Here is a 144,179-nt window from a genome sequence, read left to right on the forward strand (position 1 = left end):
ACCGAAACGGGTCAAATTCGCCCATCCCTAGTTATTTATAGAAATTGCACATAAAGATCTCTGATCTAATAAATATATTCATTCCCTATAATAAACAAGGTCCTTTATGAGCAGGTGGGAGTGAAGGAGTATTTCACGTGTCGGACAGCTTTGCACGAGTCCATTCTTCAGCTCTATATTTTGTTGTTCCACATTTATAATAATCTGAGGTTTACAGTTCGGTCCATAAATATTTGGACAGAAACAACTTTTTTTCTCATTTTGGTTCTGTACATGACCACAATGAAGTTTAATTGAAACAACTCAGATGCAGTTGAACTGCAGACTTTCAGCTTTAATTCAGTGGGTTGAACAAAAAGATTATATAAAAATGTGAGGAACTAAAGGCTTTTTTCTTAACACAATCACTAGTGATGGGCAAATTTATTTGCCAGACATAAATTCACAGTGAATTTCCGCGTTTTGCCGTCGGCGAATAAATTTGTGAAAATTTGCCAGACAATTTAGACGCCAGCGACAATTAAATGCACGCCCATTGACTTTAATGCAATTGGACAAAATAGGCGAACGTCAAATTGTCGTCTGCATCGGAATTGTTGCCGACGTTGATTTTGACGCCCACGAATTGACGTTGGTGTCAAAATTCACGTTTTGAATTTTTCTGCGAAGCGAAATGGGACAAATTTGTTCATCACTAACAATCACTTTATTTCAGAGGCTCAAAAGTAATTGGACAATTGAGTCAAAGACTATTTCATGGGCAGGTGGGGGGCAATTCCTTGGTTATGTCATTAACAATGAAACAGATAAAAGCCCTGGAGTTTATTTGAGGGGGGGGGGTGCTTGTATGTGGAAGATTTTGCTGTGAAAATCCCAGAATATTTAGTGGGTTATTTACTAAAACTGGACTATTTCTCACTTTATTAAAAAAAAAATTGGCCTAATTCCCAAACCCCTTAATTTACAGAACCAAAATTAGAAAAAAGTTGTCTCTGTCCAAAGATTTATGGGCCTGACTGTATGTGACTGTACAGTGTGTAAGTAAAGTCTTAATTCATACAGTTTATTACTATTGAAACCCATATATGGGGACTAAGGGAGTTATTTACTAAACTCTGAATGCAAAAATCCCAAATTTTTTGAAATGTATTATACCCCGAGGATGGAAAAGTCTGAATCTGAAAATCCGGCATCTCAGACCTGTCGAGGTTGTATATAAGTCAATGGGAGAAGTCCCAATGATTTTTTGATGTGCGCTGGGTTTTTGCCAATAAGCCGAAGTTTTCGGGTGAAAAATCCGTAAAAAATCATGAAAATTGGGTTTTTCACAATTTTTTCCCCGCAAACAAAATTTTCAGGAAAGTGTATTAATAAATAAGCCCAAAAATGTTGTGTGGATTTGGTCTGAGTTTTTTTCAGAAAATATTGAGATAAATTGAGACTCTGATAAATAATCCCCTAAGTACATCAGGCATGTGGGCTGCTTCGTTTTTTTTTTTTTTGCCAGGGCTTTAAACTCACAGTCCGGCCCTGCTGGTAGTTCCCTACTACAAGGACCTGAGAATCCCCAGAGGAAGTTACTCGCTGTTGGTGCTGCTCAAGACCTGATTTATTACATACAACACAAAGTTGTCTCCATAGACTGAGGCAGTGCCACTGACACATGAGCTTATACAGAGGGTTCTAGTAACTAGTGAGTGAGTAGAGAGAGGTTACTAACAGGTGGGTGCATTATGTAGTAGGAAACACTAGGGGGCAGCAGAGCTCAGTGGAATATTAGGGGATTAATGGCTTTGCATTTAGAGCCGGATCAGTCCATTTCTGTTATGCAGAACAAACGCTGGGAGGGTCAGTGAGAGAAGCACTGGATTATATTCATTTGTACTAATGACGTCTGATCCATTGAGTCCAGATCCAGCGGAACTACAGGCTGCATTCAGGAGTCGCTATTCCCATCAGTCTGAATCCTATTCATTTGTACGTTTGGATCTGAACAGCTAAAAAAAAAAAAAAAGCCCTGCCATCACTTATGGCAACATGGCAGCTCCTGAGCAAGAGGAATCCATTGCTGCTCGGATCCATCATATTATCAACCACAACTACAGTGGTGTGAAAAACTATTTGCCCCCTTCCTGATTTCTTATTCTTTTGCATGTTTGTCACACAAAATGTTTCTGATCATCAAACACATTTAACTATTAGTCAAAGATAACACAAGTAAACACAAAATGCAGTTTTTAAATGAGGGTTTTTATTATTTAGGGAGAAAAGAAATCCAAACCTGTGTGAAAAAGTAATTGCCCCCTGAACCTAATAACTGGTTGGGCCACCCTTAGCAGCAATAACTGCAATCAAGCGTTTGCGATAACTTGCAACGAGTCTTTTACAGCGCTCTGGAGGAATTTTGGCCCACTCATCTTTGCAGAATTGTTGTAATTCAGCTTTCTCTAGTCGGCCCTCCTGTCAGTGCAGACGTATGGGTTATGTCCAGGTTCACCTCTGGAGGCAGGACAGAAGAATTGGTCTCTTGGCCCCTCCCTCAGGATATATAGGCTGGCTCCACCTCTGTTCCTCAGTTCTTTTGTCCTGCCTTGGAGGTGAAGGATAGAAATCTCACTACTACTTTTTTATTTTTATTTCTTTTACAGATGGTGGCATGTAGTGCTGTCTCCCAACATTTGTCTATTCCCTCCTTGCTTGCATATTGCAGCAAGTGGAATATTGACCACACATCCTAAGGATATATCCAAAATCCCGTGCATTTCCTATTTTTACATCCATCACTAAAACTATTGATACAGAATGGTCACAACCTGACCGCCGTTTTACCTTATCAAAACGTTTTTATGACACCTACCCTGTTCCTGAGGAACAGCGCAAAGTATGGGATAAGCCTCCTAGGGTAGATTCGGCCATTTCTAGACTCTCCAGACAAACTACACTACCAACTGAAGAGTCCGCATTTAAAGACCCCATGGATAGAAAATTAGAGTCTTCGCTCAAACGAGCATACTCTCAAACGGCAGCAATCCTCAGACCAGCCACAGCGGCAGCAGGCCTTGCTCGCACAGCTAGACATTGGGCACAGGAAATTGCCCAGAACCCTCCTACTTCAGCCCAGGAGTTAACAGGGGACATGAGTAGACTGAACACGGCCCTTTCCTTTTTAGCCGATGCTGCGTTAGAAATTATTCGGCTAGCAGCACGATCTTCCGCAAATTCGGTGATGGCCAGACGAGCTCTCTGGCTTCGTCACTGGTCAGGGGATACCGCCTCTAAGAATAAGCTATTGAAACTGTGCTATACTGGTGAGTCCTTGTTCGGCCCTGACCTCAAGCAAATCATTACGGAAGTCACCGGTGGGAAGAGTACTTTCCTTCCACCAGGAAAAAGAGGGCGCATGGATCAACCCAACAGATCGACCAATAGGCGGCCATGGTCCACTCCTACCCGCAATTTTCGTTCCTTTCGCTCGCCTAACTTTCGTAACACCGGCTCAGACCAAGGTGCAAGACGTAATAAGACACAGTGGCAACAACCGGGTAGGCACCGGAAGCCTACCACCACTAAACCCACCTCTACTTGACTGCCCCCACCTCGACCCAGCATCCAAAGTAGGAGGTCGATTGTCAAACTTCCTGTCATGCTGGGAAACTCACGTCCTAGACAATTGGGTTCTGCAAATTATCCAGAATGGCTACAGAATTCATTTTACCAAATTGCCCCCAAGAAAATTTGTTCCATCCGTAGTACCTCCACACAAACGACAGGCCTTACAACAAGCCGTCCTGGACCTACAACAATCTCAAGTTATTGTTCCTGTGCCACACCTTCAAAAATTCAAGGGATTCTATTCCAATCTCTTCCTGGTCTCCAAAAAAGAGGGATCCTTCCGACCAGTACTGAACCTCAAGAGGTTAAATCAATTCATTCACAACCACAAATTCAAAATGGAGTCGATCAGGTCGGCCATAGCCTTCATGGAACCCGACTGTTTCCTGACGTCGATCGACCTCCAGGATGCGTACATCCATGTTCCCATCCACCCCAGTTCTCAACCTTTTCTCCGTTTTGCAGTCAACGACCAACACTTCCAGTTTGTGGCTCTTCCATTCGGACTTTGTACAGCTCCAAGAGTGTTTACCAAGGTGCTTGCACCATTGATCGCTCACTTGAGAACAATGGGGATTCATGTGTTACCATATCTGGACGATCTCCTTCTCAAAGCTACGACTCAGGAGCAATCTGTCAGGGACACAGAGATCACTCTGCAAACTCTTTCACAACACGGTTGGCTGATAAATCACAGAAAAAGCTCCCTCCTTCCTTCCCAGAGCATAATTTTCCTGGGCCTACAATTCGACTCCCAACACCAGACGGTACGACTTCCCGAGGACAAGATCAACAATCTTGTCAACAATACCACCAAACTTCTACAACAAACCACAGTGACGGCCGGCGATTGCCTTCAGCTCTTAGGGTTCATGGTATCCGCTCTCGAAGCAGTTCCGTTTGCAAGATTTCATCTGCGTCCTCTACAACGCAATTTTTTACAATGCTGGAACAAAAATCATCAGGACCTTCAGCAAACCATTCCCATCTCTCCTCTCACCAGGAGCAGCCTTTCTTGGTGGACCAACAGATTGCACCTACAATCGGGCAAGAGTTGGGCTCCCGTCAAGTGGGAAGTGGTGACAACCGATGCCAGCCTGTTCGGCTGGGGAGCTGTTTATCGCGAACACACTCTGCAGGGTCGCTGGGACCACCAAGAGTCCCGACTACAAATCAATGTACTGGAACTTTGAGCAATTGTGTTGGCCCTTCAGGGCTGGTCCAGCCTCCTCCGGGCGCACCCGGTCAGGATTCAGTCAGACAATGCCACGGCAGTAGCCTACATCAACAAGCAGGGGGGAACTCGCAGCAAACAAGCGATGCTGGAGGCTACCAAGATCCTGACCTGGGCCGAACTCCATGTTCCGGCCATCTCAGCGGTGTTTATTCCGGGAGTCCTCAATTGGGAAGCCGACTTCCTCAGCAGACAAACACTGGACCAGGGGGAATGGAGTTTGCATCCCGAGGTATTCTCCCAAATCACCAACAAGTGGGGGGTACCAGACATCGACATTCTGGCATCCCGACACAATTTCAAAGTTCCATGTTATTGCTCCAGAACCAAAGATCCCGGAGCAGCGTTCACAGACGCGTTGGTGATTCCCTGGAACTTTCACAAGGTCTATGCTTTCCCACCGCTTCCGATTCTACCCAGAATCATTGCCAAAATCAAACTGGAAGGGTCGACCACTATCCTCATTGCTCCGGACTGGGCCAACAGACTGTGGTACTCAGATCTGATCAGCATGTCCATTTCCAGACCCTGGAGACTGCCCATGCGGTCCGACCTTCTCCTGCAGGGGCCAGCACGTCATCCCAATCTGCCTCTGTTGCGTTTGACGGCCTGGCACTTGAAACCAAGTTGTGGTCCAAACGGGGGTTTTCCCCGGCGGCTATAGATATTCTGCTGCAAGCACGTAAAAGGAATACAGCCAAAGCTTACTACAAAGTTTGGAAGACGTTCATTGACTGGTGCTCCGACCATCAGCAGTCATGGGAAGGTAGCACGTCACGGATTATTACTGACTTCCTGGCTGCAGGTTTTGCAAAGGGTTTGGCACCTAGCACTCTTAAGGCTCACATCTCTGCCCTCTCTATTCTATTCCAAGTGAAGTGGGCGGATCATCCGGATATTCAGCAGTTTTTCCAAGGGGCATTGAGGGCCCGGCCTCCATTTAGGAACCCCACACCCCCTTGGGATCTGACGTTGGTTTTATCTGTCTTACAAAAGGAGCCGTTTGAACCTCTTCACAGCTGTGACCTCAGATGGTTAACTCTTAAGGTTGCCTTTCTCATTGCGATCACTTCCGCCAAGAGAGTGTCTGAGATAGCGGCATTGTCGCATAAAGAGCCGTGGCTGGTTATTCACAACGACAAGGTTGTACTTCGCACTGTTCCTGGTTTCCTCCCTAAAGTCGTCTCGGCTTTTCATATTAATCAAGACATTGTTCTTCCTTCATTCTGCCCGAATCCGCATAATGCCAAAGAAAGTCAACTTTACAAGTTGGACGTTGTGAGGGCAATTCGGATTTACAAACAGCGAACGGCTAGTTTTCGACGGTCGGATTCTCTTTTGGTTTCCTACTCACCTGCACACAAAGGCCTAGCGGTGTCCAAACGCACTATTGCTAGGTGGCTCGTAGAGACTATCAACCAAGCCTACTTGCTCAGCCACAAACAGAAACCGTTCCGAGTAGTAGCCCACTCTACCAGAGCACAGAGCACCTCGTGGGCTCTCCAGAATTCAGCTACGCCAGAACAAATCTGCAAGGCTGCTACATGGGCTTCGCCCAACACTTTTATCAAGTTTTATCAGTTAAACGTTTTTGCTTCTATGTCGGCCGTGTTTGGCCGTAAAGTTTTGCACACTGGCTTAAATCAGGCTCTACCCACCCAAATTATTGAGGGACAGCTTTGGAACGTCCCATACGTCTGCACTGACAGGAGGGCCGACTAGAGAAAAAGGGATTTATACTTACGATAAATGTTTTTCTAGTAGGCCCGAACTGTCAGTGCAGTAAGTCCCACCCAGGCTGATTTTAGTATGGGTCTGTGGACTCTATTCTCTTGTCTCTCTCTCTCTATACTCCTACTTTTGTCTCTTGACCTTCCTTCTGTCTTGCTGTCTCTTCAACCACCTCACTGAGCTTTATAACAGAACTGAGGAACAGAGGTGGAGCCAGCCTATATATCCTGAGGGAGGGGCCAAGAGACCAATTCTTCTGTCCTGCCTCCAGAGGTGAACCTGGACATAACCCATACGTCTGCACTGACAGTTCGGGCCTACTAGAAAAACATTTATCGTAAGTATAAATCCCTTTTTATTTGAGGGTTTTCTAGCATGAACCGCCTTTTTAAGGTCATGCCACAACATCTCAATAGGATTCAGGTCAGGACTTTGACTAGGCCACTCCAAAGTCTTCATTTTGTTTTTCTTCAGCCATTCAGAGGTGGATTTGCTGGTGTGTTTTGGGTCATTGTCCTGCTGCAGCACCCAAGATCGCTTCAGCTTGAGTTGACGAACAGATGGCCGGACATTCTCCTTCAGGATTTTTTGGTAGACAGTAGAATTCATGGTTCCATCTATCACAGCAAGTCTTCCAGGTCCTGAAGCAGCAAAACAACCCCAGACCATCACACTACCACCACCATATTTTACTGTTGGTATGATGTTCTTTTTCTGAAATGCTGTGTTACTTTTACGCCAGATGTAACGGGACGCGCACCTTCCAAAAAGTTCAGCTTTTGTCTCGTCGGTCCACAAGGTATTTTCCCAAAAGTCTTGGCAATCATTGAGATGTTTTTTAGCAAAATTGAGACGAGCCTTAATGTTCTTTTTGCTTAAAAGTGGTTTGCGCCTTGGAAATGTGCCATGCAGGCCGTTTTTGCCCAGTCTCTTTCTTATGGTGGAGTCGTGAACACTGACCTTAATTGAGGCAAGTGAGGCCTGCAGTTCTTTAGATGTTGTCCTGGGTCTTTTGTGGCCTCTCAGATGAGTTGTCTCTGCGCTCTTGGGTCATTTTGGTCGGCCGGCCACTCCTGGGAAGGTTCACCACTGTTCCATGTTTTTGCCATTTGTGGATAATGGCTCTCACTGTGGTTCGCTGGAGTCCCAAAGCTTTAGAAATGGCTTTATAACCTTTGAAATTGAACTCAGGTGTGATAAACCACAGTTAAGTTATTTTTTAACAAGGGGGGCAATCACTTTTTCACACAGGCCCATGTAGATTTGGAGTTTTTTATCTCCCTTAATAACGTAAACCTTCATTTAAAAACTGCATTTTGTGTTCAATTATGTTATCTTTGACTAATAGTTAACGGTTTTTGATGAGCAGAAACATTTAAGTGTGACAAACATGGAAAAGAATAAGAAATCAGCAAGGGGGCAAATAGTTTTTCACACCACTGTATGTCCCTGGTGTATTGAAATAGACGTTCATTATGCAAAAACAGTTCCCCTTTAAGGTTGGGCGTGACCCCAATAAATCAAGGCAGATAATTTGGCACAAATATGGCTGCTCTTTCCAGCCGAACTCTTTCAGGGCTTGGAGAAGTCTTTCCTGGAAGTGAGATGGAGCTCCAGATAAATTATATGAGGCTTCTCAATTTGGTTTGTGATTGTAGAACACCCCAAAAATAGCATGTTTTGCAGTGTGTTACACCCCCATATACCCCAATTTACCCATCCAAGCAGCAGTCCTGTCCTGCTTTAGTCTGAGATTCTAGCTATCTGTATAACAGAACATTCTGTCCCAGTGGCTGCACAGATCCTATCTGATCCCCATTGTAAGCAGCAGTCCTGTCCTGCTTTATGGCAGCTGAGATTCTAGCTATCTGTATACCAGAACATTCTGTCCCAGTGGCTGCACAGATCCTATCTGATCCCCATTGTAAGCAGCAGTCCTGTCCTGCTTTATGGCAGCTGAGATTCTAGCTATCTGTATAACAGAACATTCTGTCCCAGGGGCTGTAGTGGACGAGTTCTACTAAGCTAGAAGGTTTCCCTCCTAACTATTAGTTTTGTGCCACAAAGTCCCGGTACCGAGAGTGGCATCGGGAAGTGTCTTGGCGTAGGCGTTATGACGCAGAGACTGTTGAATGTTGAATGACGTAAGGGCCCACGCCAAAATTTTCAATCTGCAATATAAAGCAAATCTGTGCAGGGTATCATTGCTCCTGGTATAATTCTTCAACAAGGGAATCCTGGAACAAATTTTATTTCTGCCCAAGATTGTCTGGGAGCCCTGTTAAGGTAACTCCTGGACTAGTACTCAGTTTGAAAAAAAAAAATAACCAAAAAAAACTTTTTCTTATGATGCTTTTTTTCCCGTTCATTATATATACTGTAGATGTCAAGCCCAATGGAGAGCCAAGGGCCAAGAAAGAGATCAAAGAAGAGCAAACACAGTCTGTAGAGACAGCGAGGCTCCCTTACCAGACAATCATCAGAAAGGACATTGTGGGAAACGCTTAGAGAGGGATAAATAAAATCTATTTGAAACTGATCCTTAAACTATTGGTGAAAAGTTTTTCCCTAACATACTGGACCGTTAGCAAGGCAGAGAAATTCAAGATCGGCACGAACGCCAGCACAAGAGGTGAGCTGTAATTACCAGGCCTAGCAGCTGCTTCAAGTGGATGACACCGTTCCCTGTCTGCCGACAAGGGAGCGCACCCTAAGGAATACACGCAAGACTACATGCTTTCATTGCACTACGATCTGGTAAGTGTAAAATATAGCGCAGGGTGAAACCGGCGGTTCCGACGATATAACACCATTTGAAGCCTCTGTATTGCAGGATTACATCGGAGACAATATACACGCATTTGTACTTCAAATTTGTGAGTAGTTCCATGAAAAGTCTGTAAGGATTTTCTTTTGAGCGTACTACTCTATATATTGTCTCTCCACACAGGTCCCTGGAAATATTTTTTCTGCAATTATTAGCGCACTCTACCCCACAATATCCAAAGCTTAGAGAGGGAATCCCAGCTCTCAGCAACTACCATTGGACTAATCAAAGGGATACTGTCATCAGAAAACATGTTTTTTTTTCCAAAACACATCAGTTAATAGTGCTACTGCAGCAGAATTCTGCACTGAAATCCATTTCTCAAAAGAGCAAACAGATTTTTTTATATTAAATTTTGAAATCTGACATTTGGCAAGACATTTTGTCAGTTTCCCAGCTGCCCCCAGTGATGTGACTTGTGCCTGCACTTTAGGAGAGAAATGCTTTCTGGCAGGCTGCTGTTTTTCCTTCTCAATGTAACTAAATGTGTCTCAGTGGGACAAGGGATTTTTCTATTGAGTGTTGTTCTTAGATCTACCAGGCAGCTGTTATCTTGTGTTAGGGAGCTGTTATCTGGTTACCTTCCCATTGTTCTTTTGTTTGGCTGCTGGGGGGGGGGAAGGGAGGGGGTGATATCACTCCAACTTGCAGTACAGCAGTAAAGAGTGATTGAAGTTTATCAGAGCACAAGTCACATGACTTGGGGCAGCTGGGAAACTGACAATATGTCTAACCCCATGTCCGATTTCAAAATTGAATATAAAAAAATCTGTTTTCTCTTTTGAGAAATGGATTCCAGTGCAGAATTCTGCTGGAGCAGCACTATTAACTGATTTTTTTCCCCATGATTAACTGAATTTTTTCCCCATGACAGTGTTAAGGACCTTATTAAAGAATCACTACAGGAGGTTGGACACCAAAGTGGTGTTTACAGGAAAGGGCCTTCCCAGCAGGACCTGAGGGTGACCTGGTAGTCCTGGATGAAGTTGGCTTATAGTCTTTGAAGGAGTAGCTGAATAAAGCTTTTTCAAACAGAGAGGGTGCCTAAATTGGTTATAAGCAGAAAGATCAGAAATTGAGGCTTGAGAGAGTGAAGCCCAGTCTAAAGATCCTGATGGGTGTATTAAAACAAAGGGGTTTTTCTTTGCACCCATTGATGAAGGAACTGATGATGATGGAGTGGAAAAATCCGGTCTTGAACAAAAGGTTTAAACTCCTGTACCCGATAGAACAATCGGTGGATGACTGGGAGACGCCAATGAAAGTGCTGCGGTCGCTTGTTTTTCCAAGCGAACAGTAATCCTGGTGGAGCATGGTTCAAGTCTCAAGGAGGAGATGGACCGCAAAGCTATAACATCCGAGGAGAATTTATTCTGCAGTGGCATCACAATCTACAGTGGCGTCCATGTCAGTTTCCAAGGCTCTTAGAACCTGAATTCTGCAGCTGGAAGAAGATGTAAAAGGGAAAATTCCAAGGGAAAACATTTTGAAATTTCTTCAAAATATCAAATTGGCTTCTGATTTTTTTTGTGTGATGCCTCAATTCAGAATCTTAGGCTGGCGGCAGAGATCATGGGGCTATCCACAACAGCACTTATGGCCATTTGATTAAAACCTTGAGAGGCAGATGTTACTTCCAAGAACAATTTATGTAACATGGAGTTTCAACCTGGGCATCTGTTTGGGAAACAGTTGGATGACCTTTTGGAGAAACTGTCAGACAATAAAGGAAAGAATTTGCCGCAGCAAAAGCCTAAAGACAAATGGAAGATATCCTTTTGTTCATAAAAGGATAATCCTATAAATATGGGCAACGGGGTGGAAATAGAAACCAGAGTGAGGCAGGAAAATTCAGAACCCCTAGGAAGGGCTGAGGTTGGATCTAGGGGTAAAGTTTACCATCCGTTTAAAACCTCAGATGCATGATACCAGATTGGGGGTAGGAGGAAGGTCTTTTTTTTGCAGCAGTGGGCAGAGGTAATTCGAGATCCTTGGGTACTTCAAGTGGTACAAGAAGGGTTAAGGATAACATTTGTAAACATACCCAACCCACATTTCCTTACTACCGCTCAGTCAAAAGATCCGGGAAAGCGGATGGCTTTACAGTGTGCCATTTTGGAATTTGTCCAATACAAGGTTTCGGAGACAGCAGATGAAAAATTCCCGATGATAGGCAGAGTACTGAGGAAAGTAAGGGAAGATCAAGCAAGAGTAATTGCAGTGATTCCATTTTGGCCCAAAAGAGTATGATTTGCCCAGCTCATGCAGATGAGTCATGGGGAATTTTGGGTTCTCCCGCAGGTCAAGGATCTGCCGTCTCAAGGAAAACTCCTGTATATGGAGTTGGAAATGCTTCACTTGACGGCATGGAACGTGACAGGCCCCTATTAGTTCAATATGGCCTTTCCAACAAAGCGGTAGAGACTATGTTACAGTCTCGAAAGTCTTCTACAAATAAAGCCTATGCAAGCAGTCGGTTTGTGATTTTTATAATATTTACAGCAAGGGTTGGATAAGGTGCTGAAACCAGGTACAATCAAAGCTTTCACTGGAATTGTTTTTTCAGCTAATCCTTTGGTGGAGAGGTTCGGGATGGTTCGGGAGTGCTTTCTGGAAGATTCGTCCGTCCTATAGAGAACCCGTGCCTATCTGGGATTTAAACCTGAATAGGCTTTGTATCACTCCATTTGAAACGACGGAAGATGCGGACATCAATCGGTTATCTATGAATTTGCCATTCCTGTTAGCAATCACCTCTGCTAGGAGAGTTGGCCACTAGGAGCGCTCTCTATCAAGGTGCCTTTTCTTCTTTTTCTGGAAAACAGGGTCTTGTTGAGGACTGTTCCATCTATTCAACCAAAAGTTTCCTCAAATTCTTATATTAATCAGGGAATTGCCGTCTTTTTTCTCAAATCCAACAAATGGAGAGGAGGAAAAAAAGTCATCCTCTGGATGTGGCTAGAGCATTAAAGTGTTATTTACATAAATCCAATTCATTCAGAGATTCTGAAAGCTTGCTGATCTCTCTTTCAGGTAGGAATAAGGGCAGTAAAGCACCCGAGATCACAATTGCAAGACGGATTAAAGACAATTTAATAATGTTATGAATTGGAGAACCTATCGCCTCCGGTATTTGTCAGGGCGCGTTCCACCAGAGCAGTGGCCACATCTTGGGCTGAAAGAAACCAAATTTCAGCAGGACAATTCTAGAAGGTGGCTACATGGAGCAGTCTCCATACTTTCTCAAAGCATTATAGGCTTGGGCTTCACAGGAGGCAGATTTTGGCAGAAAAGTTCTTTAATCTGGAATGTCTGGAAGTTCCCTCATAAGGTGCTGATGCGAAGGAAAGACAAAATACGGTAAGTTTACAAATTTCTGTTTTTTTAATGATTTTTCCAAAATTAATGTTTAATGTTTGTTTCTCTGGCATTTCAGTCTGGCAGCTGTGATCAAGGAGCAGAATCTGAACTCAGGGATTCTGCTCAGCAGTGACAAAGATAAGAAATGCATGGCCGGACTGGGCCACCAGGATACCGGGGATAATCCCGGTGGGCCCCGGCTTCCTCCCTCTGTTGTGGTGACAGATAGTAAAAGGAAAAATGGCGAACAACGCTTTGAACCGCATACTTCTCTGATTGAAGTTTTGGGCTGTATGGAAAGATTCAGGCTTGTCCGATCACTCTGCACTTTTAAAAATGTTATTAAAAGAAGTTTGTTGTTTGTTCTGCAAGTTTTGACAGTGAACATTATTCTTAGCGACAAACCGGAGAGCGGAAGCAGGAATATGCGGCGGGGGAGGTGGGGTTAGAAGGTGCTTCAGATAAAGAGCGGCAGCAGAAGAAAGTACGTTAACAGAACCTGCATTAAAGGTTAGTAGAGAAGGGATACTTCAATAGCAAGGAAAACAAAATGTACAAGATTAGAAGTTAAAATTGCAAGTAGGATTTATAAATTTGGGGAGAGAAAAGGGGAGCAGAAATGCAGAAGGGGGAGGCAAGGTAGTGCAGGTACTGGGAGTTTTATTGAATTGAATGTGATCTTAAAATCTGGCAGCATGTGTGTGGCAATTAGTTTGATAGCTGGAGGAAGCCCATGCAGCTGACCCTTTCTATAGTAATGATTGTTAACTCTTTACTAACTTCTGCAGGGCTGCAGCTCTTATGTTTCAGTTCTCCCCACCAGTACTCATCGTTTTTTCCTTAATGAAAAGTGTATATTTAAAAGCTAATGTCTGAAAAAAGGAAAGATAAAATGAAAATAATAAGAAGCCAACTTTATTGCCACATTTAGGCTAGGGTCAGATGATGTCGGATCTCAGTCTCACTGCTCTTCTACTCCGCCTGCACCTGGAAGCATTGTTTCCATTCTGCAGGGTATTTTGGCACTGAAACAGGACATTTTGAATTTCGCACCAAAATCAGCATAACGTTGCCTGCAGGGCAGCAGATTCACTGTGTTACATCGTCTGGCCCTAACCTTAAAGGACAAAGAAAGTGTAAAATAGAATAAGGCTAGAAATGCTGCATTTTGTATACTAAACATAAACATGAACTTACTGCACCACAAGCCTAATCAAACAAATGATTTATGCTTTCAAAGTTGGCCACAGGGGGTCACCATCTTGTAACTTTGTTATACATCTTTGCAAGACCAAGACTGTGCACATGCTCAGTGTGGTCTGGGCTGCTTAGGGATCGTCATAAACAAAGCTGCTCAGCAGTTAGGGACCGTCTGACAATTCCTATCCACAGCAGTAAATGAAGGGAGAATTTCACTGCATACAGTCAGGTTTCTGATAAAAACGGTACACATTTTTTTAAATTAAAGTATATTGGAGATAGGTTTCTTTTTCATTAAAGAAAGTAAAAATGGGATTTTATTTTTTTGACTTTCCTTGTCCTTTAAGTAAAATCCAGAGAGGCTGCTAATTCTGATGGGCTGGCCACCAAGTAGTCAAGGAAGTTGTCAGGAGAAAGAAAGAGGCTGATGTTCTTCTGCTTAGGAAAGATGTGAGAAAGGTTTCTAATTTTATTCCTAAGCAGAAGAACATCAGCCTCTTTCTTTCTCCTGACAATTTCCTTGACTACTTGCTGGTCAGACTGGTGGGAAACTGACCAGCAGGTGGCGCTGTTGTAACAAAATTCATTCATATTAACAGCACATGTATTCCTTAATATCTTGGGAGTAAAAAAAATAAAATAATGAATGAATGTAAGGTACAAAAGTGCTTAGTATAGCACTCATCAGTTTTACATTCACTTATTTTAAATGTTTACTTATCATTTAAAGATGTTTAAACTATTTCTGGAAAGTGAAGTTATTTCTTAAAGGGGAACTATTGTGAAAATGAAAATATAAGCTTCATCATACTAAAATAAATAATTTTGTAAATACAATCAATTGAATATTCTGCATTTTTTCTGAAATAATCAAGTTTATCTTCACTATTCCTCTCTCAGCATCTGTTTCTCTTCATTCTGTCTTCAAACAGCAGTTGGGTGTCAGATATTCACTGACAGTTAGATCCAATATATCTTATAGGGGGCTCCTTTTGCCTAGAAGATGTATTAGAGCTCACTCTATTAAACTCACCAGACATCATGTCTCTCTACATGCAGGATTTGTGCTAAATGCAGTTATTTTAGATTTTGCTTGTACAGGTATGGGATCAGTTATTCGGAAAGTTCCAAATTACGGAAAGGCCTTTTCCCATAGACTCCGTTATAATCAAATAATCCAAATCTTTAAAAAATATTTCCTTTTTCTCTGTAATAATAAAACAGTCGCTTGTACTTGAACCCAACTAAGATATAATTAATCCTTATTGGAGGCAAAACCAGCCTATTGGGTTTATTTAATGTTTATATGATTTTCTAGTACATAAGGTATGAAGATCCAAATTTCAGAAAGATCAGTTATCCAAAAACCCCCAGGTTCCCAGCATTTTGGATAACAGGTCTCATACCTATACTGGAATCAGTTCTAATTCATCTGCTAGGAAAGGAGCCCCCCTATAAGATATATTGGATCTAACTGTCAATGAATATCTGACACCCAACTGCTGCATGAAGAGAGAATGAAGAGAAACAGATGCTGAGAGAGGAAAAGTGAAGATAAACTTGATTATTTCAGAAATGGTACAGAATTTTTAATTGATTGTATTTAGAAAGTTTCTTATTTCAGTTTGATGAATCTTATATTAAAAGGCATGTAAACGCAAAAAAATAAAATCCCATGTTTACTTTCTTTAATGAAAAAGAAACCTATCTCCAATATACTTTAAAAAATGTGTACCGTTTTTATAAGAAACCTGACAGTGAAATTCTCCCATCATTTACTTGCTCTGACTGGGAGGGTAGGAAACTTCTGACGGTCTCTAACTGTTCTGCAGGGAAATCATTATACCTTCAAACAGCAGGGGGAGCCCCCTACATTACTTCCCTGACCTCAAGCAGCTTTTTCTGTTTCCCTGTAGAGCAGTCAGTGCCTGTGTATAGATTTGTATTGGATTTTATTTTTGCCTTTACATCCCCTTTACTGTTTCCAACTCCAGCTGCAGGGACAAAGATCATGGAGCCAGATTTAAACAGATAAACTGGGATTCTATTTGGAGGATTATTTTGCTGCAGCCGCTGGTTCTGCAGAGTTGGAGAAAGTTTGTATTAAACAATACAAAAACTGTAAAATCCACATTAGATTACATGACAACACAGGAGCCAGTGCAGTCTGTATATTCTGATTATTAATCAGTCTTGCTGTATCGGCTTCTGGCAGATATTATTTGACTTGTGCTGTTTTGATAATTTATGACGATCCCTAAGCAGCCCAGACCACACTGAGCATGTGCACAGTCTTGGTCTTGCAAAGATGTATAACAAAGTTACAAGATGGTGACCCCCTGTGGCCAACTTTGAAAGCATAAATCATTTGTTTGATTAGGCTTGTGGTGCAGTAAATTCATGTTTAGGTTTAGTATACAAAATACAGCATTTCTAGCCTTATTTTATTTTAGACTAATTCCCCTTTAAATTTACATTTTTGCAATAATTCCCTTTTAAGGCATAATTGGATTTTGAATATCGAGTACACACCTCTTACCACCTCCCCTAAAGCCTACATTGGATTAAAGGGATTATACTTTGGTGTTGTGATTAAACCTTTAATATCCCTTTAACAGTCTGAGATCAATAGTGCGGGAATGCTGCTCTATATTATAATCCTTTTCCACTCATATTCACTTGCTTACTGGCTTCAAACTTCTACACAGCAGAATTAAATTATATTCTATAGTTACATTAGATTTACATACCTTTCTGTGTGCAGGTGAAGTCTGGGCAGATAGAGGAGGCTGGTGCCAATCTTATTTAATATTCCATTCTAAAGGGATCCATGGAATCAAATTATAGCATTGTAAACCCTGAGGAAATTTCCAAAAAACAAATATGTGATTGCTCCTCCTGGTGGGTCTCTTTGTTACAAATTCTAGATAAGGGATCTCTCCATATTTTGGATGTTCAAACCTTAAGTCTACTAGAAAATCATATAAACATTAAATAAACCCAATAGGCTGGTTTTGCCTCCAATAAGGATTAATTATATCTTAGTTGGGACCAAGTACAAGCGACGGTTTTATTATTACACAGAAAAAGGAAATCATTTGTAATTACAGGTATTGGACCTGTTATCCAGATAACTCCAAATTAGGGAAAGGCCGTCTCCCATACACTCAAATTTTATCCAAATAATTACAATTTATTTCCTTTTTCTGTGTAATAATAAAACAGTCGCTTGTACTTGATCCCAACTAAGATATAGTTAATCCTTATTGGAAGCAAAACCAGCCTATTGGGTTTATTTAATGTTTACATGGTTTTCTAGTAGACTTAAAGTATGAAGATCCAAATTACAAAAAGATCCATTATCCGAAAAGCCCCAGGTCCAGAGTATTCTGGATAATAGGTCCCATACCTGTACAAAATAAAAAATGTATCTAATATAGTTAGTTTGGCAAAAATGTAATGTATAAAGGCTGGAGTGAGTGTATGTTTAACATAATAGCCAGAACACTACTTCCTGCTTTTCAGCTCTCTAACTCTTGAGTTAGTCAGTGACTATAAGGGGGGCCACATGGTACATTTCTGTTCAGTGAGTTTGTAATTGATCCTCAGCATTCAGCTCAGATTCAAAAGCAACAGTTATGTCCCATTTGCCCCCCCCAGGTCTCTCAGTGGAAAGCAAGAGAACTGAAAAGCAGGAAGTAGTGTTCTGGCTATTATGTTACACATCCACTCACTCCAGCCTTTATACATTACATTTTTGGCTAAATAACTATATTAGATTTTTTGCACATATCTATTTAACCCGTTTTTATTTTAACACTGAAATCTGTAAAAAGCCGTTCTGGACATGATTTGGCCACCCATACACTAGTCTAGGCCAATGATTGGATCACAGGGAGACCCATCAGAAAACAAGCCAATAACAGCAAGACTACAGAGACCCATCGGGATACGACTGCATTAACATGGCAGCATGGCCTGATGGCATTTTCTTTTCCGCAAAATAGATTTTTGGCCACATATTGCTCGGCAGGCTAAAGTGTCCCGTATTCAGGCCAATATGCTCCTACATGGTTTAGGCCGGGGCCAGAAGAGTTGAGAGTCTGCTCCTTCCCTGCTGCCCATCTGCTCCCACAAACATTACCTCCACTTACAGGTACAGGCCGACACAGAGGCTTTTGGCATCGAATAATGCGATTTTACATTTTGCTCCATAATCTGCTACATCTGCGTGCACCCAACCGGGGTAATGTTTCCACAGCAGAGATCCAACTCATCCCGACCTAGCCTTTAGCCGGACCAGGTCTGTAGCTTTCATGTTTGGCCATTTTAAAGGAAAACTATACCCCCAAAATTAATACTTAAGCAACAGATAGTTTATATCAAATTAAGTGGCATATTAAAGAATCTTATCAAACTGGAATATATATTTAAGTAAATATTGTAATTTTACATCTTTTGCCTTGAGCTGCCATTTCATGATGGTCTGTGTGCTGCCTCAGAGATCACCTGACCATAAATACTGCAGCTCTAACTGTAACAGGAAGAGATCACCTGACCAGAAATACTGCAGCTCTAACTGTAACAGGAAGTAGTGTTGAAGCGAAAGACACAACTCAGTCTGTTAATTGGATCATGTGACAAAACAAGTATGGTTTGTTTTGTATGCTTGAGTGCACAGTGAATCGTACGATCCCAGGGGGCGGCCCTTATTTTCTATTTATGATTACCCAATGCCACATACTACTAGAAAAGAATATTATTATGAAAATGGTTTATTTACACATAGCAGAGTTTTCAACATGAGCTGTTTTATGCAATATCTTTTTATAGAGACCTACGTTGTTTGGGGTTATAGTTTTCCTTTAATTAATTTCCCATACACAAAACCCTTTGTTTTGCAACCTTAATGACCAATTTACACAGAAGATAGGAATATAATCCAAGATTCCTATTTTCCTTTTAACTTACACTACAGTTTGAAGAATTCCTAATGGACAGAAGGATCACTAATTATACAGCAGAGAGGGAGAGGGAGACTAGGAACCATATACCCATATGAAATAAAATAAAGTGGCCATAAAAATAAATTACTTTTCAGCAACAATCCAACAAAAACATTGTTTTCAAGCAGGTTCCAGAGTATCTCCTTTTCAAGAAGATACCAAGAGCGATTTGTACCATGCTAGCAGTGGTAACCCCCAGAATTCATTATGCTGGTGATAGCACTTTTCTTCTTGAAGCAATTAACTTTTAGAGCTTGAAAAGCAGCAACCAGACTTACAAAGCTCCTTAAAGGCGTGGTTCACCTTTAAGTTAACTTTTAGTCCGTTATAGTGTGTCCAGTTCTAAGCAACTTTTCAATTGGTCTATTTTTTTTAGTTTTTTTAATTATTTGCTTCTGACTCTTTCCAGCTTTAACGTGAGGGTCACTGATATTTTTTTAAAAATAAACAAATGCTCTGTAACGCTACATATCTATTGTTACTTTTCATTTCTCATCTTTCTGTCCAGGTCTCTCCTATTCATATCCCAGTCTTATTCAAATCAATGCATGGTTGCTAGGGGAATTTGACCCTAGCACCCAGATGTCTGAAATTGCAAACTGGAGAGCTGCTGAATAAGCTAAATAACTCAACAACGGCAAATAATAAAAACCAATTGCAAATTGTCTCAGAATATTGCTAGAATAATACTAGTTACTTTGAAGGTAAACATTTAAACACCTAGGGCTGTAGTGCCTTACACATTTGGGCTGGTGTAACCCAAAAATGTAGACCTTGCAGCAAGCCAAACCTCTAATACATACATTAATCAAAAATAAATAAAAAGGTTATTTTGCAAAGTTGGGTGAAAAAAAAAAACAAGAAACACATGCACATATCCAGCTTTAGAGAATTAGTGACTAAACAAATTCCTCAGAGGAGGATAAGAAAGCAAGCTAATGTGAATCATGTAGTCATACAGGTATGCGATCCGTTATCCAGAAACCAGTTATCCAAATTACGGAAAGGCCGTCTCCCATATTTTATGCAAATAATCCAACTTTTTCAAAATAATTTCTTCTTTCTGTGTAATAATAAAACAGTCGCTTGTACTTGATCCGAACTAAGATATAATTAATCCTTATTGGAGGCAAAAATGGGTTTATTTAATGTTTATATGATTTTCTAGTAGACTTAAAGGGATACTGTCATGGGAAAAAAATTTTTTTTCAAATCAAATCAGTTAATAGTGCTGCTCCAGCAGAATTCTGCACTGAAATCCATTTCTCAAAAGAGCAAACAGATTTTTTTATATTCAATTTTGAAATCTGACATGGGGCTAGACATATTGTCAATTTCCCAGCTGCCCCAAGTCATGTGACTTGTGCTCTGATAAACTTCAATCACTCTTTACTGCTGTACTGCAAGTTGGAGTGATATCACCCCCTCCCTTTCCCCCCAGCAGCCAAACAAAAGAACAATGGGAAGGTAACCAGATAACAGCTCCCTAACACAAGATAACAGCTCCCTGGTAGATCTAAGAACAACACTCATTAGTAAAAACCCATGTCCCACTGAGACACATTCAGTTACATTGAGAAGGAAAAACAGCAGCCTGCCAGAAAGCATTTCTCTCCTGAAGTGCAGGCACAAGTCACATGACCTGGGGCAGCTGGGAAATTGACAAAATGTCTAGCCCCATGTCAGATTTCAAAATTGAATTAAAAAAAATCTGTTTGCTCTTTTGAGAAATGGATTTCAGTGCAGAATTCTGCTGGAGCAGCACTATTAACTGGTTCATTTTGAAAAAAAAATGTTTCCCCATGACAGTATCCCTTTAAGGTATGAAGAACCAAATTATGGAAAGATTTGTTATCTGGAAAACCCCAGGTCCTGAGCATTCTGGATAACAGGTCCCATACCTGTAGCATGTTCTTCTAACCACCACCAGATCATTCGGACTGCATTAAGCAAAGCAACAGCAGAGTCACCCAGATCCCCAATACGGACACAGCTAGAACAAGTTACACTGCAAGATGCACAAGTCCAAAGCAGTGCCTCATTTATTGATCTCTTGTGCAGTAGAAAGATGGTCTATACTTGAAAAGAGAAAGTCACGTAGTAGATGAGAACAATCGGGAGTGAAAGGAGCAAAAATGATAGTTAAAGTTACACTCATATTTGCAGTTTGCAATTCCATAATGACAGACAATGTACGGTTAAGTGTTTCAGTTACACAACGGTGAAAGAACAAAGTCTTTAGCATGGTTTTTTTTCATTTACTTCCTTTTACAATCAAAAATACCCTGTTAACGCTGCGCAAAAAACATTGCAAGTAATTTTCTTTTTTTTCCCATGTTTTGAAGGAGAATTTGGTGTAACAGAAGAGAAAAACCGAAAAATAATAAAAGCTTAAAGCCTATAAATTGCCACATTACTATACATTTTAAATTAGAGGCTTTAAGAAAAAAAAAAAAATCTTTACTAGATTAAATGTGCATTAATAACATTAATAAACTCTGGTATACAAAAGCAGAAATGAAAAAACAGCATAGTAAATTGATGGGTAACAAGCATGCCGGACAGTACACACAATTCCTAAAGAGGTTTGGCATACAAAGATTTTTTGGAAATGTCAACGTGTGTTTTTGAAAATAAAAAAAAAATATGTTTTTTTGTATAGTTACATCTCATAAAATGGATTAATTTGCCCATTTACTGCCCTTTGACAGCAAAATAAAAATGTATAAACAGACATTATCTTTTTGAATCACCAAAGCAATTGAGCACAGTGAAAATATTGTACAGTCGTTCTTAATGTTGCCTTTAAAAATCGCACTTCCAAAACATAATCAGACTGAGCTCTTGATCTTCTGTAGCTGTCTATTACTTTATTTTTAGTATCCTCCAAAACACCAATACTTGAAACAAACATGAATCTGAACGGCCTTGGAGTCCAAACAGCAACTACACATGATTCAGTATTTCGAAGCCCAATTAAAACACATAAGAACAAAAAGAAAAAAAAAAAAAGAAAAAAAGGGAAAACATTTAAAAAGACAATCGTTTTATATGTCTGATATTTTTAAAGTGATGCCTCAATACCATCTTTGGTACAATAAATTAAAAAAAACAAAATAAAATAAAACAGTACGTTACTATCCACAGAGATATGAAAAGGACAGGTTTTGTTTTTTGTACATTTTGAAAGCAAAATGAAAACCCAAAACCGCTACTGTTACAGCATCTAGGACTGTAAGGGACAGGTTTTAATACTGAAACAAGGGCTTTAGCGTCTTACATGAACGCAAAGAGGTGTGCCATCACACACTGAACAGAGGCCAAGGTATTATTAAAATTCAAAAGGAGGGGTAATAAATGCAGTCATAAAAAGGATTTTTTTTTTGTAGTGTTTAAAACCAGAATTCAGTGTATAAAAAAGTGTCACTTTAAAGGGTCAGTGGGCGGGGAAAAAAGGAATTGGGAGGGTTAAGAGACAGATGGGAGGGGAACACTGAACTTCTGCAGCATTAATCTGTAAAATAATGAATGGCTCCTAAAAATCTTTCCTGAAACAGCTAAAACCGACCGAGTATGAAGTCATAAATAAAAGACATGGGAACCTTTTAGGTTTTTATAAAGCAAAACTGTTAAAAAGAGTTTTAGCAGCAATTCCAGTTGAGAGAGAGAGAGAGAGAGAGTGGAGTTAGCAGCCAAGGTTATTCCAGTGACGTGCAGTATCTGCACCCTAGCAAGGTTGGTATAAAGTGGGGTTCGGGGATAACAACACAGGAATTCTATATGAATGGCAGAATGGCAGCGGAGGGGTAACTGGCACAGACAGTGTTTTGCAGAGTGATGTTTTGGCCTGTAAACGAGTTCACCGACGTGCAAAGTAAGTCTGGGTTTCTCCTGCTTCTTCTGAAGAGGAACTGATGATAGAAATGGAAGCATTGGAAATGTCTTGAAGTCTTTGCACAGGTTAACTTCTACCAGTGTGTCAAAAGCAATTAAAAAAAAAAAAAAAATTAAAGGTAAAATAAAAAAAAAAAAGAGCAGTCCAGTTGAAGTCTGTTAAAACTGCTTTGCATGGTCAACACACACTTCACACTCCTCTCGTAGTGATTTTTTTTTTAATAAATAAACAATTCACATTAACAGCTAAACCTTGACATTTTTTGATGGTTGTGATAAAAGCCAGCTCACCCTTTTCCACAACCCCAACCCTTCAAAGCCTGTCAGACCTCCTTTTTCGAATTCAGTATTTCTATTATTGGTATGGCTTTATTTGTACATTAAAGAATCATCAAGAACTTGCTGCCGTACTCTGAGGAACACAAACGCCTAACATCGCACTCTCTTCCGTTTCCGTCCTGTTTCGGATGTGAGGGGGTCCAACCATGCTGGATGTGTTGCTAGTGTAGGGGTAATTCAGAGGCACGCCCGAATCCGTATGCCCACTGACTGTTCTAGTCCGAAAAGCAGATACTCCTAAGTGTAAGTTTGCGGAGCCAAAAGGAGTGCAGTCTAAGCTAGGGTGATGTGGGTGCAATGAAGAGGAAGACTGGGGGTGTCTGTGTCCCAAGCTGAGCTCCATAGACTCTGGGATTTGCGGAGAGGAGGAGGTGATGAGCTGCCGATGATAGTGCGGCCTGTTTACGTGATGATACAGCGGGTGAGGGTGATGCGGTTCGTTTCCATGAAAATGCTGCGGCTGACTGGGAGTTGGTTTGTGAGGTAAGATCTGAGGGTAGGAATCACTGTTTGTGATTGGAACATCTCCACCAGCCCACAGTCTTATCTGCTGCTGTGAATGAGTCTAAGAGAAAGAAAAAGAACACAAACATGAGAAAACTTGCATCAATAAAGTTGGCAGAAACAAATTGCATACTTGCTAAGCATAATCGCTGTGTCTATAATGGCTGCCTTGCTTGTTGTAATGCTCCTTGAGCACCATGGGAGAAAAGCCCTATACTAATGATTCCCTTTCATCAATTTACAATCTATTAACTAGAAACCCATTTTTCAAAAAGCTCCAAAATACAGGAAAGGAAGGCCACCATGAAAAGTGTGTAGTTTTAGCTGTGGTTATGTTCTGTGCTTTGCCTTATGCTCTCGTTAAAGAAGGGATTATTTAATCTACATGTGCAATCTAACATTGCTGGGAGGAAATAAATAAATATAAATATCTCAGATTCCAAGGTTTCAGACCAGATCATCCCAAAGCATAAGGCACAAACCAGTTCTTGTAGTTGATGGCAACTATAACATAAATTCACGTTGGCGGCAAAACAATCCTATTGTCCTACTGTTTTTTTTTGCACGTTTTTTAAAAGGGGTTGTTCACCTTTAAAGGTAACGATCAGTAACAAATTAAAAAAAAAAAAAAAAAAATGTAGTTAGTATAGAACAAAAAAACCCCACAAAGACAAATTAAACTTTTAAATCGCTAAGTCTTTATTAAGAAATAACTCCGCTTGTGCTCCTCTTCAGAAAAGACGATCCATCGTGCGGCGCTCGATTTCTCCTCCCTGCCTTCCGTATAGGAGAAATTGAGCGCCGCATGATGGATCATCGTCGTGTCGCCTTTTTTTGGAGGAGCGCAAACGGAGCTTCGGTAAGTTATTTCTTTATAAAGACTTAGCGATTTAAAAGTTTCATTTGTCTTTATTGGGTTTTTTTACGAACAAATTAAAAAAATTATGTTATTGGTCCTTTAAATTAACTTTTATGATGTAGAGTGATATTCTGAGACAATTTGCAATTGGTTTTCATTTTTTATTATTTGTGGGTTTTGAGTTATTTAGCTTATTATTTAACAGCTCTTCAGTTTGCAATTTCAGAAGTCTGGTTGGTAGGTACAAGTTACTCTAGCAACCATGCCCTGGTTTTAATGAGACTGGAATATGAATAGAGAGGCCTGAATATAAAGAGGAGTAATAAAAAGTAGCAATAACAATAATACATTTGTAGCCTTACAGTGCATTTGTTTTATAGATTGGGTCAGTGACCCCCATTTCAAAGCTTGGAAGAACCAGAAGAAGGCAAATAATATATAAATAAAATGAAGACCAATTGGAAAGTTGCTTAGATTTGGCCATTCTAGAACATACTAAAAGTTAAAGGAGAGCCGTCCCTGTAAGAAATGGAAGTCCGATCTATGAAAAGGCCCTAGGTCACATGCATTAAAGATGGATGATCCCATAGCTGTATCTACATGCTACAAGATATGTGACTGGTCGTTAACACACGGAGTAATGCAGCAAGCAAATAACCAACCCACGCTGTCCTAAACCTGTGCATATACTTGTAGAAGTTTTGCCACGCAATTAATACACAATATCAACAGAATAAAAAGGAAACTTGGAGGCAATAAATACGACATACCAACTTTCTTGAACAGGTTAGTTTTGGAATAAAAAAAATATATATAAAGGGTTATTTACCTGTGGACTCTGCATCTCATAATCTGTGTGGGCAACGGCACTGTTGTAGTATCTGTTGCTGTACCGGTAATTACGGTTATCATTCGAAGAGCCACTAGATCCTCCTGCAGTAAAAAAGGCACTGGGTTTAGCAAGGAGTAGATAATCTCATGTGGAGCAGCAGAATACTTCAGCTCAGACCTATGACACAGGGGCTTTTTGGTTCATGCTTCATGGTTGTCCTCCAAAACACCGAGGCTCATTTATAAACACTGGGCAAATTTGCCCCTGTATCCCATAGCAACCAATCAGTGATTAGCTGTTTTCAGCAAGCAGTATGTTGAACACTGAAAGCAATCATCTGATTGGCTTCCATGGGTTAGTGCCCATGTTACTACCCTGTGTCCCATAGGCCTCAACATTAAACATGAAAGCTAGATTTACACAGTTATGTTCTGTGTTTTGCATTATGTTCTCATTAAAGAAGGGAATATTTAATCTACAGGTGCAATCAAAGATTGCTGGGAAAAAAACAAAATATTTATTTTTTTAAAGATTTTAGATTCCAAGGTTTCAGACCAGATCATCCCAAAGCAGAAGGCTACCCCACAGGGATGGGCAAACGAGGGTTTGAGGGGGCTCTAGCCTATACCTTACTAAGACACTTGGCTTTGGTTTCTGATTTGTAGCACAGAGACAGTGTTTTCCAAGCCACTTGAAAAGCTCTGCTTTGGATGGAAGAAGCACAATGTATTACACGTTATGCTTTTAGGCTTACTGGTTTGGGGGACCCGTCACCCAAAAAAAATATTCCAAATCCTATTTTATCGTGTCAGTCAAGCAAAATGAACTAATTACACTGTATATAATTATATGAATAATTATTTGTTTCCATCAGTCTGGGAATTCATAATTATAACAAGCAGGCAGGAGCCATTGTGTGGGACACTGTTATTAAGACAAGACTTGTATCATCTCAGAATTTTGTTTGTGCACCAGAATGGGGGACCTGATGCCCATCCCCATGCCCTGGTTACACAATTAAATGGTGAAGAGAACTGGGGGAATGTGAGGAGAGCAGTGACATGTAGGAAGTGCTGAATGGAAAGTGAAAGTAATTACTTAAGGTATAGAGGAGGGGCAGGCAATATTTGATTGACAGCTGAGATTTTTAAACGAGTTTACAACAGCTATGAATGCTTCTATAAAATATGAATTTGGATTTCATGTTTAATTTAAAAAGGACTTTTTATTATACAGAACTGCATTTTTTATTTAATAGATTTTGTGATCCTAGGAAAATGTAAAACCAGGGTTCTGCGGTTGCAACGGCATTGGCATGTCAACCCTATCCTGATGGGTCAGCATTGGTCCCCTGCTGTGAAAAACTTAGTAAAAATCCACCTGTTTGGTGATTTGCCAAACAAGAAGATTTTAACTGTATGGTTATCTTTTTGCTATCAAAGCCTTAAAAGGACATCCCAGTTGCAACTAATGAAGATAGCAATCAAAGTAAGGTAAAATATGGATCTGAAGGGGCATACTCCATACTTTTCCTTTTGCATTGCTTAATGCACTCGTGGGACTAAAATCAGCACTTGGCAAAGGATACTAGAAAATATATATATATACTACTGAATATTGAATAATTACAGTATAAAATACTTAATATGATAGATATCAATATTCAGTAGTATATATATTTTCTAGTATCCTTTGCCATTTGTGTCCATGGATTGTTATATAGATATAGATATTAGATTGTACTAATCAATGAGTTTTTTGTACCATCAACTATATTTATTACATATTTCCTACTTATCTATATATATATATATATATATATATATATATATATATATATATATATATATATATATATATATATATATATATATATATATATATATATATATATATATATATATATATATATATATATATATATAAGCAAGCCCCATACGCCCCCTATTTCTGATTTCTAATTCACTATGTGTCCTTTAAATGAAAACTTTATGTGGAGGGTTGTAAGGGTTAATGTTTTAGGAGGTGTGTGTGAGTCTTTTATATGCTCATGTGGACAGCATTATATCATGCTTATGAGGAAGGGGTTTTGACCACTAAACAAGTCAAGCATGTATTTGTTTGTGCGCTCTATGATTTTAAATATTATTCAATAAAGTGCTGATTTTAATCCTGTGAGAGCTCAGTGTTGAAGCAATGCAATTGGACTTTCCACGCTTCGGGGGCGTCTTCACGTGGTAGCACAGTGGGACAGGTCGTATGGATCAGTGAGTGCTGCCTGTACTTTTGCTCCATACTTTTCCTTGCATATCTGTATAAATAAACTGAAAATAACAGTCTTTTCCCATTACACAACTACCATTCTTGGGTTGCAAGATTAATAGAAATCTGTAATATGATTGAGAGCATTTAACCCAGCTGGGATAGGGAAATTGTCCAAACATTTGAAGGGGTGAAAAGCACAGTGTGGTATTGCTGCTGGCCTAAGATGACAAGCTACAGAACTTGCATACGCTATAAAATGTATTTTCCAAACGTTTGTGCACCTTCATCTGCAGTTACGTCTGATTGTCCAGTCTGTATTGCTAAACGTGATGCAACTTTGCACAGGATTGCTCCAGAAGCATTGGACATAAACACGTGTATGCATATAGTATATAGACATATATTGATTATAAAAATATATTGACCAAACAAGCCATCTTTACCTGAGCTAGACACAGAACTGGTGGTACTTGTTGAGTGACTATGGTCCATTGCAGGGCTTGTAGAGTTACTATTACTTGTATTTGTCCCTTCATCTGTTGTTTTCTTGAAGAAGTTGTGCTGGAGGGCATAGAAAGGGGTGATTCTAGTCTTGGGGTCATAATCCAGCATCCTTAAAATTAAGTCTTTGAATTTGAGATAGTCTGAAGGAGAGTGCCCCTGCTCTCCTCCTCTGCGACCGCCAGGACCTCCTGTTTCCACACCCAACACTTCATGAAGTCTGCGAGTCCCTGGCACCTTGTAGTCCTAAAAAAAACACAACAAAGAATAAATGCACGTAAATGGTAGCAGTAGACCAACATCTGGATTATGCATGTAATCAGTGCACAAAGTATCCTATTTGACATGAAAACAGTAAAGCCTTAAGAGCATTATATTATAAAACTTTGCAGCGTTTAAGGACAAGGAAAGTTAAAACTGAAGAAGTAGGTAGAAATGTTGTACATGATTTTTTGTGCTTCTGTACCAGCCCAAGGCAACCACAGCCCTTTAGCAGTAAAGATCTGTGTCTCCAAAGATGCCCCAGTAGCTCCCCATCTTCTTTTCTGCTTATTCACTGCACATGCTCTGTGCTGCTGTCACTTACTGAGCTTAGGGACCCACTTACAATATACTAGGGATGCACCAAATCCACTATTTTGGATTCGGCCAAACCCCTGAATCCTTCGTGAAAGATTTGGCCGAATACCGAACCCTAATTGGCATAAGCAAATTAGGTGTTGGAAGGGGGGAAAAAATGTACTTCCTTCTTTTGACAAAAAGTCACGCGATTTCCCTCCCTGCCCCCATATGCAAATTAGGTTTTGGTTCGGCCGGGCAGAAAGATTCGGCCGAATCCTGCTGAAAAAGGCCGAATGCAGGCCAAATCCCGAACCGAATCCTGGATTCGGTGCATCCCTACAATATACAATACACATAGAATAGAAATGTCACAATATAAGGCTGATTAGTAATTAATTACACATAATTACTACATGGCAGCACAGAAACCAGTGCAATTAGCATCAGAATCGAATAATCAGCAAACCTGTAGCATCAGCTTATATTACAGCCAGGGAAGCTCATTTTCTGCTGGATAATTAGTGACGAGCCCTAAGCTTAGCTTCTCAACAGCCAATCAGAGCCCACTGAGCATGTGAGTGTCACAGACACTTTCCAAGATGGTGACCCCCTGTGACAAGTTTGAAGTCCTGGATCATTGCTGCTATTGACAAGCTCAAACTTTAGCCTCGTGCAATACGTTCATTATATAAATTATGGCATTTTTAGGCACAATCATTTTAGGGTTTAGTTCTCCTTTAACATTAAGGAAGTTTCTAGCTTCATTAAAGGGGTGGTCCACTTTAAAGTTAACTTTTAGTATGTTATAGAATGACCAGTTCTAAGCAACTTTTCAATTGGCCTACGTTTTTTATTTTGTATAAATCTTGAATTATTTGCCTTCTTCTGACACTTTCCAGCTGTCAAATGGGGGTCATTGACCCCATCTAAAAAACAAATGCTCTGTAAGGCAGCAAATGTATTGTTACTTTTTATTACTCATCTTTCTATTCAGGCCTCTCTTGTTCATGTTCCAGTCTCTTATTCATAACAGTTCAAGGTTGCTACGGTAAATTGTACCATGGCAACCAGGAGAGCTGCTGAATAAAAATCTAAATAAGTCAAAAACCTCATATAATAAAAAATGAAAAAACAATTGCTAATTGTCTCGGGATAGCACTCTCGACATCATACTTGGTTAATTTAAAAGTTAACAACCCCTTTTAGAGAACAAGCTCCACTGTATAAAGTTTGTAATAATGCAAAGTCTACTATTCGACAATGTAGAGAGGGTAGCCTTATAAAACAATTCTAACCAACGATATCCCCAAATCATATACCAGGAGCTGAAGCAAATGCAATCACGTGCAGGTAAAATGTGTATACCTTGTTTAGCACAGGCGCTTCCCCGAGAAACACTGGGGTAGTAATGTGCGGCATAAATTAAGCAGCGCCAAACTGCACTCTGACAACATACCTTTTTGAGATCTTTATTTTTCTTTACAGTCCACGTTCCTTCAGGAAGCTTGTCAAAGTATTTCCTTGCTTTTGGAGCTTGATCCAACATGTGGTTAGGGGGAGTTCCCAAAACCTCCACAATCTTGTTCATCTGATCCACCTGAAATACAGACAGAAGAAAACAGTTAAAAGCATAAGCAGCTGCTCATACAGGAACATAATATGAATTTCCTTTTTTGGAGGTCACACGGTCACGTTGCACTTAAGATTAACATATTCTCCTGGATACATATAAACATGAACACCCTGCTGAACAATCACAACAGGTGGTGCAAGCAAGGAGAAACCTCTGACACACGTCTCTTATTTATTAACGTTGATGTTTAATTATACATACAATAGATGACATTACGAAATCAAGACCATGGGATAGGCAAGGGATCGAAGAACACAGCATCCATATTAATATTAACAAATGCAGATGATGTCTTAGCTGATTCAGCAACCTGAATAACTAGAAGTGTGAGTATCCTCCCTCACATACCTCCAGCTTCATGAGAAATTAATGAAAAAATCCTGGAAATCCGCTGTGTGTACAACTACTTGTACTTTAGCAGTTTATAAACCCAACGAACCCCGACCATATCAAATGCTTTCAAGACTTCTGGCGTATTACACTATACAGTTTTAAAACCAAAAATGAACATGAAATATTCAGCTCTACAGGAGACACTTGCATTTCAGTTTGCTCTAAATAAACTACTGTGTGTTGAAAGCTTGAAATGGTTTTTTATTCACCTCAACCTTTTTTTTCACCTGTAAGCCACATTCAATTGTAAAGAGTTGGGGAGCAACAGAAGCATGAAAAAAGTTCCTGGGGGTGCCAAAAAAAAGGATATGAATTAGTGATGTGCAAGCCGACCAGATACTCGCGGGTTCGGGCCAACCTTGCACGTTTTTGTTTCTGGGTCGCGGGCGGGTTGAGCTCTTCTTACTGCTCTCCCCGCACGTGACCTTCCAAACGCTGGAACTTCCTGGTTGAGTTTTGATAGACGTGCGCCTCTCGTCCCACCCCTTTTGTGACGTCATCGGTGGGGCAGGTCTATAAAGAGACCTAGAAGTCTGGGTCGGCCGGGAGCGGGTGGTGGGTGGTTGGTGCGGTTCAGGAAAAGCCAGAGCTGCACATCACTAATATAAATGGCTTTTCAGTTGACCTGTGTGGATACACAGCCTATAGAAGTCTCTATTTGGCCATAAACCTGGTTTCTACTCAGTCAAAACCTGCCTTCAAGCCAGGAATTGAAAAATAAGCACTAGCTTTGAGGCCACTGGGAGCAACATCCAAGGGGTTGCTTATGAGTCACTAGTTGGGGACCACTGCTGTAAGGTATCGAGTCAGCTAGTATTTATGTTTAGTTGCACAACTACTACCGCTTTAGCCTCTTCATTCCCAAGTGAAAGCAGTGATGTGTGTGGCAATTAAACTTTTCATATGCAATGTTTAAAAGACAAGTAGACATTGCAGAAAAAAAATTGCAACTGCTAAATATTACCATATGTATAAAATACCGCAGAAGAGACTGCTGCACTCTGTTGCTACATACTGGAAATATAAAAAAAAATACCCGACAGCAACACAACATAAAAGGCACATAACCTAAGCTGCCCAATGCTGGCTGGCAAGGAGGAACAGCTCTTAGCGATTACCCACTAAAAGATTTTTTATTTAAGAAATTGTTGAAAAGCTGCTCTCCTATAATATGAACACAACACAAATGCTTACCTCATTGGATCCACTGAATAGAGGCTCTCCTGTATGCATTTCCACCAAAATACAGCCTAAGGACCACATGTCTATTGCCAGGTCGTATGGCATCCCCAGCAAGACTTCAGGTGAACGATAAAACCGGCTCTGAATATACTGGTAGATCTGTGGATGGAGGGAGGAGAAAAAAAAATTGTAGATTTTTCTTGAGCCAAGTTCCATTTAAGTTATGAAATACTCGACCATCTCACTTTCGGCCAAGTTAAAGTTGTTTATTACAAGTGAAGAAGCATCACAACGATTATATACCTCATTTATAAGGAAAGCTCTGACCTGTGTTCCATGACAGCACTATATAAAGTAAATATTGTAGAATAGATCATCTAAAGACTAGATAGAAACTTCTTTTTAACAAAATGAATGTTAGAATACAGATACAGGTATGGGATCAGAAAACCCCTTATCCAGAAAGCTCCAAATTACAGAAAGGCCATCTCCCATAGACTCCATTATAATACAATGATGCAGATTTTTAACAATTATTTCCTTTTTCTGTGTAATAATAAAACAGTCGCTTGTACTTGATCCCAACTAAGATATAATTAATCCTTATTGGAGGCAAAACCAGCCTATTGGCTTATTTAATGTTTCCATGATTTTCTAATAGACTTAAGGGATGAAGATCCAAATTACAGAAAGACTCCTTATCTGGAAAACCCTGGGTCCAGAGCATTCTGGATAACAGGTCCCATACCTGTACGTGTTTATCATTTTATGAATGTGCTACCACCAGTCTGTCTTTCGACTGCATAAATATTCAATTTTGTCATTGTTGCTAAAGGTGCCTCTAAACAACTTTAAAACACTCTGATAAGTTATTTTCAAATAGTTTTTAAAATATTCCCAGTTGGACTGAGATCAGTGTTTTCACTAGGCCATCGCAGAACATTCACTTTTTATAGATCAAGTCACTCCAAGGTTACTTTGCACTTGAACTTGGCATCAGTGTTCTGCAAAAGATAAGCTTCCTACAATGGCCTAGTCAAAGTCCTGACTTCATTCAAATGCTGAGTCGATGGCCTTATGTGAAAATGATGGTACAGAACTCAGCTGAACCAAGTGCAACACGGCATATCCTAACTTGGCTTGGAGCTGTGGCTCTTAAAATTAAAGGGGTGGTTCACCTTTAAAGTGATACTGACACTAAAAAAAAATATTATTCAAAATACTAAGGTACATCAAAAGCTACATATAGGTCATGTTGATGGGTTTTCACTGATAGTTCTGCTATCAGTTACTTGAATTCCTAAATTGGACTGTCCCTGCTCAACACATCAGTTAGAGTTTCTAATGCCAACAGACTGCTGAAGCTCAAATATAGCAGCCCCCTCAGAGAGGAACATGGGGGGGGATCAGATGGGTAATGTAAAAGCATCTGTAAATACTATTATGGCATAATTATAGTTAGCATGCGAAGACAATATTATGATAGATGTAAAAAAAAAAAAAGAAAAAAAAAAAAAAGGTTTAATTTCTGGTGTCAGTATCTCTAAGTTAAAGGGGTGGTTCACCTTTAAGGTAACTTTTATGTTATAGAACGCCAATTCAAAGCAACTTTTCGATTGATCATTATTTATTTTTTATAGTTATTTGTCTTTTTCTTCCAACTCTTTGCAGCTTTCAAATGGGCGTCGCTGACTCCCTTCTAAAAAAACAAATGCTCTGTAAGGCTACAAAATGTATTGTTATTGTCATTTTTTATTACGGATCCTTCTATTCATCTCCTCTCCTATTCATATTCCAGTCTCTTATTCAAATCAATGTATGGTTGCTAGGGTACTTTGGAACTTAGTTACCAGATTGCTTAAGATGCAAACTGGAGAGCTGCTGAATAGAAAGCTAAATAACAAACCATAAATAAAAAATGAAAACCAATTGCAAATTGTCTCAGAAAATCACTATAAATCATACTAAAAGTTAATTAAAAGGTGAACAACCCCTTTAAAATATGTGGTTTAATACTGCATCTCTATGGTTTTTAACCTTCAAATAGTATTCTGAAATGTTACAAACACTGAAAATGATGCACTGAAAATTGTGGAAAGGTTATTTCCTTATAAAAAATAACAAACAAAAAAACACCAAAACAAACATACCCGTTGTCCAAGCTGACAGGAGCTGCCAAAGTCCACAATTTTGATGGCACTGCGCTTAGGGTTACACAGAAGGATATTTTCAGGTTTCAGGTCACAATGGATTATACTAAGTTCAGGAGTAGCCAAGAAAAGCAAAGCAGTACAAAGCTGCTGCGCAAACTTGCGGGTGAGGTTCAGGGAGACGCCGCGGAAGTTTGTGTTTCTTAGAAGATCATATAAGTTGTACGACAGTAGCTCAAACACCAGGCAAAGATGGTTTCGAAACATGAAGTGCCGTTTTAAGTGCACTGTAAAATAAAAGTCAATTAAAGTGAAAAATTATTCCTGGACGAAACTAGATAGTTAAATGAAATTTGTACCATTATTATAGTATCCATTTGTGTAAAGAATAAATGGCATGTATATAATTTAAATAGTTGGATTAGAGCAGGGGTGCCCAAAAGTTAGATCGGGACCTATCAGTAGGCTTTAGTTGGTGATCAGTAAATCAAGACATTGTCAACAAACAGCTTTTGTCTGTCATCCTCCTGTTCTATTCTCTTCATTTAAATATTATATTAAAGGGCACCTATCACAGCCAAAATCAAACACATATTAATCTGACCAGTACAAGCCAAACACGTTTAATCAAACGACATCGTTTTTAAAAAATCAGCAGTTTTTAAAAAATCCCTTACTTTGTCAAAGGTTCTTTCACTGAGGGAGTCCATACTGTGACTATAACATGCAAATGAGTTCATGAGCATGCTCAGATTGTAGCATTGCCCTGAATATTCTACCCAGAATGCCTTGTTTTAGTAAACTCCTCCACTAGAAGTATCAGGAGATTTCCCTCTCTTGTCCCCTGCTGGTGATGTTATTATGCAAATGAAGGGCACAACTAACTTCCAGAAGGTAGCAGCACTACTGAACAGCCGCTAACAGAAGTTTGGCTGATTTCTAAATAGCTTAGGGTTGCTAGGCAAATAATGAATTTCAACTGAGCATGTGCGAGATTTCAGAGCTGTGAAGATATAGGTAGGAGGAGCCAGGGAAGTCCAAGATGGCTGCCTCAGCTAGAACTGCAGTGGAGATGGGGGAGATTTTGCAGAAGGAATAGTGAGCTGATTATTTACGGTACATTATACAAACAATTCTAACTGTTTTAAAAATCGGATTTCTTGAACTTTCACATAGTGTATTTAGTTATGATTGGTGCCCTTTAAGGTTACATATGAAATGGTTGTTAAATATAGCAATATACATTTTCTCAAAAATCAATATTGAAGTAATATTATCCATGTAACAGAATGCTAACAATGCTTTTATGGATGTACGGTAGATCATAATGGGAAACCATCACTAATAATAGATCTCGCATTAGTAAAGTATGGGCAGTCCTGGGTTAGAGAGTTTCAAAAATGCTTACTGAATCATATAACAAAGCTTTGTAGTTTATTCTATGCTTGGCTAAAACTGCTCTCCTGCTACCAGTTTTCTGGGAAATAAAGGGTGACTGAGCAGTAGGGATGGGCGAATTTTTTCGCCTTTTTGCACTGCGGAAAGGACACCCATAGACTTGTATGGCGTCCAGCGTTAAAAAAAAAAAAAAAAAAAAAAAATATGACAGGCATCAAAAAAAAATTGCTGTGCGTCCAAACATTTTTGAAGCGCATAGACTTTAATTGGTGTCAGTGACAAATTTTTGGCGAAATTCACCTAATGAGCAGCTATGGGGTCACAGACTAGTGTCACAGTAAAGGGCACTTTAAGTTGCATTAAACAGAGTCCGCTTTGCCAGTTTTCCAGATAGGTCAAAACATAAATGATTAATCTCTCAACTATTTCATTAAAGGAAAACTATACCCCCAAAATGAATACTTAAGCAACAGAGTTTATATCAAATTGAATGACATATTAAAGAATCTTACTAAACTGGAATACAGTATATATTTACATAATTATTGCCCTTTTACATCTCTTGCCTTGAACCACCATTTCGTGACTCTATCTGTGCTGCCTCAGAGATCACTTGACCAGAAATACTACAACACTAACTGTAACAGGAAGAAGTGAGGAAGCAAAAGACACAACTCTGTCTGTTAATTGGCTCATGTGACCTTACATGTATGATCTGTTTGTGTGCACCGTGAATCTTACGATCTCAGGGGACGGCCCTTATTTTTTAAAATGGCAATTTTCTATTTATGATTACCCAATGGCACATACTAAAAAAGTATATTATGATAATGGTTTATTTACATGAAGCAGGGTTTTACACATGAGCTGTTTTACTCAGTATCTTTTAATAGAGACATACATGGTTTGGGGGGTATAATTTTCCTTTAAGAAGAAGCCACGCTCTCATTATTTCAATACTAAACCAGCTTTTTTGAATCATAGATAGTAGGGATGCACCGAATCCAGTATTCGGTTCAGGATTCAGCCTTTTTCAGCAGGATTCGGATTCAGCTGAATCCTTCTGCCCAGCTGAACCGAATCCTAATTTGCATAAGCAAATTAGGGGTGGGGATGGAAATCATGCGACTTTTTGTCAGAATACAAGGAAATAAAGAATGTTTTCCCCTTCTAACCCCTAATTTGCATATGCAAATTAGGGTTTGGATTCGGTTCGGTATTCGGCCGAATCTTTCGCAAAGGATTCGGGGGTTCGGCCGAATCCAAAATAGTGGATTCGGTGCATCCCTAATAGATAATATGCATTTTTCTAAACACACAAGTCATTTCTATATTTCCCCTATCCACACAAAACTGAACACCATACATACCTATGTAATACTTCATTTCCGTATCATGTTTGTTCATTAGCTCAAGAAGCCGCAACTCGATCTGAGCCTGGTTCAGAAAGGCTTTTTTATTTTTGATAATTTTGATAGCTACCCATTCTTGATCGTGATGATCATATGCCTTTACCACCTAAAAACAATCAAGATTTCAATAGTTTAGGCATCCTATAATAAAGGGAAGCAAAACAGTATTGCATATAAAGATTATATAAGAACTGACAAAAGTCAGTATTAAATGGAATAGAGCTTGGTGGACTGACTGTAGCATACTACCCAGTGTTTAAACATATTTCATCGTTACAGGATAAGTAAAGCTTCAAAATAAGCGAATGTAAAATTGATTCGATGCACTTTTGTGATTTACATTCATTATTTATTTTCTTTTTATTCCAAGATATTAAGGGATACATGTACTGTTAATATGAATGAATTTTGTTCATCGCCAAGTTTGTCAGGAGAAAGAAAGAGGCTGCTCTGATGTTCTTCTGCTTAGGAAAACAATTAGAAACGTTTCTCACATCTTTCCTAAGCAGAAGAACATCAGAGCAGTCTCTTTCTCCTGACAACTTCCTTGACTACTTGGTGGTCAGACTGGTCAGAAACTGTTGTAACTAAATTCATTCATATTAACAGCACATTTTTTTGTATTGTTTAATTTCTTGGAATAAAAAGAAAATGAATATAAATAACAAAAGGGTTTAGAAAAGCACTCTTGTCAATTTTACTTTCACTTGTTTTAAAGGTTTACTAAAGGTCTCTTAATCTGTTCATTGGTCATGTGGTACCCTTGCTGGGGAATTAAAACAGATAAAGACAAGCTTAAGATAAATAACAGGTCTGTAGTGCTGCTAACTTACTTGTCCAAAGGATCCTTTTCCAATGAGGGAATCTATTTCATACCGGTCCATCCACTTTTCGCCATTTTTTACAATATAGTCATAGTTGTCATCATCAAAGCCATCATTGAATACTTTTCTCTCCTTCTTCGTGCTGGAGTCTTCAGGTGGCACCTGCTGAGCTCGTCGCTTCTTTTTAGTATAATACACCTAGAGGGGAGGAAATTGGCATTTTACCAGCAGTTTATTCCTTATTCTGTGTGCATAAACTCCTAAAAAACATTACATATTAGCAGACACAGCTATCATCACTAAAAAATGAAAACAAGAAAACATTTTAATGCTAGTGGAGTTCTTAATAATACGACTAACTCTTTTATTCACCTCATTTATGTGCTTGTAAGTCTTTATTAAATCCACCGAAAGCTTCCTTAGTGGTGCAGCTGCTGATTCTCTAAAGGTTAATGGAATCCGCCTCTGTAAAATGGTCATATCAGGCAGGCCCTGCCCAAGACAGGTATAAAAAAAAAGTTAGTAGAACTATAAATAGGGGTTAAAATCAGGAACAGGCAACAAAACAAACAGTGGAAATAAACAAATACAGTAACCCCCAATTAAAACAGTGATAGTTGTTGGTAGTTATAGTGCTGTAAACTCTGGGGCTAAATGATTCTACTTGAGATAAACATACTGTATTAGAAAAGTAATCCCTTCCTAAAATTTTTGTTCAGAGCAGCTCTATATCTTGAATAGTTAGGCCATCAATTGCTCAGTGTGCTCTAGGCTGCTGTTCAGAGGATACTTTTTGGGGTTGCTGGAAATCATCAAAACATTAGTAGAAATTGAAGTTACTGCTATAGGGGTGACTATTCTAATGCAAAATTAACAGTTTTGTTTGGTGTCAAGTAATGTGAATTCAAATTAATCAGGCTGAAGGCATAAAATCCAAACCATTTAAAGGGTTGCGTTGGCCTTGGTCTGGCACAGAAACACAATTTAAAACTCTTGGTAAACTTCTAAACTACACAAATACTCCTGTGCACTATGATGTTGCAACACCCTAGGTACTTCAAATGTGTAAATTGCCAATAGGTAATAATTCAATGCTGAGATACACCATTTTGAAATGGACTTTTTTTGCAAGACTTTTTGCACCACAGCATAAAGGTGGCCAAACACGTTGGATTTAAAGGACCAGTAACAGAAAATATTTTTTTAAAAAAAATTGTTGATATACCACAAAAAAACGTTAAAATCGCACAGCCTTTATTAAGAAATAACTTGCATTGTGCGGCACTCGATTTCTCCTCCATGGCTATCTCATATAAGGAAGGCAGGGAGGAGAAATTGAGCGCTGCACGATGGATCGCCTTTTCTGAAGAGGAGTTTCAGTAAGTTACATCTTAATAAAGGCTGTGCAATTTTAAAGTTTAATTAGTATTAGTGTTTTTTTTCGTGGTATACAAATTTTTTTAAAAAAATATTTTTGATGTTACTGGTCCTTTAAGCTGCCAGATATTGATTGGACAGGCTTGATTTTCTCCAAGGTTAAGGACTGCATCGGCTAGTTGATGTGGTCCTTGTCCTGTCATTGCCCACTCCCAACGTTGAAATCCGATCGGTTGGCCCTAGGGCTGAACGATTGGATTAGCCCAATATTGGCTGCCTTTGGTTGGCATATCGGGAGAAAAATCTGCAGATCTTACAGTGTATGGCCACCTTTTCTCCAACTGTTCTTTAAGAGATGGTTTAAAACATTTCCAAAACATTTTTTTGAATGTTTTATTTATTGTCTTTAGCAGCTGATGGATCATGTAATTTTGATGGCCATTAAAAGACAGTACACACAACAGTAGGAACAACTGGAAAAATTATCCTGTATAATAAAGAAATAGAAAGAAAAAGGGCAAGGAAAAAGGGAGGAAAGAGTTACCCATTAAGTATCATCATCATCATCATCATCATTTATTTATATAGCGCTGTCAAGATACGCAGTGCTTTACTGCAGTTATAGCAAACAGGGAATAAATGGTGGCTAACAGACAAGGATTACAGAGTACAATAGGGTTTACAAACTAAAAGGTTAGGGTACAATTGAGACATTAGGATTATATAAACACATTGTCATTTTTGATACAGCAATGATTAATTAAGGTACAACGAATAGGCCTCTTTAAACAGATGGGTCTTTAAGGAGCGCTTGAAAGTTTGGAAGGAAGGAGAAAGTCTGACAGCTTGTGGCAGAGAGTTCCAGAGAAAAGCAGAAGCCCGAGAGAAGTCTTGTAGACGAGAATGGGCAGAAGTGACCAGAGGAGAAGTGAGGCGAAGATCAGAAGCAGAGCGTAGGTTTCGTGAAGGAGAGTATTTGGAGATTAGAGATGAAATATAGGGAGGGGTTTCATTATTAAGGGCCTTGAATGTGAGTGTAAGTAATTTGAATTTGATTCTAGAAGAGATTGGGAGCCAGTGAAGGGACATACATATGGGAGCAGCTGATGTTGAGCGGCGAGCTAGATGAATGAGTCTAGCGGCCGCGTTTAGAACAGATTGGAGTTGTGAAAGGTGACTTGTTGGAATACCTGTGAGGAGTAAGTTGCAGTAATCAAGGCGGGAGATGATGAGAGACTGAATCAGTGTTTTAGTTGATTCTGAACTGAGATATGGTCGTATTCGAGCAATGTTGCGCAGTTGAATACGGCAAGATTTTGCAAGTGTTTGAATGTGTGGTGAAAAAGACAGATGAGAGTCTAAGATGACTCCTAGGCAGCGTGCCTGTGTGGTGGAATGAAAGGTGGTGTTGTTTACGGTGAGTGATATCTGAGGGACAGGGGAAGATCTTGGAGGAAATATGATGAGTTCTGTTTTAGAAAGGTTCAGTTTCAGGTGGCGCTGTGACATCCAGGAGGAGACAGCAGAGAGACAGTCTGTGACTTGGGAAAGGACAGAATTAGAAAGATCAGGAGTAGACAAGTAGAGTTGGGTGTCATCAGCATAAAGGTGATACTGAAGTCCAAATGACTGAATGAGTTTTCCTAGTGAAGTTGTATAGAGCGAGAACAGCAGGGGGCCAAGAACAGAGCCTTGAGGAACTCCAACAGAGAGTGGGAAAGTAGTAGAAGTAGAGTCAGAGAAGGAAACTTTAAAGGAACGGTCAGACAGATAAGATGTAAACCATGAAAGAGCAGTGTCCCGAATGCCAGATGAGTGTAGAATGTCAAGGAGGAGTGTGTGGTCAACTGTGTCAAAGGCTGCAGAGAGATCTAGAAGGATTAGAATGGAATAATGACCTTAGACTTTGCCAATAGAAGATCATTGGTTACTTTGGTGAGGGCAGTTTCAGTCGAGTGTGATGGGCGGAAGCCAGATTGCAAGGGGTCGAGGAGGGAGTTGTGAGTGAGATGCTGGATCAGGCGTTTATAAACAAGCCTTTCTAGTAATTTGGAGGCGAATGGAAGAAGGGAGACCGGTCGATAGTTAGTGGGAGAGCTGGGATCAAGGGAAGGTTTTTTGAGGATAGGAGTGATTAGTGCTTGTTTGTATAATGATGGAAAGGTACCAGTAGAGAGTGAAAGATTGAATAGGTGGGGTAAGTGCAGGAGAGAGTGTATCAGAGATTGGGTGGAGAAGGCGAGAGGGTATGGGGTCAAGGGAGCAGGTGGTGGGTTTTGAGCTGGCTAGAAGTTTGCTGACTTCATCTAGAGTTGCAGGGGTGAAGGAGTGCAAAGTAGATGTGAGTGGACTGCACGTTGGTCTGAGATTGTTGTCGGACGGTATGCTCAGCCTAATGAGATCGATTTTTTCATTAAAGAAATGAGCAAGGTCTTGGGCAGTAACATTAATAGGTGGAGGAGGTGGAGGGGGGCATAGGAGTGAGTTAAATGTGGCAAACAGCTGCTGTGGTTTGGAGGACATAGTAGATATTAGATAAGAGAAGTAATGTTCTTTGGCTAATGATAGAGCTCGGTTATAGCAAGAGAGCATGAATTTGAAGTGGATGAAAACAGGATCAGTTCGTGACTTTCTCCACCGTCGCTCAGCTGATCTACTACATCTTCTGAGGTACCGTGTTACACTAGTGTGCCAGGGTTGGGGTTTAGCTGGCCGGCTGTGACGGGTGGTAGAAGGTGCAAGGGAGTCAAGTGCTGTTGAAAGGGCATCATTGTAGAGAGAAGCTGCCATATTGGGACAGGAGAGAGTATTAATATGAGATATGGATTGTGCTGATACTGTTGATAATTGTTGTGGTTCAAAGGCATTAAGGTTTCTGTACGTATGGGTAGAGAGAGATAGTTGTGAAGGTGCAGGTGAAAGCAGTATCTGAAAGTAGAGTAGATGATGGTCAGACAGAGGGTAGGGAGAGTTTGTTAAGTTGGATGGGCAGCATGAGTGGCAGAATATAAGGTCAAGAGCATGACCCTCGATGTGGGTAGGTGAGTCGGTCCACTGAGAGAGACCAAATGAAGCTGTTAGAGAGAGAAGTTTAGAGGTATACACTGCTTTATCAAAACCTTTGGGTTGACACGTCATAAACCTGTTCTTCCATTTTAATCATATTCCTGTGTCAGGACTGTAGTATGATCAGCTATTCATGGACTCATTTTCTCATATTTTTCTGGGCAACACCTGCTCAGGTACATTGGCTTTATAAAGGTAGGGGGAATCCTGGTTTGAGTTTTTTCAAGCTCTTTATGTTAGGTGCAGTGAAGTGTGCAGCCTATAGAACAAGGGTGCCCGAAAGGTAGACCGGGATCTATCAGTAGACCTTTAGCTGGTGATCAGTAAGACAAGGTATTGTATTAAGCGAACCATTATGATCAATTACAAAGGGTAGGTATGCATGGGTAAAGTCATCCCAGTTGTCTGAATCCAGCCAAGGTAAGGCTAGAGTTGCCACCCGGCCGGTATTTTACTGGCCTAGCCGGTAAAACATCTGCCAAGGCTGGTATTACAAATTTACCGGCAAAGTAGCTGCCGGTAAATTTGTAATACCCTTAAAAAGACCCCTCGGCCAGCCCCCAATCCCCTGTAAAACTTAACTGAAATCTGTCCTGAAATCCCGGTGCCGTCCCCTTTTGTGTCATGACCCACCCCTTTTGACGTCACATCCCGCCCCCCACCAGCCGGTAATACATTTAGGAAAAGGTGGCAAACCCTAGGTAAGGCATATCTCTAACCTATTTTGTATGGCATTGCACAAAAGGTTTTTTTCTTGGAGTAGCTACAAGACACTAGTACCTTAGTCCTTGGTGCCCCAAAATAGCATGAAGGCACTAGACTCATCACAGCACTCTTGGATTATTACTCATTAAACATAAAGCATCAAAGCACACAAGATATTTAAAGGACTTCTTCAGTATAAAAATCAAAACTGGGTAAATAGGCTGCGCAAAATAAAAACAATTCTAATATAGTTAGCCAGCCAAAAATGTAATGTATAAAGGCTGGAGTGACTGGGTGTGTAACATAATAGCCAGAACACTACTTCCTGCTTTACAGCTCTCTTGCTTTCCACTGATTGGTTACCAGGCAGTAACCAGGGACTTGAGGGGGGGGGCACATGGGTCATAACTGTTGCTTTTGAATCTGAGCTGAATGCTGAGGATCAATTGCAAACTCACTGAATAGTTTTGCCCCATGTGTCCCCCCTTAAAATCACTGACTAAGTCAGAGTTAGAAAGCTGAAAAGCAGGAAGTAGTGTTCTGGCTAGTATGTTGCACATCCAGTCACTTCAGCCTTTATACATTACAATTTTGGCTAACTATATTAGATACATTTTTTATTTTGCACAACCTGTTTACCCAGTTTTTATTTTTACACTCAACTGTCCCTTCGAAACAGACAGCAGTGGTACTGATTTAAAACCTACAAAACTTGCCTCTGTTAAAGGAGAAGGAAAGGTTAAAATTAAGTAAGCTTTATCAGAAAGGTCTATATAAATACACTAGTATTGTGGCCACTAGACTGTGCAATATTGAGAAATATGGAGAATACCTGATGAAGTAAGCTATTGCTTCACTTGTAAAGCGCAAACAATCACAATAAGCTATTCAAAGTGGAATGAGAGTTAATTTATATAAGCTCATGGTTCATAATACACAAATATGTACAGACAGTTTTACTACATCCCTTTCAGGGGAAGCTTTCAAGTTCATTAGTGAGTTACCTGCTGATGATCAGCCATTGACTGAAGGCTGGAAAAAGGAGCGTGGCTGTGCTGGCTCGACATGTTTGCCTCAGTGGGGACAAAGGCAAAAGGGGCAGCCGGACAGAAAGAGGAGGAGGAGGAGGACGACTTGCATCCTGTACTGCTGCCACCTGCAAAACACAGGAAAGAAGGTTTTACTTCTATATATAAATATTCATTCTCCATTGCAACTGCCCTGAAAAGTTATACATTTATATATTTTGTGACAAAGTTGAAGGATTGACTGTGAAAGTATCTTCAAATGGAACAATAAAACAACGAAAACATAATACATAATCTTTCACTAATCCCATGCCCAGAACAAACAGGATGAGCAGAGATTATTCAGTTGATAGAATAATAGTATCTGTATTTGTGGGAGCTGCCATGTGATTTGCAGCACTTTATTCAGACAAGTCAACACCGTTGCTGTTCTAGTGTGGTCTGTTTAGAACAGCGAGGCAGCTGCCAAAATTGACTATAGAATGTCTACTGGGTACACCATGCCTCGTATGAAAATAGAGAATATTCCACAATTATTGATGCTTGATGGGAGTCACCCAACGAAAAATATCCAATGTTGTTGCCAATAATATAACCCGTGTCTTCTTTCTTGCATTCAAACTCTCTTGTATTCCTGCTTGCCTAGAGTGAAGGTAAAACTTCAGGACTCAGTACTGCACTATAATTACTAGCCATTTGTTGTTTTTTTTTTTGGGTGGTGATGATCAGTAGCAATGAGGTTTTATTCTATCAATAACTGAAAGTCATAATATATAAATCTGTACAAGTGTTCTACAAGAAGAACACACACACACATATATATATATATATATATATATATATATATATATATATATATATATATATATATATATATATATATATATATATATTATATATATATATATATATATATATATATATATATATAAATATATTAAATTTTTATCTGTCAAACTATCTATTGTCTCTATTCATCCCAACAGATTGTTAGGCAAGTCTAGGAAAAGGGGCAAGAACAACAATATTGCAGACCTATTTTCATGTACAGGTATGGGACCCGTTATCCAGAATAACCAGATAACGTATCTTTCCGTAATTTGGATCTTAATGCCTTATGACTACTAGAAAATCATTTAACCATGAAATAACCCCAAATAGGCTGGTTTTGCTTCCAATAAGGATTATTTAATTGGGATAAAGTACAAAGTACTATTTCATTTTTACACAGAAAAAATAAATAATTTAAAAAAAAATTTGGATTAATGGATTGTAATGGAGTCATGCGGGTTAAGTTTCAGAGTAATGAATCCCATACTTGAATTTCTAATTTCTTGCCTTCCTAGACCCAGTGAGTGGCATTAAAATGGAAACGGAGCTGCCTGACAAGTCGGACACATGAACAAGCCCATAAGAGAATCAGTAGGGGGATGTTTTTGACCCCACATGTTTGGGCTACCAACGTAGAGCAAAAAGTGTCCAAAAAACAAAGTATATTTCTTTATAAATACAATCAATTAAATATTCTGCATTTTTTCTGAAATAATCAAGTTTATATTCACTATTCCTCTCTCAGTATCTGTTTATCTTCATTCTTTTTTCATGCAGCAGTTGGGTGTCAGATATTCATTGACAGTTAGATCCAATATATCTTATAGGGGGGCTCCTTTCCTAGCAGATAAATCAGAGCTCACTTAAATAACTGATTCCAGTAGAAACAAAATCAAACAAAATAACTGTCTTTTGCACAAATTCTGCATGTAGAGAGACATGGTGTCTGGTGATTTAAATAGAGTGAGCTCTAATACATCTTCTAGGCAAAAGGAGCCCCCCTATAAGATATATTGGATCTAACTGTCAGTGATTATCTGACACCCAACTGCTGCATGAAGACAGAATGAAGAGAAACAGATGCTGAGAAAGGGATAGTGAAGATAAACTTATTATTTAGAATTTAACTGATTGTATTTGAGAAACAAACCCTTAACCCCCCCAAAAAAAAAAAAAAAAAAACCCTACCCCAACATAGACCCCCCCTCCCCCCAGCCTAGCTGCCCTCCTGGGAAATGCCCCTAACTCTTTAACTACCCCTCGCTGCAGTCACAGCACCGGGAGTTCACCGCAGACATCTTCTGAGTCTTCGGTAAGCCGAGACGGAGACCGGCGAATGCGCAGTTGGAGCAATTTCCCAGCTTCCAACAACTGTGCATGCGCCGAAATGGACGGAAATTGCAGAAGCACTGGAAGAAGACACGAAGACCTGGAAGATGGCTGCGGTGAACTCTGATGCTGTGACTCTGCACCGAGGGGTAAGTAAAAAGTTAGGGGCATTTCCCTGGGGAAACTACATGTGGTGGGAGTTTTTTTTTTTTGTAAAGGGTTTGTTTCTCCTTTGACAGGCATGGGGCGGAACATGAGCTTTATTCAGCAGGAATTCAAGTGTTTCAGTAATGTAGAGGCCTTATTTCAAAAGACAACCTGTGAGAGACACTTCTTGCGTCTTTAAACAAGACACCACTGCATAAATTTATTGCAGAGATTGTCCCCCTGTTTGTGTGTTTCTTGCATGATATAAATGAACAAAGTTTCCTATACAAGATTTATACATAATGTTCTTCGGACAGACTTTAGTAAGTGCACAGAGTAAAAATGCAAATTACATGGCGCACTTGGGTAATCCATGCTCATCATGAAAGATATTGTATGCCTCTAGATTGGGCACACTCTTGAGAGGAGACTGAATAGTTAACTGCTATATAGCGTATTAACCAGCAGATATGTCAGCAGCACAATGTCCCTACGGAACGATTGCCTCTCACGTAAGAAGTTGACAAATTAAGAAACCAGAAATAAAAAAATTGTGAGTTATTTGTCCAAAAATAATGACCAAATAAAATTAAAAATTCAATCCATTTATTGGGGCATACAGAAAAAGGCCTGACGCGTTTCGTGCCTATTGGGGGCACTTACTCATGAAGAAACCAGTTTCCCAGCACTACTGCTACACAAAATAGGAAAGATACAAGCAGCAGACATGGGGACAAGTTGGTTCCATCATTGACACAAATTATTTAGCTTTATTAGTTAGTTATTTATCCTATTATTCAGCAGCTCTCCAGTTTTTAATTTCTGCCATCTGGTTGCTAGGGTCCAACTTACCCTAGCAAACATACACTGATTTGAATAAGAGACTGGAATATAAATAGGAGAGGTCTGAATATAAAGATAAGTGATAAAAAGTAGCAACAATAATAAATGTGTAGTCTTACAGAGCATTTGTTTTTAGATGGGGTCAGTGACACCCATTTGAGAGGTGGAAAGTGTCAGAAGAAAAAGGCAAATAACTAAAAAAGTATAACATATAAATAATGAAGACCATTTACAAAGTTGCTAGGAATTGGACATTCTATAACATATTACAATTTACTTCAAGGTGAACCACCCCTTTAAAGGGGAGGTTTACCTTTAAGGTAACTTTTAGTATGTTATAGAATGGCCAAGTCTAAGAACCTTTCAATTGGCCTTCATTATTTAATTTTCAGTTTTATGGATATTTGCCTTTTTTCTTTGTAGCTTTTTTAAATGGGCGTCGCTGACCCTTCTAAAAAGCAAATGCTCTGTACATCTACAAATATATTGTTATTGCTACTTGATATTCCTTATCTTTCTATTCAGCCCCTTTCTTCATATTCCAGTCTCTTATTCAAATCGGTGCATGGTTGCTAGGGGAATTTGGACCGTAGTAAACAGATGACTGACATGACAAACTGAAGAGCTGCTGAATAAAAAGCTAAATAACTCAAAAACCTTAAATAATAAAAAAAATGAAAACCAATTGTCTCAGAATATCACTCTCTACTTCATAAGTTATCTCAAAGGGGAACAACCCCTTTAACCCCCCTGAATCTTACTTTAAGGCAGTAAGATTCATCAAAAGTAACTTATGACAAATTAGAAACTAATGTAAAATACATATTCTGCCACGAGTTGGAAGAGCCAGGTTCAAATGGTCATAGTAAATGCAAACAGTGTGTGGGCCATCAAAGCATCGCTGCCTCGTAGAATGCTTTGAAACAAGCAGCTTATTAAATGAAAAATGTGTGGAAAGATTAAAATACTAAACATACAGGAACATACAGCTTTAAATGGCCTTGAGACTGAATGGACAGAAAAACAGGAAAGTAAACAACCACTAATAAAAATTAAAATGTCTACAAGATTTGGATCCATATCAATATTAGGGATGCACCGTATCCAGGATTCGGCTGAATCCTTCTGCCCAGCCCAACTAAATCCAAAGCCTAATTTGCATATGCAAATTAGGGGTGGGCAGGGAAATCGCATGACTTTTTGTAAGTAACAAGGAAGTAAAAAACGGTTTCCCTTTCCCACCCCTAATTTGCATATGCAAATTCAGATTTGGTTCGGTATTTGGTCGAATCTTTCACAAAGGATTCGGTGGTTCGGCCGAATCCAAAATAGTGGATTTGGTGCAACCCTAATCAATACAGAATTACTTTTTAAGCACGGGTCCTTTAAGGGTGGTGGCAAACGTGAAGATTCGGGGGAGATTCGTTGCCCAGCGACAAATGTTCTCTTCTTTGGGTGACTAATCTCCCCGAAATGTCTTCCCGAGGGCAAGAATATGAATCGCCGGCGGGATGGAATATGTATTGCTTCGGATTTCCAAAGTCGCCCGAAGTTTCCTTGTGAGGCAACTTCGGAAATGTATGCCATCCTGCCGGCGATTTGTATTCTTGCTGTCGGGAAGACATTTCGGGGAGATTTGACGCTGGGCGACTAATCTCCCCTGAATCTTCCCGTGCGCCACTATCTTAAAGTATATTTTGCAGATAGAATTAACTGAAAGCTCTCCATAGTCATTATCAGTGTTAAGTGATTAGGAATAATCACTTAAAGAAAAAAGTGCTAATGAACACCGATTCTTCCAGCTTTAACAGGAGATGTAAGATGTTGCAGAACTACACCTCGCAGAAGAGACACACCCCATTAGACATACTAGGGTTGCACATTCTACATGTTATTGTAGTTCTGGGAAAGAAACATTACAAAACACAATCATACAAAAGCATTTTATTATAGAATTGTGCTTGAAGCAACCCCCCCCCCCCCAACACACTGCAGGTACAGGACATAAAAAGATAAAGAAAAGAGAGGTTAGTGATTTAGTATCTTTAAACTTGAAGTTACCTGCACTTATATTTAATTGTTGGTGTTAGTTTCCCTGGAAGATGGATGCTCAGACATCCTGCTTGAATCAGTGAATTGCTTATACATATTAGCTTGCCAGTGAGAGGTTCCACTCCTCAGTACATGTATTGTAACATGACGAGGAGAAGGGAGGAGGAAGAAGCGCTGCCGAATCCTCCCTGTTACTCAGTTACACTGCATACAGAAGCTGAAAAGCAACAAAACACAAGCCAAAGGGTAGACAGAGAGTTAACTGTGCAACATAATTGTTAGAGAAGAAAGAAAAGGACAGGACATTTCAGGTCACTGATAGTAACACAATTAGGATACAATACGGTTAGCAGTTTTAGCTATTAAGTCTACTACTACAATTAGGTTTTGAAGCTGAATAGCACCAGTGGAGAGTAGTTGACCCTCTATTGCTAATTTTGGCTAATATTGCACAAAACTTTTCACCAGCAATGACAAAAACCAAAAAGGAAGAAGTGGCTGAAGGTCACATGCAGAAGAAACACTCGTAAGACTATGTGGCAGTAAATTAACTGCAAATGTAAAGATGTAAGGGTCAGGGCACACGGGGAGATCCGACGCCCCTGCGACCAATCGCCTCTTCTTCGTGGAGACAATCTCCCCAAACTGCCTTCCCGCCGGCTATAATGAAAAATCGCCAGCGGTATTATAGCCGGCAGGAAGGCAGTTTGGGGAGATTGTCGCCCTGAAGAAGAGGCGATTTGTCACAGGGGCGACTAAACTCCACAATCTTCCGGTGTGCCCTGACCCTTATGCACAAGGAAGATTAAAGGTGGCCATACACTATTAGATCCGCTCTTTTGGCGAGGTCACCAAACGATCAGATCTTAACCCGATAGGCACACTAACAGCAGTGCAATATCGGGTTATTCCGAAAATTCGGCCCAGGGGCTGCATGATTGGATTACAATGATGCGACTGGGCTCCAATGGGTCGCAGGACTGCATCAACTAAACAAAGCGGTCCTGGATGATAGAGAAAAATCAAACCTGCCCTATCGATATCTGGCGGATTTTTGGCTGCTGGATCCGTCGGAAGCAGCCACAAACAGGCAGATAAGCTGCCGAATCGGTCTATAGAACATATTTCCTTTAATCTGCCGCCTTAAAGGGGTGGTTCATCTTTAAACTTTTAGTGTGTTATAGAATGGCTAATTCTAAGCAACTATTCAATCAGCCTTTGTTTTTGCTTCTGTATAGTTTTTGAATGATTTGCCTTTTCAGCTTGCAAATGGGGGTCACTGACCCCATCTAAAAACAAACTCTGTAAGGCCCACAGATTTTTTGTTATTGCTACTTATTTCTCATTTTTCTATTCAGTCCCTCTCCTATTCATAATCTAGTCTCTTGTTCAATTCAATGTATGGTTGCTAGGGGAATTCGGACCCTAGCTATCAGATTGTTGAAATTGCAAACTGGAGAGCTGCTGAATAAAAAGCTAAATAACTCGAGAAGCAACAAATTATAAAAACCAATTGCAAATGGTCTCAGAATATTGATGTCTACTTCATACTAAAAGTTAATTTAAAGGTGAACAACGCCTTTAAGTACAGTTTCCAGCTTCTGATCACACAGTGTCTGGCCATGGACAGGGGGTTCAGGTGCTGCCCAGATCCTACAGTCCAGAGTAAAACAAAATAGCCCATGTTACCAGGGGCAGATGATGATTGGGACTGGCTTATAAAAACATCTCACAGCACCGTTTACATTGGACAAATGAAGTGCTGGTGTTTGTATTGTGCTGCAGACCCATCTGTGTATGAGCCGACACTAGAGTGTGTGCTGTACAGTGCAGACAAACAGTGCAGAGCAAAGGATCCCTTTCAGTACAACGAGCTATCGCCCACCCAGTCACCAGTAAACAATCTCACACACACAAAAAAAATCCCCTTTTGAATTTAGGAGTAATTATTTCCTTAGCTAATTGGTTCTGATTGCTTTACAGGTATCCAATGGAGGGCCAGTATCCATGGGCAGGGTTAGTCTCCTGCCTAGGTCTAAAAATAAAGAGTCAGCTGTGCTGTCTCAGCAGCAGAAGTACCCATAATACCACACAGCTGACTAAACACAGCTGCCAGCAGCCAGTTCATGGTTGGCAAGGAAACTAGAGAGCCCCTCCCAACACAAGCAGCGACGGGATAAAACTGCAGCAGCACTGATCAACATTCACATCTCTTGCAGGAAAAATCCCATTGTACATGTTATAGAGTGTGCAAGAAACATTGTGTTAGATGTTAAACTGCATGCAAGCTCATACCGCAATCAGCCAAATGCACCAGCTGTATCTATTCATGTGTCTATAATCATATCGCTATGTTATAGGTCACACCTGCAAGTTCTACAGAAGGAAAAGAGAATGGCTGCACTTATACAGCAACCTTAACTATAAAGTGTCATCCTCACTATGAGAGCTGCATCATTTAAAGGGGAACTCCGGCTCCCAAACCAAAAATTGATTAAAAGGCCACATGAGAGAAACCCCTAATATATCCATCACAGTTACCGGTTTCTTCAAAAAGTATGAATAAATGCCATTTTCTATGCTGAAATCCAGCTAGTTAACAATTCTTTTATTTCTGCATCATTTGAAATCCTGGCAGGGAAGGAGGGAATAAACACGGATGTTACAAATTGTAACAACTACTCCACAGTTTACAGACAACATGCAGGAACTACATAACCCACAATGCATTGCACTGGGATGTTCCTTTACTTATTGAAATCACGTGTGCAGGGAATTGTGGGGTTTGGAGAATGGCTGTTGAAACAAAGTAACAGTGCTCAGACAGCTCAGCAAAGTAGTCAGACAGATCAGCAGGAGAACAGGGGCTAGCTAGGCTCAGGGAACTGTTCGAGACCATTAAAAATCATAAAAAGTCTTCATATTTTTTAATTGATTTATATTGCAAAGACACTTGAAATTATGTTGACCTTTCAAAAAGCTTAAGTTATGTTTTTTTGTGGCGTTCCCCTTTAAAGTAGGGATTCGGTCTGTTCAGCCCAACCTGAATCCTAATTTGCATATGTAAATTAGGGGCAGAAAGGGAAATCACAGCCCCACTTTTGATAGTCCTTCCAATTCCAATTTGGTTTATTATTCGCCCGAATATTCAGCGCATCCCTAATCACCTAAGTGGCTGAATAACATGTGTAAGTGTGAAAAGCATGCACACTAAAGAGGCAGGTTATATCATTAAGTTATAAAAATGAAATTTAACAAAGCAAATTCATAAACCCTACTGATAGAATTGTAGGGGCATATTATATTATTTAAGGGTAAAAGCAGTTCATTCTGTTATACAATTTAATAAATAGGGTCCTAAGGATTCAGCCGAAAAAAATGCTCAATGAAAGGGAGACCTCAATTTTTCACTCTACATGGGTTCAGGATTACATGTATTGCACAATAATCCAATAGAAACTTGGATTAGAGTTCATTTAATCCCAGGCAGCCAAACAGTATCCTCCTGTAATATGATTACATATTACAGGAGGATATTTAAAAAAAAATTCTTTAAATCAATGCACAATCATTCAGATGAATGGAACTCGGTAAAGAAGTCCCTGAATGTCAAAACCAGCCCTACCGGCAGACCCCTTTGAGTATGTGTTTCACCTACAAGCATGAGACCTGCCAGTCACTTTATAAAATAACTTGACTAAGACCGAAATTGGGAGCAACAGATAAATATACCAAGCCTTAGCACAAATACAAGCTGTACAAGTTTAAACCCAAATCCTAAGCTATCCAGAAAAAGTCAGTATACAGTCATTTCCAAGGCCACACAGTTCTGCAGAAATCGAACATAAAAAGATACGTCACTTCATTTATTTTTTTTTAGACAACCTCGAGGATATAGTGGCAGTGCTTTGGCACCATGTGGGCTAGTTAAACGCTAAGCACCACTATAAGTTTTAGGCCAGTGGCACATGGGTCGTTTTAGCCACCACCAGTACTACCAGAAAAAAGTAGTACGCATATACTCGAGTATAAGCCGTCCCGAGTATAAGCCGAGGTACCTAATTTTACCTCCAAAAACTGGGAAAGCTTATTGACTCGAGTATAAGCCTAGGGTGAGAAATGCAGCAGCTTCTGCTAAGTTTCAATCAAAAAATTGAGGGTTTCTGCTCCCATTGGAGGTGCCGGCGTCTCGTTTTTGGATGCCGGCGACCATTCTTGGAATTAAATTTAGAGGACTGTGGTGAGCTCTAACTTCACTCTTTGATAAATATACCACCCAGTCTGATGCAGAGTGGTGTCTTTCTAATACAGGTATGGGACCTGTTATCCAGAATGCTCAGGGCCTAGGGCTTTCCAGATAATGTATCTTTCCATAATTTGGATCTTCATACCTTAAGTCTACTAGAAAATCATATGTGCATTAAATAAACCCAATAGGATGGTTTTGCCTCCATAAGGATTAATATCTTAGTTAAGATCAAGTACAAGCTACTGTTTTATTTTTACAGAGAAAAAATTTGGATTATTTGGATAAAATAAAGTCTATGGGAGACAGCCTTTCCGTAATTTGGAGCATTCTGGATAACGGGTTTCCGCGTAATGGATCCCATACAGTGCTTTTTCATACAACAGTTTACTAGCGTGATGCTTTCTTAGATCATTGCTATGTCCTTTCCTCCTTGGAGTGTCTCTAAGTACCACCAGGAAACACATTTTCCCAGGCAAGCAGAAAAGAAAATGTTAGATTTCTCAAAGTAAAGAGTTTCCTACCAAACTACTGTTAATAAAATAAGACGCTATTTTCAAGTCCATTTTTAGGATCACTACACGTGCGTTTCTAGTGGAACAGGAATGGCAACGTGCTTAAAGTTAAGATGCAGCTGAATAGTGATACAGTACATTTCTCATGCCAAAGAAGGTAACCAAGTACTGAGCACATGGGATATCAGCATTGCTTGACTATTTATACCAGCTGAGCTAAAAATACCTCTATTGAATTTTAAAGCCAAAAAGAGGTTAAACCACAAAACAAACCTACAGGGAGCCAAAGGTTTGCTAATAATTAATTAAAAATTCAGGTGAAAAGCAAGCGTGGAAACAACAAACCAAAAAGTCCAGATTTAGCAGAACATGCCAAGCACATTATGTGGCATTAGTGAAAAATACACGACTTAAAGGAGAACTAAACCCTAAAAATGAACGTGGCTAAAAATGGCATATTTTATAAAGTGAACTTATTGCACGAGGCTAAAGGTTCAGCTTGTCAATAGCAGCAATGATCCAGGACTTCAAACTTGTCACAGGGGGTCACCATCTTGGAAAGTGTCTGTGACACTCACATGCTCAGTGGGCTCTGATTGGCTGTTGAGAAGCTAAGCTTAGGGCTCGTCACTAATTATCCAGCAGAAAATGAGCTTCCCCTGTAATATAAGCTGATGCTACAGGTTTGCTGATTATTAAATTCTGATGCTAATTGCACTGGTTTCTGTGCTGCCATGTAGTAATTATCTGTAATAATTACTAATCAGCCTTATATTGTGACATTTCTATTCTATGTGTACTGTATATTGTGAGTGGCTCCCTAAGCTCAATAAGTGACAGCAGCACAGAGCATGTGCAGTGAATCAGCAGAAAAGAAGATGGGGAGCTACTGGGGCATCTTTGGAGACACAGATCTTTACTGCTAAAGGGCTGGGGTTGCCTTGGGCTGGTACAGAAGCACAAAACATAATGTACAACATTTATAGCTACTTCTTTAGTTCTCCTTTTAATGCATCAAGCCTGGAAATAAAACCAGAACCTGATTGTCAAGGGCCTGGCATTGTGTTTAGCCAGCAAGGACATATACTAGACAGAGGCAATCGGGAAACATAAATGAACGTGACAATAGCAGGGCAAGTGTGGAACAAAGCTGTGCCAAGTACACCGTCTGACCCAGTTGTCTCAAGACTTAAAACTACCCAATTGTTTGACTGGGCATTTGCCTTTCAAGAATAAGCAAACCTTTTTTTCTCTCTCTAAAAAGTACTCTCATTTAGTAACCACAGCCAGCTCAACTACAGCTCATTTAGTTACTACATATGTGGGATCAGTTATATGGAAATATATTATCAGAAAGCTCTGAATTGCGAAAAGGCCATCTCCCATAGGATTATGTTATTAAAATTGAGCCTAATTTTTAAAAAATTATTTCCTTTTTCTCTGTAATAAAATTGTAACTTGCACTTGATTTAAACAAATTATCTACATTATTATCGTAGTAGTCAAATTTCACATTTTTCTTTTATAACTCCCAGCATCCAATTATATGGTGTCTGCACATCAGTATTTAGTAACAACTCCCTGCATCAAATTATATAGTATTTTTGTACATAATCTGATTTTTTTTTTTTTTTATAACTCTCTGCATCCAATCATATAGGTGTTTCTATGTGCAGGCTGGGAACAGACACAGGTATTGTGGGAGGGGAGGGTTCCCTTGCTACAGCAGATTTCAGCCTGTCAGTCAGTGCTGTGACCACTTCCTGTGAGAGAATTAAGACACTCCCACTCTTCTGTTCAACCCCGACTCAGAGCAGAAAGGATCTCTCTGCAGCTCTAATATAATAATATGTTTTAGGGGGTAAATTACTTTCAAAACTTTTTTTTTTCCAGCATTACATATTTTGGGGATGGATAATTACTGTATCTGAAGATTATATAAAATGTCTCCTTTAATGTTTACATGATTTTCTAGTAGACAAGGTTTCAAGATCCAAATTAGAGAAAGACCAGGTTCTGACCATTTTAGATAACAGGTCTCATACCTGTACCTTGTCTAGTGTGAAACTTTGGCCATTTTCCCTTCTGAGCTCTCATTCTCCCGACTATGAAGACCTCAAAGAGGCGTCTACTGTGCATGCTCACTGCCTCTGCTCCAATGGAAATCAATCAGGCATGTGGAACACGTACCCTCTTTAAAGGAACAGTAATGACAAAAAGTGAAATTGTTTTAAAGAAATCAAAATATAATGTATTGTTGCTCTGCACTAGTAAAATTGGTGTGTTTGATTCAGAAACTCTACATAGTTTATATAAACAAGCTGCTGTGTAGCCATGGGGGCAGCCATTCAAGCACAGGATACACAGTAGATAACAGATAAGTACTACTATAGTTTATATAAACAAGCTGCTGTGTAGCCATGGGGGCAGCCATTCAAGCACAGGTTACACAGTAGATAACAGATAAGTACTACTATAGTTTATATAAACAAGCTGCTGTGTAGCCATGGGGGCAGCCATTCAAGCACAGGATACACAGTAGATAACAGATAAGTACTACTATAGTTTATATAAACAAGCTGCTGTGTAGCCATGGGGGCAGCCATTCAAGCACGATACACAGTAGGTAACAGTTAAGTACTACTATAGTTTATATAAACAAAGTGCTGTGTAGCCATGGGGGCAGCCATTCAAGCACAGGATACACAGTAGATAACAGATAAGTACTACTATAGTTTATATAAACAAGCTGCTGTGTAGCCATGGGGGCAGCCATTCAAGCACAGGATACACAGTAGATAACAGATAAGTACTACTATAGTTTATATAAACAAGCTGGTATGTAGCCATGGGGGCAGCCATTCAAGCACAGGATACACAGTAGATAACCGGTAAGTACTACACAGCAGTTTATATAAACTATAGTTGAATTTCTGAAGCAAACACTAGTTTTACCAGTGGAGGACAACACTACATTATATTGTCAACACTCGGTGTTACTGTTCCTTTGACGTCTTCATAATTGGAGAGAAAACGAGAACTCAGAAAGGAACAGTGGCAGAACTTCATGCTAGATAAGGACATAAATAAATGTGCAGCGGTAGATGACAAATTGTCCAAACTTTGCTAAAGTGAGATTCATAAGTAGCCACATTGGGTTCAAACGAACAGCCTACATTTTTTACAGGAATTTAAAATAAATAAATAAATAAAAATGTAAGGTAGTGCAGCCAGGCAGTTGTACAACTACAATTCAACCTGTAAGAGTAATTAATCTTTAATGTGTGAAACGCTCAAGACTATACAGTGCGGTGCCCAAATATCAATGAAGCCTGCACAGTCAATTTGGGAGACAATCAATAAGCTCGGACATGTAAATGAAGTTAGCAAACTTGTGCGTCATCATGGGACTCAATAGATTGGAAGTGTATCACAAGTTAATAATGGTAGCATGTGGCTACCAAGTCAGTAAGGACGTTATTACGGACTCTTTTTTTTCGTATGTTATGTCACATTTTAATCATTTCAAGTGTTTGTCACTTGGTTTCCCTAGATCAATCACCTGACCAATGCTCTAGCAGCTACCTAAAAATAATAAGATTAAAGGGATACTGTCATGGGAAAAATTTTAGTTTTTTCAAAACGCATCAGTTAATAGTGCTGCTCCAGCAGAATTCTGCACTGAAATCCATTTCTCAAAAAAGAAAAGATTTTTTTATATTCAATTTTGAAATCTGACATGGGGCTAGACATATTGTCAATTTCCCAGCTGCCCCCAGTCATGTGACTTGTGCTCTGATAAACTTCAATCACTCTTTACTGCTGTACTGCAAGTTGGAGTGATATCACCCCCTCCCTTTCCCCCCCAGCAGCCTAACAAAAGAACAATGGGAAGGTAACCAGATAGCAGCTCCCTAACACAAGATAACAGCTGCCTGGTAGATCTAAGAACAACACTCAATAGTAAAATCCAGGTCCCACTGAGACACATTCAGTTACATTGAGAAGGAAAAACAGCAGCCTGCCAGAAAGCATTTCTCTCCTAAAGTGCAGGCACAAGTCACATGACCAGGGGCAGCTGGGAAATTGACAAAATGTCTTGCACCATGTCAGATTTCAAAATTGAATATAAAAAAAATCTGTTTGCTCTTTTGAGAAATGGATTTCAGTGCAGAATTCTGCTGGAGTAGCACTATTAACTGATGTGTTTTGAAAAAAACATGATTTCCGATGACAGGATCCCTTTAACACAAATAAAATCACAGCACGTCATTTCATAACAAAAAACTAAATCGAAAACGCAAAAGAAAGTTTAAATAAAACTTTGGAATATGTTCTGTCAAAACAAAGCAGAAGTTTTAGGAAAAACAATGTTTATAATGAAGGAATCTGTTCTAAACGGTATATATCTGATATTGCTTACAAGTACAGGGACATGGGGGACATTGGACTGAAATGGCAAACATTACATTGTGGTGTAAACGCAAGATGTTAATATGCAGCACATAAGTTACACGGCTTCCTCTGGTGGCTGTTTCAGTATCTGAGCCAAGGGGTTCTTGATTGCCTAGTGATAAACAGAGTTCATTTAAGGTCTGACCTAAACTCAAGCACAACACTATGAATAGGCAAATAGACAGGATGAAAGTTTCAAACGAGTCACTTCCTTTTTTTTTTTTCATTCCAGTGAACATTTAAATCTAAAAGGAAGTCAGAAAGCAATTTTAAAAAACGATTTGTTTTAGAGCAGTGACGGACTTGAGGTTTTCTACAGACACAATGAATTTTTTTGTTCAGGGACTGTCAGCAAAATTGTTGCAATATATATATCATATGTTTTACAGTCAGAACACTGAAATATAATTTGTAACAGAGTATAACAAAAGTTACTCTTATCTGCATGTGATATGCAATGCCTTATACAGATATGGAACCTGTTATCCTGGGGTATTCCAGATAACGGATCTTTTTGTAATTTGGATCGTCATACCTTAAGGGAAAATGAGCTTCCCTGGCTGTAATGTAAGCTGATGCTACAGGTTTGCTGATTATTAAATTCTGATGCTAATTGCACTGGTTTCTGTGCTGCCATGTAGTAATTATCTGTATTAATTACTCATCAGCCTTATATTGTGACATTTCTATTCTATGTATATTGTGAGTGGGTCCCTAAGCTCAGTAAGTGACAGCAGCACAGAGCATGTGCAGTGAATCAGCAGAAAAGAAGATGGGGAGCTACTGGGGCATCTTTGGAGACAACATTTTTACCCGACTTCTTTAGTTAAGCTTTAGTTGTCCTTTAAAAACATTTCCAATTTTACTCCTGCAACTCTTAGACTTAGAAGGATACATATGGGATAAGTGGAAATTCCCTTAATAATGTAGGCAAGTATGTTTAATATATGCAGCTGGTTTTAACTTTTGGCTTAAAAATGGTCCCTTTATTGATGCTCCCTATAGTAGTGGCTACAGCCTGGGAGAGGAGAAAGCAGGAAGTGGAACAGATGGGTTGGACTAGTAGGGGTTTTAAATAAATTTTCAATCAACTTGAAACACTACAAACTGCAGCACTTTCCTTCTATATTTAAGAGACTATAATGCACTGGCACTTTCTAGTTTTTCATACAACGCATGTCCTTTAAAGGTGTTCACCTTTTAAACACTTTTTTCAGTTGACTTGTTTTCAGATTGCTCTAGAGAAATAAAGACTTTTTTTAATGGCCTTCCATTTTTTATATTTTTTTCAAAATTTTAAAGAAAAAAAGTTTAAATGGGAAGGAAGTACAGTCTAAAATAGAATAAGGCTAGAAATGCTGTATTTTGTATACTAAACATAAACATGAACTTACTGCACCACAAGCCTAATCAAATAAATAATTTATGCTTTCAAAGTTGGCTACAGGGGGTCACCATCTTGTAACTTTGTTATACATCTTTGCAAGACTAAGACTGTGCACATGTGCAGTGGCTGCAGCAAAATAATCCTCCAAATAGAATCCCAGTTTATCTGTTTAAATCTGGCTCCATGATCTTTGTCCCTGCAGCTGGAGTTGGAGACAGTAAAGGGGGTGTAAAGCCAAAAATAAAACCCAATACAAATCTCTTACAGTCGCCGACTGCTCTACAGGGAAACAAACAAAGCTGCTTGAGTTCTGCATGGCTGGGAAGTAAGGCGGGGGCTCCCCCTGCTGTTCATAAGTATGATTGTTTCCCTGCAGAGCAGTGAGGGAACGTCTGACAATTCCTATCCACAGCAGTAAATGAAGGGAGAATTTCACTGCATACAGTCAGGTTTCTTATAAAAACCGTACACATTTTTTAATCAAAGCATATTGGAGATAGGTTTCTTTGTCATTGAAGAAAGTAAAAATGGGATTTTATTTTTTTGACTTTACATGCCCTTTAAAAATGTATGTTTCTGGTGTCTCAGTCTGGCAGCTCAGTGATCCAGGAGAAGAATCTGAACTGTTACAATTTGATACTGTTGAGAAATGGATCAACTAATTGTAGCAGAGTAATATTTGCAACTATTGTATCAATTTTAATTGATACAATATACAATAATGAAACTCAGCAGAGACAAAAAAATATCAATTTAGAACAGTTACAGAGTCGGTGACCCCCTCCCAGAGCTGCTTTAGAAGGTGAAAAATTAAACTTTACACTTCAATATTAGAAAAATGATCATAAATAGAAAGTAATTGCAAAAAGTCTTTAGTTGTTTTCAGATTATTCACCAGAAATAAACGGACAAGTGTTTGAGGGTGAACATCTTTAAATTCCCTCTACAGTCTGGTTTCTTGGGTTTAACCATCTAGTAGCCAGGTAGCAGTGAGAATGGAACAATAGTAGAGTCTGAAAACAGATTTATATTTTAATGCAGTTTTTTTTCAATTGCATGATGGAAATAGGTAGACAAATAACCCCATTAAAATAAATATGGACTGAAAAGTTGCTTAGAATTGGTCCCCAACAGTTTTTACCCCTGAGCCACATTCAAATGTAAAGGGAGTTGGGGAGCAACACAAGCTTGAAAAAGTTTCTGGGGTGTCAAATAGGGGCTGTGATTGGCTATTTGGTAGTACATCTGTTTTTTATGCAACTAAATCATGCCTCCAAGCCAGGAAGCAACATCCATGGGGTTGACGAGCAACATGTTGCCAATGGTTGGGGATCACTGCTCTATAATATACTAAAGGTGAACTTTCCCTTTAAGTGGGCAACAGCAGACACATATCCTCAAGACGCAACTAGAACACGAGACCTAAACAGATATGAATCCCTTTGGCAAAGTAGGTCTTGGTGAGATTCAAGAGTTAAGTTCTTCAACAAAGCTTTGTCCAACTCAAGAACCTGGGCATACAAATTCTACCATAGTCTATTCAACCAACAAGAACAGGCTAGAGAACAGAAAGTAACATATCAAGCATACAGTATCTTCACAGAGGCTTCCAAAATACACAAATCATATGGGACAGTCAGTTATGTGCATATGAGAAATGCACATTCAATAACAAAAGCACCATAATGGTGAATGAACACGTGTAGGTCAGGAGCTGTGTTATACGGTTTCCATATGCAAAAGCAGAGGAATCCTGGATCAGTGTAAACAAAGACTAATTTTAGGAAGCAAAGGGAAACCCCTGAAAAGCAACTACTTACCAACCTCTAAATAAGTGATCTTTAACCAGTGGCTCGTGAGCAACATGTTACTCACCAACCCCTTGGATGTTCAATGGCCTCAAAGCAGGAGCTTATTTTTGAATTCCAGGCTTCGAGAAAAGTTTTGGTTGAATAAAAAGGTGTATGGCCAAACAGAGCCTCCTGCTAGTCCACATAGGGGCTACCAAATAGCCAACCGTATATTTATTTGGCACCCCAGGAACTTTTTCATGCTTGTGTTGCTCCCCAACTCTTTTTACATTTGGATGCAGTTCAAGGGTTAAAAAGGTTAGGAATCCCTGCTCTAAATATAACTAACTCAATTGTGCCCAAAAGCTTTCATTTTCTTTCCTTTAACTTTACATATTAAGTTTTTTCAGACTAATAGCATCTTTATTAATCAGGTGGCAATACAAGCCTATATTTATCACACCAAACTAATATAGATTTCCCTATCTGGGAAATAAACTCTGTATAACAGAGCCCCATCATACTACATGTCTTACAACAACCCCAACATCTAATAAATGTTCTGAACATTTCTGTACACTGTGATACTCAAATATTTATTTTTAAAATTTACTGTACTAAAGGCAAGGAGATTGCATTGTCAACAAAACCATGTATTGGGCTTATATTGAGCACAGGTATAATCTATTTAAGATGTTTGACTTAACACTTTAATACAAGTGTTTGTGAATGTTGTATAAACATGGTCTGAACAAACTAGCCTCACATCTTTCTAAACTACACTAATGTTGTTGGTTTTCATTTTACAACTTGTAGTAGACTCTTCAAAGCAAATTGCCAATTGGTTGCTACTGGCAACAACACTTATGCAATTTAGCATCTATGTTCAAAAATCAGCCCCATACAAATAATTCTCATGGCCTATGAAATGGCACATGTATATATTTACCAGAATGTGCGGTGAGCTACAGATTGTTACACAGCAACCCCCCTACCACTACATGCAAACATTGCTCGCCATAGCAGAGACCTTAAAGGGGTCCTCCACCCAAAATAATAAAGAGACTGTAATTTAAAGCAACTATACTATAAGAATGTTATATTGTTTCAGTTAAATAAATTTAAACATATTAAATGCTGTTATTGAAAACATTTGTTTGTCCATTTCTGTTCACTGGATCCGACACTTTAAAAAAAAAAACAAAAAAACGTAACACCACAAAATGAAAGTGTTTTAAAGGAATGACAATATAATGTACTGGTGCCCTGCACTGGTAAAGCTTAAGTGTTTCAAAAATACTACTATAATTTATATAAACAAGCTGCTTTGTAGCCATGGGGCAGCCATTCAAGCACAGGATACAGGATCCTGTGCTTGAATGGCTGCCCCCATGGCTACACAGCAGCTTATTTATATAAACTATAGTAGTACTTATCCGTTATCTACTGTGTATCCTGTGCTTGAATGGCTGCCCCCATGGCTACACAGCAGCTTATTTATATAAACTATAGTAGTACTTATCCGTTATCTACTGTGTATCCTGTGCTTGAATGGCTGCCCCCATGGCTACACAGCAGCTTGTTTATATAAACTATAGTAGTACATATCTGTTATCTACTGTGTATCCTGTGCTTGAATGGCTGCCCCCATGGCTACACAGCAGCTTGTTTATATAAACTATGGTAGTACTTATCTGTTATCTACTGTGTATCCTGTGCTTGAATGGCTGCCCCCATGGCTACACAGCAGCTTGTTTATATTAATATATTAGAGTTTATGAAGCAAACAACCCAGTTTTACCAATGTAGCACAACAGTACATAATATTTTCATTATTTTAAGACTCTTTTTTTGTGTTACTGCTCTTTTAACAAAATATCAAGTGTCATTATTCCTTCAGACAGTTTGCAACATTGTTTTAAAGGAGTGCAGAGAACAACAACAACCAAATACTGCTTTCAACAGCAATTTTATTAACTTAACCCAGGAGTTCCCATACTTTACTAATGCAAGGTCTTATTTTAGCAATGCTGTCCCATTATGATCTACATCAATAAAAGCATTGTTAGCATTCTGTTCCATGGAAAATATTACTTAAATATTATATTGATTTATGAGAAAATGTATATTGCTATATTTAATACACAACTATTTCTTATTTTACCTTAACATAATATCTGAAATAAAGAATGAAACAGGAGGGTGATTTAGACAAACTGTTTGTTGACAGTGTCTTGAAATCTACTGATCACCTGCTAAAGGTCTACAGATAGATCCCAATCTACCTTTTGGGCACCCCAATAGTAAGTTTAAATTAATGTATAACAAAGTTGCTTAGGAGTACTTTTATCTTTCACAAAAGAGGACCCATATAAAAAGCATACAAACAAGGTTACTGCATTCACAAATACAATGAGAATGATTACATTAGAAACACTATAATCAAATCAGAAATGTATTGAAATATGGTAAACAGAAAGGAATATAGAAATAACTTGCATGATGGGCAACCCTGGAACCTGGGCACACACCATACAAGAAAGAATAAAAATGTTCCAGTAAAACATAGCGCCAAAAATGCCAGAGCTATAGAAGGGCACCATATATATCTGTATACTGGTGTTCACCAATGCTCTAATTAAGAAAAACTATTTACACTGGTGCTTGGTGATTTGAGTTTCAGAGATGGACCATCATATTTCAGACAACACAGTCAAAACCATGACTTGCACTTTTTTTTTTTTATACAGCATAAATATACTCATTCAGCCTGCTTGAGTCCATCAAAAATCTAAGCAGAATAAAATACCATCATTTCCAGTGAGACCACATAAGTAAGAATTCTGCTAATAAATGGAAAGGAAAAAGGATCAATTCATTTCACGGGTTCACTGCAGACACTCAAACTCTGTTTATAGATGAGTTACCTAAGTTGTGCCAGTTGAGGACACACCCACTTTTACATAACATGTAACTACGCTGCAGAATTGCTTTTACAAATGATATTCGGAGCAAAGCAACATTTAAAAGAATCCACTATACGTGTTCTACTTCCACCAAAACACAAGTTTGTTTTTGGCAAACCACTGTCTGATAAAGTAAAAAAATCTCTCTCCGTAAAGTGTGCCTATGGCCTTGTTCACACTACAGATTGCGGTGGCACAGTAGTGGAAAAGATAGATATTATATAAGCGATTATATTGACACATGGCTGTCCATTAATACTCCACCTTTCCTGGAATATCCATTCATGCCATAGACACGCAGCTTTACCTTCACAACGGTTGAACAATTGTGCGGTGCTATCTCCCGACCTGCCACTATCCATTCAGATAATAAAGTAGTAAAAGAACAGATCAGCTGATCAGCCCCTTAACAGCAATCGTACGAAAGTTATGTCCGACAAAAGCTGGTGACAGTCTCCCACTGATATCGTCAGATCGGCAATACACGAGGAGATATCGGTAGCCAACAGAAATTTCTAGCCTGTCCTGATCACATGGCAGGAAAAATGTCGGGACACTACATACACGGGCCGGAAATCGTATGAAAGGTTGATTTTGTACAAATGGCCGGCTTTAGAGACAGGGTGGGTTATCATCAGAAATGATTTGACTGCTTTTGACATGTATCTGCAGCTGGTCACCATGTTCCTGCTATACATGAGCTGTGCAGAGGCCACGCATGATACAGTACTGGTCTGGCCTAATCAAATAAACACATTTTAAAGCCAAACAAAAATGTTTAAAAGATAATAGCACTTGCCACTGCAATTCTAATCTGCCAGACTACACAGACAAGAGGGTAGAGCGCTCCTAATTACTACTATAGGCTACACAGACAAGAGGGTAGAGCGCTCCTAATTACTACTATAGGCTACACAGACAAGAGGGTAGAGCGCTCCTAATTGCTACTATAGACTACACAGACAAGAGGGTAGAGCGCTCCTAATTGCTACTATAGACTACACAGACAAGAGGGTAGAGCGCTCCTAATTACTACAATAGACTACACAGACAAGAGGGTAGAGCGCTCCAAATTACTACTATAGACTACACAGACAAGAGGGCAGAGCGCTCCTAATTACTACTATAGGCTACACAGACAAGAGGGCAGAGCGCTCCTAATTACTACAATAGACTACACAGACAAGAGGGCAGAGCGCTCCTAATTACTACTATAGACTACACAGACAAGAGGGCAGAGCGCTCCTAATTACTACTATAGACTACACAGACAAGAGGGTAGAGCGCTCCTAATTACTACTATAGACGACACAGACAAGAGGGTAGAGTGCTCCTAATTACTACTATAGACTACACAGACAAGAGGGTAGAGCGCTCCTAATTACTACTATAGAGTACACAGACAAGAGGGTAGAGCGCTCCAAATTACTACTATAGACTACACAGATAATGTGACTCAGAGAAGACTCTAGGATTTTGGGTGTGTTGCAGTAATTTTTTTGTGACAATCTAAAAAACATACACCAGAACTGAATTAGATTTCTCCAAAAAGGTCCAACCTATAATAAAACTAGGCGCCGACAACTGCTACAAAACTACAACTCTCAGCACTGCTGAAAGCTGCTGAAGCCCAGGATGCTGAGAGCTGTAGTTCTGGGACACCTGGATGGCAGCAGCAGTTTGATTCTCATCAGGTCTCTGCCCATATAAGTGAAGGTCACACACAAGCACATACAGATAGGGGGGGTGGGGGGAGATACCAACTTCTGGAGGGCTTCTTGTTGCAGTGAGAAGGGGGCAGGTAACAAACTGGATCCTTATTGATCCACTCGGTGTGCAGAGCTGACAGCATTCTCTGAGGGGGAACCTCTTCAGAGCTGGATGTGATCACCATCGAGATCTCTTCTAAATAGCCGACCCACGAGTATAGAGATGAAATCCCAGGCCCCTAGCGCGCACCCCTACATCCACTGACCCGATGGGCCATGCCAGGCAGGAAGGGGCGCTGTGGGTATAATCCGTGTGTAGAATGTATGTCCGGCCTATCTCTGGGGGAACATGGTGCCGATAGGGGCACAGACACAAGGCACTGCGAGTAGAGCCAATACGAGGCCAGTAGCGCACAGTTGCCAGGAGCCCACAGGCCAGCGATGAGCAGGGTTTGGGGGAAGACGGGTCATGGAAGGTCACATGGGCTTCTCCCCAATTCCAGAGCCCAGCGGTGACTGCAGAGGGCCGGGATTGCGGAGGTGGAAGGCAGGCACAGGTCGGGCGGATCGGGAGGGGCCCCGCTATGTCGATATCCGTTAGGGAGGAATGTTGCTACGGCACAGCGGCAGTCTCCCCGGCTCCAAACTCCGGGCTCTCCCAGCGCTGAAGCTCCACACCCTGGGACGTACCACTGGAGGCGGGGGTGTTGCTGGGGAGTGGGAGGCGCACCGCGGGCACAAGCGCTAAACTTCCGACAGCTCTGACAGCACTCGAGTCCCCCGCTCGGAGAGGCGTTGTGCCGGGGCTGCAGCTTTCCCTTATGTCGCCTCCCTCGGCTTCAAACCATTTATAGTAACGTAAGCAAATCTGTGTCAGAGGGAGAGAGAGCGCGCTCTCGATAAGGCGCGGCCCCCGCTTCCGCCTGTGCGCGCGCCTTTCCTCAGCCGCTTCCGCTTCCAAACGGGCGGGAAATTGCCTGTCAAGTTTGGGGCATTAGCGCCTGGTGTGGGCAGTGGGTACTCTGCGGCAGAATATAAGCAGGGCCCACGGAAACAAAAGAGGGGGATTCTCACGGAGCTCCCCGATAAAAGTGGCAAGTGCTCAGCTGCCCCGAGGTGTGTGTGCGGTTGGGCTGCTCAGGACGGCAGTTCTCCGCGCACCTCTGGGCGGCAGGAAGGAGGAGGAGGCTTTATTTCTAACTGACAGAGACATGTTGGATTGTGCTGAGTCACCCGCCCGTCTCTCAGGCGCTCGGCGGACGTGTCCAAGTGCGGGCGGGAAGGAGTGTGGGGGAGGGATGCGCGAGCACTAACCAAGCCGCACCAACGCCTTAGCAACAAGCAGATAATTGGCCAGCTCACACAGCGGGAACGGAGGAGAGCGGCACGCTATTGGTCAGAGCTCTAGAGAGGTGGCGCGGATTGGCTGCTCGCTCAGGAACTCCGTGCTCCCTCTCCATCAGGCGGAAAAAAAAGCAGCAGCTGATAAAGCAGCAAGTGAGAGGCGCAAGCGTGGGGGAGTTTGGGAGCACAATCTGTATATTTGCACGCTTGTCACCAATTCTTTCCTCTGGCAAAGCACAGGCCCTAGTAACGGTCTGGTACCGCTGTGCCTGCAATGCACTTTACCAGCAGCACAGGTAGCAAAGTGCAACAACCAATCCAGACGCTGTTTCCATCAGACTAACTTGGCCCCTGGACCAATCAAAGGCAGCTGCTTATTGGTTGCTATGGGATACTTTACCGGTGTACTTATATTAATAAATGAGCCCCAGAACGTGAGAGCTGCAGCCAATAGCGACTGGTTGGTCCGTGTGACTGCCCCAATGGCTGCTGGGCTACTGGTCATGTAATAGAGACTGTGACTAGTGTCCTGCTGCCAATACCTGCCAATGATGCTTTGGCCGAAGCTAAAGAGCAGGTGACTGACGCCAGGGGCAAGTAGCTCCACAGCCATAAGGGCCACCAACAAATAGAAATGTAGGCCAAACTAATGACTAGTGCTTTCTATAAGGCTGCAGCAAGGACTGGCTATGGTTGCCATGGTCAGCCAAAGTCAGCTACAAAAACACCAGCCCAAAACTAGCCAAGAGGCACTTCAAAAGTAGCACATGTGCAGTGAAAAAAGTCTAAAAATGAATGAATATACGTGAAAATACGCCTTTTGTTCACATTTTCACTGTCATTTTTCCATGAAGTAAAATGGAAGAGATTTGCCTGCCAGCAGGGGTGTAATTACAGAGGGGGCCCAGGAGGTATAGGGGTCCCATAAGGGCCTAGTACAATAAATATTGATAAAACAGATCAACCTCTAGACAAGCAGATTTTTTGCCCCAAAATTGTCTGAAATTGAGGAAAATGCAAGAATGCTTAAGAGTGACGGGAGACCGGGCACAGAGCCCAAAATCTGGGTATTGTAGTCTTACATTAAACTTGGCAGTTGGCAAGTTGTTATACAAAACTACATTACCCAACATGCACTGGGAGATGCAGGCTTGGCATTTTAGGGCAACAAAAACATTGGTTGGTTTCCAAAGTACAAACCAGCCAAAGGCCCAAAACGTAGTCCAAATCTGTACCTTGGCTAGTTTGTACATTCAAAACCAGCCTGGCCTTTTAATTAGTAGCCCAATTTGGCTGGAAACCCGCCAACCAGCAGCCCCCTAACTGTACCATGCCAACAGCTCAGCCACCACTTCTACCCCCATTCATACTGGCACAGCAGAACTACTAGGCACAAGGCCACACACCAAAATCATTGTAGCCCCATCATTTTGTATAGAAACTGCTCAACAGGCAGGGGCTTGTATCAAGCAACAATGGCCTATGTGGAGATTCTGGGTGTTTTGTCACTCAGGGTAGAAAATCAGAGAGGGCAGTCGACAAAATACCTCAGGATTGAAGTGGGGGCATCCCATCAGTGTTGCTAGGATAGGCAACTGCCTGTTTTCAATGAATAATCTGACCAACCAGTGCACACCACATGAGGCAACTGCCATCCCAACTAGCATGGAGCAACTCTAACCACCTTGTTGACAAAACACCAAATTGCCCTAACATGACGGGCTACTGCCACCCAGTATATTGTCCATTTAGATGTAGTATATTTCCCACTGTCAGTTTAATTATTTTACACTCAAACATCATTGACTAATATGTTATGCAAACTCATGGCCTTTAGTTAAATACAAAACACAAACAACCTTATCAGCTTTGCCAAGACAAACCCCTTTACTTTAGGTGGTTCAAGTACTGCCCTTCATTATAAAAGAGCCTACATATTCCATATGCCAACACTGACCATTTAGTCTATGGAGACCAAAACATTCATTTTTTTGGGGGGGGGGGGGCTTACAAATCCAAGTGATCAAAAGCCACACAAAACAGCACATGTAGATCACTCAGCAGCCACAGAAACAAAGATTGGATATGGGGAATTAACCTACAGCTTCGAAGCTGGCAATTCAAAACGGACGTGAATAAGTCTCGAAGGAGCAGCTGAAATACAAATACAACTTTAGTCAGAGCTTGTCTTAGCACACAGGGCCCCTGTATGATTTTATATGTACAAGGCCTCTTTGTAGTTCATGTTTTTGCCCCTAAGCATCCTGACTCATCTCTCAGATCCTGTAGATTGAAGCCCAATATACAGGGTAATTCTACCCCTGCTGTACATTATTATATTAAAAGTCACCTTGGGGTTCTGCAGCCATATAAAGACAAAGCCACTGATAAAAGAGGTCATGTCCAATATTTTATATAACAGACAAGTCCAACCTGCATTTACTTTGATTTGATTTGGATTACAAGAGGATACTTATTTTGCTCTCATAAAGGAATACGCCTCTAACCAGGGACTGGCAGCCATTTGCACATCAGATGTTTGAAAACTACAACTCCCAGAATCGCTGCATCTGGTGCAGCAATCAAATACGGCTTTTTATGAATATCCCTAAGCGAAAAATACAGATCATGGATGCAGGGTCCTTTCATTTAAAGGGGCACTGGATTTAGGCTGGAGAGCTGCAGCTTGCGTATTCCTTTGCAGCATCAGATGTCTTGTATTCACAATACGGCCGCAGTACGAGTGTAGCTGCATCCACAGCACATTAAATATACAATGAACACACCTAGCAACACAACAAGCGCTGCTACACACCCAAATAGATTTTTAAAGATATAAACCGAGCGTGCCCCAGACATTTTTCAATCCATACGAAACAAATGCAAAGTGAATTGCGCTCCTTGTGAACGAGAAGGGTTGAGGAATATGGCTTCCCTCATGAGGTTAGGAGTGTATGATTTAGAGAAAGAAGCCTATAATTAGATATGGAGGGAGAGAAGAATGGCACGGCTATGCTCATTTCACTGTACACTATCACATTTATTTGTCGAAGAGAAAATTCTCCTGGTTGGCAGCACAAACTGCTGCTTTGCGTGTCATCAATCAGTCTTTTGTAAGTAGCAAAGATTCCCTCAGCACTAAGCATAAGGGCAGAAATGTTCCCGTGCATGCCTCTGCAGACTCACCTCTAACATTTCCTCTGCTATGGCAACAGCATTCCTATTGGCCGGCACAAATGCTACTTCCAGCCAATCGCGCGGGTCCCTCCGCGGTGATGCATGTTGCTAGGTTATATATGATGCAGTGAATGATTATGCCCAAACAAAGAGAGAAACCGGAGCAGTTGAGGCACTCCAAAAATACCCCTCTCTTTTCAAAGCCACTGCTCCTTCCAGGAACATGCAGATATAAATAACGCACTGCAGTTACCAGTCCCGATCTGTAACCAATATCCCGGCGAATCAGATCTACCTCACAGCCCGGCAGCCAAAATTTTCCACTGGCAACGAGCCATCTCGACAGACATGTTAGAAGTGTTTTCAGATCAAATGTCCTTTGCCTCCAGCCCGGCTGAGCACGTGGACCGTAACTTGCTGCAAGATCTGCTGCAACTAAATCTATTTAAAGCACCAGTCACAAGATCGTTTGACAAATCCGACTCTTTCGTTAATGCAGCTCATCAAACGGTGCGTGCGTCTGGCCACCATTGTATAAAATACGAGCAGCTCGTCCCCCGCTTCCCTCTAATCACACAGCACAAGCCCCACACCAGATTCAAGTACCCCCCTATATCATGGGGATTCCTAGGTAGCAAACAGTATAAGCCGTAGTGCACAGTAAAACTAAGGGGCCATTCATGTTCTGTCAGTTGTGGGTGCAGAATGGTTCAGTCCGACAGGGGGGAGAGCAATGCATTATAATCAGTGTTGTAACTAGATATCACTGGGCCCCACAACAAATTTTTCAGGCCCCCAAAATGTCTAGGAATTTACTTATTTTACCAATATTTAATGAAATTGTATATGAATTGGGGCATCATGGGGCCCCCTGCAAACACAGGGTCTACTATACGTCTAGTTATGCCCATGATTACCATTATATGTCTGTTCTTCCCACAGGTACCAGTCCTATTCTAGACAAGTGAATACATGGCATCATATTTGGAACAGATGCTCACACAGTACAACACACACCATTATCACCATTAAAGGAGAACTAAAGCCTAACTAAAGAAGTAGGTAGAAATGTTGTACATGGTGTTTTGTGCTTCTGTACCAGCACAAGGCAACCACAGCCCTTTAGCAGTAAAGACCTGTGTCTCCAAAGATGCCCCAGTAGCTCCCCATCTTCTTTTCTGCTGATTCACTGCACATGCTCTGTGCTGCTGTCACTTACTGAGCTTAGGGACCCACTCACAATATACAGTACACATAGAATAGAAATGTCACAATATAAGGCTGATTAGTAATTAATACACATAATTACTACATGGCAGCACAGAAACCAGTGCAATTAGCATCAGAATTGAATAATCAGCAAACCTGTAGCATCAGCTTATATTACAGCCAGGGAAGCTCATTTTCTGCTGGATAATTAGTGACGAGCCCTAAGCTTAGCTTCTCAACAGCCAATCAGAGCCCACTGAGCATGTGAGTGTCACAGACACTTTCCAAGATGGTGACCCCCTGTGACAAGTTTGAAGTCCTGGATCATTGCTGCTATTGACAAGCTCAAACTTCAATAAGTTAACTATATAAAATATGCCATTTTTAGCCACATTCATTTTTATGGTTTAGTTCTCCTTTAAGTCCGATGGTGTTAAATGTCTGACTAAAGAGGTACTCCAACTCAGACCTGCCGAGTTCATGTAGAAGTCAATGGTAGTTGTCCGGTTGATATTCAAATATATACTGATATTCAGTATATAAAATGGCATTTTTAGCCGCATTAATTTATAGGGTTTAGTGGTCTTTTAAAGGGGTTGTTCACCTTTAAATTAACTTTTAGTATGACGTTGATATATGACGTTATATTCTGAGAAAATTTTAAATTGGTTTTCATTATTTCTGTTTTTTTGTTTAGTTATTTAGCTTTTTATTCAGCAGCCCTCCAGTTTGCAATTTCAACAATCTGGTTGCTAGATTCTCAATTACCCTAGCAACCATGCATTGATTTGAATAATAGACTGGAACATGAATAGGAAAGGGACTGAATAGAAAGACGAGCAATAAAAACTAGTAATATTTGTACATTATATACATTTGTAGCTTTACAGAGCATTTGTTTTTAGATGGGGTCAGTAATATAAAACTGTAAAAAATAAATAATGAAGGCCAATTGGAAAGTTACTTGAATTGGCCATTCTATAACATAACCACCCCCCTCTAAAAAGAAAAGAATACATGGACAGGGTTAAATAATTGATTATTAATGCAGCAATGACAAACATTATCTACTTGCATATTTAGCAAACAGTCATATAACTCATCAGATATTGATATAATGAATAACATTGTAAACAAATTGGAGTATCAAGCAAAGAGATGCACAATGTCCAACAAACAACACAATTTAGCATCATATGGTTTTAAACTAAACAATGAAGGAAAAATATAGTGTCAAATTGTTGATACTCAAATAGCTGAGCAGGTCATGGTTAGCAAATACTTGAATAAGTGATGCTCAATCCTTGGGTTACTTGTGCTCAGCAAGTCCTGATACAGCTATTTTTATATGGCCAACAAGTTTCAGAAAGAGAACAGCGGTCACCAAGGCTTTATGTAGCCAATCCATAATAATAATAATAATAATCACAGACTTTAATATTTCACCAAAGACATAAGTACAATGTATACAGGTATGGGACCTGTTATCCAAAAAGCTCGGAACCTGGGGTTTTCCGGATAACAGTTCTGATCATAATTTGGATCTTCAAACCTTAAGTCTACTAGAAAAATCATATAAACATTAAATTAACCCAATAGGCTGGTTTTGCTTCCAATTAGGATTAATTATATCTGAGATGGGATCATGTACAAGCTTTTGTTTCATTATTACAGAGGAATTTGAAATCATTTTTAAAATGTCTGTAATTCTGAGCTTTCTGGATAACTGGTTTCAGATGATGGATCCCATACCTGTATACAGTATTTAGCAAACTGAACAAACAAGTTTTAGAATTCCTTCTACAGGTATGGGATCTGTTATTCTGAAACACGTTATACAGAAAGTTCCAAATTACAGAAAGGTTGACTCCATTTTATCCAAATAATCCACATTTTTAAAAACTATTTCCGTTTTCTCTGTAATAATAAAACAGCAGCTTGTACTTGATCCCAACTAAGATATAATTAATCCTTATTGGAAGCAAAACCAGCCTATTTGGGGTTATTTATTATTTACATGATTTTCTAGTAGACTTAAGGCATGGAGATCCGAATTATGGAAAGATCAGTTATCCAGGAAACGCCAGGTCCTGACCATTATACCATACCTTTATATATAATTTATCAATGCAATATTGTATGACTTTTCAATCTCTTATTTTTAGAACTTAAATATTCACCCACAGGATATGAAGAAGTAAACGTATCAGGCACCCCAAGAGCTTGCGAGTGGTCTATACCAACAAAGAAAATCAAAGTTTTTACATTAGTTTACTTAAAGAGTCAGGGCTAAATTGAATTTATCAATAGCAATCACTCAGGTCTTTGCTTTTCTAACTTTAGGGGGTTATCAAATTTTCTAAAATATACTCCGACCAAATCCACATGGGTTATTTCCCTTTATTTATCAATACATTTTTCCCGAAAAATTCCAGTTCGGGAAAAAATGCAGAAAAAAAACCCATGAAAATTTTTCAGATTTTTGCCCAAAATGATGAAATCTTCGGATTTTTGCACGAAACCCAGCACAGATCAGGATATCTTATGGAAAGGTGGTCTCCCATAGACTCCATTTATCCAAATAATCCAAATGTTTAAAAATGATTCCCGTATTCTCCGTATTAATTAAACAGTAGCCTCTACTTGATCCCAACTAAGATAAAATCAAGCCTTATTGGAAGCAAGTTAAGTTTATATGATTTTAAAAGCAGGGGCAGATTCGGGGAAATTAGTCGCCAGGTGACAAATCTCCTCTTCTTCGCGGCAACTAATCTCCCGATCTGCCTTCGGCCAACTAAAATGAAATTCGCCTGGGGGCAGGCACTTGGTGCGATTTGTTTCCCGAAGTCGCCCGTAATTGCCTCACAAGGAAACAGTCAGCCGAAGGCAGATCGGGGAGATTTGTCAGACCACTGCGATAATATTGTTTTTGGCTTATGCTTTATTGTGACCCAGTTAACATTCGATAGTAACAATATTGACTGTGTTAATGACAGGGGTAAAGCATTAATGTTACACTATGGGGGATCTCTCCGAGAGTCATGTGAACAAACGAAAGCAATACGTGATTTGTATATGAATATATGAAGTGCTGATGAATTCGACTTGACTGTTTACAAACAGAATCATAGCAAAATATGCATCTGCTTAGTATTTTAAACCTTAATTTCACAAATAACTACAAAGGACAAATTTTTGGGAATAATGGGTCAAAATTTGGTGATAAATCTGGGAAAACATTATGTAAAATCAAGTTAAAGCACACATTGAAATACATTATAAATTGGCAGGACCACAAAAACACAAGATAAAAATGTGGGGGGGTGCACAAAATTCACTGTATTATGAATGGTCTCATCTCCTATTATAGATAGATAATGGGAATGGACAGGCTTACTTATGACCCGTGAACTGAATTCACACCGTGAAAAATAAATAGTCTGTACAATGAGATGGCTGTTGCTCACATAGGCACCAAATTAGGGTGATTTGTTACTATGATTTTTCCAGGTGGGGACAGAATTATGGGGATACAAAAAAAAAAACCTTCATGATCAGCATCAGTGGGTCACAGTGAAGGAATAATGTATAAAGCTATAATGTGTATACAATGTATGTGCATGATGGAAGCTATATTCATATAGAAGACACAAATAGTACACACAAGAAATACTTAGACAACACGTCTCTTGGAACTGGACGATACTATCATTATATGAGAGGCATGAGTAAGAATAGAACGTACGCTGGAACTATGCTTGTAAAGGTCTCCATAATAAGACAACAATGGGAAGTACTGTGTATCTTTTAATTCTTGATTTCTTCAAAGACATTGAAGGTAATTTACTGTACATAAATGTTAGTTAAAGGCAGTGGTATAACTTTAGGTCCACGCCCCCCCTCTCAAATCTTACAATAATACCCCAAAACACCCCAGTTTCTTAAAGCAATATGGACAATCAGTAGCTATTTTTATATGTCATCATCCCTATAAGGTTATTTACTACATTCTCTCTACTAACCCCTCTCTAAAACCACATTTAAAGGAGAAGGAAAGCTATCAAAGCAGTTTATTCCCAATAGATTAGCCACAATAGTGCAAGCTATAATACTATATTTAGTGTGCAGAATGCTTTACCATACACGAGTAAACATCTCTAGAAGCGCTCGGTTTGTTTAGGATAGCAGCTGCCATATTAGCTTGGTGTGACATCACTTCCTGCTCACTCATAGCTCTGGGCTCAGATTACAGCAGTGAGAGGAGGGAGGAGCAAACTGAGCATGCTCAAGCCCTAGCCCTGGAGGTTTAAGCTGAAAACAGGAAGTCTGATACAGAAGCCCATGAGTACACAATAGAAGGAAAGAAATGTGCTGTTTATTTTGAGAGGACTCAGAGCAGCATTACTTTGTGGATTTTCTGTTATATTTATATAGACCTTTCTGATTAAGCTTACTTAATTTTAGCCTTTCCTTCTCCTTTAAATTGCTGTGCCACACTACGATCCTGCCCCCTTCTGTACCGATAGAATACACAGTACCTCTAGCTTTTTATAAATGGTTTGGTGACCCCCTTACAGTCAGAAATATAATTTACACTGGTTCCCCAGGCAGTCTAAGCCTCATGTGTCCCCACATATCTGCTTGAAAGCACAGCTAGCCTTGGGGCAAGCAAAAAGGCTATGATTGCATAGTTGAGGACGGCAGCAGCTAACTCGGTTAACATAACTCCTATACAATATACAAATGCACCTGTATAATTATACCACTTCTCTGTGCTACAATACTGTTCATTACCTTGGATGTTTTTCTTATTCATCCATAAATTTGCTTACAGTAACGGTGACCCTTTCAGCCTTGTAGGAATAAACCTCTGAACCTCTGTCTGCAAAGTATTACAGTTCATTCAGAGGAGTTCACCGTCCCCAATGAAACAGCTGGAACAATATATGTGTGAGCAGAGGAAATCATAAAGCCCTGCTGTCCCCAAAATAGCACAACACATTTTGGAAGATGTCCATGTTCTAAGAAAGCTACACAGTAGGAATGTCACACACATACAGGAGAGCAGGTCAGCCAGAATGGAAGAACAGGTATGCGACCGGTTATCCATAATTCATGGGACCTACGAGTTTCTGGATAACTGATTTTTCTGGATCTACATACCCTAAATCTACTAGAAATCATGTAAGAAAGGGACCCGAAAGTCACAAAGATTTCAGAACATTTTTACAGAATCTGCACCGAGGGGTAAGTAAAAAGTTAGGGGCATTTGCCCCAGGTATCAGTTAGGCTGGGGGGGGTCTACACAGGGTAGGGTTTTTTCTGTTACGGGTTTGTTTCTCCTTTAATGTTGGTGTCTCAGCCTGGCAGCTAGCTCAGTATCCAGGAGCAGAATCCGAAATGTTACAATTTGCCACATTTAGTTGCTACATCTAGTTGCTACATTTCTCAGCAGTATCTGTGGAATAGCAACTATTGTATCAATTCTAAGAGCTGCATTAATGAAACTCAGGGATTCTGCTCAGCAGGAACAAATATAACAAATGTATCAACTAAATGAATCAATTTAGATCAGTTTACAAAGTCAGCGACCCCCCCCCCTTCCAAGAGCAGCTTTGAACGGTGAAAAATGAAACTTTATACTTCAATATTAGAAGAACAATCACCCCCCTCCCTCCACACTCCCCAGTCTCTCCTGTGCTCCTTCACCCCTGTCACTGATGAGGAATCTCAAAGCTTCTGGCCTATTCTCACCTTACCACCTGCCCGCTTGATCCAATTCCCTCAAAACTTCTCCGCAAAACCAATCCTTGTCTAATCAAAGCCTTAACTCACTTATTTAATCTCTCTCTCTCAACTGGACTGTTTCCTTCTCAACTAAAACATGCTCTTGTCACCCCCATTCTGAAAAAACCCTCTCTTGATCCCTCCAATCTTGACAACCTCCGACCTATCTCTCTGCTACCTTTCATCTCTAAACTACTTCAGCACCTAGTCTACAACTGACTTTCCTCATTCCTCTCTGACAATAAAGCCAACAATCATTTCTCACTACTAATACTGCTTGATCTCTCAGCCGCATTTGATACTGTAGATCACCCTCTCCTCCTCCAGTCCCTCCAGTCACTTGGCCTTCGTGACACAGCCCTGTCCTGGTTCTCTTCTTACATCACCAATCATTCCTTCAGTGTCTACTACAATAGAGTAACATCTTCTCCCCTACCTCTTTCTGTTGGGGTTCCTCAAGGCTCTGTCCTGGGACCATTACTATTCTCCCTCTATACTTCCTCCCTCTGCAAATTAATCAACTCGTATGGTTTCCACTACCACCTCTATGCTGATGATACTCAGATCTATCTCTCATCTCCTGATCTGAACCCAGAACTCCTAACCAGTGTCTCCTCCTGCCTGTCCGCTATCTCTACCTGGATGTCGCAACGCTACCTTAAATTAAACCTCTCTAAAACTGAAATGGTTCTCTTTCCTCCAACTAACACCAGTAACATCCCCGAAGTATCCATCATAGTTAACAATTCCACTATCACCCCCTCTCCCCAGGCCCGTTGCCTTGGGGTTATCCTAGATTCTGCCCTGTCATTCACTCCTCATATCCAGTCACTTATTAAATCATGTCACTTCCACCTAAGGAACATATACAAAATACCATCATTTATCAACCAAGACGCTGCCAAAATTCTTATTCACTCTCTCATCATATCAAGTCTAGACTACTGTAACTCTCTTTTAATTGGCCTCCCCCTCCAGAGACTGTCAGCTCTCCAGTCCATAATGAACACTGCTGCGAGGCTCATACACCTCAGCAACCGCTCCTCCTCTGCCTCGCCATTCTGTCAATCCCTGCACTGGCTTCCGTTACCTTTCAGAATCAAATTCAAATTAATGACACTGACTTTCAAAGCACTTCATAACTCTGCCCCACCCTACATCTCTGAACTCATCTCTATATACTCACCCAACCACTTAGTACGCTCCTCTACTGACCTGCTACTCAGCTCTTCTCTCATTACCTCCTCACACGCTCACATTCAAGACTTTGCAAGGGCTGCACCCCTCCTCTGGAACTCTCTCCCACTCTTTCTGATTTCAAGAAATCTCTTAAAACGCACTTCTTTCGAGAAGCCTACCCTCGCTCTGCTTAACTACCAAATGCAAAACCACATACAGTACCACATTTCTACCCACTTAATTCGATCTTGCCCACTCCCACACCTTGTGTATTACTCCCTTCCCTTTAGAGTGTAAGCTCTTTCTGCATAGGGCCTTCCTCACCTTTTGTACCGGTATTGATAGTGATGTATGTAACTCCACATGTTCTATGTATATAATTCATGGGATTTAGTTGTATAATCACATTTACTTTACAGCGCTACGCAATATGTTGGCGCTATATAAATACATGTTAATAAATAATAATATAGAAAATAGAAAGTAATTGCACATAAATCACAAAAAAATGCCTTGCCAGTAAGGGTCAGGGCACAGGCCATCAGAATCTGCTCTTCTTCAGGGCGACTAATCTCCCCAAACTGCCACCCGCCGGCTAGAATGTAAATCGCCGGCAAGATGGCACTCAGAGCGATTCGTTTTCCCTAGTTGCCTCACGAGGAAACTTCGAGCGACTAAGGAAAACAAAATACTCCAAGTGCCATCCTGCTGGTGATTTACATTATAGCCGGCGGGAGGCAGTTCGGGGAGATTAGTCGCCCGAACAAGAGGAGATTTGTTGCCAGGCGACTAATCTCCCCGAATCTAAGCGTGTGCCCGACCCTAAAGGGTACAGTATGAAACACCCACTGCCATAGCACTGTCCATTTAACTGGGAGCAGACGTAGGGTGCCAAGGACAGTGTAATCTCCAGCAGCAGCTCCTTCCCATGATACATTGCAGCACAAAAGTAAAACCTGGAGCAGCTTCACAGGATCAAAGTATAAAACGACATGGTCAATGGTCTCCCCATTATGGGTTCAATGCTGCAAAATTGCACAATTAAAAACAAAAAAACTCTGCAAACGAGTAGCTCATCTTTAAATTAACCATGAAGGAGTGTTTCATCTATAAAGGGGTGATTCACCTGTAAGTGAACTTGTATTATGTTCTAGAATGGCCAGTGCAAAGAAGCACCTTTTCAATCTTCATTATTTGTTCTATAGGTTTTTTTGTAATTATTTGACTTCTTCTTCTGACTCTTTCCAATGGGGGTCACTGAACCATAAGGCTCCAAATGTATTGTTACTTTTTATTTCTGATCTTTCTATTCCGGCCTCTCCTATTCATATTCCAGTCACTTATTCAAATCAATGCATGGTTGCTAGGGGAATTTGGACCCTAGCAACCAGACTGCTGAAACTGCAAACTGAAGAGCTGCTGAATATAAAGCTAAATAACATAAAAACCACAAATAATAAAACATGAAAACCAATTGCAATTTTTTATTTTGATGGTTTTTGAGATATTTAGCTTTTTATTCAGCAGCTCTCCAGTTTGTAATTTCTACAATCGTGTTGCTAGGGTCCAAATTACCCCAGCAATCCAGTTTGTAATTTCAGCAATCTTGTTGCTAGGGTCCAAATGACCCTAGCAACCATGCATTGATGTGAATAATAGATGAGAAACAAAAAGCTAAAATAACAATACAATGCATAGCCTTACAGAGCATGTATTTGGATGGGGTCAGTGACCCCCATTTGAAAGATGAGGAAGGCAAATAATTCAAACACTATATATAAAAAATAAATAAAGACCAATAGAAAAAGTTGCTTAGGATTAGCCATTCTAGAACATACATAACCACTTTCCAATAGATTTTCCTTTTTTCCATAGGGCTGCAATGATTTCCCTGTGCCATTCAGTCTCTCACTCAAATCACTTCCTGGTTGCTAGATTAAATGGGCCCCTAGCAACCAGCTGCCAAACCAAAAAAAAATCCCAAACCACTCAAAAGCCAAAACAGGACCAAATGCAAAGTGTATGCTATTGTGTTATAATAAACGCAGATTTAAAGGGAAAGTAGTAGCGATATCAGCTGCAATGGCGTCAGTTTTTCCCTATAATAAGAGAAGCAGCGGCTTTAACCCTCCCGGCACAATGCACCTGCCGCCCCGAGCCCGTGTGTCCGTCTCATGCGGAAGAGCCGCTCCTCAGAGCAGTGACAAGGCCACACATCCCCGGCACTTACCTCAGGCGCAGCGAGTGTCTCTTCCCAGGCGGATGCACATCATGGAGCGTTGCGGCCGTGGCGGAGGAGGAGGCCGGGACTATGTGCAGGCGCCGGCTCTCGCTCTCCCTCTTCCCAGACGCCCCTACAAAGCCGCGAGCAGCCCGGGCGAGCTGGGGAAAGACAGGCGGGCACAGAGGCCAGCGCCAGTGAGTGAGGACCTGCCACAACTCGCCGCCACGAGCGCGCTCCTCAGCTCCGGCACGAATTTTTTTTCCCAGTAATGCAACACAAAATGGCTGCGAAAACAAACCGACGCAACAGCCGCTGAGGCGAAATCACGTGAGTGCGCAGGCGCAGAATTCCCGCTGCTTCTCTTGCCGCCTCCGCTTTGAGATCAGTTCCTGCGTCATTGCTTGGCGCCCCCTACCTTTCCAAGCCACGCCTTCTTCAGGCAACGGCTCATCTTCTTTTGAACGCGATACGGAAGAGTCATGCTGCGTGCGCGCTAAACTTTGTTTCTCTTGCACAGAACGTCTGCAATTGGCTAATATTCCAATCTGTTTCGTCCAAAGTGCAACTAAAGCCGGTTTCCTCCTCTCTTCCTGGATGTCCTTTCATAAAATGTTTGGCAGAGACACTTTGGCAGATTCGGGGAGATTTGACGCCCAGCCACAAATCTCCTCTTCTCTGGGGCAGGGCTGGACTGAGAGTTTAAATAGGTCCTGTCATTTCAGTTACACAGAAGCCCAATCAGCTCCCACCAGCCCACTGAATACTGACTTTCTATGGCACCTTATAGCAGCCCCTCTGGCTTTGCCAGAACCCACAGATTGCCAGTCCGAGCCTGCTCCGGGGCAACTAATATCCCTGAACTGTCTCCCGCCGGCTAGAATGAAAATCGCCGGTGTGATGGCACTTAGAGCGCTTTGTTTTCCGAAAGTTGCCTCACGAGCAAACTTCTGAAAATGAAACGCTTCGAGTGCCATCCCACCAGCGATTTGCATTCTAGCCGGCGGGAGACAGATCTCCCCGAATCTCACCGTGTGTCTCTGCCCTAAAGGGGAAGTTCACTCGGCAACTATTTTTAGCAGGACTTAATTAGATGCTCCTCCTTTGAGTTTTTGTTTTGAAAATGTTTTTTTATTGCATAGTGTATTAAAGGAGACATATAGGATAAATAAAAACAAATTTTGTAGGCAAAAATGTATACTATATGGTGCTGGTTTTACTTTTGGCTGTTAATTAATATTGTCTTCAAAATTAGCCCCTTTATTGGAGCTCCCCATAGATCTTCTTTGGTCACCATCCCTGTTTCAAATGAGGAGTGGGCGTGTCCTAAGAGTCCCTGCCAGTAGGGTTGCCACCCGGCCAGTATTTTGCCGGCCTAGCCGGTGAAACACCTGCCGGGACTGGTATTACAAATTTACCGGCAATGCAGTTGCTGGTAATTTGTAATACACTTAAAAAAAAACCTTGGCCCGCCCCCAATTCGCTCAGAACTTACCTTTTTTTTTTTGCTTCTGGCTATTGCGCATGTTGCTCTGCCCCTTTTGCGTCACTGTGTGTGGCTCCACCCCCTTTTGTGTCATAGGCCGTCCCCTTTTGTTCCTGCCCCCACCGGCCGGTAACATTTTTTAGAAAAGGTGACAACCCTACTTGCCAGAAGCACAGTATAAGGGCGACAGCCAATCACAGCCCTGCAGTCACACAAGCACAGACAGACTTCAGTTCCCTATCAGGTCAGCCTAGCTGCTGATTGGTTCCTGTCCTACAGTGCAGTGCACAGCCTGGGAAAGGAGGCAGCAGCAAGTGGAACGGATGGGATTTTGCAGAAATTTACAATAAAGTAACACAACTTTTTCAAGCACATTCCTTCTAGATTTAAAAGAGTAAAATTCACTGGCACATTCTTGTTTTTTTTACACAAAATGGTTGCTAGGGGAATTTGAAACCTAGCAACCAGATGGCTGAAATTGCAAACTGAAGAGCTGCTGAATAAAAAGCTAAATAACTCAAAAAACAGGAATAATAAAAAATGAAAACTAAATGAAGATTGTCTCAGAATATCACTCTCTACATCAGTGATCCCCAACCAGCAGCTCGTGAACAACATGTTGCTCTCCAACACCTTGGATGTTGCTCCCAGTGGTCTCAAAGCAGGTGCTTTTTTTTTTAATTCTAGACTTGGAGGCAAGTTTTGGTTGTATAAAAACCAGGTGCACTGCCAAACAGAGTCTTAATGTAGGTTGACAATCCACATAGGGGCCCTAATCATACCTAAAAAGTTAATTTTAAGGTGAACAACCCCTTTAAGTTTCCCTTTAAATCATTCATCTTTCTGCCTTTTACTAGCTGCATTTTAACATATAATTTGGTTCCCAAAGAGTGGGCTGTCTTAAAATAATTGTGTGGGCTGGTCTCAACATAGACTAGGCCACTAATAGATCCATAGAGTAATAAAGGACGTATAACTGTTTAAATTTTCAGTGCATTTTTCAGAACAGGGTCCTTCCAGCTGTTGTTAAAAGGGGAAGTTCATCATTAATTTAATCCTGTATCTCTCCTAGAGCTTTCTGCACTGTAGACTTGGAAAGCAGGTGGGGGAAATAAAGGATAAAGAGCAGCAGAAACACATTTACATATACAATCACCTGAGCTTAGTAACAATGTTCATAAGAGCTCTTACACACGGGCGGTTTTTCATGCGATCCCCTGTGTTGCGCTTTCTTCCGTTAAGCCGCAGGGGAGCGCAGGAGTAGACGCATTCAATTATTGTGAAGGGGGCTGTACTCACACAGATGCATGTAAACGCCGAACGCAGGTGAAATGCAACATGCTGCGTCCCACCTGCAAATGCCCCTAACTTTTTACTGACCCCTCAGTGCAGTTTGACGGCATCGGAGCTCCAGGCAGCCATCTTCTTTTCAGTCTTCATAGGAAAGTAAGTTCCGTATTGGCGCCGTTGGAGCAGTTTTTCTTGTCAACTGCGCATGCACCGAAAGCCACGAAAATTGCTGAAGCGCCAGAAGAAGACCCGAAGAAGATGGCGCCCATGAACTCCGATATTGTGAATCTCAAGGAGGGGTAAGTAAAAAGTTAGGGGCATTTGCCCGGGGTAGCAGCTGGCTAGGGGAAGGTGGGTCTATGTTGGGTTTTCATTTTAAGCAAAAAGCTGACTTTTTCACTCAAATGTGGCCGTGTCCATCCTGGGCCATCCACTGAAGAACAAAGAAGAGCAAGAAAAGGATTGATCCATTGTGCTTGCTCAGAACTCCAGGCTGGTGCAGTTTTCTGCTAACTGTAGCAATGGCCCAGGTATCCGATCACTGGAGGGTGCTTAACCTCTGCTACTCGTCAGATTGTAATTAGTGATGGACGAATAGATTCGGTAGACACAAATTTGTGGCGAATTTCTGCGTTTTTGCTGCAAGCTAATTAAATTTGAGAAAAATCTGCCATGACAACAAAAGTTGACGCACATCAAACGCATAAAAATTGTCGCGTGTATAAAAATCGTTGCGTGTCAAAATGATTTGCCTGGCGAATAAATTGCCTCATCACTAGTAAGTATAAAAAAAGGCAAATAAAAAGTGGGTGAGAACAGAAGAGAAAGGCCAGGGCACCAAAAAACTGAATAATATGAAGCAGAGGAAGAAGTAGAAGGAAATGTGTAGAGAAAAAAGAAGAGTGAAAGGAGGAAAACGGCAGCGTCATAAGAAGGAAAAAAAAAGAGGGGATCAGTCCTGGATCTTATTTCCTCTCTACGGATATCTTGGAATACAGTCCCATACATCCCTGGAGTTGATCATCATTTCCCTAATGTTGACTTCAGTTGATGCAAAACTTGGTTGGCCAACGGCCCCCATTAGTATGTTTGGAGTTATTCTCTATTAACATGATGTTGCAGCAGTAACCTGATGGCATCCCGCAGTAAAAAGATTAGTCTCTACTGACTTTGAGGTTTGGCCGTCCCCATCCTTGGCCACAGTTTTATCTCACAGGCTGCTGCTAGTTCTGGGCCAAGCCGACTAGGCGCCCTAGGTGACCCGGAGGGGAAGTGAGAGGTAGGGGAAAGTGCTGGAAGGCAGGGGAGAGCAGCAAACATGGACTAGGGGTAGGCAGAAGACAGGTACCTGCCCATCACCCCCCTTTCATTGCGCCCTAGGAAGGTGCCTCTTTTGCCTAACCCTAGTTCTGGCCCTGGCTGCTGCTATGTCTGTTACTAGGCATCAAATGACTCCACTCCTACTAACATGAGGCCATGCCCACCTGGCTAGTGCAAGCCCATTCCCCATGTGAATTAAATGATTAATAAGCAATGTAGCAGGAGGTGAAGGCTTTGCCCATTCATTTCAGGAAGATCCCCGGGAAGGTTATGGACGGCTAAGAGCTGGTTGTGATTTACAGTTGGGAGGGGGAGATGTTTCCTAGTCCAGGTAAAGGTATTTTCCTCACAGTTCAACAGCTGGCCAGAGGGCCTGGGTTCCCTAGTTATAAAAAGGAAGCCCACATGTACTCTGCTTCTTATGGCTTCCACTTGCTTGAGGAGGTTGATGTTGACAGGCCTGGGACAGAGGTAGGCCCCCTTAGGAGTAGTAAGTGTTAGAAAGATCTGTAATAGTTCTCTCTAGGAGTGAGAGGCAGGAGCAGGGTAGTTAGTAAAGCAACCAGAGGCTTCACCTGTGGTGACAATGCTGACAGTATAGGGACTTTGATGGTCATGTTCAGGGATGGGGGTTCCTTGGAGTGTGGGACCTCTGCAAACTTGCCTAGCACTGGGGATTGTTTCTGTAAGGACTCTTACACACAGGCATTTTTTTCTGGGTTTAAAGGAGAAGGAAAGTCTGTTTGCACTTGGGGGTGCCAAATGTTAGGTACCCCCAAGTGATTGTATTGACTTACCTGAAACCCAGGGCTAGTGCTCCTATCAGCAGAAAACTGCACCGGCCCGGGGTAATACCAGTGAGCACCGCGGGGCGATCTACTTCCGGCTTCTTCTTTCTTCAAATTTGTTGAAGTTGAACGAAATAGCCGACTTTTTCGTTAAAGTTCGTATTTTTGATTCTGCTCAGCAGGGACAAAGATACGAAATGTATAAACTAAATGTATCAATTTAGAGCAGTTTGTTTATTTAGAAACACATAAAATAAAAAATTCAACTTTTCAATATTGGGGAAAAAACGGTCACAAATGGGAAATAGTAAGTAACTGAAAAATGGTATCTCTGGTGAACAAGGTGAAGACAATTGAACAGAAAAAAGTGTTGGAAGGTGAACAACCCCTTTAAAGGGGTTGTTCACCTTTAAATTAACTCTTAGTATGAAGATAGTATGAAAGATATTCAGAGACAATGTGCAATTGGGTTTCATTATTTATTATTCGTGGTTTTTTATTTAGCAGCTCTCCAGTTTGGCAATCTTGTTGCTAGGGTTCAAACTACCATAGCAACCACGCACTGATTTGACTAAGGGACTGAAATATGAATAGGAGCAGGCCTGAATAGAAAGTGGAATAAAAAGTAGCAATAACATGACGGGGGTTATTTATCAAAATCTGAATTTTCATGATAATTTATTTTTAAAAAAAGTCCAACCCAACTAGAATCCACGATTGGACCTTAGTTATTAATAACGCATTTTCTGGCTAATTCCAGTGCAGACCACGGAAGCTTCCAAATAGGATAGGGACCTCTCCTATTGACTCATATACAACCTCGGCAGGTCTGAGATGCCGGATTTTCAGATGCAGACTTTTTGCAGCACTGGGCTTTAATAAATCCATAGAAATTCAAGGTTTTTTTTCACTAAAAATTCGAATTTTATAGTATAAAAAAAAAATTAACTTAAATACATAACCCCTTAAATTTTAGCCTTAGAGAGCATTTGTTTTTTGAGATAATAAAACAAGAATATAAACAGTCATATGAAAAAGTTTGGGAACCCCTCTCAGCCTGCATAATAATTTACTCCACTTTCAACAAAAAATATATGAATGCATGTAACTGCTCAATACTGATTACTGGCAACACCAAATTGGTTGGATTATCTCGTTAAGCCTTGAACTTCATAGGCAGGTGTGTCCAATCATGAGAAAAGGTATTTAAGGTGACCAATTGCAAGTTGTGCTTCTGTTTGACTCTCCTCTGAAGAGTGACAACATGGGATCCTCAAAGCAACTCTCTAAAGATCTGAAAACAAAGATTATTCAGTATCATGGTTTAGGGGAAGGCTATAAAAAGTTATCTCAGAGGTTTAAACTGTCAGTTTCAACTGTAAGGAATGGAATCAGGAAATGGAAGGCCACAGGCACAGTTGCTGTAAAACCCAGGTCTGACAGGCCACGAAAAATACAGGAGCGACATATGCGGAGGATTGTGATAATGGTTACAGACAACCCAAAGATCACCTCCAAAGACCTGCAAGAACATCTTGCTGTAGATGCAGGTGTATCTGTACATCGTTCTACAATTCAGCACAATTTGCACAAAGAACATGTGTATGGCAGGGGGATGAGAAAGAAGCTCTTTCTGCACTCGCACAAACACAAACAGAGTCGCTTGTTGTATGGAAAAGATCATTTAGACAAGAAACAGTCATTTTGGAACAAAGTGCTTTGGACTGATGAGACAAAAATTGAGTTATTTGGTCATAATAAAAAGCTCTTTGCATGGCGGAAGAAGAACACGGCATTCCAAGAAAAACACCTGCTACCTACTGTCACATTTGGTGGAGGTCCCATCATGCTGTGGGGCTGTGTGGCTAGTTCAGGTACTGGGGCCCTTGTTAAAGTCGAGGGTCGGATGAATTCAACCAAATATCAACAAATTCTTCAGGATAATGTTCAAGCATCAGTCACTAAGTTGAAGTTCCGCTGCAGGGGTTGGATATTCCAACAAGACAATGACCCTAAACACACTTGGAAATCTACAAAGACATTTATGCAGAGGGACAAGTACAATATTCTGGAGTCCCCCGACTTGAATATCATGGAAAATCTATGGGATGATTTGAAGCAGACTGTCTATGCTCGGCAGCCATCAAATTTAACTGAACTGGAGAGATTTTGTATGGACGAATGGTCAAAAATCCCCACATCCAGAATCCAGACACTCATCAAAGGCTATAGGAGGCGTCTAGAGGCTGTTACATTTGTAACTAAGAATTGATGTAATATCTCTGTTGGGGTGCTCAAATTTATGCACCTGTCTAATTTTGTTATGATATTATTGCATATTTTCTGTTAATAAATAAATAAACTTTATGTCACTGCTGAAATACTACTGTTTCCATAAGGCAAGTTATATATTAAAAGGAAGTTGCTACTTTGAAAGCTCAGCCAATGATAAACAAAACTCCAAAGAATTAAGAGGGGTTCCCAAACATTTTCATATGACTGTATAAAATAAATAATGAGGAACAATTGAAAAGATTTTCTTATAATCCTAGTTCCCTGCCCTCTCTCCAACCACATCACCCCAAGGATCTCTTCCCCCATAGTGTCTCCCAGTGGTGTAAATAGCGATCGCAAGCCCGGGTGCTCTTGGGCCCCCCGTCAACCCCCTCCCCCCCTAAATATTATGTTGCATGTCATGAAATTCCCCCCCTGGTCCCTTAAAGTGGTGCGGGCCCTGGTGTGATCATATCCCCGGTACCCACGCGACTGGTCCTTCCCAAACTGCAGAACTAAAAAGTAAGGTTGATGGCCACCAGTTTGGCTGAACCACTGGTGATTATGGAGGCCAACAACAGGTCTATGGTTATAGGGAAATAGGGGGCCTAGGGGTCTGTACTCAGTTTAAAAGTAAAAAAAAATCGCTAGCAGGGCCCTACTAAACCCAGTGGCTTAACTATAGAGGGAGAAGGCCCCACCGATGCAGCTGCGGAGTCTGCTTCTTCCTTAAATAAACCCAATAGGCTGGTTTTGCTTCCAATAAGGATCAATTATATCTTAGTTGGGATCAAGTACAAGCTACAGTTTTATTATTACAGAGAAAAAAGAAATCATTTTTAAACATTTGGATTATTTGGATTAAAACCATACAGTATTCCGATATGCATTTCTTTTCAACATTTTTTTATTGAGTATACATACAGTACAAAAAGCATAACCATTTACGTATTTTTCACTTTTCCTATGCAGGTAGATGCCCTCCTACACAGAGGAAGGCGCTTACAAAACATGTACTGTATTGGTATCAACAAGAAATTATTTGTACAACAGTCTATATTGTGTGCATATAGGAAGTTTTAAGGTACAATACTGGCATGGAAATGTCAATAAGCAATTTAGTAAGAAAATGCTAAAAAAAAGAAAGGACTGAAAAAATAAAAACTTAATATTTCAACCAAACTAACCGTCTCCATAGTTTCCTTTAATAGTCAACATAGTAAAATCTCGTAGTAACCAGTGTCTCCATTTCATATGTACTTAGGTTTTCCATACAACAGAAGTAACATAAAATTTAGGTCTTAAATCTCCAAATCCATGTTTAAAGCAACATTGGGATTACTCTGTAGTATCTGTAGGTTACATGGTCATAGGTGTGGCTTACTTATCTATTCATTATGAATTCTGGTATACGTAATCCAGGGTGTCCAAATTTTAATACATTTATTATAAGTATCAGACGAAATACTCAGAAGTCTTTCGTTTACCATTATCCAGTTCATTTTAAGCCTGAACAAGGCAATGGGAAGGGAACTCTTCTTCCATGAGACAGCAATAGTTTGCTTTGCAGCAATAAAGATAAATTGGATCAATGATCTTTGAGCTTTGTTTGGAACTGGAAGCGTTTTATTAAGCAAAGCATGTATTGGTTCTTTTCTGAGATTAATTCCCATAATAGAATCTATGAGTGTGTATATCCTGGACCAAAATCTGACAGATGTTCTGCATTGCCACCAAATATGAAGCATTGAACCTTCTGCCCCACAATTGCGAAAACAAAGCGGAGTGACATTTGGATAAAATTGATGTAGTTTAAGTGGAACCATATACCAACCCTAGATCACTTTAAATAATGTTTCCTGTGCCAAAACATTTATTGAGCTTTTAGCAGTATTTTCCCATATTTGTTGGCACGTGGGTTCCTCTAGTGATATATTCAGTTCTCTTTCCCAATATTTGATATAGTGAGGGGATGGAGGAGTTACAGAATTAATAATTTCCTTATATAACATAGAAATTACTCCTTTACTATGAGGACATTTTAAACAGAGATGTTCCCAAAACGTCAGAGTCAAGATAGTGTTACAATCTCTCAATTTACTTGCAAGAAAATGTTGAATTTGAAAAAATCGGAAGTGTTCAAGGTCGGGAAGATTATATTGAGCGGATAATGTCTCCCAATCCTTGAGTCCATCCAATCCCAAAAAATTGTATATATATATATCATGTTATGAGCAGTCCACCAAAGAAATTCCCTACGATTTAGGCCTGGTTGAAAAGTGGGATTCCCTATTATAGGCATGGCCGGGGAATGCGGAGAGTTCAATATCGTTTTGTTGTGTAACTATATCCCAAGTAGCTAATGCCAGTTTCATTACTGGAGATGAAGATATGGGTCTATCATGTTTTGATATCCAAGGTAAGACTGCGGGATTGATGGGTTTTATCCATTAATTTTCAATTTGGGCCCATAATGGGGGAATTGGGCGGAAAAAATTTATTAGTGGCATGATCTGGGAGGCTTGGTGGTAGTAATATAGATTAGGGACATTGAGGCCACCTTTCTGTTTACGGGCGGTCAAAGTTTTAAATGACAGGCGAGACTTTTTCCCTGCCCATATAAATTTAGTACGTTTTTTCTGAACACCTTTTAAAACGTATTTAGGAATTTCTATAGGCAGCACTCGAAAAAAATATAAGATTTTAGGTAATAACATCAATTTAATCGCATTTATACGTCCAAACCATGAGATGTGAAGCTTGGACCAGTCAGTAAGAAAATTATCAATTTCCCTCCAGAGTTGGGGGTAGTTTGCCTGGTACATCCCCTCTATTTTTGGAGTAATTTTCACTCCTAAATATTGTATAGATTTTTCTTGCCATTGTAGATCAAAATTAATTTGAATCAACTTTTTAGCTGAGGGAGATAGACCAATAGGTAAAGCTTCAGATTTAGCCGGGTTTATTTTCAGGCCTGAAAGAATTTCAAATTTATGTAGAACATTGAATAAGTGAGGCAAAGAGGTCAGTGGTTTGGTTACAATTAACAACATATCATCTGCAAATAACATCTGTTTATGAGCCTGAGTTCCTATTGTTAAACCGGTGATATTGGGGTCTTGCCGGATCATGGCCGCTAAAGGTTCAATAGCCAAAATAAACAATAGTGGCGAAAGAGGGCAACCCTGCCTCGTTCCTCTAAATAATGAGATATTGGCCGATGAGAAGGGTCCCCATTTTAGGAAGGCTTGAGGGTGATTATATAACGCCTTAATAGCCTGTATGAAGTGTTCCCCAAAATTCCATTTTTGAAGAACATAATACAAATAATCCCAGGTAAGTGAATCAAAAGCCTTATGAATGTCTAGTGCTAATAGCATTGCTGGTGTACATGAGATATTAAGGGAGTATATTAGTTGAATTAAGCTCCTGACATTTTCACCTCCTTCTCGGTTTGGGACAAACCCAACTTGATCTTGGTGAATTAACGTAGCTAGGAACAAGTTTAGTCTGGTCGAAAGAACCCCGATATGCATTTCTATAGAACCCTTATTGCATTTTGCCTTTCCTTGTTCTATAAAAGATGGAAACATGGGAGATGGCCACTCCGTAATTCAGAACTTTCTGGATAAATGGTTGTAGGATAACTGATTCCATATCTGTGTATCCTAAATAAAAAAAAGCATCATCCCATTAAACAACAATCATGGAACCCCAATAAGGAAGAGTGAGGCCACCCAGTATACGTAGGATGAATTCATTGTTTCTTTGGACTGGTCATGTGAAGTGACCCATGGCAGTTCCCACTCCCCAACAAAGAGATACTTTTTGTCTGTAGTCATGATTCGCTGTACAATTAGCAATCAGGAGCAGGGAAGTCTGGGATCTGCTTGGCACATTTAAACCCCATTATCTTCAACACGTTTTATGCTGTTTTTCATGAGAAATTAGGTTTTTAAAAGGCAAGAAAAGCCCAGAATAAATAGAATGTTGCATTAGTTGAATATAAGTGACAGGACGGCTGGACAAGCCCAGAGGAGCAGGAACACTGTTTAATTATGGATAAATCAGACAAACATCCAACAGCCAACAACCTTCATGCAGGACATACTCCATACTGCTCTATAGCTTTCCAATAAGGGCCAGTCATTGTCTCCTGATGATGTCAATGTAAGTGGCTTAACTTGTACGGGACGCACGCAGACCCTGTGACTGGACTGAATGGGGGACCAGTGGCCCCTATTGTAACAAACTGGGTGGTGAAGTGTGGGGGCCACTCTCTGTGCACAATCTCGCTCTGTGGCATCAACACGTTGTCCGGTTCCTGGGTGGCAGAATTTGGGGAGCTCAGGGTGAACAATGTTGAGCTCATGGTCAGTGTAAAGAGGTTGCAAGTAGTATGGGTGTCAGGCACTGGTAGCAGGATCATTAATCTTAAAGGAGAAGTAAACCCTACAAATTAATGTGGCTAAGCATGACGTATTTTATATAGTGAACTTATTGCACAAGGCTAAAGTTTCAGCTTGTCAATAGCAGCAATGATCCAGGACTTCAAACTTGTCACAGGGGGTCACCATCTTGGAAAGTGTCTGTGACACTCACATGCTCAGTGGGCTCTGATTGGCTGTTGAGAATAACTAATACATGTTCTGCCACCATTTTATGGGATCACTCTGTACAGACTATGAGCAAACTAAGGGGCTGTTCCTGCCGAATTGTGCTTAGTACAGGGAATACCTATGCTGCCATAGTTTTATGGGATCTCTCTGTACAGACTATGAGCAAACTTAGGGGACTGTTCCTGCTGAATTGTGCTTAGTACAGGGAATACCTATGCTGCCATAGTTTTATGGGATTTCTCTGTACAGACTATGAGCAAACTTAGGGGACTGTTCCTGCTGAATTGTGCTTAGTACAGGGGATACCTATGCTGCCATAGTTATATTTTTCTGTGCACACTACAAGATGCATGATGGATGGCCAACTCCCTCTGCTCATTGGCCAGAATACATACATATCCAGCTCAGGTTACTCTGTGACTATGTGACATAACATTGCTGATCAGCCTGGAACTGGTTCTTCTTTATGGGCCTCCTTGAGTTTCCTGTATGAAGCTCTTGTTTCTGGCACTGCACTCTCACGTGCAACACTCTCACTAGACACTGCACTCTCATGTGCAACACTCTCACTAGACACTGCACTCTCACGTGCAACACTCTGACTAGACACTGCACTCTCATGTGCAACACTCTCACTAGACACTGCACTCTCACGTGCAACACTCTCACTAGACACTGCACTCTCACGTGCAACACTCTCACTAGACACTGCACTCTCACGTGCAACACTCTCACTAGACACTGCACTCTCATGTGCAACACTCTCACTAGACACTGGCACTCCTCACGTGCAACACTCTCACTAGACACTGCACTCTCACGTGCAACACTCTCACTAGACACTGCACTCTCACGTGCAACACTCTCACTAGACACTGCACTCTCACGTGCAACACTCTCACTAGACACTGCACTCTCATGTGCAACACTCTCACTAGACACTGCACTCTCATGTGCAACACTCTCACTAGACACTGCACTCTTACGTGCAGTGTCTAGTGCACGTAAGAGTGCACTAGACACTGCACTCTCACGTGCAACACTCTCACTAGACACTGAACTCTTACGTGCAACACTCTCACTAGACACTGCACTCTCATGTGCAACACTCTCACTAGACACTGCACTCTCATGTGCAACACTCTCACTAGACACTGCACTCTCATGTGCAACACTCTCACTAGACACTGCACTCTCATGTGCAACACTCTCACTAGACACTGCACACTCATGAGCAACACTCTCACTAGACACTGCACTCTCACGTGCAACACTCTCACTAGACACTGCACTCTCATGAGCAACACTCTCACTAGACACTGCACACTCATGAGCAACACTCTCACTAGACACTGCACTCTCACGTGCAACACTCTCACTAGACACTGCACTCTCATGAGCAACACTCTCACTAGACACTGCACTCTCACGTACAGCACTCTCACTAGACACTGCACTCTCACGTGCAGCACTCTCACTAGACACTGCACTCTCACGTGCAGCACTCTCACTAGACACTGCACTCTCACGTGCAACACTCTCACTAGACACTGCACTCTCACGTGCAACACTCTCACTAGACACTGCACTCTCACGTGCAACACTCTCACTAGACACTGCACTCTCATGTGCAACACTCTCACTAGACACTGTACTTACGTGCAACACTCTCATTAGACACTGCACTCTCATGTGCAACACTCTAAGTAGACACTGTACTCTTACGTGCAACACTCTCATTAGACACTGCACTCTCATGTGCAACACTCTCACTAGACACTGCACTCATGTGCAACACTCTCACTAGACACTGCACTCTCATGTGCAACACTCTCACTAGACACTGCACACTCATGAGCAACACTCTCACTAGACACTGCACTCTCACGTGCAACACTCTCACTAGACACTGCATTCTCACGTGCAACACTCTCACTAGACACTGCACTCTCATGTGCAACACTCTCACTAGACACTGCACACTCATGAGCAACACTCTCTCTAGACACTGCACTCTCACGTGCAACACTCTCACTAGACACTGAACTCTTACGTGCAACACTCTCACTAAACACTGAACTCTTACGTGCAACACTCTCTCTAGACACTGCACTCTCACGTGCAACACTCTCACTAGACACTGAACTCTCACGTGCAACACTCTCACTAGACACTGCACTCTCACGTGCAACACTCTCACTAGACAATGAACACTCACGTGCAACACTCTCACTAGACAACTGACAACTTCCTTGACTACTTGGTGGTCAGACTGGTGGGAAACTGACCAGCAGGTGACGCTGTTGTAACTAAATTCATTCTTATTAACAGCACATGTATCTCTTAATATCTTGGAATAGAAAAAAATTAATAATGAATCTACATTGCAAAAGTACTTAGAATATCACCTTTGTCATTTTTATACCCACTCATTTTAAAGGTTTACTTATTCTTTAATTAACTGTACCTGCACGCCCGCTATCCTCCTTTCCTGCATGCGGTCGTATCCCTGCCAGTTGCCCTCCCATCCCCCTAGTAGTTCTGTAATTGATCCAAACCCTCCAAAAAGTTAACCTTACTGTTGCAAATTAGCAAGAATTAAGCAGAAAAAACAAACGCAGGGCTCCCATTCACATAGGAAGCAGCCTCGTTGCATAATGCTGCCAACAACACAAGGTGGGGCCGTTTCAGCAAGTGTTTGTCCTGTGATGTGAATCCATGTGATGGGTGTGACTCCGCCCACTCATTGGAATTATTATTGTTACCATTGGAACCCATCCATGTGAGGCACCTGCCTTGTAGAAATAGCAACTCTTTGCAATGGACATGTGGTGGCCAATTCATTAAAGAAAACATTGCATAAATTCAGTTTAAATAGATTGGTTGCTATGCAATTTAGAAAAATAGCCCTGTGTTTGCTTAGAGTCCCGTGTCGTACGGTAGATATGAAATAGGTGTGTGACCCATGAATCTATAATCAGTATAATGGGATGACTCCGCCCCCTGTCTTTGCTGGAGAACTAAGATTTTTACAATATTGTGTAAAAAGTAATAAGCAGGAGTTAAAGGGGAAGTAAAGTGTAAAATAGAATAAGGCTAGAAATGCTGTATTTTGTATACTAAACATAAACATGAACTTACTGCACCACAAGCCTAATCAAACAAATGATTTATGCTTTCAAAGTTGGCCACAGGGGTCACCATCTTGTAACTTTGTTATACATCTTTGCAAGACCAAGACTGTGCACATGCTCAGTGTGGTCTGGGCTTAGGGATGATCAAAACAGCACAAGTCAAATAATATCTGCCAGAAGCCGATACACAAGACTGATTAATAATCAGAATATACAGACTGCACTGGGTCCTGTGTTGTCATGTGATCTAATGTGGATTTTATAGTTTTTGTATTGTTTAATATAAACTTTCTCCAACTCTGCAGAACCATTGGCTGCAGCAAAATAATCCTCCAAATAGAATCCCAGTTTATCTGTTTAAATCTGCCTCCGTGATCTTTGTCCCTGCAGCTGGAGTTGGAAACAGTAAAGGGGATGTAAAGGCAAAAATAAAATCTAATACAAATCTCTACACAGTCGCCGACTGCTTTACAGGGAAACAAACAAAGCTGCTTGAGTTCTGCATGGCTGGGAAGTAAGGCGGGGGCTCCCCCTGCTGTTCATAAGTATGATTGTTTCCCTGCAGAGCAGTTAGGGACAGTCTGACAATTCCTATCCACAGCAGTAAATGAAGGGAGAATTTCACTGCATACAGTCAGGTTTCTTATAAAACGGTACACATTTTTTAATTAAAGTATATTGGAAATAGGTTTCTTTTTCATTAAAGAAAATAAAAATTGGGGTTTTTTTTTGCCTTTGCCTAACCCTTTAAAGGGGTGGTTCACCTTTGAATTAATTTTTAGTATGTTCTAGAATGGCTAATGCTAAGCAACTTTTCAATTGGCCTTCATTATTTTAACAGTTTTTGAACTATTTGTTTTTCTGCTTTTAAATGGGGGTCACTGACCCCATCTAAAAAAAATGCTCTGTAAGGCTACAAATGTATTGTTAATTTTTATAGTAAAGTGTAAAATAGAATAAGGCTAGAAATGCTGTATTTTGTATACTAAACATAAACATGAACTTACTGCACCACAAGCCTAATCAAACAAATGATTTATGCTTTCAAAGTTGGCCACAGGGGTCACCATCTTGTAACTTTGTTATACATCTTTGCAAGACCAAGACTGTGCACATGCTCAGTGTGGTCTGGGCTTAGGGATGATCAAAACAGCACAAGTCAAATAATATCTGCCAGAAGCCGATACAGCAAGACTGATTAATAATCAGAATATACAGACTGCACTGGGTCCTGTGTTGTCATGTGATCTAATGTGGATTTTATAGTTTTTGTATTCTTTAATATAAACTTTCTCCAACTCTGCAGAACCATTGGCTGCAGCAAAATAATCCTCCAAATAGAATCCCAGTTTATCTGTTTAAATCTGGCTCCATGATCTTTGTCCCTGCAGCTGGAGTTGGAAACAGTAAAGGGGATGTAAAGGCAAAAATAAAATCTAATACAAATCTCTACACAGTCGCCGACTGCTTTACAGGGAAACAAACAAAGCTGCTTGAGTTCTGCATGGCTGGGAAGTAAGGCGGGGGCTCCCCCTGCTGTTCATAAGTATGATTGTTTCCCTGCAGAGCAGTTAGGGACAGTCTGACAATTCCTATCCACAGCAGTAAATGAAGGGAGAATTTCACTGCATACAGTCAGGTTTCTTATAAAACGGTACACATTTTTTAATTAAAGTATAGTGGAAATAGGTTTCTTTTTCATTAAAGAAAATAAAAATTGGGGTTTTTTTTTTGCCTTTGCCTAACCCTTTAAAGGGGTGGTTCACCTTTGAATTAATTTTTAGTATGTTCTAGAATGGCTAATGCTAAGCAACTTTTCAATTGGCCTTCATTATTTTAACAGTTTTTGAACTATTTGTTTTTCTGCTTTTAAATGGGGGTCACTGACCCCATCTAAAAAAAATGCTCTGTAAGGCTACAAATGTATTGTTAATTTTTATAACTCATCTTTCTCTTCAGGCCTCTCCTATTCACATTCCTGGTTCCTTATATAAATCAATGCATGGTTGCTAGGGTAATTTTGTCCCTAGCAACCAGATGGCTGAAATTACAAACTGGAAAGCTGCTGAATTAAAAGCTAAATAACTCAAAAACTAAAAATAATAACAAAAAAAACAATTGCAAATTGCCTTAGGATATCCCTTTCTACTGCATACTAAAAGTTCATTCAAAGATGGACAACTCCTTTAAGACAATGCTGCTTTTGTTTTTACAGATAACTTTAAAAGCACTGAAAATGATTAATGAATGTGTATTGGAAAGTTGCTTAGAATTATGTTTTCTTTTATTAGGCAATTTTATGGGGGGTTGACTTGCCCTTTAAGCAGCAACGAGCTGTGCATTAGGTGGATTTACATGTGGAAGAACGAGTCTATAATATATAGCTGTGTGCCATAAAGAATGATTCATTAATAACATCTCAAGAGACCATTGGTGGAGTAACTAGACTGGTGTAACCAACAAAGTAATAATGATTCCAATACAGGAATATAGTCCTGGCAGGTTGTGGGATTAAAAGGGGTGGTTCACCTTTGAGTTAACTTTTAGTATGTTATAGAATGGCCAATTCTTAGCAACGTTTCAATTGGTCTTTATTTATTTTTAAATAGTTTTGAAGTATTTCCTTTCCTCTTCTGACTCACTCTGGGGTCACTGACCCTGGCAGCCAAAAAACACCGATTGCTCTTGAGGCTGCAGTTTTTACTTATTGTTACTTGTTTGTATTCAGACCCTCTCCTATTCATATTCCTGTCTATAATTCTATAATTCAATAATTGGACCCTAGCAACCAAAAAGCTTTTAAAATCCCAAAATGGAGAGCTTCTGGACTAAAAAGCTAAATAATTTAAAAAAAAATCAAGACCAACTGCAAATTGTCTCAGAATAGCTTTATTTACAATATATTAAAAGTTAATTTATAGATGAACCACCCTTTTAGCAGCGTAAACTTTAAAGGACCAGTAACATCAATTTAAAAAATAAATAAATTAGTATATATAGAAAAAAAAACCTCACCAAGACAAATTCAACTTTAAAATCGCAAAGCCTTTATTAAGAAATAACTTACCGAAGCTCCGCTTCCGCTCCTCTTCAGGAAAGGGCGACAATCCATCGTGTGGTGCTCGATTTCTCCTCCCTGGCTATCTCCTATAAGGAAAGCAGGGAGGAGAAATCGAGTGCCGCACGATGGATCACCCAATCACTTTCTGAAGAGGAGAGCAAGCGGAGTTTTGGTAAGTTATTTCTTAATGAAGACTTTGATATTTTAAAGTTTAATTTGTTTTGGTGGGTTTTTTTTTCGATGTATACTAACAAATTTTTTTATTTTTTTTTGATGTTATTGGTCCTTAAAAGTTTAAAGTGTTGCAGGGTACTATGTATCTTGATAAGATTGTCCTTAGTATACAAAACCACCATGCTAAATTTCACCAGTTCCTACTTTGCAGTAAGGGACTGCGTTCACAGGGGTCAGGAATAGCAGCCTGATTAAACATTTCCAGCACGGAGCTCTCACCGACTGGCCTCCCATTGGAATCCCTCACCCAGATTCTCAGTTAGTAAGAGTGACCTTATTGAGGCAATGTCCTCTAGACACCCGGCACCTTCCACTTGTTAATGACCAGCCTCGCTCTGCTCAAAGAGATATTCTGCATCCCTGAAATAGTTTTCTACTGTTCAGCTGATCTAGCACCCTCCCCGGTGAGTCTGACCATTCATTGGTCTTTGTGCCTGAAACATTGATTTGAAGTCATGTGCTGTAGTGTTCCCGGGCACAGGCAGAGGTCATTCCACTCACTGTGTCACTTAATAAGGTTCTTTTATGCAGACCTTGCCATAGGGAAATGTAATGATAGATTATATCTACAGATGAGAATGCTGCACCCTTCATACCCTGCACAAGGAAACCACCACCACATAATCAGAAAGCTTCTCGGGGGTCAGTAAAAGTAAAAGTTCTATATTCTCTGGGTCTTCTCCACACCAATGTTCATTAATTTGGTCATTATAATGTGACTTTCATCAGGAAACAGTGTGACTCCCCAATAAACACCTACCCTATAGTGGCACCGAAAATGTCTGGTAGCCATGGCATATTGTGTTTGTAAACACATCTAAAACAGTGAATAAAGAAATAAAGTGAACAATATTTGTGCAGTTTTCATTACAGTTCATGATCATAGCTGTAAAAATAGTGAAAATGATGATTTTATATATAGGGAAGATACCCTGGACACACAATTATGGACGCTCGTGGCCAATAAAGCACCCAAAGTTGGACTTGTCATTGGCACTGTCCTACATGCACCAAACCTAACTCAAACTAATCTTGCAGCATTATAGAGCTAAACCCCAATATCCGCAATGTACTTGTTTAATGAGGCGGCAATGTAGCCTCCATTGAACCTTCTAATATCTGATAGAGGGAAGCTATTTAGTGGCACACATTGGACCACCCAATTCACCTTTGTAGAAAATGCTGTCCCTTCCATGACCAAACAGAACACAAATGGGTTCCCTGATGAAGGGAAAATGCAGGTATAAACCCACTGCCACTCATTGTAGCCTAGATGGAATTTCTTTCCTCTGAACCAATGGTGCTGTTCAATAAAATGAGATGAGGCTGAGGTCAGAATACGAGAGGACAATAGTCAAATAGGATAGGCTTCTAAGAGACAATAAGACAACAATGCAAGGAATACTGGACAGCTAAGTGACAGCTGAGATTCAATGTTGATAAATGTAAAGTCCTGCACCTGGGATGTAAAATATCCACTTATACCCTTAATGGGACTGCACTAGGCAAATCCATAATGGAGACGGAGCTTGGAGTCCTTGTAGATAATAAACTTGTCTGTAGCAAGTAATGCCAGTCAGCAGCATCAAGGGCAAATAAGGGCTTGACTTGTATTAAATGGGGCAGAGAGTCACGGGAGGAGGGGGTCCCACTGTATAGAGCACTGGTAAGGCCCCATCTAGAATATGCCATACAGTTTTGGTCTCCATCACTCAAACAGGACATTATTGTATTAGAGAGGGTACAGAGAAGGGCAACTAAGCTGGTAAAGGGAAAATCTTAGCTATGAGGAAAGACTGGCCAAATTGGGGATGTTCACTCTGGAGAAGAGGCGCTTAAGGGGAGATATGATAACTATGTATAAATATATAAGGGGATCATATAATAATCTCTCTAATGATTTATTTACCAGTAGGTCTTTCCAGCTGACACAAGGTAACCCATTCCGATTAGAAGAAAAGAGGTCCCAGCTAAATATTGGGAAGGGGTTTGTTACAGTGAGAGCTGTGAAGATGTGGAATTGTCTCCCTGAATCAGGGGTACAGGCTGATACATTAGATAGGTACAAGGAAGGGTCGGATGCTTTATTTACCAGTAGCTCCTCCCAGCAGACAGGAGGGAGCCAATGAGATTAGAGGAGGGAAAGGGGTGTTACAGGGAGAGCTGGGAAGTGAATCAGGGGTACAGGCTGATACATTAGATAGGTATAAGAAGGGGTTGGATGGTGTTTAGCAAGTGAGGGAATACAGGGATATGGGAGATAGCTCATAGTACAAGTTAATCCAGGGACTGGTCCCAATTGCCATTTTGGAGTCAGGAAGGAATTTTTCCCCTCTGAGGCAAATTGGAGAGACTTCACATAGGTTTTTTTCGCCTTCCTCTGGATCAACTAGCAGTTAGGCAGGTTTAAATAGAGTTAAAAGTTGGAACTTGATGGACGCGTCTTTTTTCAAACTAACTTACTATGTATGTAAATGGCAGCACCTTCAATAGCAATATTTAGGAGGCCTGGCATCAAGATGTACAGAAGTGTGTGTATAAAGGCAGGAACGAGACTGGGCTCCTCACATGAATGTACCAACTGGATCCCTAAGGTTCTACCTCTGCAATATGAAATCAAAGGAGATTTGCAAAATTCTCTATCTATATATCATGTGTCCATGAGCTTTACTCTTAGCCCTATCCAGGATTTGTCTAGGATAGCCACATACCGAAATTTGTCATACGTTTCTTCTACCGGTTGTTCCGGTTGGCAAGACTAACTCACAAGTCTTTCTATGTGAGATAAGTGACTTAATAGAACTGACTTTTACTATGGCTGGGATAACAACATATCTTCTGTTTAATCAATCGTATCAAAAAATACTGATACAATATACACATATATGGGCAGATTTATCAAAGGAGGAATTTTGAATTTATGTGAAATTTTTTTTACTATAATAAATTCAAATATACTCACAACTAGAATGGGAGGTTATTTAAGAAAAATTTTTGAATGTCTAATATTCGATCGGATAGTCCCGACCCGAAAATTCTAATTGAATTGAAATGCGTTTTCCCTTTGAAAGAAACTCGAATTTCAGGAAGGCAATTAACATATTCAAATGCTTCAACGGACCTCTGCTATTGACTTGTAAATGAACTCGGCAGGTTTTAGGTGGCGAATATTAAAATTAGAACTGTTTCCATGGTTGAGGTGTGATAAATATCAAATTCAAATTTACATTCCAATTCGGGGATTAAAATTATATGTAAATTTTGACACCAACATTTTTTGAAAAGTCAAATTCACTATTTGACCCTTAATAAATCTGACCCTGAATGTATACAAAATATGAGGGTGTATCCCATCAAGCTCCTGGTGGAACCATGAAAGGAAATCTGTGTAACCCCTTTATATCACAAAAATATCATCGATAGATTGCCACCCAGTCACACACTGGTCGGTGAATGACAAACGACTTTCCCTCCAGTGAAATCATATAAAGAAATGATAATGGAGCCCATAGAGATTCTCCTCAATGTAACATAATGCGACTCCTAGACTATATCTTGGTGGATCTTATTATGAGTAAACTAAACAAAAAAAAAAACATTATCTAAGGCAGGGGTGCCCAAACTTTTTGCAACGAGGGCCAGATTTCGTGAGGTGAAAATGTGTGAGGGCCGACCATTCAGCCCGACATTAACATTAAATTACAGGAATCGAGTAACCGTAGCAGTAATAGTTGGGCATATTAGTGAAATGATCTGACACTTGGGGGCACATTTACCTAGGGTCGAATATCGAGGGTTAATTAACCCTCGATGTTCGACTGCCGAATTGAAATCCTTCGACTTCGAATATCGAAGTGGAAGGATTTAGCGCAATTCGTTCGATCGAACGATTAAATCCTTCGAATCTAATGATTCGAAGGATTTTAATCCATCAATCGAAGGATTATCCTTTGATCAGAAAAACCTTGTAAAGCCTCTGGGGACCTTCCCCATAGGCTAACATTGGCCTCGATAGGTTTTAGGTGGCGAACTAGGGGGTCGAAGTTTTTTTTTAAAGAGACAGTACTTCGACTATAGAATAGTCGAACGATTTTTAGTTGGAATCATTCGATTCAAAGTCGAAGGTCGTAGTCGAAGGTCGAAGTAGCCAATTCGAAGTAGCCAAAAAAAACATTCGAAATTCAAACTATTTTTCCTCTATTTTCCTCTATTCCTTCAGTCGAGCTAAGTAAATGGGCCCCCTGGTCTATACTGCTGCCTGTGTGCTGAAGATGTTAGCAATAGACACGTACTGGCACGTAGTGACGCCATACTTTAGTTTACTATACTGGCACGTCAGTACGTCTATTGACACCTTCAGCCCCAAAGAAGTATGCAAAAACAGCCCTTCTCTGTGCCAGTACCGTGTCTATTACTAACACCTTCAGCACACAGGCAGCAGTATAGACTGGTGGCAGATCATTTCACTAATGTGCCCAAATATTACTGCTATGGGATTCCTGATCGCACTGTGCTGGGGCGCCTCATTATTATTAATTTTATGACGGAGGCTGAAGGCCGGTGTAAATTTGAAAACGGGCCGCAATTGGCCCCCGGGCCGCATTTTGGACATGCCTGATCTAAGATACTGTATTTCTGTAATTTCTATGTAACAGAAGTGGGGACACATTGAATATAACCATTCATACACATGGATGCAATGCAACGTCTCCAAAAATTGGTAATAAACAACTTTGCTTGTTGCACCAATGGTGGACTGGGGTATCCGGGGCACATTCGCTGGCAGACTCCACTCCACTCCAATTGTGCCGCAATCTGAATCTTCTACTCCCTCTTTACAGCCTAGAAAGGAGGTTGGAGTGGTGTGTCCAAGGTATCTGGTATGGAGCCAGAAGCTGGTCTGAATTCACCAGTTTTTTTCCCAGAATCCTACTGGCTGAATCCATAGGGCTGAACACTGATCCAAAGCCGGCCTTTAGGGGGAGGCCCATTTATCAAAGGTCGAATCTTGAATTCATATGAATTGTTTTTAATTTAAATATACGCACAATTCGACAGGGAAGTTATTTAAGAAAAAAACTACAATGTCTAATATTCGATCGAATGGTTCCGACCAGAAAATTCAAATCATATTCGATTCGTACTAATCGAGTTTTTCTCCCAAAAAATACTCGAATGTCAGGAAGACTATTAACATCTCTCAATGCCTCAACGGGCCTTTGCCATTGACTTGGTTATAGGTGGCGAATATTCAAATTAGGATTGTTTCCATGGCCGAGGTATGATAAATCTCACATTCGAATAAGAGGATTTAAATTCGAATGTGTGAATTATGACACTCGAAAACTTCAAATTTACTATTCGAATCCTGATAAATCTGCCCATAGATGTCAAGGTTGTTGGACAGGTTGCTTGTGAATTTTGGGCAGCGTGTATAAAACGGAAGTAAAAGGTTCATTCACTTGTATGTAATCTCTCAGTCCAAGATAGAGTCCTGCAGCGGGTCGGTACCAGGCTCGGACTGGCAATCTGTAGGTTCTGGCAAATGCCAGAGGGGCTGCTATAAGGTGCCATAGAAAGTCAGTATTTAGTGGGCTGGTGGAGGCTGTTTGGGCCTCTGTGTAGGCTGATTGGGCTTCTGTGTACCTGAAATGTCAGGGCCTGTTTTAATTCTCAGTCCGGGCCTGGTCGGTACCCTGTGGTTTGCAGGTATAGACGTGGGTCGGCGGTTCTCCAGGTTTGCGGGTCGGGCCACGGGTCTTAGCGAGTTTTGCTCCTTTTTTTCTGATCACGCCTACTTCTAATGATGTGACTTCTGGTTAACAATGGCAGCACTTCCTGTTTCTTGATGGTCAGTGGGTTGCGGATAAGGTACTTGCGGGTCGGGTATTCTATGCATCACTATATCAGAAAGAGAAAGGCTTTCTAAAGGGCCATGCAGCAAATTTTATGGCTGCTTTAGAATTGACATAGCCGTGCACTTGCTTTAAGTCAAATCTGGAATGCTATCTATTACTGGTCACATGCCATTAGCCTAATTTTAGGACTTGGCAAGGGCTAGTGGACTGGGAGTGATGTCCTGGTGTGTCAAAGGTTCTACTTTGATTTACGTATTACTGCAAGTAATGCACAAAAAAGAGAAGCATTCAAATGTATTTGTAGCATTATACCATGCAAAGCGTGAGACTTATAGATCATTGGGTTTGGAAATAAAGCAAATATACAAACATGCACGATGTCCATCAGTGTTACATTTTCAGCCATCATATTAATAGGAAATGTCAATCAAAAATAATTTTTGCCTAATAAAAGAAAACCTAATTCTAAGCAATATACATTCATTAAAAATCTTCTATGGTATGTACATTATGTGTGTATTTATTGCTATTGAAAGCAGTGTCTGTCCATTTCTATTCTCTGCACTGGTGGCTCAGACTGTTGATACAATGTAGGACAAGGCAGTTGATTAACAGACCTGTCTTTGCTGCTTCTTTAAAGGTGAATTCAACCTGCCCTGAAAAAAACCCATACCCCCCACCACAGGTACATCCCCCTCCCTCCCCCCCCAGGCTAACTACACCCCCCAGGGAGATGCCCCATACTCCATACTTACCCCTCGCCGCCAGGGGTGCTTCGCCAATGAGGCCTCAGGCGGCCCCACTAGGTACCAGGGGCAGCAAAAATGCGGCTCCTGGTACTTTAAGAGCAAATTTCCAGGGGAGGGGGGGCAGCAGCAACTGCTGCTGCCTCAGGCGGTGGAGGGGCCAGGATCGCCCCTGCTCGCCGCAGTTCTTCCAGCGAAGTTCCACGCGTCCATCTTCTGCATCCTCTGTAAGCTGACTGCGAGATCGGTATTTCTGCACATGCGCAGTTGGAGCGGTTTGCTGGTTTGCACAACTGCGCATGCGCGGAATTACACGGAAATTGACGATCTCGCAGTCAACTAAAAAAACAGGTTGATTTCTCCTTTAATTAGGCAAATATTAATTTTGGAGTTGACTTGCCCTTTAAATGTCAGCTCTGAAAGCAGGGAGCTAATTTTTTTTTGCTTATCTCCTCTTCTTACTGGTATATCTCATATATGTACTAATATAAATACCAAAGAAGATTCCCATGTGTGTAAAGACAGTCTGTCTAATATAGAAACCCTTTAGCACTGCACCAAGGATGCATGAGAAACCGATTATAAATGGGTCAAAATAAAAGCTGAACTCTCCTCCATTCCTTCATATTCACTGTCATTCACCCAATGAACAGACTCAAGTTATTAATTCTGTACCACTGGGCATTCAACTGGGACCCAATGAGAAGAGCCCCAGTTCTGCTTCTGTCACAGTACAGCCTATAGTAACAGTGGATAATAGTCTCTGGGAAGGGAGTGGGACTGTGGGATAGCAGGTATAGTAGGGAGAGATGGTGTCTATAGTAACAGTGGATAATAGTCTCTGGGAAGTGACTGTGGGATAGCAGGTATAGTAGGGAGAGATGGTGCCTATAGTAACAGTGGGATAATAGTCTCTGGGAAGGGAGTGTGACTGTGGGATAGCAGGTATAGTAGGGAGAGATGTACCTATAGTAACAGTGGATAATAGTCTCTGGGAAGGGAGTGTGACTGTGGGATAGCAGGTATAGTAGGGAGAGATGGTGCCTATAGTAACAGTGGGATAATAGTCTCTGGGAAGGGAGTGTGACTGTGGGATAGCAGGTATAGTAGGGAGAGATGGTGCCTATAGTAACAGTGGATAATAGTCTCTGGGAAGTGAGTGTGACTGTGGGATAGCAGGTATAGTAGGGAGAGATGTGTCTATAGTAACAGTGGATAATAGTCTCTGGGAAGGGAGTGTGACTGTGGGATAGCAGGTATAGTAGGGAGAGATGGTGTCTATAGTAACAGTGGATAATAGTCTCTGGGAAGTGACTGTGGGATAGCAGGTATAGTAGGGAGAGATGGTGCCTATAGTAACAGTGGGATAATAGTCTCTGGGAAGGGAGTGTGACTGTGGGATAGCAGGCAGGGCCGCCATCAGGGGGGGACAGGGGGGACAAGCGTACCGGGCCCGGGCATGAAGGGGGGCCCGGCAGCGCTGCATTTTTTTGAAGATCCGGGCCCCCCTTACGAGCGCCCGAGCCGTACGTCTTGCCTCTTCAGTGCCGAATGCGGAAGTGCCGAAAAGCCGAAGCCGATGCGACGAAAAGACCCGAAGTCACGGAAAAAGCCGAAGTCCCGAAGTCACGAAGCGCCGAAAAGACCCGAAGTCACGAAAACAGCCGAAGCCGAAGTCCTGAAGCAGCGCAAAGACCCGAAGTCACGAAAACAGCCGAAGTCCTGAAGCGGTGAAAAGACCCGAAGTCACGAAAGGAGGCGAAGTTGAAGTACTGAAGCCATGAGTTCAATTCTACTGAACACCAGTTTGTGTTTTTTTTTTTTTTTTAATCCCCTGGCCACCAATGTATTATTTTAATATTCTATAGGCCCCTGCCACCAATCTTTTTTTTAAAACTTTTGTTTTTGGGGCCCCAATTTTTTTTTTAACTCGTAAGGGGCCCCTTGCCACCATTGTTTTTTTTTGGGTTTTTTTTTAAAAAAAAAATTAATTTTCTTTTTGGTGGCCCCAAATTTTTTTAACTTGTAAGGGGGCCCCTGCCACCAGTTTTTTTTCAAAAAAAAATAATTTTTTTTTTAAATTTTTTTTGGGGCCCCCAATTTGTTTTTAACTTGTAAGGGGGCCCCTGCCACCATTTTTTTTTTTTTCAAAAAATTTTTTTTTTCTCCAAATCTTTTTTTTGGGGCCCCAATTTGTTTTTAACTTATAAGGGGGCCCCTGCCGCCAATGTTTTTTTTTTTTTCAAAAAAAAATTAATTTTTTTTCAAATTTTTTTTTGGGGCCCCCAATTTGTTTTTAACTTATAAGGGGGCCCCTGCCGCCAATGTTTTTTTTTTTTTCAAAAAAAAAATAAATTTTTTTTCAAAATTTTTTTTTGGGGCCCCAATTTGTTTTTAACTTAGAAGGGGGCCCCTGCCACCAATGTTTGTTTATTTTTTAGTTTTTTTTACATTTTTTTTGTTGGGGCCCCAAGTTTTTTTTAACAGGGGGCCCCTGCCACCAATGTTTTTTAAAAAAAAAAAAATTTAATTTTTTTTTTTTTGGGGCCCCAATTTTTTTATAAGGGGGCCCTGACCATCAATAGCTTTTTACAACTTGTGTGGGGGGGAGGGTTACTTTTTTAGCGCTGATGTCTGTGTGGTCTTTTAACTGCGATGTGGGCGGGATATGGGGTGGAGCTTGGTCGTCAGTGTGGGCGGGGCCCAGGGGGCCCCAAAAATTTTGTTGTACGGGGCCCCGTGATTTCTAATGGCGGCCCTGATAGCAGGTATAGTAGGGAGAGATGGTGCCTATAGTAACAGTGGATAATAGTCTCTGGGAAGGGAGTGTGACTGTGGGGTAGCAGGTATAGTAGGGAGAGATGGTGCCTATAGTAACAGTGGATAAGAGTCTCTGGGAAGTGACTGTGGGATAGCAGGTATAGTAGGGAGAGATGGTGCCTATAGTAACAGTGGATAATAGTCTCTGGGAAGGGAGTGTGACTGTGGGATAGCAGGTATAGTAGGGAGAGATGGTGCCTATAGTAACAGTGGATAATAGTCTCTGGGAAGGGAGTGTGACTGTGGGATAGCAGGTATAGTAGGGAGAGATGGTGCCTATAGTAACAGTGGATAATAGTCTCTGGGAAGGGAGTATGACTGTGGGATAGCAGGTATAGTAGGGAGAGATGTGTCTATAGTAACAGTGAGATAATAGTCTCTGGGAAGGGAGTGTGACTGTGGGATAGCAGGTATAGTAGGGAGAGATGTGTCTATAGTAACAGTGGATAATAGTCTCTGGGAAGGGAGTGTGACTGTGGGATAGCAGGTATAGTATGGAGAGATGGTGCCTATAGTAACAGTGGATAATAGTCTCTGGGAAGGGAGTGTGACTGTGGGATAGCAGGTATAGTAGGGAGAGATGGTGCCTATAGTAACAGTGGGATAATAGTCTCTGGGAAGGGAGTGTGACTGTGGGATAGCAGGTATAGTATGGAGAGATGGTGTCTATAGTAACAGTGGATAATAGTCTCTGGGAAGGGAGTGTGACTGTGGGATAGCAGGTATAGTAGGGAGAGATGGTGCCTATAGTAACAGTGGATAATAGTCTCTGGGAAGGGAGTGTGACTGTGAGATAGCAGGTATAGTAGGGAGAGATGTGTCTATAGTAACAGTGGATAATAGTCTCTGGGAAGTGACTGTGGGATAGCAGGTTGTGTATTTTGCAATAAAATCAAGTTAAATAGCAGGTGGTGAGTAGACTGTGAGCAGGAGGCAGGGAAGCATAGAATATACAGGGTGTCAGTATATACATCACAAGTGAATCTGTATAAATAAATATATCAGTGGCCTCTCTGTGACCGTGTGTCTAAACTTAGTCCAACCACGTGCCCTGTGACTCCCATGCAGAAAGTGCATGGGATGAATCAGACAATCATAACTCTGTGTACAGACACTTTTGGAGAGGGGGGTCAGCCATGTTTCTGGCGGGAAACAAGACCCTTCCAACTGGGAAAACACATTTCCATGTATGAACATAACTGTCAGTTTTGGTGCACCTGCCAGTTTAATAAATCTGCTGCATGCAACTGCCAGCCAAAGGGAACAGCTTCAACTGGTAATTCAGTGTGAATCGCAGGGCACGCAATTGTGACCCAGTGTAAATGACATGTCGCTGACAATTCCACATTTTAAGCTTCATGGAACACGACCACTTTTAGGGCCGGGGCACATGGAGAGTTGGCTCCACTGCTTTAAAGGGGCGGTTCACATTTATGTCAAATGTAAACAACCCCTTTAAGATGTCATAGACAGTCAACACTATTGGATTCCTGGGGGGCTGCTGGGATTCTGTGAAATCTCAGGGCCTGTTTTGAATCCAAGTCCAACGGGTGTTAATGGATCCACAGCTTTATTACCCCCTATTATACCCCTGGCAACATCTTCTCAGTCTTCCATGTTTGGTATAAGTTAAGAAATAAAGGAGAACTAACGCCTAACTAAAGAAGTAGGTAGAAATGTTGTACATGATGTTTTGTGCTTCTGTACCAGCCCAAGGCAACCACAGCCCTTTAGCAGTAAAGATCTGTGTCTCCAAAGATGCCCCTGTAGCTCCCCATCTTCTTTTCTGCTGATTCACTGCACATGCTCTGTGCTGCTGTCACTTACTGAGCTTAGGGAGCCACTCAAAATATACAGTACACATAGAATAGAAATGTCACAATATAAGGCTGATTAGTAATTAATACACATAATTACTACATGGCAGCACAGAAACCAGTGCAATTAGCATCAGAATTGAATAATCAGCAAACCTGTAGCATCAGCTTATATTACAGCCAGGGAAGCTCATTTTCTGCTGGATAATTAGTGACGAGCCCTAAGCTTAGCTTCTCAACAGCCAATCAGAGCCCACTGAGCATGTGAGTGTCACAGACACTTTCCAAGATGGTGACCCCCTGTGACAAGTTTGAAGTCCTGGATCATTGCTGCTATTGACAAGCTCAAACTTTAGCCTCGTGCAATAAGTTCACTATATAAAATATGCCATTTTTAGCCACATTCATTTTTAGGCTTTAGTTCTCCTTTAAAGGGGTTTTTCACTTTTAAATTAACTTTGAGTATGATGTAAAGAGTGACAATCCGATGCAATTTGCAATTGCTTTTGGTATTTTATTGTGTGGTTTTTAAGTTGCTTAGCTTTTTATTCAACAGTTGACAGAAGAAGGCAAAAAACTATAAAAATATAAGAAATAAATAATGAAGAAACGGTCATTCTATAACATACTGAAAGTTAACTTAAAGGTGAACCACCCCCTTTAAAGCCCTGAGCTCCAGGTCTGGAGATTCCTTTACACTGGGATATATGAGTTGCCTTTTGTACAAAACTGCCACATACTGACCAAGCAGAGGAATATTGCTTCTTGAAACACCCCGGCAATTAAACTTTAACTCCATTTATTACGGGTGCAAGAGACACTGTTACGGGTGCTGCGCTGCCGTCTGTTAAAGGGGTGATTTACCTTTAAGTTAACTGTCATAGAATGGCTAATTCTAAACAACTTTCAATTGGTCTTCATTATGTACTTTTTTTTATAGTCTTTTTAATTATTTGCCTCTGACTCTTTCCTGTTTACAAATGGGGGTCGCTGACCCCATCTAAAAACACAGGCTTTGTAAGACTGCAAATGTATTGTTATTGCTACAGTAGCTATTATTTATTAGTATTTTATTAGTTATTGCTTTTGTGTCTATTGTCAGCAAAGTCTCGAAATCTTATGCTGAAGTGACATCTAGTGGCACAATCCAACACAGAACGTGTGAATTATGAATTCCTACATTTGCTAATGAATAAAATGATGATTATTGTGCTTTATTCAGCATTGCAGTGCTACACAGAGATTTCTCATCATCACTTTCAGTCCCAATGGAGGTTACAGTCTAAAACCTCATTCATCTTCACATTGTGCCCAGGCAGGGTTGGACTGGGGCCCTCAGGCTGCTGATTCAGGGGCCCCCTGCCCTGTAGCAATTCCCCTCTGGACCCGTTGCAGCCACAACTCACCCCCTTTAGCCTCCCGCACATGTGCATACGTTTTTTTGCCACGACCAGGGTTTCAAAGTCAGGGAACAGATCTGGGCTGTTGGGGCCCTTGAGAGCCGGGGCTCACCTGTTTTTTTCCCAGTGTCCAACCTGTCCAGTCCGACCCCTGTACCCAGTCAGCAATGAATTTAGGAGCACAGGGAAGTATTCTAACTCCTCAACCAGCTTAGATAGTAAAGCAAGAGAGATGTTAAAGGGATTCTGCCATGTTTTTATTTCTAAATGACACTGTTTACACTGCAAATAATTCACTCTACAATATAAAATGTCATTCCTGAACCAGCAAGTGTATTTAGTTGTAATATTGGTGTGTAGGTACATCTCAGGCGGGGCCGCCATTAGGAATCAATGGGCCCCTTAGAACAACATTTTTGGCCCGCCCACCCAAGATCCCGCCCACCCTACACCACAGTTAGGGCCCCCCATAAAGGTTTTTTTTTTAAAAAAAAATCATTGGTGCTCAGGGCCCCCCTATAATTTATATATTTTAAAAAAAAAACTGTGGTGTCCAGGCCCCCCTATATAAGTTTCATTGGTACCCCATAAAAGTTTTTTTTAAAAAAATCATTGGTGGAACTGTGGTGCCAGGGCCCCCCATAAAAGTTATTTTTTTTTTTGTTAAACAAAATCATTGGCTCCAGGGACCCCATAAAAGTTTTTTTTAAAAAAATCATTGGTGGTCAGGGCCCCCCATGAGTTAAAAAAAAATGTTGGCACAAATTCTGCTGGAGTAGCACTATTAACTGATGGGCTTACCATGACAGTATCCCTTTAACATAAAGGGGTTGTACATAGGGTTGCCACCTTTTAATACTGGGCAGTGGTGGGGGCGGATAATAAAGGGGCGGGCAGTGATGTAAAAGGGGGCGGAGCCGACAAGGAGCAACGTAAAAAGGGGCGGAGCCACAGGGTAGCGCCGCAAAAGGCCCGGGGCCAAATCGCAGAAGCCGAAGGAAATGTACGTTTTTACTGGAGGGCAAGGGCTTTTGTAAAGGGTATTACCAGCAGCTACATTGCCGGTAAATTTGTAATACCGGCCCTTGCAGGTGTTTAATACCAGCCGGGTGGCAACCCTGGTTGTTCACCTTTAAATTAACTGTGAGTATGATGTAGAGAGGGATATTCTGAGACAATTTACAATTGGTTTTTATTTTTTATTATTTGTGGTTTTTGAGTTATTTCGCTTTTTATTCAGCAGCTCTCCAGTTTGTCATTTCAGCCCTCTGGTTGCTAGGGTCCAAATTCCCCTAGCAACCATACATTGATTTGAATAAGAAACTGGAATATGAATAGGAGACTTCTCTTGACGTCCATACTTTAGAGGGTTAAAGGCAGACGTCGCTCGTACGTGACGTCATCACGCAGGACGCGCGGAGTTTTTTTTTTACTGCCCTTCCTGCCTGTGCCCTTACCTAAGATCCGTGACGTATATCCGGCCTGATAGCAGCATTTCCGCAGCGGCTGTAGAAGTGACATTGAGGAAGACCAGCTTAAGGTGAGTATATGGCGGCGTCGGCTCCGAGCTGTGGAGGCTGAAAGAAAGAAAAAAAAGAATGAAAGAAAGAGAGAAAGAGGGCACTGTTTGAGGAAACATTGGTATTTCCTATTTGATGATGGAGGAACTGAATCTGTGAGGGGACGGGCGCAACCATCTGAATGTGAAGGAGGTGGGAGTCTGTTAGAGGATCATTTATGCCTTGTTAGACCCAGCCCGACATTGTCCTGCGCAGCATTATGGTTTCTGATGATTATAATTCGGTTGTGACTTTGCAGACAATTCCATTCTGATTTAGCCCCTGCTACCTGGTAACTGCCATAAAGTAGTGCCTGGTCACGTGTCCTGCCAACTGGGGCCTCTTCCTGGCAAAGGAGATTCCTAAAAGTCTCTCTGGCTGCCCATGACCCAGTTTTACTTCTCAGCCCTCGCTTTAAACCAGCCCTGGTTATTAGAGGGGATGCTGGGAGTTGTAGTCTGAGTACAAATGAACCTTGTCCCTCCCCTGCCCTGAGTGCTGTCACTTTGCTCCACTTTCTAATACATGGGCAGCTCAGGCTTGTCGGGTCTAATTTTCAAAATCGGCTACAAAACCGAGAGTCGCTTCAAAAGAAGCCCGAAAATAGCACAATATGTGAGCTGAAAAATGTAACAAAAATAAATGTGAAAATAAGCCTTTTTCAAATTTTCACTTAATTGCAAATTTTCCCATGAAGTTAAATAGGAGAGATTCAGCCGTCACTAGGGGCGTAACTACAGAAAGGGGCCCATAATTTATATATAATTTCAATAAATATTGGGAAAACAGCTCAACCGCTAGACATTTTGGTGGTCAGAAGATCTTTGCCCCAAAATTGTCTGAAATTGAGAAAAGTCACCTGAAAACACAAGAATGCTTGAAGGGGACCCGTCACCCAAAAAAATGATTCATAATCCTATTTTATCACATTGGTCAAGCAAAATGAATTTTAATGACACAATATCATTTATTTGAATCTTGTTTCCTTCAGTCTGGGAATTCATAATTATAACAAGCAGGCAGGAGCCATTGTGTGGGACACTGTTATTAAGACAAGTCTTGTATCATCTCAGAATCGGCACCAGAATGGGGGACCTGATGTCCATCCCCATGTCCTGGTTACACAATTAAATGGTGAAGAGAACGGGGGAATGTGGGGAGAGCAGTGACATGTAGGAAGTGCTGAATGGAAAGTGAAAGTAATTGCCTAAGGCATAGAGGAGGGGCAGACAATATTTGATTGACAGCTGAGATGTTTGAATGAGTTTACAGCAGCTATGAATGCTTTAATAAAAATATAGAAATTGGATTTCATGTTTAATTTGAAAAGGACTTTTATTATACAGATTTTTGTGTCTTGTTGACAGCTCCACTTTAAGAGTGACGGGAGACTGGGGTGCAGAGCCCAAAATCTGGTAACTCCCGACTTTTACACAAGTCAGTCCCACTGCATGCTGGGTATTGTAGTCTTACCTTAACTTGGCAGTTGGCCAATTGTTAAACAAAAACATTACCCAACATCCACTGGGAGACACAGGCTTGGCACATTAGGGCAACAAAAAACTTTGGCTGCTTTGCAAAGTACAAACCAGCCAAAAAGTAGCCCAAATCTGTACCTTGGCTAGTTTGTATTTTCAAAACCCGCCTAAATTAGTAGCCCAATTTGGCTGGAAAGCCGCCAACCTGGCAATCCTGGGGCAGCTCCACCCAGCAACTGTTTTGCATATCTGTCAGTCATTGCTACTGAAAGCATTCTCTGCTTTTTTTTATATTCTCTGCACTCCTGGTTCTGACTTCTGAGCGAGTGTAGCTGATGAGCAGACCTGGAACGTATATTGTTTCAGAAGTCAGAACTGTTTGTCCCATGTATAGTAGTGACTCCTTTCGGAAAAGTAGCAGCGCCCAGGTCTGGAATTTCTTCCAAGCGACGATGAAAGTTAAACTTCCCCTTTATTATGTCATTTGGAGTCGGCTCGGTGTGAGTTTATATTGATTGTTCCATGTGACCCTTGTGACCTCATTTTTTAAGGGTAACGTGATATTAGAGTGGGAACCAACTCAGTGGCAGGTCTGTGTTTGCCCAGAAAATTACAATATGAAGAATGACAGTACTTGTTTGTCACCTTGTAATTGTGTGACCGACCATAAAGCATACGTGTGCCCTTCCCTCCTGTGATCAGATTTAACAGGGTTTCCTCAACATTACGACCTTTCTCACTGGTAATTCACTGGGAGCAGGTTTATTCTCTATTTGTCTCTCTGTCATTGAGAAATGCGATGTCCTTCAAATCTGGTTCAGATTATATAGATGGGAGGGGGCATCAGGAATGGACTGTGGGACAGCAGGTATAGTAGGGAAAGATGGTGCCTACTATACCTGCTGTCACACTCCCTTCCCAGAGACTATTATCCACTGTTACTATAGGCACCATCTCTCCCTACTTTACCTGCTATCCCACAGTCACACTCCCTTCCCAGAGACTATTATCCACTGTTACTATAGGCACCATCTCTCACTACTATACCTGCTATCCCACAGTCACACTCCCTTCCCAGAGACTATTATCCACTGTTACTATAGACACCATCTCTCCCTACTATACCTGCTATCCCACAGTCACACTCCCTTCCCAGAGACTATTATCCACTGTTACTATAGACACCATCTCTCCCTACTATACCTGCTATCCCACAGTCACACTCCCTTCCCAGAGACTATTATCCCACTGTTACTATAGGCACCATCTCTCACTACTATACCTGCTATCCCACAGTCACACTCCCTTCCCAGAGACTTATTATCCCACTGTTACTATAGGCACCATCTCTCCCTACTATACCTGCTATCCCACAGTCACACTCCCTTCCCAGAGACTATTATCCACTGTTACTATAGGCACCATCTCTCCCTACTATACCTGCTATCCCACAGTCACACTCCCTTCCCAGAGACTATTATCCACTGTTACTATAGGCACCATCTCTCCCTACTATACCTGCTATCCCACAGTCACACTCCCTTCCCAGAGACTATTATCCCACTGTTACTATAGGCACCATCTCTCCCTACTATACCTACTATCCCACAGTCACACTCCCTTCCCAGAGACTATTATCCACTGTTACTACAGGCACCATCTCTCCCTACTATACCTGTTATCCCACAGTCACACTCCCTTCCCAGAGACTATTATCCCACTGTTACTATAGGCACCATCTCTCCCTACTATACCTGCTATCCCACAGTCACACTCCCTTCCCAGAGACTATTATCCACTGTTACTACAGGCACCATCTCTCCCTACTATACCTGTTATCCCACAGTCACACTCCCTTCCCAGAGACTATTATCCCCACTGTTACTATAGACACATCTCTCCCTACTATACCTGCTATCCCACAGTCACACTCCCTTCCCAGAGACTATTATCCACTGTTACTACAGGCACCATCTCTCCCTACTATACCTGTTATCCCACAGTCACACTCCCTTCCCAGAGACTATTATCCACTGTTACTATAGACACCATCTCTCCCTACTATACCTGCTATCCCACAGTCACACTCCCTTCCCAGAGACTATTATCCACTGTTACTATCCCTATACCTACTGAAATGTTTTTTTCTGAATCTCTTCTGGAATGTCTGTGTGGTTACTCTTTGATTTTAAGCTGAACATTATTCTTTTAAGCTGTTTTAGGGGAAGAATGATTTGCATTTGAAATGTTGAATTTAATGTATATTGAGAAGTTGTACATTTTCTTCATTATGCAAAACTTTAGTTTTTGGGCGGTGTTCCCCGTAGTTGGCATAACTGATCCTTGATTCACTGGTTATCATGATGGCTCTTGTTGAATGTCTGTAGAAATTGAAGGAAATTAAAAGCTTGTTCTGACTCTTGCTCTTTTCCCGTGTTTGCAGGCAAAATGGCAGACGATATCCGCACTAAAATAGAAAACTTCAAAACTGCTCCATTCGATGCCCGGTTCCCCAATCAGAATCAGACCAAACACTGCTACACCAACTATCTGGGTGAGGCAGCTTCTGAATACATTCACAGCAATTTATTCTTTCTTCTTCAAGTATAAGTGAGCCACTCTTTTTGCACCAGCTTCCAAGGCATAATGTAACCAATTAACTGTTGGGGGGAGACAGTATTTAGCTATACTTTAGTAGCATTAATATATTTATTATGAAAGCCTTATCCCATTCAAAGATGAACTTGAACTTTGCCTTTTACAATAACTCATTGTCCTGCGATACATACTAAATCTGGTTCTACATGTAAAGGTATGGGACCCGTTATCCAGAATGCTCGGGACCAGGGGTTTTCCAGATAACGGATCTTTCTGTAATTTGCATCTTCATACCTTGTCTACTAGAAAAATCATATAAGAATTAAATAAACCCAATAGACTGGTTTTGTTTCCAATAAGGATTAATTATATCTTAGTTGGGATCAAGTACAAGCGACTGTTTTATTATTACACAGAAAAAGGAAATCCGTTTTTATAAATTCGTATTATTTGATTATAATGGAGTCTATGGAAGAAGGCCATTCCATAATTCTGAGCTTTCTGGATAATGGGTTTCCGGGTTAACTCATCCCATACATGTACCATTTAAATCTGGTGTAACCAGTCTAGTGGATTGGGTAACTTTGAGAATTTCATGCGCCAGTCCATGGTGGATGAGGAAGAATTGAAGTAGCAGAGTCCTCCCTCAGATCCTGCGGTGCTGATCATTCATGTTGATGTAGGACCCTCTGGTTTTCAGATTATCATCGCTGCATGAAGGCTAAGGATAGCAAAGGACAAGATCAGTATCCCTGTGAATGGTACCGTCGTGTTTATAGGTCAATGTGCCCGCTGAAATGGGTAAGTCACGCTGTATTCAGTTATTAGTTGCTCTACTCTGCCTGCGCTAATAATACTGATATTTAACTTCCATGTCCTCCAGCATTGAATGCCCTGGCCTGCCCATAAGCTCAATGGCCTGCCCATAAGCTCAATGGCCTGCCCATAAGCTCAATGGCCTGCCCATAAGCTCAATGGCCTGCCCATAAGCTCAATGGCCTGCCCATAAGCTCAATGGCCTGCCCATAAGCTCAATGGCCTGCCCATAAGCTCAATGGCCTGCCCATAAGCTCAGTGGCCTGCCCATAAGCTCAGTGGCCTGCCCATAAGCTCAATGGCCTGCCGATAAGCTCAATGGCCTGCCCATAAGCTCAATGGCCTGCCCATAAGCTCAATGGCCTGCCCATAAGCTCAATGGCCTGCCCATAAGCTCAGTGGCCTGCCCATAAGCTCAGTGGCCTGCCCATGCCATTAGTCTATTGTTCTAGTGGGGTTTCCTCCTCCAGTGTTTGAGTTGGTGGAGAAAACATCACATAGGACGTTTGTCTTAAAACTTTCCCTTCTCCCCTCTGACCTGTAGCCATTAGCAGTGTCATTAACTTTATCCCATTTCCATGATGATCTTGGGCAGGAATGCACCGAATCCACTATTTGGAATTCGGCTATATCCCCGAATCCTTTGAGAATTCCACAAATACAGAACTGATTCCAAATCCTAATTTGAATATGCAAATTAGTTGCGGGAAAGGGAAAAAGTGACAGTCATGTGACTTCCCTTCCCGCCCCTAACTTACAAATGCAAATTAGGATTTGGCTCGGCTGGGCACAAGGATTCAGCCGAATCCAAAACCCGCTGAAAAAAAGGCAGAGCATTTGTTTTTTAGATGGGGTCAGTGACCCCCATTTTAAAGCTTGAAAGAGTCCGAAGAAGAAGGCAAATAATTGAATAGCTATAAAAAAGGAGAAAAATTGAAGGCCAATTGATAAGTTGTTTAGAAATAGCCATTCTATATTTAAAACCAGCTCAAATTTGAATTCAAATGTGAGATTTATTAGCCCTCGACCCTGGAAACCGTTCTAATTCGACTTTGCTATTCTCCACCTAAAACCTGGCGAGTTCATGTAGAAGTCAATGACCAAGGTCCCTTGAACTATTTGAAGATGTTAATAGTAGTGATGGCAAGTTACACTGACAAAATGACGCCGCATAGACTCCTTCCTATGGGAGAAAAAAATGTCGCACCTAAAAAAAAAAATTGCACAAAAGTAGATTTTTTGGAGTCGCAATCGCATTTTAGACGTTTTAATTTTTTTTATAATTAACATACCATTGAATTGTGAATTAAATCAACTTTATTAGTTTAAAAATATTCACATTACTAGACATTTGATAAATAACCCCCATAATGTGCAAGTGTCCGTTAATGATGTGCAGAAATTCGCCGCAAATTCGCACTTGGAGAATTTATTCGCCCATCACTCGTGTCCGTACCTGTTCTAGGCTCCCCTCTATGGAGAAAGTGAAGTTTACCTGCCATTCTTCTTTACTTCATCATTGTGTATTTGTATTTATTTATAATTGTGTTTTTCTAGGTTGAAAAGTGGGACGAACAGAGAGAGAATGGAACATTCCCGGGGAAAATCTAAGCTATGGGCTCTGCTCAGTACAGTAGTCCTGTCAATGCCTGTGTCAGTGCTTTATACTGTCCAATGATACTATTTGCATCTGTCATTAAGTGAAGAGCAATTCCTTTTTATGTTCATTAAATCTTCCAAAACAAAATTTCTTGATGATTATTTACTTGCAGAGAGTCAGTTGTGTATAATACTGACACTGCAATGCTCATATGGATATAATTGCTGTATTATGTGCTGTCTGTAACTCTGAAAACACAATTAATTCAACAAACCAAAGTGTCCTTCCCAGGAGGTAAGGCATTTCCACATCAGATTTGGTAATAGCCCAAGACCACTATTCTTCCCCCACTTAAAAGAGAACTAAAGCTGGCCATAGATGTTGAGATTTTTAAAAGATCAGATCCTGATCGTGAGACCACAATCTTCTCAGAACGATCGTACGATTTTACCATCAACTAAAAAGACCAATTTGCCAGGAAAACAAAGGGGAGCTGCCTGCTTGGCCCTGCAAACATAGATACATTGCACTTTTTTGACCTGGCCGATCAATTTCCTGACAGATGTCGGCCGAATAATCGTAAGATGTACGATCGTTCGAATCCCACTACCCGCACGATAATTTCAAAGGATTGGTCAGACTTCGCTGAAATCGGTCGTTCGGCAAGAAGAATCGTCGCGTCTATGGGGAGTTTAAGCCCTAAACATTGATGTGGCTAAAAATGGCATATTTTATATAGTGAACTTATTGCACGAGGCTAAAGTTTTAGCTTGTCAATAGCAGCAATGATCCAGGACTTCAAACTTGTCACAGGGGGTCACCATCTTGGAAAGTGTCTGTGACACTCACATGCTCAGTGGGCTCTGATTGGCTGTTGAGAAGCTAAGCTTAGGGCTCGTCACTAATTATCCAGCAGAAAATGAGCTTCCCTGGCTGTAATATAAGCTGATGCTACAGGTTTGCTGATTATTCAATTCTGATGCCAATTGCACTGGTTTCTGTGCTGCCATGTAGTAATTATGTGTATTAATTACTAATCAGCCTTATATTGTGACATTTCTATTCTATGTGTACTGTATATTGTGAGTGGCTCCCTAAGCTCAGTAAGTGACAGCAGCACAGAGCATGTGCAGTGAATCAGCAGAAAAGAAGATGGGGAGCTACTGGGGCATCTTTGGAGACACAGATCTTTACTGCTAAAGGGCTGTGGTTGCCTTGGCCTGGTACAGAAGCACAAAACTAGGGATGAACCAAATCCACTATTTTGGATTCGCTGAACCCTGAATCCTTTGCGAAAAATTTGGCTGAATACCGAACTGAATCAGAATCCTAATTTGCAAACGCAATTTAGGGACGGGAAGGGGACATTTTTTTTTTACTTGTTTTCTGACAAAAAGTCAAGCAATTTCCCTCCCTGTCCCTAGTATTCAGATTCAGTTCGGTATTGGGCCGAATCCTGCTGAAAAAACGATTCCTGGATTTGGTGCATCCCTACACAAAACATAATGTACAACATTTCTAGTTACTTCTTTAGTTAGGCTTTAGTTCTCCTTAAACACATTATGCAGGCAGGGAGGGTTTTGGCAAACCCACATTTCTTGATCAGAATACCAGCCCTTGTTTTTTTCAATGGGGTTTTACTTGTTGGCAGAGGCTATACCCCAGGGGGCTCAGGCAATCAGTGGGCTTATTATTGGGCCCCTCTGATCCCTGCTAACTTATTTGAATCGAGCTCCATGGTTACTGATAGTGTCTCCGGGTCTCCTCCAAGGCATTTATAAAGGTGAGTGATTTGTAAATACTTTGGCATTTTTATTAAATGTCGTGCAAGGTGCAATAACGGTGAGTTTTTATGCCTGATCCCCATAACTTCTTACAGCTTAAGCCAAGCTGCTCTCTTCTCCTCCGTCCCGCTCAAACATCTACAGATGAACACTGATCACCATTCTGACATCTGTAAGCTTGAGGCCCAACAGCTGAGCCAATCTCAATGTCCTACAGCCACTGAGTGGGGCTTTTTGGGTTCTTTACCCCCTAGCGGCTGAATCAGTCAATGGCTGCTGTTGCCCCTCAATGTGGGGGAATATTTGCATTGGCTCAGCAGCACCTTCCAGTGTTGCATTGACTGACTTGTCACATCTCAGACTTCATTCAGGGTGTCCCTGCTTGCTGTTACTTCTTGCTGGAGGCTGTCTGGGTGCAGGAGACCAAATAAATAAGAATTGGGTATCTATTTAGAGCAGCGTTACTTGCAGTTTCCTAATTTGGCCGCAAGATGTCGCTGTCAATTGACAGAATGTTGCCTGTGTCTCATCAAAATCTCCTACACCTACAGATTTTTACTCCAGGTTCATGTTGTAACATGAGAAAAATGTTTATCTAATAAGCATCATGGGAAACAATTGGCACATGTCTTGAATTCTGGTGTAGTGTGAGAGTTGCTGGATTGAGACAAGTTTATTTGTTTCTGCTGGGAGATCAGTAAAGTGATAGCCAAAGGGGTTGTGTGGCCTGAGGTAGAGGGAGATGGTGAGAGAGTGCCTGGCAGGGTGCCTGGCCATTGTCTTGGGCCAATGCTACTGTTCTAGTTTGGCTCACAATGCCCTCAAAATTAATTCTGCAATTGGATAGGATACAGAAGCGATCAACCTCCCATCCAATCAGAAAGCAGGAGGAGCGCTAGTACAAAAAGCCTAATGCACGTACGGTTTAATACTATATTAACTGATAGATTTAGTCTGGGCAGGGGAACCAGGCAGGGCTGCCCCCTGTCCCCCCTGCTATTTGCATTTGCTGTTGAACCTCTTGCAATAGCCCCCTGGTTAGATACAGAAATTAAAGGTCTGACGGTTGGCAGGGCAGAGGACAAAATAGCCCTATATGCAGACCGTATATAATCCTGTTCTTGAAAGATGTGGAGGAATCACTCACTTAGGCATTGAACACTGGAAATATTTGGAGAGTTTAGTGGACTTCGGATAAAAAAAGCAATCTTTTTTTCTAACGGACTTGGGGTACAAGGGTACCTTGCATGGCCAATTTAGATATTTGGGCATAGATGTTACCAGAGATACGTCTAAATACTGTGACACAAATTTGGACCCCATGCTAATCAAATTAATTCATCTGTCTGGGGCAGAATCAATTTATTCAAGATGATATATCACCCGAAATTTTTCTACCCCTTACAGAACTCCTCATTGTTAAGTTCTTTACTAAGCTTAACAGCGAATGCAGCTGCTGTATTTTTCTTGGCCGGCCAGACCTGGGCTTTACAGCAACTGTGCCTGTGGCCTTCCATTTCCTGATTACATTCCTTACAGTTGAAACTGACAGTTTAAACCTCTGAGATAGCTTTTTGTAGCCTTCCCCTAAACCCTGATACTGAACAATCTTTGTTTTCAGATCTTTTGAGAGTTGCTTTGAGGATCCCATGCTGTCACTCTTCAGAGGAGAGTCAAACAGAAGCACAACTTGCAATTGGTCAGCTTAAATACCTTTTCTCAAGATTGGACACACCTGCCTATGAAGTTCAAGGCTTAACGAGCTAATCCAACCAATTTGATGTTGTCAGTAATCCGTATTGAGCAGTTTACATGCATTTAAATTCGCAAAATTACAAGGGTACCCAAATTTTTGCACAGCCAATTTTTCACATTTGATTTAATTTCATGCAACTGAATACTGCTTCACTAAAAATCTTTGTTCAGAAAACACCCCAGTACTCAGATGTTCCTGGGAAATGAAAGACATACCACTGTTATCTTTTTTTGTTGAAAGTGGAGTAAATTATTATGCAAGCTGAGTGGGGTTCCCAAACTTTTTCATATGACTCTATATGTTTGTTGTTAACTGCAAAAAAAAGAAAACAAAAACCTTTAAAAAAGAAAAATATCAGTAGTCAGACATAGCAGTGGAGGGAATAGTTAAGGACAGACAGATACTATTTTCAGTTGCAATTTAATTTACACATAACTTTAAAATTACTGAAAAATTCTAATTAATGTACATCAAATCTCGGAACCATTAGAAATCGACATCCTGTTAGTCTAATTAGCAATTCAGTTAGCTGCAGACTGCACTGGGCAGCCATGCAGGCTGAATGTGAATTAAAGGGCCAGTAACACATTAGGAAATGATCGTGACAACCACAAGGTTTTATTTTAACATAGGAAATGTTTATTTTTGCTTCTTTTCTGGCACTGGATTTAACAGGACCTGTACATTAAAAGACACAACAAACATGGGCATGATTCGGAGTCTCTATTCACAGTGTATCTGACGCCCCCCTGGAAGTGGGTGCAACTGCAACTCCCTTCATCTTCTGCAAGTCAGTGGTTTATTTTTATATAGAGAAATGTCTTTCTATAGCAAACTGCAGTTATTGAAATCAGTAATTAATGTTAAATGAGCTCTTGGGTCATTATGTTGTCTCCGAGACTCCCCTGAGAAAGAAGGTTAAGAAACCCTTTTATTGAGAAAACAATATGGCAGCTCCCACCCATATGTATAAATACAAACACAGAGACAGTATTTGCTGAGCACCAACAGATGTATTGTATTTTACTGCTTTAAGGATAAGTAAACCTTTAATATAAGTGAATGTAACATTATTTTAAGCACTTTTGTAATTTACATTAATTTTTTTCTATTCCAAGATATTAAAGGGATACTGTAATGGGAAAACATGTTTTTTCAAAACTGGTCAGTTAATAGTGCTGCTCCAGCAGAATTCTGCACTGAAATCCATTTTTCAAAAGAGCAAATGGAGTTTTTAATATTTAACTTTGAAATCTGACATTGTCAGTTTCCAAGCTGCCCCCAGTCATGTGACTTGTGCTCTGATAAACTTCAGTCACTCTTTACTGCTGTACTGCAAGTTGGAGTGATATCACACCCTCCCTTCCCCCCCCAGCAGCCTAACAACAGAACAATGGAAAGGTAACCAGATAGCAGCTCCCTAACACAAGATAACAGCTGCCTAGTAGATCTAAGAACAACACTCAATAGTAAAATCCAGATCCCACTGAGACTGATTCAATTACATTGAGTAGGAGAAACAAAGCCTGCCAGAAAGCAGTTCCATCCTAATGTGCAGGCACAAGTCACATGACTGGGGGCAGCTGGGAAACTGACAATATGTCTAGCCCCATGTCAGATTTCAAAATTGAATATAAAAAATATGTTTGCTCTTTTAAGAATTGGATTTCACCGCAGAATTCTGCTTGAGTAGCGCTATTAACTGATGTGTTTTGAAAAAAAACCAAAACACCACGACAGTATCCCTTTTAGGGAAACATGTAATGTTAATATTAATGAATTGTGATACAACAGCGCCACCTGCTGGTCAGTTTCCCACCAGTCTGACCAGCAAGTAGTCAAGGAAGTTGTCAGGAGAAAGAAAGAGGCTGATGTTCTTCTGCTTAGGAAGGATGTGAGAAAGATTTTTAAAGGGGACCTGTCACCCTAAGAAAATAATTTTCCATCATGTTAGTTGAGCAAAATAAACTTTACTTACACTATATTTATTATATACATTTTGTTCCCTTCAGTCTTGAAATTACACAATCACAGCAAGCAGGCAGCTGCCATTTGGTGGACACTGTTATTAAGACAAATTGTGTATCACCCCCATAATCTTGTGTCTGCACCAGAATGGGGGACCTAATATCCATGCACAGTGCACTACACAATTATAGAGTGTGAGGAGGGAAGGGGGAATGTAACGAGAGTAGTGACATATAGGAATTGCTAAATGGAAAGTGAAAGTAATTGACTGCCCCACCTTTATGACTCAGGCATAGAGGCGGGGCAAATAATATATGATTGACAGCTCAGATATTTAAACACCTTTATAACAGATAAATATGTTTTAATGAAAAAAATTATTTGTGTTCTGTGTTTCATTTGCAAAGGACTTTCATTATGCAGGTTTTTATGTGTGGGCGACAGGTCCGCTTTAAATTATTTTCCTTATCAGATGAACACAGAGCAGCCTCTTTCTCTCTCCTGACAACTTTACTTATCCTTTAAAGGAAGTACTTTACATTTTGTACATCCACTTTGCAGTTGAGAGTACAAGTTGCCCTTTAAATAATGTAAACATGGGGGGAAATTTACTAAAGGGCAAATTTTTGCCTTGGAAGGCTCCGCCACACTTGTCAGGTGGTAATTTGCAGCGAATACGCTCATTCATCAAAATGTGAAGTTACGTCTCGGCAGACGAATGGTGGCGAAGTGTAACCAGCAAAAATTCATCAGCACGAGCATTTCCTAGTGAACTTTCACTTTTACTTTCTGCCTAGTGAAACTTTGTTAGTGCTCTTAGGGCTCTTACAGATGAGCGATTTTACCTGCGCTCCCCTTTGTTCCAGTTTCATGCGTTCAGCCGCAGGGGAGCGCAGGAGTAGACGCACTGAATTCTTTTCAATGTGCCTGTACTCACTAGGGATGCACCAAAGCCAGGTTTTGGCCTTTTTCAACAGGATTCGGATTTGGCCGAATTCTTCTGCCTGAAAATTACATATGAAAATTAGGATTCGGTTCGGTATTCGGCCGAATCTTTCACATAGGATGGTGGATTCGGTGCATCCCTAGTACTCACACAGATGCATGTAAGCTGTGTTCCAACCTGCAACCCAATAATTAGGGATGCACCAAATCCATGATTCAGTTCGGAATTCAGCCTTTATATTTGGGAGGATTTGAATTCAGCCGAATCCTTCTGCCCGGCCAACCGAATCCTAATTTGCAATGTAACTTAGGGACAGGGAAGGGAAATCTCGTGACTTTTTGTCACAAAACAAGGAAGTAAAAAAATGTTTCCTCTTCCCACCCTAATTTGCATATGCAAATTAGGATTTGATTCGGTATTGTATTCGTCTGAATTTTTCGCAAAGGACTCGGGGGTTCGGCTGATTCCAAAATAATGAAATCAGTGCATCTCTACATATAATGCAAAAACTTAAAAAAGTAACAATAAGCATAGAATTGAAGCTCAAGAGCAATAGATTTTTGGCTGCCAGGGTCAGTGACCCCCATTTGAAAGCTGGAAAGGGTCAAGAAGAAGGCAAAAAATTCAAAAATGTGAAAGAGTAATAATAATTATAAAACTGAAGCTCGAGAGCAATAGATTTTTGGCTGCCGAGCTCAGTGACCCCCATTTAAAAGCTGGAAAGAGTCCGAAGAGGAAAAGAAATAATTTAAAACTATAAAATGCAGGCCAATGGAAAAGTTGCTTGGAATAAGCCTATATCATACTAAAAGCTAACTAAAGGTGAACCACCCCTGAAATGAACATTTATAAAATCTATATGAGATGGGCCGTGACCTGCGCTCCCCAACATACAGAATGCTTCACACGTATGACACAATATCGGACAACATGTCTGAGTTTAACCAATGGCCTCGCTGAATAAGCTGTTGACCAATGTCCTTTTAAATAGAAAAAAGTAACAGGCACAGTTTTTGATTTGTTGTTAAAAAGCCCCGATCTCATTTCTTTCATTCAGCTTTGTGTTGCTCATATCCCCGTTGACCACTAGGGGCTCCACCTTCTGTTCTGGGATCTCGTGCGCTTGATTTTCCAGATGGGGCTTGTTCTTGGTGCTGCCGCTGGACAGAAGGGAATTCTCACCTTTAGCGTTTTGCTCCGCCAGTTCCTTGGCGCTGCAGCTCGGGGTCGGCGTCTCATCCGTGTTGTGAAACGTATCATAGTCTACTTCATAAAAGCCTTCCTCCAGGGTCAGGACAGGCATGAAGCGGTGACCCCAGAGCACTTCATTTTCCACGTAAGAACTCCGAGCTTGACACGTCATGCCTGCAAGAAAAAATGTGGGAAAAAATAGAACACTCAAAACACATGCGTGTCTAGTATCCCATAGCAACAATCAACAGGCAGCATTTACCAATTACCTCAAATTGGTGGCTGGTTTATCACATTTATATCATGTGCTTGAATGGCTGCCCCCATGGCTACACAGCAGCTTGTTTATATAAACTATAGTAGTACTTATCTGTTATCTACTGTGTATCCTGTGCTTGAATGGCTGCCCCTATGGCTACACAGCAGCTTGTTTATATAAACTATAGTAGTACTAATCTGTTATCTACTGTGTGTCCTGTGCTTGAATGGCTGCCCCCATGGCTACACAGCAGCTTGTTTATATAAACTATAGTAGTACTTATCTGTTATCTACTGTGTATCCTGTGCTTGAATGTCTGCCCTCATGGCTACACAGCAGCTTGTTTATATAAACTATAGTAGTACTTATCTGTTATCTACTGTGTATCCGGTGCTTGAATGGCTGCCCCATGGCTACACAGCAGCTTGTTTATATAAACTATAGTAGTACTTATCTGTTATCTATGGTGTATCCTGTGCTTGAATGGCTGCCCCCATGACTACACAGCAGTTTGTTTATATGAATTATAGTAGTACTTATCTGTTATCTACTGTATATCCTGTGCTTGAATGGCTGCCCCCATGGCTACACAACAGCTTGTTTATATGAACTATAGTAGTACTTATCTGTTATCTACTGTGTATCCTGTGCTTGAATGGCTGCCCCCATGGCTACACAGCAGCTTGTTTATATAAACTATAGTAGTACTTATCTGTTATCTACTGTGTATCCTGTGCTTGAATGGTTGCCCCCATGGCTACACAGCAGCTTGTTTATATAAACTATAGTAGTACTTATCTGTTATCTACTGTGTATCCTGTGCTTGAATGGCTGCCCCCATGGCTACACAGCAGCTTGTTTATATAAACTATAGTAGAGTTTCTGAAGCAAACACACCAGTTTTACCAATGCAGGGCACCACTACATTATATTGTCATTCCTTTAAAATTCATTTATATATTATACTAATGGAATTCTGAACAATTCACTTTATCATCTAAAGTGGTAGTTTGCCACCCCCATTACTGTTTGTTAATGTTAAAGTTTTGGGGTTTTTCAACTTTGCCTTTCTATCCTATCCATAAAAAGACCAACTGGAAATTCTTTTAAATTCTGTATTACTAAAACCTGATTGTTACGATTCAAAGTGGTAAATCTAATGTAAAGAGTCCAGTCTATAACTGGTCTGTAGTGTAGGCTCCTTCTTTACCCACTGTTGTACCATGGAAACAATATAAACACTGAGTTTTACATATAAAATGGATCACTGATCTCGAGACTCTTCTTCCTTTGCTTGAATAAAGTATTAGGAATGATTTCACAATTGAGGCATATGGTATGGAATGAGCAAAAAAGTCAAATTTCAATTTTAGTTTTTATTTGGAATAGGAACTGGGAAATGTCAGAGTGATTTATTTCCCAATCCAATCAGAATTTCAGCCCTGTACCGACTGGAAATTCATATATTACGCATGTTGCATTCTGAACACTAGGGGTCAGGACTGGCTTAAAAGTGACAGTTTGAGTCAATGAATAAAAAGTGTTGCTTTAAAACCTAAAAACTATGTGTACTATTAGGGGAAATTGTGCCTTGTGAAAAACTATTAACTTCTGGAAATTATAGTTTCTATTTCCTTTCCTGTCTCCCCCTTCCCATTTCATGAAACGCAGTAAAATAATAACAGAAACACCTATAAGACAGGGCGCCCAATTAATGTATTTTATTCTGATTTAGGAATTATTTAAATTACGATTTAGGAATCTGAAACAGAATATAAAATAATCCACGTGGGTCTGGGGTTTCTGTAGCCAACAAAAATTCATATCTAGGTGTTTGATTTATGGGCTGCACTTGTTGCCTCAACACAGGTCTACAGTTCTGATTGGTTGCCTGCTACTCATTTGGGCTCTACAATGTGAACGAGACATATTTTTTTCCTAAGGACTAGTACCTAGAGTGTCAGCTTTAAGAGGTCGCCTTGGGTTCCCCATGATCGTTGTTGGACCGTTCTGGTTTAATCTGACGTTGGGTTGCAATCAAAAGCATCAAAGGAGTCAAGAATGTGGTTCATAAAGCAGCATCGGACCCAAATAACCTCTATAGACTGAGTGTATACCTAGATTCCCTGCTCTACAGAAAGGCAGGACTGTTATTTGCCAGAAAGGAAGTAGAGACAGTGAGGTGCACCAGGAAACATGCTCCCCCCTGCAGCTATAAGGAAGTGACTTCAATGTTTTATTCTCTTGGTCATACAGCCTATGGCTTACCTGTGGCTTCTACCATCCCTTCCAGAATCACCACTATCTCAAACTCTTCTTTCCCCAGCTGATCCTTGGAGATTTCCCAGAAGGGACTCTGCTCATTGAACTCATGGCAAATAATGAGCGGAGAAACCAGAAACAGACGGTCGTCTCCAGTATCAAAACCCACATTGATGTCCGTCTGATTAAGTGGGATGAATTCTCCCTCTTTTGTCTGCTTGGACTTGATCAGTTTCGCTCGGATAGAGGCTTCCACTATATGTGAGTTCCTCAGGTCTCCCACTCTGAACATCAGGCACAGCTTCCCGTCCCTCACAGAAATGACTGCCTGGTTGGAGAACATAAGGGTTTCTGCCCGTTTCTTTGGCTGGGAGATTTTGACAAACATGCAGCCTACCATGAAAGCATTGACGATAGAGCCCAGGATAGCCTGGACCAACAAGAGGACAATGCCTTCTGGACACTTATCTGTAATGACTCTGTAACCATAGCCAATAGTTGTCTCAGTTTCAATGGAGAACAGAAAAGCGGATACAAATCCATTCAACTTGTCCACACAAGGCGTCCAACTGGAATCCTCAATGTGGTCCAGATCTCCACGGATGTAGGCAATAAGCCACCATATAAACCCAAAGAAAATCCAAGTAGTGGTGTAGACCATTGTGAAAACTAACAAGTTAAATCTCCACTTGAGATCCACCAAGGTGGTAAATATGTCTGTGAAGTACCTATATGTTTCCCGCACGTTGCCATGGTGGACATTGCATTTACCATCTTTTTCCACATATCTCTGCCGTCGCCTTTTTCCTGGTTCTGCCATGACCACAGTCCGATTGGTAACCACCACTGGCCCACCCTGGACATGTTTTGGAATCTTGTTGATTCTGTTCTCAACGTCCTGATTCATAAATTTGCAAGAACTCATGTTGACTTCGGAGTGCATGGTGCCTGCAAATTCCTGATCTGTAAAGAGAGAAGAACTTTAGATGATGGCAAGTGGTCAATATGTACTGCACATGGATCTCATGGGGCACATGTATTTATTATTTCTGTTTACAGCTGGAGATGGGCCCGGATAAGACTGAGACTCAAAGTTCTGGATCCTGATAAATCAATCTACATCTACTCAAATGTTCAAGTTGGGCTCAGGTTGGTTCTAGTAACTTCAAATTTAAAGATGGCTACAAAAAAAGAAATAGATGCTTTGATCCCTTTGAAATGTTTTAGCTCTTCGAAAGAGAATCTTAGTCCCTACAAATTAGTTTTACACAGAGAGAGCAGAACTTGGAAGTTCAAGCTGCTTTGATGGTCAAAGGAAGGTTGTGGTTTGTAGTTTAGCTTTACTTCCATTGCATCCAGTGACATAGTCTCAATAAGAAGAGCTGGTAAGTCAATCTTGGCCAATATTTACAATAAAGGGTTACTAAACACAGATTCGGATTGTACTGACAGAATACCAGATGCTCTCAGATAATTATGGACCCAAGGCCTTAAAATTTAGAATGGGTCAAGGATATCTGGTTCCCTGAAGGGCCTCAAGGCACCAACTCAGGTTTTTGGACTTTTTATGAGGGTATGGCTTATTGTGTACAGAAATCATTCCTTGGTAGGCGCACGGCACGTATTGATACCCATTGAAGTATAGTGTGAGACTACAGCTTACTGCACCCATACAACATTCCACACAACACCAGGTGATTATGGACCCCAATGAAGGCTTAAAATATTTAGCATGGACCAAGGATATCAGGTTCTCTGATGGGCCCAAGGAACCACCAACCAGGTTTTTGGACCTTTTTATGGGGGTACAGACAACATACCTTGTGGGTGGTGCCATATTGATACCCTTAGCAGTACAGTGTGAGAGTACAGCTTACTGCACCCACACAATATTCCTTGTTTATACAAATATAATGATAAGTATGGGTTGGAGGGGCCATATTGGCTGACTCGGTGCTCAAGATGATCTGTAAAGTGAGGTCAACTGCCAACAGCTTTTCCGAAGAAAGATCAGAGAGAGGCCAATTATCAGATGCCTTTTAGCTCAACTCCTAGCCGCTATTATTTGTTCCATTCCCTGGAAACTGGAACACGAGCTGAAGTTTTATTAATACCCCTGTAATTGGTGCCTTTCTTTGTGTTGCTGATTGATTGGCACATAAAGTCAGAATTAGGCAGTAACGGTCGGCCTGGATATAGGTGATCACTTCAAACAATCACCGCCCGAAGAACTGACTTCTGCAGCCTGCTGTGTGAGCCCGATTCATTTAAACACATTCGATCCTGAAGTGTTTGTAAATGGTAATTGTATATACTATGTTATTCTGCAGTTCAGAGCCTGCTGTGTATTAAGGGGCCACTGCATATTTTCCTGTTCACATATGCTTAGTACAAGGTAATACATACACTGGCATAGTGTTATGCTATAGTTAAAGGATAAGTAAAACTTTAAAATAAGTGAATGCAACATTGATGAGAATTCTAAGCATTTTTGTAATTTACATTTATTATTATTTTTTTAATTCCAAGACATTAAGGGATACATTTACTGTAAATATAAATGAATGAATTTTGTTCCAACAGCGCCACCTGCTGGTCATTTTACAAACAGTCTGACCACCAAGTAGTCAAGGAAGTTGTCAGGAGATAGAAAAAGGTTGCTCTGATGTTCTGCTTAGGAAAAAAATTAGACACCTTTCTCAAATCTTTCTTAAGCAGAAAGCCTTGTGCCTTTATATGGTCACAGAACCCCTCAGTGACTTCTAATATCCTTATCATTTACAGTAGGGGCTACATTATCCTTATAATACATGAGTGATACTCAGAGTTCCCTGTATAACTCAGCCTGCAGCCTTGTGCCTTTATATGGTCACAGAACAACCCCTCAGTGACTTCTAATATCCTTATCATTTACAGTAGGGGGTACATTATCCCTTATAATACACGAGTGATACTCAGAGTTCCCTGTATAACTCAGCCTGCAGCCTTGTGCCTTTATATGGTCACAGAACAACCCCTCAGTGACTTCTAATATCCTTATCATTTACAGTAGGGGGAACATTATGCCTTATAATATAAACTGATGGCTGGCTGAGACTGATGGTAACTGTAGTTCGGATTCATACCCTTCTGTTTCCCTTCTACAAATACAGTATATGTTGGACTTTCATGATAAAACCGTGAATCGTAAAAACAATCACTTCTGTCTCGCAAATCATCTGAACCGTCTCCTAATTCATTGCTTAGTTATAGAGGCTCTTCATGCAGCCGAGTTCAGCTCCTGTATCAGCTGCCGCTCCCAGATGTTTGAGAGTCTGTTCCAATTAGAAGCAGCGAGTGAGCAGCGGAGCCTCCATTCTCAACGTATAGGAATTCCCCACCCAGAGCCCATGGACCAGAGCTGTTAGAAATGAATTCAGCTGACAGACGCTCCCGAGTTTGAGGGGGGAACCCCGTGGCTTAGACATAACCCATTAGTATCAAATCCGACATGTTGATAGCGGAAGGGCAGAGACAGGGAAGGAAAGTTCAGACAGTTACAGGGGTATCATATGACTTGATATGCCAGCTCTTATCAAGACAATTCATAGATCTCATAAAGGAAAACGGAGCCTTGTCGGCTATATAGACTGGACTGGAAATGGAGTGAAAACAACCAGGTTTCATTTAAAGGAGAAGGAAAGGCTAAAGATAAGTAAGCTTTATCAGAAAGGTCTCTATAAATACACCAGTAAACCCTCAAAGTAATGCTGCTCTGATTCCTCTGTCAAAAGAAACATCAAATTTCTTTCCTTCTATTGTGTACTCATGGGCTTCTGTATCAGACTTCCTGTTTTCAGCTTAAACCTCCAGGGCTTGGGCTTGAGCATGCTCAGTTTGTTCCTCTCTCCTCCCTGCTGTAATCTGAGCCCAGAGCTATGAGTGAGCAGGGAGAGACTCAGGTCGGAAGTGATGTCACAACAAGCTAACACGGCAGCTGCTATCCTAAAAAACAGAGTCGTTTACTCAGCTATGATAAAGCATTCTACAGAATAAATAAAGTGTTATAGCTTGTACTATTGTGGCTAATCGGTAGCTGCTTCAGTAGCTTTCCTTCTCCTTAAAAATGGCACGAACACAAACCTTACGGGGGTTATTTATTAAAGTCCGAATGCCAAACACTTGAATTTGAGTTTTTTTAACTATATAATCTGAACTTTTAGTGAAAAAAATCCTACATGTTTTTGGGATTTATTTAGAAAAAGTCTAAATCCGAAAATCCAGCATCTCAGACCTGCTGATATATCCTGATCTGCGCTGGGTTTCGTGCAATGATCCAAAGATTGTGTTTTTTGGGCAAAAACCTGGAAAGAGTTTTCGGGTGGAAAACCGAAAAATTTGTACTATATGAATTAGTATGTATGTATGAGCTCAGTGGGACTGCAGGGTTCTGATTCTTATGTATAACATGCCAATAAACCCCCCCAGGTCCCACTCCATACTCTCTATAATACATGAATTATTCAAGGCAGAGGCTTTGGCATGGGGGTGTTATTACAGATAAATCATTTATTCTCTTTTTGAATATAAAGTATTTATTATTTCCCACCTGCTTGGAGGTGTAAGGTTATGTCAGCAGCTGCTGCTCCCCTTTTCATTCAGTAGTAATCAATCAAAATAATTTATATTATAAGGGATAATGTATCCCCTACTGTAAATGATAAGGATATTAGAAGTCACTGAGGGGTTGTTCTGTGACCATATAAAGGCACAAGGCTGCAGGCTGAGTTATACAGGGAACTCTGAGTATCACTCATGTATTATAAGGGATAATGTACCCCCTACTGTAAATGATAAGGATATTAGAAGTCACTGAGGGGTTGTTCTGTGACCATATAAAGGCACAAGGCTGCAGGCTGAGTTATACAGGGAACTCTGAGTATAACTCATGTATTATAAGAGATAATGTACCCCCTACTGTAAATGATAAGGATATTAGAAGTCACAGAGGGGTCTGTGACCATATAAAGGCACAAGGCTGCAGGCTGAGTTATACAGGGAACTCTGAGTATCACTCATGTATTATAAGGGATAATGTACCCCCCTACTGTAAATGATAAGGATATTAGAAGTCACAGAGGGGTCTGTGACCATATAAAGACACAAGGCTGCAGGCTGAGTTATACAGGGAACTCTGAGTATCACTCATGTATTATAAGGGATAATGTACCCCCTACTGTAAATGATAAGGATATTAGAAGTCACTGAGTGGTTGTTCTGTGACCATATAAAGGCACAAGGCTGCAGGCTGAGTTATATAGGGAACTCTGAGTATTACTCATGTATTATAAGGGATAATGTACCCCCTACTGTAAATGATAAGGATATTAGAAGTCACTGAGTGGTTGTTCTGTGACCATATAAAGGCACAAGGCTGCAGGCTGAGTTATACAGGGAACTCTGAGCATCACTCATGTATTATAAGGGATAATGTACCCCCTACTGTAAATGATAAGGATATTAGAACTCACTGAGGGGTTGTTCTGTGACCATATAAAGGCACAAGGCTGCAGGCTGAGTTATACAGGGAACTCTGAGTATCATTCATGTATTATAAGGGATAATGTACCCCCTACTGTAAATGATAAGGATATAAGAAGTCACTGAGGGGTTGTTCTGTGACCATATAATATAGAACTGAAGTTGTCAGAGGGGCCCGGCACACTCCAAACCCCATCCTCCTGACCACTTACCGTCCTAACTCTGGTAGCCTTAAGGTATGAAGATATAATTAATCCTTATTGGAAGCATAACCAGCCTATTGGGTTTATTTAATGTTTATATGATTTTCTAGCAGACTTAAGGTATGAAGATCCAAATTATGGAAAGATCCATTATCCAGAAAACCCCAGGTCCTGAGCATTCTGGATAACAGGTCCCATACCTGTATAAGGAAATAATTCTAATTTTTAAAATTGATTTCCTTTTTCTGTGTAATAATAAAACAGTAGCTTGTACTTGATCCCAACTAAGATATAATTAATCCTTATTGGAGGCAAAACCAGCCTATTGGGTTTATTTCATGTTTATATGATTTTTAGCAACCTTAAGGTATCGGTATCCAAATTATGGAAAGTACGAGTACTTTTGATCTCCATACTTTGAGTCAACTAAAAAAATGTAAACATTAAAAAAACCAAATAGGATTGTTTTGCTTCCAATTAGGGATGCACTGAATCCTCTATTTTGGATTCCGCTGAACCTCCGAATCCTTTGCGAAAGATTTGACTGAATAACAAACGGATTTCCGAATCCTAATTTGCATATGCAAATTAATGGTGGGAAGGGGTAACAATTTTTACTTCCTTATTTTGTGACAAAAAGTCATGCGATTTCCCTCCCAGTAAATCCAAATTAGGATTCGGATTCGGTTCGGCTGCCCAGAAGGATTCGACAGAATCCGAATCCTGCTGAAAAAGCCCAAATCCTGGCCGAATCCTGGATTCTGTGCTACCCTACTTCCAATAAGGATTAATTATATCTTAGTTGGGATCAAGTACAAGTTACTGTTTTATAATTACACAGAAAAAGGAAATTATTTTTTCAGATTATTTGCTTATAATACACAAAAGCCACGAATATCTTGTAAATTATATCCTTATAAACGGTGAGTAGTGATGTCATAGGTTATAAACGGTGAGTAGTGATGTCATCAGTTATAAATGGTGATTAGTGATGTAATTTATGTCACATGACTCACTAAAATATGTGTATTATAATTAATAAAGTGCCGCCAGTTGTAAATTATAAGGATATTATAAGTTACCTTGGAGTTCCATGAGCTGTATAAAAACACTCAACCTCATGTTTTTATATGGTCATGAAACTCCTCGGTAACTTATAATATCCTTATATTTTACAAGAGGGGGTACTTTATTCACTATATAATGAAGTCTATGGGGGGTGGCCTTCCTGTAATTCTGAGCTTTCTGGGTAATAGTTTTCTGGATAACAGATCCCATTCCTGTATATGGAAATGGCTCTGGGATAGCATTAAGGAATTTGTGTATAAAATGTCTTTAATTAGCCCCAAACTAAATAGAAGTATCCTCCTTGTATGCCAATAGATGAAATGAACGATTAATGGAAAATCATTGCATTACTCAATGTCAATTGATTTCAGCCACAGACAATACGTTTTAGGTTTAATGGTTGTGTCCCCTTTAAAAACCTCCCCGCTGGTGCAGTATGAGAATAATATGTTGCAGTGATATAGATATTTTCTGTGCATAGTTCATTTACTTCTCAGCTTCATTTCCACATGGGCAGGAGACCTTCATCCATCTCCTCCTGTGGGTCGTATGGTTTAATGTGGCTCTTCTATAAATCAAACGCTTGGATCTCTGTGTGTGGGGAGAATAAGCCAAATTTATTCATTTCCCAGCTTGTCCTTTCCAATGTTGGGCTGCTGAGTAGCAAGTCCTGCTCTGACGCAAAACACTTCTATACATGACTTATTTCAAGAGCTGCGTGTTTCTGAAGAACGTTTCACAGCAATATTTTTTTAATAGCCTTAGTAATCTTTCTATGACTCAGTTTTCATAAAATGTAGTGGTTCGGTTTTCCCTTTATTTGCTTAACTGAACACTGACAGAATGTTCTGTTATACAGATAGCTAGAATCTCAGCTGCCATAAAGCAGGACAGGACTGCTGCTTACAATGGGGATCAGATAGGATCTGTGCAGCCACTGGGACAGAATGTTCTGTTATACAGATAGCTAGAATCCCAGCTGCCATAAAGCAGGGCAGGACTGCTGCTTACAATGGGGTTCAGATAGGATCTGTGCAGCCACTGGGACAGAATGTTCTGTTATACAGATAGCTAGAATCCCAGCTGCCATAAAGCAGGGCAGGACTGCTGCTTACAATGGGGATCAGATAGAATCTGTGCAGCCACTGGGACAGAATGTTCTGTTATACAGATAGCTAGAATCCCAGCTGCCATAAAGCAGGGCAGGACTGCTGCTTACAAAATGATATCAGATAGGATCTGGATCTGTGCAGCCCCTGGGACAGAATGTTCTGTTATACAGATAGCTAGAATCTCAGCTGCCATAAAGCAGGACAGGACTGCTGCTTACAATGGGGATCAGATAGGATCTGTGCAGCCACTGGGACAGAATGCTCTGTTATACAGATATCTCAGCTGCCATATAGCAGGACAGGACTGCTGCTTACAATGGGGATCAGATAGGATCTGTGCAGCCACTGGGACAGAATGTTCTGTTATACAGATAGCTAGAATCTCAGCTGCCATAAAGCAGGACAGGACTGTTGCTTACAATGGGGATCAGATAGGATCTGTGCAGCCACTGGGACAGAATGTTCTGTTATACAGATAGCTAGAATCTCAGCTGCCATAAAGCAGGACAGGACTGCTGCTTACAATGGGGATCAGATAGGATCTGTGCAGCCCCTGGGACAGAATGTTCTGTTATACAGACAGCTAGAATCTCAGCTGCCATAAAGCAGGACAGGACTGCTGCTTACAATGGGGATCAGATAGGATCTGTGCAGCCCCTGGGACAGAATGTTCTGTTATACAGACAGCTAGAATCTCAGCTGCCATAAAGCAGGACAGGACTGCTGCTTACAATGGGGATCAGATAGGATCTGTGCAGCCACTGGGACAGAATGTTCTGTTATACAGATAGCTAGAATCTCAGCTGTCATAAAGCAGGACAGGACTGCTGCTTACAATGGGGATCAGATAGGATCTGTGCAGCCACTGGGACAGAATGTTCTGTTATACAGATAGCTAGAATCTCAGCTGCCATAAAGCAGGACAGGACTGCTGCTTACAATGGGGATCAGATAGGATCTGTGCAGCCACTGGGACAGAATGTTCTGTTATACAGATAGCTAGAATCTCAGCTGCCATAAAGCAGGACAGGACTGCTGCTTACAATGGGGATCAGATACGATCTGTGCAGCCACTGTATGGAGATTTCCCCCTGGCTGCCATTAGATCTTGGGAGCTGCAGTTCAACATAAACCAGAGGGTGCAGCTTGGACAGTTCTCGTGACGTTTTCTTTAACATTGATTCTACACGCAGTTTGTTTCTATAACATGGGACCAGGCAGTTGCTGTTGGTCTCACCTCTCAACCAAGTCAGCTTTGCCCTTTCCAGACCTAAAAGACTGCAAGCTTTTGTGCACAAACACATGTCCTGAGTTAGCCCTGCATTCCCAGCAGCAGCAGCAGCAGCACACAGATCAGTATAGAGGGAACATTGCACACAGGAGCTTAATAAGCAATCACTGCCGCCTCACTGGCATGTCGAGTACTTAATGGCTCTTAATGGTTCAACACACACATATATTATATATATATAAAGTTTACATGAAACTACATTTTAGATGTAATATTTATTAATGCAAATGTATGGTCTCCATGGCTACCAGCCCCGAAACAGTCACATGAATATTTAAGGTGCCACCGACATAAATAATGATGTGAAAGAACATTTCCTCTCCTTTGCCTTTTGTCTTTAGAGTTATTTTGGGTATAGAGTATATCTTGTACACTTATTTATATATCTATTTCTCTGTTATCTATGTATTATCTATATCCATCAGTTATCTGTCGTCTATCAATCTATTACCTATAAACCTATCTGTCATCTATATATCTGTCATATAACATGATGTAAAACAGAAGTGCCCAAAAGTTAGATTCGCATCTCTCAGTTGACCTTTAGCTGGTGATCAGTAAATCTCAAGACACTGTCCACAAACAGCTTGTCTATGTCACCCTCCTGTTTTATTCTTTTCAATCAGATATTTATTATATTAAGGTCACATAAGAAATAGTTGTTTGTTAAATATAACAATGTACATTTTCCCATAAATCAGTATTTAAGTAATATTTTTCATGGAATATAATGCTAACAGAGCTTTTATGCAAGTAGATCATAATGGGACAACATCACTAATAGTAGATCTCACATTATTAAAGTATCTATCTATCTATCTATCTATCTATCTATCTATCTATCTATCTATCTATCATCTGTCTGTCTGTCTGTCTGTCTGTCTGTCTGTCTATCTGTCTGTCTATCTGTCTGTCTGTCTGTCTGTCTATCTATCTATCTATTATCTGTCTGTCGTCTATCTGTCGTCTGTCTGTCCGTCCGTCCATCTATCTATCTATTATCTATCTGTCATCTATATATTATCTATCTATCTATTATCTATCCGTCTGTCTGTCTGTTTGTCTGTCTGTCTGTCTATCTATCTATTATCTATCTGTCATCTATATATTATCTATCTATCTATCTATCTATCTATCTATCTATCTATCTATCTATCTATTATCTATCATCTATCTGTCTGTCTGTCTATCTGTCTGTCTATCTATTATCTATCTGTCATCTATATATTATCTATCCATTATCTATCTATCTATTATCTATCTGTCTATCTGTCTGTCTGTCTGTCTGTCTGTCTGTCTGTCTATATATCTATCTATTATCTATCTATTTATCTGTCTGTCTGTCTATCTATCTTCTATTATCTATATACCTAACTGTCATCTATCTATCTGTCATATAATATGATGTAAAAGAGCATTTCCTTTCCTTTGCCTTTTGTCTTTATGTATGTAGAGTTAATTGCCTGTAATTTATCTAGCTATCATCTATATACCAATCTGTCATCTACCTATCTATTATCTATATACAGATCTAATATCTAACTTTCTATTATCCATCTCTCTGGTCACCCAGTGACAGTTCAAGTACCTTCAATGTGCCTATTGATGTTACCAGTCCTCATGAAATATAAATAATACATGTGATTTTCTATCTGTTTAGAAGCGAATGACAGACATCTGGTATGTTAAGGATCATTCAATGTCAGCCTTAGATTTATGGATTTCACACACTTTAATGACAGATTGAGTGGGAAACCAGATGGACCTGACAAGGGACACACTTCTCTACTCGCCCACGTGGCTAGCGACCCTGGCTAGTGCTTTATAGATTTGGAATAATAATGGCTCTGTTCAGAGTGGCTCAGTGGGTCCCCCGTCATAGTGACAAAAGTAATTAATAGTAAGACAAATCTTAAGTTACAAAACTGACTGAAATGAATATCACAGTGTTTAGTGCTAATAACACCCGTTTTCAACAAGAGAACAAACAGTTCAACCATGACAAATTACTGACTTGGGAGCATTGCTTATTCAGCAACGAGAATATATGGCAAATATAATTATGTAAGAAAACACGGTGGTTTAATAACGCTGGGAGCTACAGTATTTTGTCAGGAGACCAAAGCAATCTGCTATCTTTTCAGAAAAATAGCAAAGTTCAGCAGTGCAGAAGTAGCTATTTATTTGAATAAAATATAGAGGTTTTAATAACATTAGAAATATTTTTGCGAGGGGAGTAAAGGTGTTGGCATGTCCGATTAATGGCCCATGAGAGCCACAGAGTTTTTCAGCAATGTGGAAGCCTGACCCATATGAAACACAACAGTTCATCCTTGATTTAATGAGGAGGATAAAAGAGTTGTACTTTATAGGCCTATGAAATGAATGACATACAGTAGTTTGTTATATCATTGCAGAAAGCTAATATTTGTATGAATTCAGGCCAGTTCAGTCATGCCAGTGGCTCTTTTAAGGAAGAGAACAAAACAGTTCAATGGTTGTGGAGTTCAGACTTGGGAAATAACACGGCAATGGCAATGACAAACTATAACGAAAATATAAGGCCATTCAACATTTATATGAAGGAGATGAGCAGGGAAAAGCACAGCAACAACAGTGGGGTTAAGAAGGGGTTAAAACAGTTAAACAATATCTTGATAACTATACGTACGACCTGTATACAGTATATGTATATATGCCTATGCAAAATTTGCCTTAAAGCGAAACTGTCATGGGAAATGTTTTTTTTCCCAAAACATATCAGTTAATAGTGCTGCTCCAGCAGAATTCTGCACTGAAATCTGTTTCTCAAAAGAGCAAACAGATTTTTTATATTAAATTATGAATTCTGACATGGGGCTAGACATATTGTCAGGTTCCCAGGTGTCCCCAGTCATGTGACTTGTGCTCTGATAAACTTTAGTCCCTCTTTACTGCTGTACTGCAATTTGGAGTGATATCACCCCCCTCCCTCCCCCAGCAGCCTAACAACTAGGGATGCACCGAATCCAGGATTTGGTTCGGGATTTGGCCAGGATTCGGCCTTTTTCAGCAGGATTCAAATTCGGCCGAATCCTTTTGCCCATCCAAAACGAATCCGAATCCTAATATGCAAATTAGGGGCAGGGAGGGAAATTGCTTAACTTTTTGTCACAAAATAAGGAAGTAAAAAATGTTTTCCCCTTCCCACCCTTAATTTGTATATGCAAATTAGGATTCTGATTCGGTTTGGTATTCAGCCAAATCTTTCCCAAAGGATTCGGGGGTTCGGACAAATCCAAAATAGTGGATTTGGTGCATTCCTACTAACAACAGAACAATGGGAAGGTAACCAGATAGCAGCCCCCTAACACAAGATAACAGCTGCCTGGTAGATCTAAGAACAGCACTCAATAGTAAAATCCAGGTCCCACTGAGACACATTCAGTTACATCGAGTAGGAGAAACAACAGCCTGCCAGAAAGCAGTTCCATCCTAAAGTGCTGGCTCTTTCTGAAATCACATGACCAGGCAAAATGACCCGAGATGCACCTACACACCAATATTACAATTATAGAACATTCTGGGAGAGATATAACTACTCCGGCACCACTATACCAATGCACAAATATATTATTCTTTCCCTTGGCCATATTAAGTTAGATTTAAATCAACTTCCCCATTACGGAATTTATTGATAAGTCAGAAATATATTTCAAATATTGCAAATTAGAAATACAAGTGCAAAGCACCATGTTTTAGCGCACAGTGTTCCTTGCTCATGTTGGGAACAAATCTTGGTTCCTGTGATATAAAAAAGCAAAAGATTTAAATCTCTATAATAATTTTGGTGCAATCATTCAATATCAATACATTTTCTGTGCTAATAATGAACATTCCTTGTGCCAAATTCCATTACAGGTGTGGAATCTTTTATCCGGAAACCTGTTATCCAGAAAGCTCTGAATTACGGAAAGGCCATCTCACATAGACTCCATTTTATCCAAATAATCCAGACTTTTATAAGTGATTTCCTTTTTCTGTGTAATAATAAAACAGTCGCTTGTACTTGATCCCAACTAAGATATAATTAATCCTTATTGGAAGCAAAACCAGCCTTTTGGGTTTATTTAATGTTTACATGATTTTCTGGTAGACTTTAGGTATGAAGATCCAAATTACAGAAAGATCTGTTTTCCGGAAAACCCCAGGTCCTGAGCATTCTGGATAACAGGTCCCATACCTGTATATAATAAAAAAGCCAATATTTACCACCACTGTTACCTGAATCACTTGCCCATATCTGCTGTCTCACCCATACTTAATAAATAATAAATCACACTCTACTTATTCCACTGCTCTTTCTTGGAATAAATATGTAATGGCATAAGTTGATCTTCCCTACCCTGAAAGTACAACACGTTCCACCCCTGCTCACAAGCCTATAAAGAACAGTTCTGTGTGATCCCTACTGGGACAAGTGATGGGTGCAGAGGAGCTGACAGATTGCTGCAATTTCTCACCCCAGGAACGGCAATAATGATAATGAAAACCCGGGTTCCCCGAGGGACGGCTATTTGCATAGGGGCTGCACAGGTTATAGGAATAATGATATAAGCAGCAGGAGAGAATAATAGCAATTTCTTGCTCAAGGTTGGAGGTTTTGAACGGCTATCAGCAAATTATGGGCAGACAGACCAAGTATCAGAGAAAGGGCATAGACTTCTGCTGCTGGAATACCATTCCCATCCAGTGGTATCTACTACTACTACTGTAACATCTATTAACAGCCACTAAATGGGGCCCACAGAATCTCCTTGTAGGCCTTTAATGATAGAATGATACCCAAAAAGAAGCACATT

At 40.7% G+C, this 144,179-nt stretch overlaps 3 protein-coding genes across 8 annotated transcripts in view; 1 reads left to right on the forward strand and 2 right to left on the reverse strand.

Moving 5' to 3' along the window:
- Positions 1–20,989: 20,989 nt before the first annotated feature.
- Positions 20,990–81,455, reverse strand: dyrk1a.2.L (dual-specificity tyrosine-(Y)-phosphorylation regulated kinase 1A, gene 2 L homeolog). 5 transcript variants are annotated; one of them, XM_041570375.1, is made up of 12 exons: positions 81,090–81,455; positions 49,105–49,312; positions 43,870–44,021; positions 38,090–38,209; positions 37,727–37,915; positions 36,852–36,999; positions 34,084–34,370; positions 31,946–32,092; positions 30,182–30,322; positions 28,107–28,410; positions 25,396–25,499; positions 20,990–23,768 (listed from the first exon to the last, which is right to left on the reverse strand). In XM_041570375.1, the coding sequence occupies exons 3-12, from the start codon at positions 43,930–43,932 to the stop codon at positions 23,256–23,258; spliced, it is 2,016 nt and encodes a 671-aa protein (XP_041426309.1). In that variant the 5' UTR covers positions 43,933–44,021; positions 49,105–49,312; positions 81,090–81,455; the 3' UTR covers positions 20,990–23,255.
- A 31,954-nt stretch (positions 81,456–113,409) lies between these two features.
- cox6b1.S (cytochrome c oxidase subunit VIb polypeptide 1 (ubiquitous) S homeolog) lies at positions 113,410–120,125 on the forward strand. Of its 2 annotated transcripts, none has more exon segments than NM_001171703.1 (4): positions 113,410–113,467; positions 117,408–117,518; positions 118,263–118,363; positions 119,936–120,120. In NM_001171703.1, coding segments are annotated over 3 exon segments (261 nt in total). In that variant the 5' UTR covers positions 113,410–113,467; positions 117,408–117,412; the 3' UTR covers positions 119,990–120,120.
- Positions 120,126–127,354: 7,229 nt separating this feature from the next.
- LOC108697908 (G protein-activated inward rectifier potassium channel 4-like) overlaps positions 127,355–144,179 on the reverse strand; it is a 48,823-nt gene continuing 31,998 nt past the window's right edge. The window contains exons 2-3 of the mRNA XM_041571723.1: positions 130,151–131,107; positions 127,355–127,797 (exon numbers count right to left, since the gene is read on the reverse strand). Of these exons, the coding sequence (XP_041427657.1) occupies positions 127,457–127,797; positions 130,151–131,087 (1,278 nt within the window). The 5' untranslated portion in view covers positions 131,088–131,107 and the 3' untranslated portion in view covers positions 127,355–127,456. The remainder of the gene's footprint in view (positions 127,798–130,150; positions 131,108–144,179) is intronic.

This window comes from Xenopus laevis, chromosome 7S (assembly GCF_017654675.1).
Source record: "Xenopus laevis strain J_2021 chromosome 7S, Xenopus_laevis_v10.1, whole genome shotgun sequence".
Taxonomy (NCBI): Eukaryota; Metazoa; Chordata; class Amphibia; order Anura; family Pipidae; genus Xenopus; species Xenopus laevis.

Excerpts from the sequence above, each read along its gene's own strand:
- dyrk1a.2.L (XM_041570372.1), bottom strand. The coding sequence starts at position 66,348 with ATGGTGATCACATCCAGCTCTGAAGAGGTTCCCCCTCAGAGAATGCTG. Across the intron at positions 28,411-30,181 it reads AAAATAAAGATCTCAAAAAG|GACTACAAGGTGCCAGGGAC; the intron begins GTATGTTGTCAG and ends TGTTTTTTTTAG. Across the intron at positions 25,500-28,106 it reads CAGTTCTGTGTCTAGCTCAG|GAGGATCTAGTGGCTCTTCG; the intron begins GTAAAGATGGCT and ends TTTTTACTGCAG.
- cox6b1.S (XM_041570280.1), top strand. The coding sequence starts at position 117,413 with ATGGCAGACGATATCCGCACTAAAATAGAAAACTTCAAAACTGCTCCA. Across the intron at positions 117,519-118,262 it reads CTGCTACACCAACTATCTGG|ATTATCATCGCTGCATGAAG; the intron begins GTGAGGCAGCTT and ends TCTGGTTTTCAG. Across the intron at positions 118,364-119,935 it reads CAATGTGCCCGCTGAAATGG|GTTGAAAAGTGGGACGAACA; the intron begins GTAAGTCACGCT and ends GTGTTTTTCTAG.